At 40.7% G+C, this 144,179-nt stretch overlaps 1 protein-coding gene and 1 long non-coding RNA gene across 6 annotated transcripts; one reads left to right on the top strand and one right to left on the bottom strand.

Moving 5' to 3' along the window:
* Nucleotides 1–40,768: 40,768 nt before the first annotated feature.
* On the bottom strand, nucleotides 40,769–43,409 carry LOC121394855. The gene is made up of 2 exons (XR_005962039.1): nucleotides 43,276–43,409; nucleotides 40,769–41,325 (listed from the first exon to the last, which is right to left on the bottom strand). It is a non-coding gene; the product is annotated as an uncharacterized LOC121394855 (long non-coding RNA).
* An 8,596-nt stretch (nucleotides 43,410–52,005) lies between these two features.
* Nucleotides 52,006–138,182, top strand: zeb1.L (zinc finger E-box binding homeobox 1 L homeolog). Of its 5 annotated transcripts, none has more exon segments than NM_001092493.1 (9): nucleotides 52,072–52,129; nucleotides 112,660–112,863; nucleotides 120,938–121,003; nucleotides 123,433–123,594; nucleotides 124,296–124,498; nucleotides 127,609–127,714; nucleotides 127,940–129,705; nucleotides 135,940–136,120; nucleotides 137,339–138,016. In NM_001092493.1, coding segments are annotated over 9 exon segments (3,282 nt in total). In that variant the 3' UTR covers nucleotides 137,875–138,016.
* The last annotated feature ends 5,997 nt before the right edge of the window (nucleotides 138,183–144,179 follow it).

The following is a 144,179-nucleotide window of genomic DNA, read 5'->3' as shown; positions in this document are numbered from 1 at the left end:
GGAGTGAAAAATTACCCCTTCTGTATGTTAATAACAGGACGTGCAAGGGATTGTGGGAACTGGAGTCTTGGCTGGAGAAGAGGTGACTACTCTGATATTGCACACCCAGGGTTTATGAAGTTGGTGCATTAGGTGTACAATAATATTATATACAGTATCCTTCTGGTTCAGTAATCACCATTTTCAAATTGGAAAGAGTCAGAAAAAGAAAGCCAATACAGGTATGGAATCTGTTATCCAGAATGCTCGGGATCTGGGGCTTTCCGGATAACGGATCTTTCCCTAATTTGGGTCTTCATGCCTTAAGTCTACTAGAAATTCATGTAAACATTAAATAAACCCAATAGGCTGGTTTTGCTTCCAATAAGGATTAATTACTGTATATCATAGTTGGGACAAGCTACTGTTTTATTATTACAGAGAAAAAGGAAATCATTTTTAAACATTTTAATTATTTGGATAAAACGGAGTCTATGGGAAACATTCCGTAATTCGGAGCTTTCTGGCTATCTGGTTTCCGGATCAGGGATCCTATACCTGTAATTCAAAACTCTAAAAAATAAAAAATGAAGACCAATAGTAAAGTTGCTTAGAATGAGCCATTCTGTAACATACTAAAAATGAATGTAAAGGTGAACCACTCCTTTAAATAAATGTTTTTTGGATAAGATATGCCCAATGCAGCTGTTTTTGAGTGTCGATACTGAGAACTGTAGTGCAAACACAGCTGGAGGGCTAAAGGCTAGTGATGGGTGAATCTGTGCAGTTTAGATTCGCCGGAAAACTTGCGAATTTACCGCAAAATTTGCGAAACAATGGAAAATTCATTTTGACACGTTCAGCAATTTTTATACACACAAATATTTGCTCCAAATGCATTAAAGTCCATGCACGACTGAATAATTTTTACGCACGACAATTGTTCTTCGCACGGCAATTTTCATGCAGCAGATTTTTCCCCACGAATTGTCATCACAGTTTCGTGAATTAATTTGCTTGCGGCTAAACATGAAAATTTGCCGCAAATTAGTGTCTGCCGAATTTATTCGCCCATCACTATTAAAGGGCAATGCCTTGGTGTTCCTATGAACCCTTTGTTTCTGCTGTATTTGATGCAAAGTGCAATTTTAGCCAATCACATGGAATTATGTAAACAAAAAATTATCTTTCTTTCCAAGCCAAACCTGGTACAGTAGGTGGAGCTGCAAAGCTGTTGTTGGAATAAAGTCAACAGAAAAAAGAAGGCATTCCAATGGAAGCGATAGTTCATTTAATCAAAGAATTATGATTCAATTTCAATTGGTTTCCTGGCATGGTTTCTATATGATCATTGAGAAAGGAAGGGTACTGGGAACCAACAGGTTGAGCTCATGTACTGTATAATGATGGAATGTATAGGTGTCATTATTAGAGCTGAGGGAATCCTTTTCCCTGCATGAATTGTACTGTGAGAGTTGCATGTTCCAGACAACTTAGTGCAGAACAAACTACAGGTATGGGACCTGTTATGCAGAATGCTTGGGACCTAGGGTTTTCTGGGTAACGGATCTTTCCATAATTTGGATCTTTATACCTTAAATCTACTAGAAAATCATGTAAACATTAAATAAACCCAATAGGCTGGTTTTGCTTCCGATAAGGATTAATTATATCTTAGTTGGGATCAAGTACAAGCTACTGTTTTATTATTACAGAGAAAGTCATGTAAAAAAATGTGATTATTTGGATAAAATATGATCTATAGGAGACAACCTTCCTGTAATTCAGAGCTTTCTGGATAACAGGTTTCCAGATAACGTATCCCATACCTGTAGAATATTACAGTGTAGTGGGAATGTTGCAGTGCTTGTGTCGAAAAGCTTTATCTACAGGCAGGAACCTCAGCAGCATCTCATCTGTTCTACAGAGTCTCACAGATCCAGTTGAGATCATAGTCTTAGATTCCTTAGGATATTAAAGGAGTGGGGAAGGTTTCACTAACAGGAAAAAAATATTTACTCTCCAGACTTCCCACTGCCCCCGTCTGCCACACCTTGTGCTTCTCCTATTTCCCTTCCACTTTGTGCGATCTCACAAGTAGGACCATGAACCTATTGTATAAGGGTGTATTTTTGCGTGCCTAGCATGCCTGCCGGGACTGGAAATCCAAACAGTATAGGGGTTATTTATTAAAGTCCGATTGACCAAAACCCAAAAATTAATTTTTTTTTTCACTATAAAATCTGAATATTTAGTGGAAAAAAACCTCGAATTTTTCTGGATTTATTACACCCCGAGGATGGAAAAAGTCTGAATCTGAAAATCCAGCATCTCAAAACTGCGGAGGTTGCATATAAGTAAATGGGAGAAGTCCCAAAGATATCTTGATCTGCGCTGGGTTCGTTGCAATAATCCGAAGATTTCGTGGTTTCTGACCATAAATTAGTTTTCGGGTGGAAAATCCCCAAAAAAAATCTGTTTTTTTCACATTTTTTTCTCGGTTTTTTCCCGCACAGGGAATTTTCGGGAAAATTTATAGATTATTAAGGGGAAAAAGCTGTGCGGATTTGGTCGGAGTAGTTTTCAGAAAATAATTAAATAAATTCGCACTTTGATAAATGGGCCTAAAAATGTAGCTCCTTAGGGCACCCTTCATTGGAGGCATAACAATAAACCAACAGCAGGGACATTCTATACTTCCGACCTCCTATAGGCACAATGCCTCTAGACTGCATTCAGATAAAAAGCCTTGTCACCCAGCCAGTCTGTTGTTGGCCATAGGACATTGGCCAGACTGAGATAGCTTGCCTTAGGTGGTGCATAGTGGGTTAAAAATAGGGATGCACCGAATTCACTATCTGGGATTCGGCAGAATCCCCGAATGCTTTATAAAAGATTCGGCCGAATACAGAACCGAATGTGAATATATGCAAATTAGGGGATGGAAAGGAAAAAGTGTATTTTTTTTTTACTTGACAAAGAGTCACAGGATTTCCCTTTCTGCCCCTAATTTGCATATGCAAATAAGGGCTCGGCAGGCACAAGGATTCGGCCGAATCCTACTGAAAAAGGCCGAATCCTGGTCGAATCCCGAACTGAATCGTGGATTCGGTGCTTCCCTACTTAAAAATAACCAGGCAATGAGCTGGCCAACACTTCCCTGGGGCACTGCCAGTCTCCCAAATGCTGCTGAACATAGCTGTACTATATCTTGCTCCTCACTAAAGCAAACCAAACTTATCTGATCATCCCAGTTTGGGCCTGTATCCCCAATATTCCCTAAATGCTTTTCATCTGATGCTGCACCCAGCCAGTTATGTGTGGCACCAGCCAGCGATATTTGTATAACAGCACAGTGAATGTAAGAGCCCACACAACTAACTCCATGTCGGTCAAACATTTTACCCAGGGCCAAAAAACACGTCAGGGCTCAGCTAGTAGAAAGGTAACGGAAACAGGCACACGTGGGTGTGTATACACATATGGACAACAGATGTCTACTTGTATCCGGGATGGTCACGCTGCTGGCTGCATAGTCACCATACAGAAAGAAAAATAGAAAAGGGAGGGGAAAGGCATTTGGCCTGATAGCTGTGCGGCTGCAAAGAGACAGAGAGATAACTTAAGGACATTAGGTGGGCCCCGTTGGCAGAACAACTCTGCTCGCTCATTGCCAGGGTGGTTAGTAGTCACCTTTAATCAAACAGGCATAAGAAATGCATGGTTCTAGACAACTTTTAGGGTCAGGGCACACGCTTAGATTCAGGGAAATTAGTTGTTGGGAGACAAATCTCCTCTTCCTTTGGGCGACTAATCTCCCCGAACTGCCTCCCCTGCCTTCCCGCCACTAGAATGTAAATCGCTGACGGGATGGCACACGGAGTGCTTCATTTTCCGAAGTCGCCCGAAGCAACTTCAGACTACTTCGGAAAACGAAGCGCTCCGAGTGCCATCCCGCTGGCGATTTACATTCTAGCCGGCGGGAGGCAGTTCAGGGAGATTAGTCGCCCCATAGAAGAGGAGATTTGTCGCCTGGCGACTAATCTCCCCCAATCTGAGTGTGTGCCCTGACCCTTAAAGCCCATTGTTGGTAACCCTACTCTTTGGGGCAGCCATCTGGCTGTAATACAAATCTCATCATAGGGTTCACTGCTGTGAGTTGTATATAAACAGGACCTGGGTGCAGGACTGGACTGGGATTCAAAATAGTCCCTGGCATTTCAAGTACACAGGGACCCAAACAGCCCACACCAGCCCACTTAATAGTCACTTTCTATGGCATCTTACAGCAGCCCCTCTGGCATTTGCCAGAACCCACAGATTGCCAGTCTGGGCCTGCCTGAGTGGGATGATTTTAGGGTTGGACAAAAAAAAGCCATTAACCTGTGCCCTCAGCATCACAGGAACCCCCAGGGGGCAAATAGCTATGGGCCCAGGGGGTGTATTATGTTGTACAGCCTTTGACAGTGGGAGCTGCAGTTCAACCACAACCGCAGAGCCCCAAAACATCTGCATTGCCAGGGACCTATCTTAGGAAGTTGGAGGGCCTCAGTGTTTTAAATCAAGGTGCACATAAGGGGGCTACCATAGTTCCACTGATTTAGCCAAAAGATGAGCAGAACAGGTGTGAGGCCAATCGAGTAAAGGGTAGAATTTCAGAGGCAGCACATTCCAACGACATTGTCTCGCTCAATAAAGTCAATGTATTTCTGTCGGAACATTTGCATGCATATTAACAGATTCCTGCTCAGCTGAGCACACAGAGGAACCACATGTATAAATTGAAGTTATATAATTCTGCATCTACGCAGAGGTGTGGGGGGGGAGTCACCATTGGTTTGTTGTGGCCAAAAACTATTTTGTTACTGTAATTCCGTTTATTATGCACCGTCGTCTGTACCACCGCAGTTAATTGCTTGCATGGATTCATGAAGGCAAAGTACATTGATTTAAATAGAAACATGTTTGTCAATAATTTTATTAGTGTCTGAGAAAAAAGTTCCATGTGGTTATTGATGGCAATGACAGCTGAGACAAAGGACTTCATTTACAAAGAACAGGCAAGGTGCAAACTGCAAAAATCAGTACAGTCTGCCATGTTTTTTTCCTCCATAATGCACAAGCAATGACCAAATTTTGCTGCAATTGCAGTGGAGTAACTATAGGGGCAGCAGCAGACTGGGCCCACAACTTTCTCCGACCAAAATGCAATCAACCCCCTGCATTTACATTGCATTTACATTGCATACACGGGCATGGCACGGGAACAGGGCTCATGGGTGGTCCTGGGTAGCGATAGTTATACCCCTGTCTATGCCCCTATATGTCATTCAAGTGACATTCAGGTCATTACATTTATCATACAGGTAGGGTTGCCACCTTTTCTGGAAAAAAATATCAGCCTTCCTATCCTTATCTTTTTTCCCTATTAATAACATTGGGATCAACCATCATTTTTACCAGCCAGGCCGGTAAAAGACTGGCCAGGTGGCAACCCTACATTCAGGTGGGGCACCGGCATCTCACATAATACAGAACTAACCCAGACTCACCCACTAAGCATCACACACATTAAATTAAAGGCAACAGTGCCCACCCCACACGCACACACTCTTACCATTACCAGCATACAGTAGGGTTATCAGACTTTCATGCTAATACGGAGCTCCTCTGATAAAATCACTGTGCAATGCTGCATAGGAACTAGGAATTAATTACAATTCAGAATGCATTTTCATGGTCACCTTGCCCAATACCCAAGGGGCCTGAAAATCATTTTGCAGCCATGAGTTATAGGCCTTTTAGCCACAGAAAGGGTAACTGTACCTATACACTACTTTATACAGCTCTCTGTATTGACTGTCAGTGTATATAGATTGCTGGTCACAGTTCACAGAATAGTAGCTTTAGCTTTACATACATTATAATACAGCAAGCATGCCTATTATAAATACATACAGATGCTATATAATTATGCATCGTTTACACTTAAAATTAAATGTATTTTTTCAATGCATTTGTATGCAGAAAGCTGATTACACACACATGTATCATAACTCCCAACATTTGGAAAATAGAAAGAGGGACAAAAACATTTGCCGAGCATAGCATGGCAACATTTTTTGGACCACACCCATGTTATGGTGACCCCCCCTAAATACCACATCCTTTTTTACAGAATTTGGCAGGTTATGGAGAGTTTGAAAACATTTCTGGGGGGTTTAGGGTTCAGATTTTATGTGTTATTACAGTTTTGCTAATGACGGTGAATTGCCTTTAAAGCTGCAAGTCACAGTTTCCCCAAGAGACCGGCTTATATTAAATAGTTACAATTGTTTTGTTTTTTGCTTATCTTAAATTGTTACAAATGTATCTAAGTGTACCTGCCATTCTGGGCTCTCTGCCAAAAGCCTCAGTTTTAGAAACTTTGTATCTTTTTCTGGCTGTTCAGTGCAGGAGATCAAAGAGAAAGTCTGGACATTTCAGAAACAACTGTGGACCGTGGGCTGAACTTTCAAAATTGGGACTGTCCCGTGAAAAACGGGACAGTTGGGAGGTACAATACTGTCAAACAACACAACTACATGAGGATCCTATTGCACCAATCTAACAAACTGGTGGATAGCAAACTTTATTCTGTATAGGGAGTGAGTATCCAGCATAGACCTCTAAAATAAATTGACCCCCTCCTAGACTGCAAAAGGCCCCACTCAGGTCAATACAATCCCATGGCGTATTCTACACTAATCCTGCAGAGGACTCTTGTAGTTGTCTATATGTATTTTGTGGTCACAGCCTCATTGCACCCCCGCCTAATGGTTTTAAAAATTAGTGGTGAGCACAACTTTCCCTTGTTTGTTGTAGTTATACAGGAGCAGTGACCAGGAGCCCAGACCTCCTCATTTAGAGCTAAGGCCCCACTCTCCTCTCAGCTATGCCTGGCAGCCCCATCACTTTTCATGCATATTGCAGTTTTTCCCAGCTGGTGGCACTTCTTGAATAAACGATATCCCCATTTGCTAGGAGAGCAGGAGAACAGCTGACACCAGAATGGCCATACCTTCCAAAAAATATTTACTCATATTTTAAAGTAACATTATATTAGTAAATTATAGATCTTAGAAACATAGGGGGGAATATTTACTAAGCTCGAGTGAATTTTCGAAGTTAAAAAAGTTTGAATTTCGAAGTAATTTTTTGGGTACTTCGACCATCGAATAGGCTACTACGACCTTCGACTTCGATTCGAACGATTCGAAGTAAAAATCGTTCGACTAGTCTAGTCTAGTCTAGTCTCTTCAACTTCAATACTTCGCCAACTTAAACCTGCCGAAGTGCTATGTAAGCCTATGGGGACCTTCCAGAGCAATTTTCTAAGTTTTTGGCATTCGAAGGAAAATCGTATGATAAAATCGTTTGAATCGTACGATTCGAAGTACGATCAGAGTACGATCGTACGATCTTACTACGATCGGAATACGATCGTACGATGAATAAAATCCTCTGACTTCGAATTCGAATGTCGGAGGATTCTATTCGATGGTCGAATTTCAAAGTATTTTCCGCTTCGAAATTTGACCCTTGAGAAATCTGCCCCCTGTGTGTTGTTTATGCCATTTGCTAGGGTCTGTACCATCCCTGTCCTCTCTGTGCTTTTATGCACAGCCTTTGTAGTGCTATGTGTTTCCTGTTTTGTCTGTGTTTTTCCTGAAAGTGTTGCCATGTGGCATGCTCTTACCTATATGCTGTGACACTGAGCTATCTCTGCAAGCCATGCACTGCCTCAACTCCTTGTGTGTTTTTTCAGCTTCCTCCCTGCTGGTTTTCCTGTGTTATCTGTTGAATTCACATGCTGTTTGCCCCCCAGGTGTTCTGCGTGGAACATGGGCTGCTACACAAATTCTGTTGGCCTGTATAGGCATGGTATGTGTGCCAAAGTGCGCAACAAGCCATCTGATTCAACTTACACAAGCCAGTTGTGACTATTGACACATTCTGCTATGGGTATCTTGAAATTGCCACCATGATCCCAGTAATTTCCTGGTGGTGCAAATTATGAGCTGTGATTGGCCATTTGGTAGCCCTTATGTGGACTGGCAGCCTACAGGAGACTCTGTTAGGCAGTACACCTGTTTTTTATACAACCAAAAATTGCCTCCAAGCCTCGAATTCAATAAGCACCTGCCAAGGGGTTGGTGAGCAACATTTTGCTCACAGGCCACTGTTTTAAGGTGTAGCCCAAATTAATTCTGCTAAAAAATACCCCATCTCTTTCTTTCTCATTGTTATTTCTTTCTGCTAAAAAATACCCCATCTCTTTCTTTCTCATTGTTATTTCTTTCTTGTTCATTCTTTCCATTCTTTTTTTTTCAGTGGCTTTTTGAGAGCTGAAATGAGGATTGGCTTAACTACAGTGACTCCTTGACAAAGGTAGGGAAATAAGAGCAATGATGCCTTTAGCTTTTTTATTTTTATAGTTAAATCAGGTTGAAAAATGACAAAGTCCATCAAGTTCAATCCCTCCAAATGAAAACCCAGCATCCATACACACACCCATCCCTACTTTCACATAAATTCTATATACCCATACCTATACTAACTATAGAGCTTAGTATCACAATAGCCTTTGATATTATGTCTGTCCAAGAAATCATCCAAGCCATTCTTATAGTCATTAACTGAATCAGCATCACAACATCACCCGGCAGTGCATTCCACAACCTCACTGTCCTCACTATGAAGAACCCCCTATGTTACCTTCTCATAAAAAGAAATTAAGTTAGTCTGGCAAGATCTATTACGCATAAAACCATGCTGGCAAAAACTCATAGGGGCAAATTCACTAAGCGCCGAAGCGCCGAACGCTAGCGTTAATTCGCTAGCGTTTGGCATTTCCGTTACTGCACAAATTCACTAATGAACGCTGGCGTAGTTTCGCTAGTGTTAATTCGCACCCTTACGCCAGGCGAATTTTCGCTAGCGACGTAACTACGCAAATTCACTAACTTGCGCAGTGTACTGAACGCTACCTTTTACGCTAGACTTCCTTCGCCACCTCAGACCTGGCGAAGCGCAATAGAGTAGATAGGGATTGTTTAAAAAATAGTCAAATTTTTTTCTAAGTCCCAAAAAACGCTGGTGTGTTTTCTACATGATGGGTGATAGGCTGAAAAAGATCGAAAAATTTTTTGGGGCTCCCCTCCTTCCCCCCTACATTTCCTGACTCATGGCAACTTACCTAGACAGTGGGCACATGTGTAGGGCAAAATAAAATTTTTATTTGATGATTTGAAGCTTTTCTTGGCATTTGTAGTGCTGATACGTATTCCTCCATTGAAATTTGAATTTGGCGCCCTATGCAAATTAGCTAGCGTAACTTCGCTTTACATAGCGAATCAACGCTAGCGCAACTTCGCAACCTTACGCTACCCCTGAGCGCAACTTCAGATTTTAGTGAATTTGCGGAGCGCTGGCGAAACAACGCCTGGCGAAGTGCGGCGAAGTGCGGCGAAGTTGCGCCTGGCGCAACTTCGCATCTTAGTGAATTTGCCCCCTAGTATTGTTATTTGCTATGAAGTCCAGTATCTTATCCTTTATTAACCCTTTGAAAAGCTTTCCTACCACTGACGTCAGACTAACTGGCCTATAGTTTTGAGGCTGAGAACGAGATTCCTTTTTCAATAGCGGCACCACATTAGCAATTCGCCAGTCTCTCGGCACTATGCCAGATATCAATGAATCCTGAAAAATTAAGTAAAGAGGTTTGGCAATCACAGAGCTAAGCTCATTAAGTACCCTGGGATGAATACCATCTGGCCCTGGACCTTTGTTTGTCTTAACATGTTCTAGTCTCTTTTGAATTTCTTCATGTGTGAACCATGTATCATTAGTTGTATTACTAGAATTGGGACTATTAATAAGGAAACCTTCATTAGCTGGTTCCTCATTTGTGTAGACAGACAAAAATATGAGTTCAGCTTTTTTTTTGTTCTCATCAACCAGCTGACCCCCCTCTGATATTAAAGGTCCCACCCCTTCCTGCTTCATTTTTTTTGCTATTAACATATTTAAAAAATAATCTTGGATTCTTTTTACTGCTTGCTGCAATATTCTTTTCCATATCAATTTAAGCTTGCCTTATAGCTTCTTTGCATGATTTATTGGTACCTTATAAATGATTCGGCTGTCCCAGCTAACTTGAAAGTCTTAACAGCACGTCTTTTCTTACAGTATATATAGTTTTATATACTGTTCAGTAAAAAAGATACACTTCACCCCCAGTACTTAAGTGTTTGACCCCAGAACTATGATAAGAAGGGATGAGCGTCCTGAACAGGGTTCATTTTAAACTATATTTTTAGGAATTCTCTCTTATATTATTGTTAACAAAGGGGCATGACACTTCATGAATTATCATGTTCCACTGGGCAAAGGAAGAAGCAATGCATAGGTTCTCTGGAGCAGGCTCATGGTGGTTACTAAAGATATTAATTAGGCATCGGGCCCAAAACTGAGTCAAAACATCTTTCCCTTTGACAACTGGGGCTGAGGAATATGGATAAAATGGAAAAGATGACATAGTGATTGCTGGCATTTCTGCTTGGGAGTAACACAGAGATGGCACCAGACCTAAGGACCTCTACCAACCCCCAGATCCTCCATTAGATGCAATATAGGCCCTGATATTTCAAGTACCCAGAGACTCAAACAGCCTCCCACAGGCAGTGATCATCTATGGCCTCTATGGCAGTTATCCCCAACCAGTGGCTCATGAACAACATGTTGCTCACCAACCCTTTGGATTTAGCTCCCAGTGGCCTCAAAGCAGGTGCTCAATTTTGAATTCCTGACTTGGAAGCAAGTTTTACTTGAATAAAAACCAACTGTACTGCCAAAGAGAACCTCCTGTAGGCTGCCAGTCCACATAGGGGCTACCAAATGGCCAATCACAGCTCTTAATTGGCATCCCCGGGAAATATTTTCATGCTTTGTTGCTCCCCAACTTTTCTTACATTTGAATGTGGCTCATAGGTAAAAAAAGGTTGGGGACCCCTGCTCTATGGCGTTTATAGATTGTCAGACTCATATTGAGCTCCAACATGGAACCTACCTCTCTATCCAAATGTAAATGATTGAAAATATAGGTTGACACTATATTCTGAATATTGGGTCCTGAGATTTACTTTAAACCAGAAGTTGGGGGGAGGTTCAAATATCTCCCATACACCCCCCCCACACACACACACAGGGTCAACAACTGTAGACTCATCACATGTGAAGCATAAGTTTGTGCCAACCCCAGCTGTCTATAGATACTCTGGGCAATATGACTCCCTTGCTATAGGTACCGGCCTTCCTATATACTTATCTTTTTTCCCTATTAATAACATTGGGATCAACCATCATTTTTACCAGCCAAGCGGGTAAAATACCAGCCAGGTGGCAACCCTAGCTATAGGGTACTTGTGCCTGAATGGGGTTATCAGCAACAGAGTCCCTATAGCTCCCCAGCAAATGGTCCACTATTTCAATAAATACCGAGCATTCCATCTATGTGCTGATAGCTAACATTCCATTAGGGTGGGTTTTATTCACATAACAATAATAAATACGAGGAAGCCTTATACACCGGAATTATGACATTCAAAGTCTCACAAGAGATTTTTAAGGAAAAATGTTTGCTTTATTGTAATATTAGCTTCAATCCCTTGTTGTTTATGGTCCCATTTGCTTTCATGTGATAATTCTAATTTTAACTTTTAGCACTGATCCGTCTGCAGATTTTAGGTTTTGAGAAAGTTAAAGTCAATCTAAATATACACACGATTTTAAGTATAACTAAAAAGCCTTATAATTAAGACCAAATGCCTGTAATCTGCTTAGATGCCAGGAATGTTAATTTTCTGTCGGTTATGCTTACATGTAATTCTGTATTGGCTAATGACATCGCTAAGTGCTACGTACCCTGTTCCACTTGCTCTTGTGTCTTGTTTTATATTTAAATGCCATAAGAATATTTTTAACTTCAAGGACTTACCTTTTGTACATATGGATAACAAAAGAAGGCCAAACTGTATAAACTATATTTATATTTATCTAGAAAAGAACAGAAGTGTATCACATGAAGTCGCATGACCCCTATTTTCTCTTTGATAGTCAATTATCAACTCAATCTTCCAATTTCTCTCTCTTTCTCACTATAAATATATATACTATAAATGTATATACTCGTGTATAAGCCGACCCGTGTATAAGCCGAGGTACCTAATTTACCTAAGAAAACTGGAAAAATTTATTGACTCGTGTATAAGCCTAGGGGTAAGAAACTGGTACTATTTTTGCTTTATGCCATGTGTTTACTGACCACAGGCTAGATTACAAAAAACGAAAATGATTTAAGGAAGGCACTCATCAAAAATAATTTTTATATTTGTACCTTTAAAAGGCATTTAGCTGCAGGGATCATGAACTGCTGTGCTTTCCCCCATATGAACAAGGAAATCCTTGTATGGGTAGCAATAGTAGCAATAGCAGGTGAAAAGTTTGCTCCAGTTTTGGTAACCCTCAGCAACCCCTGATGGGTGTATGGATGTATTATTTATGTGTGGGACGTGCATGTACGGACATAAACTAGATTTGCTACATAAGCAAATGTCCTTATAAGCGTTTATATACAGATGTGTTCCCTTCATGACATCATGCCTGTTACGCTACGATGCTGTGAGCGCTATACACCTATGTGCGTGTATGTGGAGTGTTTACAGACGTTGCTACGCGGGGCCGGTCTCACCTTCTCGCACAGGGTGCGCACTTGGCTCTCGTTGAGTTGCTTGCAGTCATTCAGCTGCTCGATCCACTGGTCCAGCTCTTTAGTAAACGTCTTGTCCTCCATACCAGAACCTTCCCTACAACCACACTATCCCACGGCAACACACACTACAAACACAAACAATTCCGCACTGTGCCGATCAGTTTGTTCCCCCTCCTCTCTGCCCCCGCTCCTGTCACACATTCACTGACACGGCCTACGCCTCTCGCAATACGGTAATGCGCACACATTGCAAAAAGGGGAAGGGCTGAGGAGTACTGTGTGACGAGAGCTTAGAGGGGAGGGGCTGAGGAAGCCACGAGCGGGGAGAAGTACGGGCAGCACGGAGGAGTCACTACACACACTGAGTAAGCGTCAACCTTTTTAGCTGACCCGCGTATAAGCCGAGGTAGAGTTTTTCAGCACATTTTGGGTGCTGAAAAACTCGGCTTATACGCGAGTATATACGGTACATATATATTGTATATATACATATATATCATGGTCTTGATAAAGGTCTTAGAGATAAAGGTCTTTTTTTAATTTATTTAATAAACATGAAGTTTTAACTTATTACAAATCCTGGTGTGCACCTTTCTACTTGGATAGTGGATAATACAGCTCTTTTCAGATAGCACCCAGGTAGATGATCTAATCTTTAACTAACTGATGGATGGTGTGCGTTATATATATATATGTATCATACCTACCAACTGTCTACCTTTTTTCGCGAGACAGTCCCAATTTTAACAGCTCAACCCGCAGTTGAAATGTCCTGAGTTTCTATTTCATCTCCTGTATTTAACAGCCAGAAAAAGATACAACGTTTCTGAAATGTAATTAAATAAGAGGCTTTTGGCAAAGAGCTCAGAATACTCGACAGCTGCACTTAGATACATTTGTAACAATTTATGATAAGCAAAGTTACAATTGTAACTGTTTAAGATAAGCAAGTCTCTTGTGGAAACTGTGACTTGCAGCTTAAAGGGCAATTCACCATCATTAGCAAAACTGTAATAACACATAAAACCTGACCCTAAAACCCTCAGAAATGTGTTAAAACTTTCCATAACCTGCCAACTTTGTGTAAAACGGATGTGGTATTTAGGGTGTGTGGCCATTTTTTTCGTGCCAAGAGTAAATGGGGTTTCTGAAAGATATATATTCCGACAACGTGGACAACGTAATGGCGAATCCGCAGAACAATTTGTAGCAGCTTTGAGAGAGCTTGTTGTTACCTGTGAGTTTGGGAATCTAACAGATGAAATGCTAAGAGACCAAATAGTGGAAAAAACAAACTCACCTCACATTAGAGAGAGACTGCTCCTAGAGCAAAATTTAACCCTTGCAAAGGCTATTACAGTTTCTAGCCAAATTGAAACAGCATTGGCAGAGGCTAAAACAGGGAACTGCTGGGAATGTACAGACTGTGAATTCAGCACTGTGTCCTAATAATGCACAGTCACAGGCAAAATACAGTTATAAGGAAAGGGATTCACCTACACTGCAAAACCATACAGCAAATACAAATGGAAAATACTGCTTTCGCTGTGGTTCAACACAACACACTGCAAATCATGTTACATGTCCTGCAAAAGCTAAACGGTGCCGCAAATGCACAAAAGTAGGACATTTTGCTAAGATCTGCTGTAGTTCTGCTAAAGATGTTCATGAAGTCACTACTACAAATATCACAGTATTAAGTGTGGATAAAGCTGGTACATTTATTCCAGACAAGTTTATATGCACAGTTTATGTCAGTGTCAGTGTTGCTTCTGCTGACAAGGGACACTCCATTAACCTGAAGCTTGATACAGGTTCAGCTGTTTCTATACTACCAAAGGAGATTTTCTTGAAATACTTTGCAAAAGATCCGCTTGTTGCATCTGCCCTGAAACAGGTCACCTAAAGGATCCAATCCCTGTGCTTGGTTGCTTGCTAGTGGCTGTACAATTTGAATCAAATACTGCAAAATGTGACTTTTACATTGTGAATAAGGTTACTGCTATACTTGGAAGCGATCTCTTTGCTGCATTAAACCTACAATTAGTTGATGGTCTCATTACTACAGCACCAGTGCCTGATACACAGCCAGTGTCTAAAATTTCACCACAAAGTAACACTTCACTGGGCTGTGCAAAGAACCTTGTACACAAGAGACCAGATGTAAAACCAGTACCATTTCCTGATTCAGCATGAGAAAAACTTGCTATTGATATTGTGGGTCCTTTTACAGATGCTCCTATAGATTGTAGATTTGCTATAACCTTGATAGACTATTACAGTAAATGGCCTGAAATTGCATTTGTTTCTCATATAACATCAGCTACAGTAATAACATTTTTAGAGTCTACAGTCTTTAGACTAGAAGAAAAGAACTTTCATTTGAAGCAACGTAGGGGGTTCTTCACAGTCAGGACAGTGAGGTTGTGGAATGCACTGCCGGGTGATGTTGTGATGCTGATTCAGTTAATGCCTTTAAGAATGGCTTGGATGATTTTTTGGACAGACATAATATCAAAGGCTATTGTGATACTAAGCTCTATAGTTAGTATAGATATGGGTATATAGAATTTATGTAAAAGTAGGGAGGGGGTGTGTGTATGGATGCTGGGTTTTCATTTGGAGGGGTTGAACTTGATGGACTTTGTCTTTTTTCAACCGAATTAAACTATGTAACTATGTAACTACAGTCTTCAGCAGAGAAGGTAATCCAAAGGAGTTAATATAAACGGACCACAGTTTGTCTCATATGAGTTGAATCCTTTCTGAGAGAGAAGAATATTGTGCATAGGAAATCTTCATTGTATTACCCACAAGCAAATGGAGAAATCGAGCGATTCAACAGAAGTCTGAAAGAAGCACTACAGACTGCAAATCTTACTGGGAAATCTTGGAAAGTATTTACAACAGAGTTCCTACATAACTACAGAGCAACGTGCCATGCAACAACCCAATCATCTCCAGATGAATTATTACATGGCAGACAGATGCAAACTAAGTTACATGTTGCAGACATCAAATTTCCACATAATACTGTGCCTACAAAATCATCTACTGCTGACCACCAAACCAAATCCGGCTTATACTAACAGAAAACGTGGTGCAAGAGAAGTGCACTTTCAACCTGGATCTTTAGTCAGAATTAAGAAACCAGGAATACTGAAACAAGGACAATCTAAATTTACTACACCACTTGAAGTGAGAGACCAGCGAGGACCATACACATATGAACTGTCTAATGGACGCATATGGAATGCAAGTCGTCTTGCTCCTGTTAGATATGACTTGGGAGAAGCTCCATTTGATAAAGGACATTTTCCTACTCCTGATGTCAACTGCAATGGGCCTGAAGAAAGTGAACCTATAAGGAGTACTGAGAGAATCAGAAATCTACCTGCATGGACCCAGGACTGGATGTGATGGACTGTGGTGGACTGTGATGTGAATAATGTATATTATTGCTTTAAGATGCATTGTTGTTGTTTATTACATTTGCCGATATGTGGTGTTTATACAAATGGCCTGTAGATGTCACTGTGCCCAGACTTATACTGTGCATACTTCCTGAAATCTTAAAAGTGAAAGTGAAAGTTACTGTTGTGTAATGGCTGCATGAGTCTCTGCTAATAAAGCACTGTAATACTCTACTCATCCTCAGCTACCCAAAACATAACACAAGCCATCTCCCACAGAATCAATTTACAGATACAATTTTTTCTCATATAACAGTAGTTTGTACCTGATAATAACTAAGCTGCATAAATTCATGTTGCATAAACAATCCCATTGGGTTTATTTAATATGTAAATGATTTTTAGCAGGCTAAGGGGGCAATTTATCAAAATTGAAGAATATTCTTCATATCCTTGAATGGTCAGTATTTATTAAAGAATAATCTTGAGAAAATTCAGCAGAACTTGGCAGGTAAAATCTACTGAGTTTCTACTGAAGTCAATGGGAATATTCTCAAGTACTGATGAGCGAATCTGTACTGTTTCGCTTCACCAAAAACTTCATGAAACTGTGAAAAAAATTGTGAAAAGGCAACAAATTTGAGAAAAGCACTGCAGTCAATTGGTGTCGACAATCTTTCTCGCTCCAAATGCATTAAAGTCAATAGACGTTTTTCTTTTGACAAGAACTTTCAACTTTATTTTTTTATTTTCCCATTTTTTATTAAAACATTTGAGATTTTACCCTTATTGACAATGAATGTAACAATGGGATTTTGGCTGGTGTGTGCACATGGGAATATTCTGTTTTGTTTTATTTACAGAAAAATCCCTTATCCAGAAAACCTCAAGTCCCAAGCATTTCAAATAATGGGCCAGATTCAGCTCAGTGAGAAAAAGGTTTGTCACGTGACAAATCTTGGACAGAATTCAATTTGAGATGCAATTCAATTCAGAAAAACGTATCTCATAATTTATTATGTGAAAACTCTATTGAAGTTTATGGGGAGTAAACTGTAAGTGAGTTAGAACATTTTTATTTTCCTAAAATTGAAACTCGTCCATGCGTTTTCATGTGATAAACCATAAGGAAACTATTTCTCACTGAACTGAATCTGGTCCAATATCTGTCAACATATCCAAATTATATTTCATAGGTTACATATTTTATTGCTGTTTATATTAGGGATGCAACGAATCCAGGATTCGGTTCGGGATTCGGCCAGGATTCAGCCTTTTTCAGCAGGATTCGGCCGAATCCTTCTGCACAGCCGAACCGAATCCGAATCCTTATTTGCATATGCAAAATAGGAGTGGGGAGGGAAATCGAATGACTCTTTGTCACAAAACAAGGAAGTAAAAAATGTTTTCCCCTTCCCACCACGGATTCGGTTCGGTATTCGGCCGAATCTTTCACGAAGGATTCGGGGGTTTGGCCAAATCCAAAATAGTGGATTCGGTGCATCCCTAGTTTATATGATCATTTAACCTAAGTTACACTGTATCAGCGCTGCACAATATGATGGAGCTCTAAAAATACTTATTAATAATGATAATAATAATAATAACTGCCTGAATGGATAGATGCTGATTGGCCAGCTTTGGAGATGATTGGAGATGCCTTTAGCTTTTAGCTCTTATGAAGGAATTCTATGGAACTTTTGAGATCGGAAACTCTCCAGCCTTCCATGTTCCTGGTTTATGAGAAGCGTACATTATAAAGAGACGACTGAAGTAAATTTATTGCAGGAGGAATAGAAGACTTTCAGTGGATCAAGAGTAGAAAGAGCTAGAGAGAGAGTTATTTACCCACTTTCTAAAGCATAAATACTTTATGATATATCAGCATAATCTGAAACATGCAGGGGCATCCATGGGAATTCTGTACATGTTCTTGTCTTCATACTGGACAAAAGACACACTCTAACAGTGATAATAACTCAAGACACAAAAGTCCTGGCCCATTTAATCCTAGCAAGGGGGACTCTGAAGTGTCAATCACCTTTATTGTCGCACATTAAAAATGCCTTTCCCATTTGTTTACATTGGTACCAGAAGGATTTGGCCTTTATAATACACGGAGGAGGAAGAAAGCTTTCGTACAATGGCTATTATGTGAAAGTTTGCACTTAGGAACCCCCATGATGATATGCCCTGCAGAACTGAACGCCATTAATAATCAGGCCATTATTCCCTTTGTTTCCCCTTCTCCTGTCTCCCATTAGTTTTCTAACAATCGTCTAGGAATTCAGCTGATGCCGCGAATTGCACCGAACTGGATTCTAGACTATTGTAAGGGAGAAGTTGTTCGGGGTTGTCTCCTAATTCTTTTTTCCTCCCAAATGCAGCTGGATAGAAACAGATGTTCCTCTATATTACAGGAATCAATTATTGAATGATATTTTTTTTTCTAATGTGTCTTTCTTCCTAGGGTTTTTTTTTTTCTCTGTAAATTATTAACACGCATTAGTTCTTGGCTGCCGCTCAATTATCTTTAAATGTTTTATGTGATTTTATTGGTGTGGTCGGTTTCAGATGCACAGACTTCGCGGTTCTCCTCTGTACTTACAATCTTACATTTTGGATACAAACAGAAAACCTTAAAATAGAAATTTATTGTAGTCGAATTTTCACATTGCACCCATTTTGATTTTATTTCAAAAGTTTCATTGTTAACGCATTTCTTTTCTTTTCTTTTTTTAGAACAATTGGGATTATTTCCAGTCTGTCCATTAAAATGTTCTATTAAAATTCAATTACAGATTTTTAAAACCTTGCAGAGCTGGTGAAAATTGTTACTTCCTGAATGTTTTGTTTTTTGGCAAAAGAAGTGACTTGTTTGTGACGTTTACCAACTTGTCAAAATACATGGCACAGTTCTGCAAATGATTATGGAAATGGAATACAATAATGGGCCTTTACTTAAAGTTCATAATGTTATATAAATATGCAATTCTCTTTCTCCAAATACTGCCAAAATATGTTAAATTCCAGTTCTATTTAGACTGTTTCTAACAGAGCTAATAATAGTCACAGGGGGTTATTTATAAACACTGGGCAAATTTGCACCTGGGCAGTAACCCATGGCAACCAATCATTGCTACAGCTGGCTGAAAAAAAGCTAATCACTGATTGGTTGCTATGGGTCACTGCCCAGATTTCAATTTTTTTTTTTATAAATGAGCCCCGCAAAGTTTGCACCTGGTCTGTTCACCCATAGCAACCAATCAAATGTTTGACCAGTAAATGCTGATTGGTTGCTGATTGGTTGCTAAGGGTGACTAGAGGTCCCATACCTGTATAATTAATCCTTATAGGAGGAAAAACAATCCTATTGTGCTTATTTAGAGGGTTATTGACTAAAATTAAAATGTATCTAATTTTTTATATTAAAAACATGACCAAACTCTTATACCCGATTTGATGTTATTTATGAAAAGTCGCCAAAGTTTGGTGCCCAGGGCGAAACTCTGCAAATTATTGAATTAGCATTGTCTGAGCGAATTTTGGTCTGGCAAAATATTGCGCTGGGTGCGATGTGGATGCTGGCGACTTTTTGTCTGTTAGTAAATCTACCCATTAATGTTTAAATGATTTTTTAGCAGACTTAAGGTATGGAGCTTCAAATTAAAAGATCCCTTATCTGGATAGCCCAAGGTCCCAAACGTGTACTAATCTCCATGATGCTTTAAATATGTTCCTTCAAACATTATTTATATGATATTGGCATGCATGTTATTCTCATCATAGATAATGATCTATTCATTATTGGTAAAAAAAGTAACAACTTTGAGAAAATAACATTATATAAATGGATACATTAATAGATCATTCCTTTAATATATGTATATATTAAATTCAATTTAGAAATTAAGGGGACAGCAAACTTTAAGGAAAACTATACCCCCCAAACAATGTAGGTCTCTATAAAAAGATATCGCATGAAACAGCTCATATGTAAAATGCTGCTTCATGTAAATAAACCATTTTCATAACAATATACTTTTCTAGTAGTATGTGCCATTGGGTAATCCTAAATAGAAAATTGCCATTTTAAAAAATAAGGGCCGGCCCCTGGGATCGTACAATTCACGGTGCACACAAACATACCAACAAACCATACATGTTAGGTCACATGAGCCAATTCTGTCTTTTGCTTCCACACTTCTTCCTGTTACAGTTAGAGCTGCAGTATTTCTGGTCAGGTGATCTCTGAGGCAGCACACAGACCACCATGAAATGGTGGCTCAAGGCAAGAGATGTAAAAGGGCAAAATTTTCTTAAATATATAAATCAGTTTGGTAAGATTCTTTAATATGCCACTTAATATGATGTAAACTATCTTTTGCTTAAGTTTTCATTTTGGGGTATAGTTTTCCTTTAACTTTATCATGATGTATATTGACTGGGTTATTTTACCACTTATCTTGCTGTTTAGGACCTTTGCCGTTCATCTTTCTGACACTGATTAGGACCCCTGCATGGTTGCTAGGGGGAGGGGGACACTAGCAACCACAAAAAATGTAAACTGAAGAGCTGCAGAGTGAAATAAATAAAATAAACACTGGTTTCAAAATGCTACTTACAATGCCACTGTCTAAATGATACTGATTTGGGTATATTGTGAAAAGGGTGGTTCATCTTTAAGTTAATTGGGTTTAATTTGGGTTCTTTTTCACTGGAGAACTTATCATTATATATATGAATATACATTCTCGGCCTATTGGAATTATTGTTATGAATCATGACAGTGTATAACAATGATGTTATCATTGAAGTGCATAGACTGGAATAGCCAGACAAGAGATTAAGAGGTCATGAAATATCATTGCAAATTTGCTCCAGCTCCCATAACTTTCAGTGCCCCATCAGCAGAAATGACTTCCTGCTCTGTTGTTCGAAAGAAAACATCTGATTGGTTGCTATTAGTTACTAGACTAGTCTTATCAACAGACTGTAATCGGTAACCAAAATTGTCATGAATATTTGTAGAATACTTGCCTGGCTTTACTAATTACAAACGTTGAACAAAGAAGTTGGAGGTATTTGCATGTTCTTCTGCTACTCACCCAAAAAATTGCCATTGTTTTCTAAAGCCCTAACTAATGTCCATATAGGACAATGGCACACGTACTGCAAGTTGAAAAGGCGACTACAAGTCAAGTCAGTAGCAATTTCATGAAAGCTGAAAAAATGTATATATATTTATCTCAATACTTACAGTAAAGACATTCAAAAAGAAACGAATAGTGATCCATTGGAGGCAGTCGATATAGTCAGACCATATATATTGATGATATTAAAACTAGGGATGGGCGAATTTTTCCCATTACGATTTGCTGAGAAATTTGCGAATTTTCAGTGAAATTCACAAAACGGCGAAAATTATACGAAACGCATTGAAGTGAATAGTCATCAAAATTATTATTGCACCTATTTGGCCAAATGCATTAAAGTCAATGAGCATCCGAATCATTCTGACGCGTGACAATGTTTATGCCTGCAACTATTCTGATGCGCGACCAAACTTTTCCTACACCAAATTTTCCGGGCAGTTTCATGAATTTATTCGCTCATCACTAATTAAAACTGTTAACTGTTTCCACTTTACTTTCCTCTGTCATTTTCCTAACGATGTCTTAACTTGTAGCAGTGTTTTATAAGTGAAATTACACGGTTATAGCAACCATTTTGGTGCCATTTTCAGGCAAGGGTTCATATTCTGGAGTCTCACTGCAGCTCTGTTTGCTACTTGTTTACATTCTCCTGATGAAGGTCCCTGTATAGTAGAGTATTCTGCATGCATTTTCTGTTTAAATAAATATTTTTTGCTATTTCTCAAATCATGAGAGTGCAGCAGCATTGTTCGTTTTTATATGCTCTTGTTGCTGTGGCACCAGGTATGGATGTAGTATATGGTGTGCACCAAGTGGACTATGTATTGATGATATATTTTTTAAAAAGTCTGTAGGTGATCTGCAAGGGTGTTCACCCTACAGGAGAAAACTAGCAGAATAAAATAACTGTGATAACTGTTCCAGATCGATTGTAATGAGGCACTAATTCACAAATGATCTAAATTAAAAGAGCCATGAGTGCAAAGTCATCACCCAACTGCTCATAAATCCAGGTGCCAGCCACGGAGGTCTAGCGTTGAACAGTGGGATCTCATTAGGTTTCTCTCCTCTCCCCCTCGTTGAAGATCCTTCTCCCTCTTGGCGTCACACTCACTGCTTGTTGATTCACATTTCTCACACTCTCAAAATAAGGAGGCAGTGTATTCGCTGGCAAACTGGAAACAATAAGATATTCAAATGGCTGCCTACACGGGCCATCGGCAGCTGCTAAAGGGGAAGAATTCACATTGAATAATTTTATCTTACAGGTGTTGCTGACACAAAGCGAAGCTGGCAAATTTATGCCAGGCCTGACTCCAAACACTGAGTAAATTGCCAAATAGAAAAATCAACAGGGTTGTGCATTTAACAGCTTAGATAAGTGACACATTCAGCTTCCCTTTTGTCAGGCAACGATTAGGGGCATTTCATGTCTAATTCTGCAAAACTTTTCATACATTTTAGAGTTGTTTTTTTTTTAATTCGTTTTGCAAATTATTTTTTCAGAAAAAAAAGCAAGTGGAGAAAAATGAAGGTTCAAAGAAGTAAAGAACCCCAGAAGCTGTCTGGAAGCCATACGATTTCACATGGGATTCATAAAAGTGAAGAGGATATTAGGGGATAAGGGTGTATTAAGAGCTTCACCTGCGAGCTCCATATCGCAAGCCTATACATGCAATAATTCCTCTAAGGGTCATGGCACACGCTCAGATTTGGGGAGATTAGTCACCCTGCAACAAATCTCCTCTTCTTCTGGACGACCAATCTCCCCGAACTGCCTCCCGCCGGCTAGAATGTAAATCGCCTGGCAGGATGGCACTCGTTTTCGGAAATCGGCCAATGTTGTCTCTCGAAGAAACATCAGAAAACTAAATTATCTGAGTGCCATCCCGCCGGCAATTTACATTCTAGCCGGCGGGAGGCACTTCGGGGAGATTGGTCGTCCAGAAGAAGAGGAGATTTGTCGCCGGGCGATTAATCTCCCAGAATCTGAGCGTGAGCCCTGACCCTAAATGTGCTCTCATGTCATACACAGACTCTCTAACAGTATGTGATATTACCGTGGCACATGAACATATTTGCTTTCTATAACTACATCATCATTATAGAGAGATAATTCTGGTCTCATCCATAATATGCTTGTGTTGTCTCCAAAACTGACGGTTAGTTTGCTTACAAATTTTAAAGGAGAACTAAGGCTTAACAAAAGAAGTGGCTAGAAATGTTGTACATTATGTTTTTGGGCTTCTGTACCAGCCCAAGGCAACCACACAAAGATCTGTGTCTCCAAAGATGCCCCAGTAGCTCCCCATCTTCTTTTCTGCTGATTCACTGCACATGCTCTGTGCTGCCGTCACTTACTGAGCTTAGGGACCCACTCACAATATACAGTACATATAGAATAGAAATGTCATAATATAAGGCTGATTAGTAATTAATACAGATAATTATTACATGTCAGCACAGAAACCAGTGCAATTACCATCAGGATTTAATAATCAACCCTGTAGCATCAGCTTATATTACAGACCAACCTCATTTTCTGCTGGATAATTAGTGACGAGCCCTAAGCTTAGCTTCTCAACAGCTGCTCAGAGCCCACTGAGCATGTGAGTGTCACAGACACTTTCCAAGATGGTGACCCCCTGTGACAAGTCTGAAGTCCTGGATCATTGCTGCTATTGACAAGCTGAAACTTTGGGCTGGTGCAATAAGTTTGGTATATAAACATGGCATTTTTAGCCATATTCATTTTTAGGGTTTAGTTCTCCTTTAATGCAGTTTGAGGCGGATTTCTTTCTAATGCTGTCTGAGGATATATGGAAGTATTGCATGAGAAGCACAATAGAAGGAACACCACGGCATTGTAAAAAATATAGAATTCATAATAGGTAGGGAATAATAATTAATACAGATAATTACTACATGGCAGCACAGAAACCAGTGCAATTAGCATCAGAATTTAATAATCAGCCCTGTAGCATCAGCTTATATTACAGACCAACCTCATTTTCTGCTGGATAATTAGTGACGACCCCTAAGCTTAGCTTCTCAACAGCTGCTCAGAGCCCACTGAGCATGTGAGTGTCACAGACACTTTCCAAGATGGTGACCCCCTGTGACAAGTCTGAAGTCCTGGATCATTGCGGCTATTGAGAATCTGAAATTTTAGGCTGGTGCAATAATTTCAGTGGATAAAACATAACATTTTTAGCCATATTCATTTTTAGGATTTAGTTCTCCTTTAAGGGAAAATGTACACTATTCAGGATGATATTCATTGTAGACTAATCTAGGTGGACAACATCCGGTCTTAGTTCCACCTTGAAATGGAATCTTGAGGTCCAATCTATGAGATCCTTGGATCTTTCCCGCACATTTCTGGGAGAGTAAAGGGAAATACCTTTTGTAGCACAGACTAATGATATCTCTATCTAAAGGATATTAGAAAACTCTGTTATCCCTTGTATGAAGACGAGTTATTTTTACAGCTCACTTCAATGGTATTATAAACACAAGTAAGTTTATGGTAAGTAATTCGTTTTGGCCAGCCCTGCTCTCACCCACCCTTATCCATGTCCGGTTATGCCAGTTACTAACTCTATACACTGCATATACATTGGCATTTTGCAGGTATTGATATTTACTTTGGCACAAACTCCAGCTGTGGTTCCAAAATTGGGCTGATCAACTTGAAGTTCAATCTAAAGGCCAGTTAGGATCAGACTTGGGACCAGGCCCTGACTGGCAATCTGTGAATTCTGGGACATGCCAGATAGGCTGCTGTAAGATGCCATAGACAAGAACTATTTATTGGGCTGGTGGGGGACTATTTGGGCCTATGTGTACTTGAAATGCCAGAGGCTATTTTGAATCCCAGTCCAGACCTACTTGGGACATATCTATTTATCCTTCAACTGTAGATATGCCTTACAACTCAAACTAAATGGCATTTGGGGAGCATTTGGGATGACTCATGTCACACCTCCAGACACCTACCCGTGCCAAAAGTTGGACCTCAAAAGTGGGTCAGAACTACAGAAACAACTGTTTAAGGAAATTTAAACTAAATGCAAGCAGTGCAACGTTAGAAGTAGTTTATGTGGTTACATTTTTTTACAAACATATATTTGCATCATGGTTACTGAACAAACATCATGGCATGGAAATTATAAACAGAGGTAGGGAAATCTTTTGTTATGAGTGGAAGCCAGAATGAGACCAGTTTCTAGTGCACAAATTCAATGCCAAGGATGATATGGTGACAATGTAATTATCCTACCGCACACCTGTAGTTCACCAATCCTGCAAGCTGGTGGTGCGTTCCTTCCGTTGACCCGGCCGGGTCCCTTAGCAACCAACGTGTAAAAGAAACGGATCCGCACACACACCGATTAGTGCAGTCGGGGGATTATCCCCTTTTATTCAGCCACCAAAATAAAAAAAAATAAAAAATTGTTTAAAATAATGTTTTGATACCATATTTTGTAATAATTATTGCACATGGGCACTTTAAGAAAGAAAAAGATCATTTTGTTGACTGTCGTACTGAATTGATTGCTTAATTGTATGTTACATATAGGTCGAATTTCCTGTATCCCACATAAGGGTTAATTTTTATGGCAAACTGCATGATGGGAAAAGAAGGCGTGGGAAGTTGGGTTTAAATGGGTGACTGCACAAATAATTGTATCCTGATGAAGGGTGGGTGTTTCCCCCGCGAAACGTTGATGTTTGGTGGCTGAATAAAAGGGGATAATCCCCGACTGCACTAATCGGTGTGTTTCTTTTACACGAAGGATGATATGGTGGCCATCAACTTCACTGGAGACTGATTCATGCAGCTGTGGAGGGGGACTACCATTTAAAAATGAGTAGGGGGTTTTCTTGTCCTTTTTTATTTAAATATATCACACAAAAAGTAATGTAATAAAGAAATGATTTCCCTTTAATAACACATATAATATACTGACAGTCATGCCATCATTCTTTGTTCTAGCTTTGGTGGATGGAATATTTGTCTTTTCTGTTATATCTTCCTAAAAATGGTTGAGGTTGTTGCATTTTACAGTTCTTTAAGTACATTGCGTTTTTAATTATCCCCTCCCCACCCTTCTCCAGTAAAGGCTCAGCTTATCATACCTAGCGTGCTCGTTTTAGGCATATTTTTTTGTTCTCCAAATACTGTACAACCTTGCATTTTTCAAAGCTGAATCTTATCTGCTTTTCAGCAGAAGAGCTGAGTGTTTCAGCCACTTCCTACTGATAATTTAGATATAGGTGAGTACCAAAGCTGCTGTAAGTGGAGACAAACAAAAGGGGCCTCGTTTATTAACAGCAGTTTTTTTAAGGTGGTGCAGTGTTTTTTCCCCAGAATTCCAGCCCCGCTGTGCCCTGCGCAAAGTTTAATAGATGGGGGGCAGATTCACGCAATGCGCTAGTGTAGGTGCACCAATGTGTAAATCTTGCACAAATGATGCATCAGTATTGAGGCTGTTTAGGTGTTTTGTATTGCTATTGACCATTCAAATGTCCTACACCAGTGATCCCCAACCAGTGGCTCGCGAGGAACATGTTGCTCACTAACCCATTGGATGTTGCTCCCAGTGGCCTCAAAGCAGGTGCTTATTTTTGAATTCCAGGCTTGGAGGCAAGTTTTGCATAAAAACCAGATGTACTGCCAAACAGAGTCTCCTGTAGGCTGCCACTCCGCATAGGGGCTACCAAATAGCCAATCACAGTCCTTATTTTGCACCACCCAGGAAGATTTTTCATGCTTTCGTTGCTCCCCAACTCTTTTTACATCTAAATGTTTTCACGAACATGCAGTGGCGTAACTAGTTGTTACTGGGCCCCATAGCAAATTCAATTTAGGGCCCCAAAATATTTATAAATTGGCCTATTTTACCAAGATATATTAAAATTGCTAATTAATTAGGGTCTCACTGGGCCCCCCACACACCCTGGGCCCCCCTGCAACCGCAGGTTCTGCTTCCTCTATAGTTACGCCCCTGCGAACATGACTCCAATGAACATGTACAAAGAAAGCCGGAGCCATTTTAACTTCGACGCTGTATTTATTTTTTCGTTTCTTTCCCCCGGAAATCAGCAATCTTTCTATAACACTTTTGTTACAAACCACATAGGCTGATATAATGATGACTGAGTAAGATTTAACTGCTAAATGATTGGCATGACTGCTAAATGTCACGAGAGTTTGACTTTTTCCTGTCGGTTATAAATAGCACTCACCTATATATCAGATCTGTACAGTTTTTCACAGTAATAATTGACTTTGGCAACTCTTTTTCCAGAAGTCTCAACTCAAATTTATAGCACTAAGGGGCCCATTTGTTAAACCTCATTTATTTCTGGTTGAGGATTTTAGGGGGGTAAACTCTTTTTTGTGGGAAAAAAAATAAAAATCTATTTTTTAGGGATTTATCATACCCCAAAGCTGCTAAAAATCCGAATCCATCTAGATGAATCTGTCTAAAATTTGTCGGGGTCATGTAGAAGTCAATGGCAGATGCCCCTGGAGTAAATTAGATAAAATCAAGTTTTCAGAGAGTAAATCACACAATACAAATTGACACTCAATTTTGTTGCAACATTTTGTTGAAGAAAAATTATTTATAAATCAGTTCAATTTATCAAGTGGTGTTCTGTTCTGTTAGTCACTCCAGTCTTTATAAATTACATTTTTGGCTAACTAACTATATTAGAAACATTTTTTATTTTGTACAGCCTACCTATTTGCCCAATTTTTATTTTTACACTGAACAATTTTTAGTTTGGAGGTGCAGTTGCCACCTTTCCCCACCGATAACACCGGGAGGAGTGGTGACATAGCAGGGTGGGTTGATGATGATTTAGGGGCAGTCCAGGGACATCAGTTACAGAGCTATGACTTGTAGACCCACAATTGCCCGATCGCCATGACAATCTCAGGCCGGTTTTCCTCATTTGAAAAACCAGGCAGGCAGTTTTGACCCCGACAGCCCTTCCAAAAACTGAGCTGTCCAGGTCAAACCCGGACAGGAAACAACCCTACAGGTGGCATATAAGGAGCGGTCAAGACCAGATTGGGTCATACATAGGATGTCAGTCAGAACTGAGTGACCCTGCTTCATAGGACTGGGGTGTTTGGGACTGCAACTTCAAGGCCTAACGTTTAAATTGAAGGGGTCTCTTCCCAGTGGCCAACCTTCCATCGCTCCTCCACCCTGTCCCTGTGCATGCCACAACCGCATCCATCCCTCCTTCTTAATTTGAAACTGTGAGGGGGTGGTCAGTGCAAGGGAGCGGGCCTGGGTCGTGGACCTCATAAAGGCCAGGTCCCACTGGGTTTTTCCCAGTCACTAATTGTTCACCAAGGAAAGAATTTTGACAGTGGCTATTTAAATTAGAAGTATAACATATAGGTCTAGGCCAGTGATCCCCAACCAGTAGCTCGTGAGCAACATGTTGCTCTCCAACCCCTTGGATGTTGCTCTCAGTAGCCTCAAAGCAGCTGCTTATTTTTAAATTCCAGGCTTGGAGGCAAGTTTTGGATGCTTAAAAACCAGATGTACTGCCAAACAGAGACTACTGTATACTGTCAGTCCACATAGGGGCTACCAATAGCTAATCACAGCCCTTATTTGGCACCACCCAGGAAAATTTTCCGTGCTTGTGTTGCTCCCCAACTCTTTTTAAATCTGAATGTTGCTCATGGGTGAAAAAGGTTGGGGACCCCTGGTCTAGGCTAAGCAAGTGACACCTGCAGGGAAAGACTCTGCAATTGGGATAGAGCATAAGGAAAAAAACAAACCCCATTTGGCTCATTTTGAAAACAGCTTTTACCGATTTATACATGTCAGTGTGAATTAGAGTGAACCGACAGACCCAGGGTGTTAGTAAAAGCCTTGCTTGTACAGTTCCTCAAATAGTGCAACATCCTTTGTAGTTGTAGGTGCTATCTAGCATTTACAGAAATGAGTAGCACTCCAAGAAAGCCCCTGGGGTAACCATAGCGTGGCAATAACTGCATACTGGGAACTACATTCAATACAGGAGATACAGGAGGAGATAAAGGGTTCACAGTCTTATACCATGACTTGTTCTTTCTCTGAGCTGCAGAATTCCATTTGGAATCCATTTCATGACCAAGGGGAATAGCTTTTTTGGAAAGGGGCGTTGGTCTGTGTTGTTCAGGGACATGATGTGGTGGAGTAGTAAATGCAGCCTGATAGATTCCGGAATGTAGAGAGACAGCTGCGAATTCCCAGCTTTGAATGTATGTATATATACAACTGCCCAATAGTAACGTTCAAAAACAACTTCCAGGGTCTACTGAATATGTAACGTTCTTCTGGATGTGAGTTTTCACACTAGCCGTTTGTTATACCACATGCCGACAGTGCAGGACGTCTATTACTTTACACTTAGAAGCTAATTAACAAGGTGTCAAAGCAGTGTTACATTGTACAATACCATAATAGGCAAAAACAGTTGCTAATTTGCTCGAAGAAAACAATAATCACTTCTTGATAAATAATCCAGAGGTATTTCTGGTCTGCATTTGCCGAAATAAGGTATTTGCTTTGTAGCTGATTCATATTTCACAATAACTCTCCCTCTGAGCAAGCCAAGACTCAACAATTCTCAGCTCTCTTGGTTCTGTTTGTGTTTTTTTTTAGCTTTCTGAAAACCTGAAAATTAAAGTATTGGCTGCGTGATAAAGACTGGTGTTAATAAAACAGGGTCAAAAGTCTTCAGTTGTTGTGTATATATATCAATACAGGAACAACAGAGGGATATTGTTTAGAAGTACTGGATGGCAACGAGGGATAAGTGAATACATATGAAGCCTTAAAGCCTCTTTCTTTTGTGTACAGGTATTTCAGGGGTTTTTTTGGCTTTAAGAAAAAAAAAGGAACAAAGAAATATTTTTGCTTCCCTAGAGAAACACAATCCTTATCGCTGCTCACCCACTATGAACATTCACTTACAGTCAATGGCCCTGTTAATTAAGATTAGGTTTATTGTTTCCAGCAACGTAGCAAGGAAAGGGGGGGTTGTCATTAGTCCAATGGGCGTATCAAGAAAAGTTCCTGAGAGCAGTTTTGAAAAAGTTAAGCAACCAAATTAATTAAGGTAACCTTTGATTTGCTGGCAATGGCTTTCATTATCCAAGCTACATTACACCAATCAAATTTACCAGATGAATGGATCCTGTGGGTTACTGTTAGTAAACAATGAAGGGTTCATTGGTTGGACTCAGCTTCTCAATTAATACAATTTTAGCGCAAAAAGAACTTTAGAGCTCTGATCACAAAATAATATTGATTACGGCAAAGATTGTACCATTTTCTGTGGCGACAGATACAATTTCCCCTGTGTTTGGTTGCATGTCTCTAGATAATTGGTTCCCAAAACAGTGGGGTTGACCCCAGGGCTTGGAGTTTGGGGTAACTCAGCACGAAGGTTGTTTGCGAAAATTGGGGAAGAATTGCCATTTTTTTTCAGATGCCCCTGAATCCAACATGAAGGTCTGTTAGGGTGAGATTTGGGGTGAATATATATTTGCTATCCTAGATATTCTTGGAACTACGGCTGAATGATTGATACACCTATATGTTTCTCAACCAGTAACTAAAGGGGCCCCTGACCAAAGGTTGGACCTTCAAAGGGGTTTAAACTTAAAAAAGCCTCCCTAAATCTCGATTATTCCCTACCTATTATGAATTCTATATTTTTTTACAATGCCGTGGTGTTCCTTCTATTGTGCTTCTCATGCAATACTTCCATATATCCTCAGACAGCATTAGAAAGAAATCCGCCTCAAACTGCATTAAAGGAGAACTAAACCCTAAAAATTAATATGGCTAAAAATGCCATGTTTTATATACCAAACTTATTGCACCAGCCCAAAGTTTCAGCTTGTCAATAGCAGCAATGATCCAGGACTTCAAACTTGTCACAGGGGGTCACCATCTTGGAAAGTGTCTGTGACACTCACATGCTCAGTGGGCTCTGAGCAGCTGTTGAGAAGCTAAGCTTAGGGGTCGTCACTAATTATCCAGCAGAAAATGAGGTTGGTCTGTAATATAAGCTGATGCTACAGGACTGATTATTAAATCCTGATGGTAATTGCACTGGTTTCTGTGCTGCCATGTAATAATTATCTGTATTAATTACTAATCAGCCTTATATTATGACATTTATAGTCTATATGTACTGTATATTGTAAGTGGGTCCCCATTCTCAGTAAGTGACAGCAGCACAGAGCATGTGCAGTGAATCAGCAGAAAAGAAGATGGGGAGCTACTGGGGCATCTTTGGAGTCACAAATCTTTACTGCTAAAGGGCTGTGGTTGCCTTGGGCTGGTACAGAAGCACAAAACATTATGTACATTTCTAGCTACTTCTTCAGTTAGACTTTAGTTCTCCTTTAAAGAAGTCCCCATTGTGCACTGTTGATTGTACACTGTGTTAGTAAGCAACTTTAGCTAGGGATGGCCCTTTTCTGGAAAAACAAATACCTACCTCCCTCTTTGTTATATGTCTTCCTTATTAGTAACATTGGCATTAAGCATAATTTGTACCGACCCGGCCAGGTGGCAACCCTACCTTCATCAGAACTGACATATGCCTACAAGGCTGAATTTGGCTACTACGTCTGGCACCGGTCACTGAACACTTAGTCCTTTGTGCCATTTATTGTGCCATTTATTGTGCATGCTGCAGTTATCTATTTAACAAAAGCGTGACTGACGCTAATTCGCAGTGACAGTTAGAGGTGGCTGGTTTTGCACTGTGCACTATTGTGCCATAACTAATATAATATCCTTAGGAAGATTGATTTAAAATGTGCAGAGCAGAGACAGCCATCAGTTGTGTCACACCATAGTACAATATCATACTCTTGAGCTTTGACAGTGCAGCTTGTGATGCTCGGACAGAAGTATTTGTTGCATTTTTGAACATCCCCTTGGGAGATCACCATTCTGAGAATGGAACACTGAATTCCAACATCTACATTTTGATGGAATAACCTCTTGACACGAGGGGATGGCCTTATGACATCACATTTCCTCTCTGTTGTAGCTGAGGAGTTTCAGGATTAGCAAGGAGCAGCTGGTTTCATCATTTTCTGAAATGTCACTGTGGTGGGATGGATTTCAAGACATGTGCAGAAGGATGTGTGCACTCATGGAAGTTTCTGAAGACTACCCTGGCTCCCATCACAATGAAAACAGACAGATTATTATATTAACAACCAATATATTTTTTTTTTTTTGAAAAACCAGTATGGGTAATAATACTAACACAGAAATTGTCAATAAAAATGTAAAAGTACGCTATAGGAAATATTGTCCATTTCTTGATCCTTTTGGATTATGGACTTCAGGGATCATTTACAAACACGAAACTGCAGGTGCTCTAAAGCTGGCCATAGATATGGAGATCCACTTGAGGTGGGCCCAACGTCAGGATCATAATGGGCAGTCGGATCAAGGACCGTATCAACAAACCGATGCAGTCCTCAATCCGACTTAATTTTTAAGCCTGGCTGATCTACATCTTCCTGACTTTTAGCTAGATATCGATTGGGGGAAACCAGTTGAAGGGCCCCATACACTGGGCAATAACTTAATCTGCTGGCAGTTTATGTCTGCCCATGTATGGGGGCCTTAAAGTAGATGCAATGGTGGGGTCCAGGGACCCCAAGGGCTACTGCATAAGAGGTCCCCACCAGGCCCCCTGCCCCAGCCATGAGGTCCTCCCAGTGCCTGGTGGGTACTTTGTCACATAACAGCATCCAGGGTTTTAGTAGGAGATGGAGCTCACCAATGGAGAAAGCGTATTCCAAGCATGCATGGTTGCCAGTTGTGTCCTTCTTGCTTCTTCTGATGAATGGTGCATAATTATGCCTATTGATGTTGGGAGCTACTGCCACCCTGCTCCTGATGGTAGCTCCAAGGTTCCCAGATCAGGTTGTGTCAACAGGTGCACCAGACGTGCACCCAGAGCATTGCTGCAATGATGCTAAACTTGAGGGGAAAAGCACTGCATTTTGCATAAAAACATGATTTGTATGGCGACATAACTTTTGCGCAGAATGCTTGCATTTGTAAATGGCCCCTATATCCTATACCTTTAATATACAGAAGATAGAATATATTGTAAAAGAGATCCTTTTAAATGCAGCTTAATGAAGTTATAGCTGATCAGTATGCTGCCCCTTTGCTGTCTCATGACAAAAAGTATACCCCATACTGATCTGCAGAAGTTCATTCGCTTATGGCCTTGGGCCTTTATATGGTCATGAAATCCCTCGATAATATCAGTACAAAAAAAAACGGACATTATTGCCTTTATTATTGACAACAATTTTGGTATAATAAACAAATGGATTATAGAGGAGAAAACATAAAACTTTGGCACATAAAAACAAGCGATTGAGTATTTAATGTATTTTGGAGATTTCATTATGTGGCGCTTACAGTGGCAGCCTTATCTCTACACTATAAAAAAGGAGATTTAAACCTAACCATTGTTTCTATTTTTGTCAGTAATCATGTCTTCAGAGTGCAGAGTTTTATGTGAAAGACTGGAGAGGGAGTGATTGATAGAGACATGAAGGGAGCTTGGGCAGCCAGTACTTTAATCATAGTTACAGTATATCTATAGTAGGGATGCACCAAAATCTGTTTTTCAGGGTATGGCCAAATTCCCAAATCTAGGGGGCACATTTACTTAGCTCGAGTGAAGGAATAGAAGATAAAATACTTCGAATTTCGAATGTTTTTTTTGGCTACTTGACCATCGAATGGGCTACTTCGACCATCGACTACGACTTTGAATCGAACGATTCGAACAAAAAATCATTCGACTATTCGACCATTTGATAGTTGAAGTACCGTCTCTTTAAAAAAAAACTTCGACCCCCTAGTTTGCCACCTAAAACCTACCGAAGACAATGTTAGCATATGGGGAAGGACCCCATAGGCTTTCTAAGCTTTTTTGGGTCGAAGAAAAATCGTTTGATCGATGGATTAAAATATTAAGAAATTCGAAGTCGAAGGATTTCCATTCGGCAGTCGAATATCGAGGGTTAATTAGCCCTCGATATTCGACCATAAGTAAATTTGCCCCTACGACTTCGACTTCAAATCGAACGATTCGAACTAAAAATCGTTCGACTTCAAATCGAACGATTAGAACTAAAAATCGTTTGACTATTCCACCATTCGATAGTCGAAGTACTGTCTCTTCAAAAAAAACTTCGACCCCCTACTTCGCCAACTAAAACCCACGAGGTGCAATGTTAGCCTATAGGCTTTCTAGTAATTTTCTGATCGAAGGAATTTCGTTCGATCGATGGATTAAAATCCTTCGAATCATTCGATTTGAATGATTTAATAGTTATTAATTGATTATTCCTTCGATCGTTCGAACGAATATCGGTAAATCCTTCGACTTCGATATTCGAAGTCAAAGGATTTACCTTCGATAGTCGAATATCGACCATTAGTAAATGTGCCCCTAAGTGTATGGATCCAAATCTGAACCCTTCTTCTGCACCGGAAGAACTGGTGTACGGTTGGAAATACCCTGTGTACAGCCGATTCTTCTCAGATATATTGGTGTTGGGAGCGCTGCGCTGTGCTCTGTGCGAGGGATCAAAGATGGCGGTGTGCATGAAAATGAAGTCATGTCGCTGTGTAACATCAGCATGTCATAGTTTTGCTCAAAATTTTGAAATAAACCGATGCCAGCCTGGGTTCTTTGCTCGATTATAGGTTCTACTTCCAAGTGTTTCTGGGTACGCTATAATTTGTATCTGACTGATTTCTTGCTTTTAACCTTCCTGCTTTGTTGCCTGACTATGTTTGACTTCTGCCTGTCCTGATCTTTTGCCTGGATACGACCATTAACTTTCTTAACTCCTTGGATACCTCAAATCAGACTATTTCTTGTCAAGCTCCAACAACAACTACTTTCTTGGTCTCGACTCCAACCCTTAAGCCAAAAGGCCCTTACAATAGGGTCCAGATTATGTTTGGCAAGGCTCTTGCATTCGCTTGAATCCTGATAAAATCGCTAGAATCTAAATTGCGGGTGGGATGGCACTCGGAGTGCTTTGTTTTCCAAACTTGCCCGAAGTTGCCTCACAAGGAAACTTCGGGCGACTTCCGAAAAAAGCGATCCAAGTGCCATCCCACCAGTGATTTAGACTCTAGCCGATGGGGAGACAGTTCGGGGAGATTAGTCGCCCGAACAAGAAGCGATTTGTCGCTGGGAGACTAAACTCCCCCAGTAGCTTCGTCAGGGCCGGATTTACATAGTGGGCGCCCATAGGCCCACTGCCGTTCGTCACCCCTGTCCTCTCCCCTTTATTCGTGCAAATTTTCATCATCAATGGGGAAATTTTAAAAATTATTGTATCTCCAACGCATTCCCAGTGTTTTTGAACCAATGTGGGTGTGGTTGGGCAGCATGCCGCCACCCTAAAATCCTGCCACCCTAGGCCCACCCTAGGTGGCCTTTCCACAAATCCAGGCCTGAGCTTCGTACTGTAAATTGTTTCAGAATATTTCTCTCTACATCATACTAAAAGTTAATTTAAAGGTGAAATAGTCTTTTTCTCTCTCTACCCAACCGTGTGATCTCGTCTTGCCTGGCTTGGGATAGAGGATTGATACATACATGTTGGGATGTTGATAGACACAGGCCAGTATATAATTTCACATTTTAGAATAATTGACTGCCAACATTGATACTCTCCCTAAAAGTCACACATGGATTTCCTGTACTCAGCACCTTTAAACTATAATACTTGTGGTAGAAAGCCAAGTGTAAAAGCTGTGGAATTTTTCCCATAAAAGTCAAAAATGAAGCACCATAGAAGCATCTGGGAAATCATGATTGACATGTTTTCTGGTGTACCCATGTGTCCCGCTATTTAATCTGTCTTTTGCGGGTGGGATTGCCATTGGAAGTGCCAGTTCCCTAAAGTGTTTTTTATGATAACAGTGCTGCTAGGGAAGTCTTGTAATTACAGGTATGGGATCTGTTATAAAGAAAGCTGTTATCCAGAAATGTTTAAAAATTATTTATTTTCTTCTCTGTAACAATAAAACAGTATCTTGTACTTGATCCCAACTAAGATATAATTAATCCTTATTGGAAGCAAAAACAGCCTATTGTTTTTTTAATGTTTATATGATTTTCTAGTAGACTTAAGGCGTGGAGATCTAAATTATGGAAAGGTCCATTATCCGGAAAACCCCAGGTCCTGAGCATTCTGGATAAAAGGTTTTATACCTGTACTAGACCTTTAACTAAAGTTCTACAGCACTTTCACATAGTAGAAAATGTAATAATGCATAATAACTAGCAATTCAGCTTGTGTCTCCATTAGTGTAGCCAGTGGAATTATATTATGATCTTTAGCAAACCACAGTGTAGTATAATGAGAGAATTGTGTTCCTCGCTAAACATTAAAGCAGGGTTTCCCAAACTCTTTCAGCCATGACCCCATAAAAATGTTCAAATTTTACTGGACCCTCAGAGAAACAAAGAATGTACTGCAGGCCCTGTGCTTCTCATCTGGGTGGCAATGTACAAGATAATGGCTGTTTGTCTCAAGAACTATAAAGAGACACGAATAACTTTAAAACTGCTTTTCCTTATACAAGCCAAAAATGTTGCATAACAATGAAATATCTCAATTATACTGATTTGCTTAGAATCCCAACCGTCCAAGTTGTTCAGTAAACCTCCCCAGTGCCCCAACCTGCAGTTTGTGTAATACTGATTTATAGCATCCTGAGGTTTTCCAAAGACTAGAATTAAATTTTTTCCTGAAGATTGTTTTTTTCCCGTTAGCTGTGCATAGAACGGAGCTTTCTCAACTGTGGAACCTACCCCACATACATTGTGCTAAATGGACTGAATGGCAATAAATAATGAAGCCCAGTTGCAAAGTTGCTAGAAATAGGACATTCTATAACATATTTAGGGGCCCATTCACTAAGTTTGAGTGAAGGAATAGAAAAAAAAATACTTTGAATTTCGAAGTGTTTTTTTGGCTACTTCAACCATCAAATGGGCTACTTCGACCTTCGACTACGAACCGAACGATTCGAACTAAAAATCGTTTGACTATTCGACCATTCGATAGTCGAAAGTATTGTCTCTTTAAGAAAAAACTTCGACCCCCTGGTTCGCCACCTAAAAGCTACCGAAGTCAATGTTAGCCTATGGGGAAAGTCGATCGATGGATTAAAATTCTTCGAATCATTCGATTAGAAGGATTTAATTAATTAATTAAAAGAACGATTATTCCTTCGATCGTTCGATCGAACGAATTGCGCAAAATCCTTCAGCTTCGATATTCGAAATCGAAGGATTTTAATTCCCCAGTCGAATATCGAGGGTTAATTAACCCCCCGATATTCGACCGTTAATACATCTGCCCCTTAAAGTTAACAAAACAGGTAGACAACCCGTTTAATAGATCATACTATTTTAGTGTAGTTTGTAGTTTAACATTGCCAACGTTTCAATTTCTTTGCAAAATTGTATTTAATTGTAATCTAGCTGTATTTAAACTGGTTTATTTCAGCCAGGCCTGGTGATGCAGGAACGCACACAATACGTCACCCTTTTGATAAATACAGACCTGGGTGTCTGTAGAAAGATCTAAGCAGCAAGTAATGAAAGAATGAAACACCTTAGCGTATATTTAACGTGTCACTTCCAGCTATGCTAATATCAGGCTCCCAAATGAGCAGTCCCAATTTAGCATTAGACTATGAAAGAGCAATGCATTCCATTCGCTGACAATCCCCATTCATAAGCGGGCAGATGTGGTATGAATTCAGCTTCCTCATGACTAGTGTCCTGTCACTGGCAGGATTGATTGTGTTCCAGCTTCTATACAAGGCGCTATCAAAGGCGTCTTTGTCCGATCTCCTTATTTGTACAATACAAATCAAATTTAACTTAAAAAATTTAAATGCATTTTTTTTTTTTCAAATGTTGAAGCTGTCTAGAGCCTTGGTGAGATTATTAGTATAAAATGTAACATTTTCAGACTAGGCTGTCATATATCCCATAGACGGTCGCTGCAGATATCATGGAATCTCTGTGTTGGATAGTTCACAGTCCAAGGGCAGAGACATACGTTGTCGCCCATTGACAAATCACCTCTTCTTCGGTCGACTAATCTCCCGGAACTGCCTCCCCGCCGGCTAGAATAAAACTCTCCGGTGGGATGGCATTTGGAGCGCTTCATTTTCCGAAGTCGCCCAAAATTTCCTAGTGAGGCAACTTCGGGCGACTTTGGAAAATAAAGCGCTCCAAGTGCCATCCCGCCGGGCAACTAAATCTCCCCGAAACTTCTTGTCTGTCTCTGCCCTTAAAGGAAAACTATACCCCCATATTAAGTGGCATATTAAAAAATCTTACCAAACTGGAATATATATTTAAGTAAATCTTGCCCTTTTACATCTCTTGCCTTGAACCACCATTTCGTGATGGTCTGTGTGATGCCTCAGAGATCACCTGACCAGAAATACTGCAGCTCTAACTGTAACAGGAAGAAGTGTGGAAGCAAAACACAACTCTCTCTGTTAATTGGCTCATGTGACCTATCAAGTATGGTTTGTGTGCACAGTGAATCATACGATCCCAGGGGGCGGCCCTTATTTTTTAAAATGACTATTTTCTATTTTTAAAAAAAGTATATTATTATGAAAATGGTTTATTTACATGAAGCAGGGTTTTACATATGAACTGTTTTATGCAATAGCTTTTTATAGAGACCTACATTGTTTTGGGGTATAGTTTTCCTTTAAACCCAAACCTAAAGGTCATTGCAGACATCAGACTTGGACCAGTTCTTCGTAAGTGATACAGGACCTGTTATCCAGAATGCTCGGGACCTGGGGTTTTCCGGATAACTAGAAAGTCATGTAAACATTATATAAACCCAATAGGCTTGTTTTGCTTCCAGTAAGGATTAATTATATCTTAGTTGGGATCAAGTACAAGGAATTGTTTTATTATTACAGAGAAGGAAATCATTTTCAAAAATTCATTTTATTTGGCTATAATGGAGTCTATAGGAGGCAAACTTTCCGTAATTCTGAGCTTTCTGGATAACAGGTTTCCAGATAATGGATCCTATACCTGTATATTTAATTTTTTTTAATTGCTTCCACAATAATACAGGGTTTTTTATTTAAATTATTAAAGGGGTTGTTCACCCTTGAGTTAACTTTTAGTATGATGTAGAGAGTGATATTCTGTGACCATTTGCCATTAGATTTAATTAATTAATTTTTTATTATTTGTGATTTTTTTAGTTATTTAACTTTTTATTCAGCAGCTCTCCAGTATGCAGTGTCATCAATCTGGTTGTTAGGGTCCAAAAGCAACCATCTATTGATTTGAAAAAGAGACTGGAATGTGAATAGGAGAGGGCTTTAACAGAAATATAAGTATTAAAAGTAGCATTAACATTACATTTGTAGCTTTACAGTGTTTTAGATGGAAAGAGGCAGAACAGTCATAAGGCAAATAATGAAAAAACTATAAAAAATATAAATAATGAAAACCAATTGAAAAGTTGCATAGAATTGGCCGTGCTATAAGATACTAAGGGGCAGATTAATTAAGGATAGAGTTGTGTTTTTCACATAAATTCCATTTTTTTTAGGTTGTTTTTTTTTAAAAAAAAAAAAATGTTTTCAGATTTATTATACCCCGACCCTGGAAATAGCTTGAATCGGAAAATTCACCATCTAAAACCTGTCGAGGTCACATACGAGTCAATGGCAGAGGTCCATTGAACCAATTGAAGATGTCAATAGCCTTCATGATGTTCCAGTTTTTTCGGAGGGTGTTGCCTGAAAACTCGATCAATTAGAGCGATTCAAGTTTTTTCCGCCGTAAACTTGATCAATTCGTTTTTTCGGGTTGGTAACCATCACTTTTCTTGAATTAGAAACCATTCGAGTTGTGAGTTCATTCACTTTAACAAAAAACTCTAAAACTTGACCTTTGATAAATAACCCCCTTAAAATTTAATTTAAAGGTGAGCCACCCCTGGCTCACGGACAAGCTCTTGGGTAACTTCAAGGTATGCAAAAAAATTATCTGAAGAAGCTTTTTTTTTTTTTAAAGTAATATTTCCCTTTTTGATGTTTTTTAAATACATCAAAAAGAGAAATATCTGCAGCAGGGTTTATATGTAGCCCCTAGCCTAATGTGAATGCAGGAATCATTAGCAATTTCTTTTTTGAGGAGGTCCTTTTCTTAGAGGAGCTACTAAGAGCCATGACTAGTCAAGAATAACATTAGCAGCATTATTCAGCATTATTCAGTATTAAAAGCAAGATTCATCCTGTGTATACAGCATAGGTACATATAATATATTTGATATATACCAAAGGTGACAGAACAGCACAGGCCTGGGTTTGTGGGTTACTGGATTCTTCCATTTCAGAATATTTGCTTCACATTGGAAATACGATTGTGCCAACTGACGCAGAGATCGCTGACAGAGGAAAAGCAGTTTCACAACGAAATAATTAACCTAGGTGGTTTAGTGGATAGTCTGATTGAAGAGACATCAAACAGGAATGCAATGATGTATTACAACCACAGCAATAACAGATGTTCCTACATGAAACTAAAGCAGCAATGTCAAAAAGAAGAAATCTATGGAAAAAAAAAACGTTAGTTAAAGGTCAAATTTACACTAATACGAGTTCCAAAAAAAAGGGGGTGTTTTCCTTAAAATCATTTAGTCTTACACCGGTGCATTCATATTGGGACTTCAATGTCATTATCTTGCTGATAGGAATATCACTGTGGTCAGCTGCACGTCACTGGCTGCGCACCTTCTCCGTGGAGGGTCGGTCTTTTCTGTTACAGCCGTTCACACATTACAGTAAAATGAAAAAGACTGAGACAGAGAAAGAAGGGAGAGAGTCAAAATACAATTGTATCTGACCTTCATGATGTGGTATAGATTTTCCAATACAAATGGCAACTTGTACTACAATAACTCTGCAGTGGTGGGGCTGCCTGGAGCAAAATATGCTTCACAGGGCCCTGTTATTGTTTATTAAGCAACAAGCAAGGCTGTATAACCTGTGGCCTTTCAGCTGTCATTGAAGTAGAACTGCCAGCAACTACCAGTATTCCATTGGACAACACAAAACTATACCCGCTATTCCACACCTACAGTATCTTTGCAGAAGCTTTTATCCCCTACTGCTATTATAGGAACTCCCTCTCCCTACTGTACCTGCTATCCCACAGTCACACTCCCTTCCCAGAGACTATTATCCCACTGCTACTATAGGCACCATCTCTCCCTACTATACCTGCTATCCCACAGTCACACTCCCTTCCCAGAGACTATTATCCCACTGTTACTATAGGCACCATCTCTCCCTACTATACCTGCTATCTCACAGTCACACTCCCTTCCCAGAGACTATTATCCCACTGTTACTATAGGCACCATCTCTTCCTACTATACCTGCTATCCCACAGTCACACTCCCTTCCCAGAGACTATTATCCACTGTTACTATAGACACAATTTCTCCCTACTATACCTGCTATCCCACAGTCACACTCCCTTCCCAGAGACTATTATCCCACTGTTACTATAGGCACCATCTCTCCCTACTATACCTGCTATCCCACAGTCACACTCCCTTCCCAGAGACTATTATCCCACTGTTACTATAGACACCATCTCTCCCTACTATACCTGCTATCCCACAGTCACACTCCCTTCCCAGAGACTATTATCCACTGTTACTATAGGCACCATCTCTCCCTACTATACCTGTTATCCCACAGTCACACTCCCTTCCCAGAGACTATTATCTCACTGTTACTATAGGCACCATCTCTCCCTACTATACCTGCTATCCCACAGTCACACTCCCTTCCCAGAGACTATTATCCCACTGTTACTATAGGCACCATCTCTCCCTACTATACCTGCTATCCCACAGTAGCACTCCCTTCCCAGAGACTATTATCCCCACTGTTACTATAGGCACCATCTCTCCCTACTATACCTGCTATCCCACAGTCACACTCCCTTCCCAGAGACTATTTTCCCACTGTTACTATAGACACCATCTCTCCCTACTATACCTGCTATCCCACAGTCACACTCCCTTCCCAGAGACTATTATCCCACTGTTACTATAGGCACCATCTCTCCCTACTATACCTGCTATCCCACAGTCACACTCCCTTCCCAGAGACTATTATCCCACTGTTACTATAGGCACCATCTCTCCCTACTATACCTGCTATCCCACAGTCACACTCCCTTCCCAGAGACTATTATCCCACTGTTACTATAGACACCATCTCTCCCTACTATACCTGCTATCCCACAGTCACACTCCCTTCCCAGAGACTATTATCCACTGTTACTATAGGCACCATCTCTCCCTACTATACCTGTTATCCCAAAGTCACACTCCCTTCCCAGAGACTATTATCTCACTGTTACTATAGGCACCATCTCTCCCTACTATACCTGCTATCCCACAGTCACACTCCCTTCCCAGAGACTATTATCCCACTGTTACTATAGGCACCATCTCTCCCTACTATACCTGCTATCCCACAGTAGCACTCCCTTCCCAGAGACTATTATCCCCACTGTTACTATAGGCACCATCTCTCCCTACTATACCTGCTATCCCACAGTCACACTCCCTTCCCAGAGACTATTTTCCCACTGTTACTATAGGCGCCATCTCTCCCTACTATAACTGCTATGCATAGCCACAGTCCCTTACCGGTGGTTATTACCACCCATAACTACTATAGGATGCTACAGTATATTAAATTATTCAGCTTTCACAAAGTCTTCCTACCTCCTTCTGCTGCTCTGGGAGCCCACACTGAAGCTCCAGGAAAACCAGTTCTGTTGGACCCACCCTAGAGTCAGTCCTTCTATCTCTGATACCAGGCATTTGAAGACATCTTTTCAGGCAAGCCTCACATGGTTATCATGACCAACACCCTGACCTCACCCAGTGTTTGCATTGCCTGCACAGCCACAATATTTCAACACTTTTGAATATATAGAAACAGCAGCAGCACAGATACTATTTGTTAGATGCTTACTATTTATTGTGGAGCCTTATTTGAGTTGTGAGCATTACATAATTACATAGTAACACTGACTTACAACAGCTGAGGGCTGTCCCCTTAAGGAGATACCAACAGTGTTCTCTTTTGTTAAATATTATATCATGTATTTATAGTCATTTGGTTGCACTGTTATGTTATGTATACATATGTATATTCGTTTTTTTCCATTACAAGTGGCATGACACAGAGCAGTGCGGCTACAAATTAGTCTTTATTGCTTATCTGAAGAGGAACTTGGGCCCCGCTCTGCTAATAAACTGTGGTGTGCAGATTATCTGATACACAAGGCTCTTGAAGGCAGGTGGTGTGACAGTATCAGCGAATCTCCTAATTTTGGGTGTGGCAGTGATTTTGCCCTCTCTCTTAGTAAAGCATTTATGTGCCTTCATCGTTTGTTTGCCTTCTTCATCATATTGACCTGTAAACTCTACAGTGGATCCCTAACTCCCCTGATTGCCTTGGGGCACCCCAATATTTTTACCTCCTTCGTAGCTTGGAACTAAAAGCACTACCTTTTTAAATTTTGTTAATTTTTTTGTTTTCATTTGTTCAATTGTTCAGGATAATTTTACCAAATATCTGGTGTCAATTTTTGGTTTGTCAGTAATTTTCAAAATGATAGATTTCCAGCCAAAAAGTATCACACTTGTTTTTCCACTACACTTTTTTAAAGTTTTGTCCAAAGCGATCTTTAGGGTAGGACTACATGGATGTTTTCAGCGCGATCCGACGCGCAGGCGACAAAAATAAGATATAGAGTTGTCGCATGGTGTCCGATGCGACACGACTGTCAAATGCAGACGCTGCACGCATGCGACTTGTCGCAGGCGTTTTGTTGCAGCGCGTCGGATCGAGCCAAAAACGTCCGTGTAGTCCTACCCTTATGTGGCTGATTTACTAATATAGTTTCTTATTTGCACCGGTGCAGTTACCCATAGCAACCAGTGAGATCTTTGGTTTCTTTTTTAACTTGTATTTTTCTGATGTCACTGACCCTTTAGTGAGGGTAAGGTTTCTGCATAAAACAGCTAATTTATTTTCCCACTTATACTTTTGTGTGTATCCTTGTTTGCTGGAAGTCCAACATTATCTTTCCCTGCATTGGGAAGAATCCATAGTGAGATCACAGTTACACCTCTATCTCCTCTGTGTAGATTGTGGTCGATGGGGGGCTACCTAAATCTAGTCCAATAATACACGAGGCGCACCTTGTTTTTTCTAGTGTGAAACTAACAAAGTGGTAAAAACAAAAAGCCAAACCCTTTTGCACCATATTTCCAAAAATAAATCCACATTTTCTAAGGCCACATGACTCCACGTTTCTGACATGGGATAATTATAGAATTTTGATAAACGTTTCTGTCATTTGCACCAATTTAATGATTATTAAACAAGGCCTAATAACATATTTTGAAAACTGCTCCCAAAAAACGACTTTCCTCAAGAGACCATACATAGTAGGTAAAGCATTTTGCTTTGACCACTTAAGGGTTGCCATGTTTTCTGGAAAAAATCATTTTTTCAAACTTTCTTTTTTTTAATCTAAATTTTTAGATTGTTTTCTTTATCTATATTTTTCCCTATTAAAAATATTCAAGCATCATCTTAACTGGCCAGACTGGTAAAATACACACCAGGTGGCACCCCGATGACTGACCCACTAAAAACTCTGGGGCAGCAAAATCCCCCCCATGTGCCAGAGACATAAACCTGAGACACAGGCAGCAATTAGGGAAAGTGAGAGCTCACATTTTACAAAGGTGCACAGGCATGGGACCTGTTATCAGGAATGCTCGGGACCTGGGTTTTTACGGATAAGGGATCTTTCCGTAATTTGGCTCTTCATACCTTAAGTCTTCTCGAAAATCATGTAAGCATTAAATAAACCCAAGAGGCTGGTTTTGCTTCCAGTAAGGATTAATTATATCTTGGTTGGGATCAAGTACAAGCTACTGTTTTATTATTACAGAGAAAAAGGAACAGATTTATAAAAATTTGGATTATTTGATTATAATGGAGTCTATGGGAAAAGGGCTTTCCATAATTCGGAGCTTTCTGAATACCGAGTTTCCGGATAACGGATACCATACCTGCATATATCCTTCAGATTAAAAAAAAAAAATGCAGAACATATGTTCAGTTCAAACACTATGAATACGGGTCGTGATAAACTAAAGTGTACATTGTTTTTTTTTTGGGGGTAACAGCGTAATTGTGACCCAATCATGCCAGTCACTCAAGCGACTTCTGTGGGTGCTGTTTCTCAGTGCCTCTGCCAGCTGCTGTAAGAGCTAATTTTATATGGGTGCTGCCTCTATTCTTGTTTGCAGTTTGAGTGCTAATGAAAAAACGATATTTAAAAGGTGCAATACGCTCAGTTATCTTTAGGGCTCTTACTGACGAGCGGTTGAAGCTGCGCTCCCCTGCTTTCCGTTTTTCTGCGTTCAGCCACAGGGGAGCGCAGGAATAGATGCATTAGGTTTTTTTCAATGGGGCTGTACTCACACAGGCGCGTGTAGGCGCCGAACGCAGGTTGAGACGCAACATGCTGCATTTTTCCTGCGTTCATATTAGTATTCGTAGAAGTATGTTTCATTGTTTTGACCGAGGGTGGGCTTGACAAAATGTTGGAAGGCAAAGGGAAGGGGTCTGAAGACCTCTGATTAGTGGTGACAGGTGGTTCCCATTAAAGTCAAAGGGAGGCAGCAAGGTTAGTTTTTATAGCTCCTCCCAAGCAATAGGGTCGTATCCATCCCCCACAGGGCACCCTAGAGCAGAGGCTGGCAGTTATTCCACTCCCAAGTGTCTTATATACAAACTGTTCAGACTGATTAAATAATGACGTTCTAGAAAGAAGTTTATGTAGCCCTTGGGAACATGTAAATCTAATGGAAATTGGATTAATAAGAATGAGCAAATGAACAGGAAAAAAAAATCAGTTGGCCTTTGACAGAACAACAAAAGCTCATTACATTTTGGAATATTAATTATAATTATCCTTTAATTATATAGCACTAATATGTTTACCCAGAGCTTTATCTGAGATTATCAGTCCATGCTTCAGTGGAGCTTACAGTCTATGGACCCTATTACGTTCATTCACAGTTCATAGGAATTGAGACGCAAAGAAGTACATAGAGACACTGGTAGAACTTACAAACTCTTTGCAGAGTGCCAAGGCCAGAACTGAACTCACGAGTCTGCTGTTGGAGGAAACAGAATTTGTTACATTACTTAAAGGGGTGGTTCACCTTTAAGGTAAATGATTATGTTAACGAACTGGCAATTCTAAGCAACTTTTCAATTGATTGTCATTATTTATTTATTATACTTTTACAGTTATTTACCTTTTGACTCTTTGCAGCTTTCAAATGGGGGTCGCTGACTCCCTTCTAAAAAACAAATGCTCTGTAAGGCTACAAATGTATTGTTATTGTTACTTTTTATTACTGATCCTTCTATTCAGACTCTCTCCTATTCATATTCCAGTCTCTTATTTAAATCAATGCGTGGTTGCTAGGGTAATTTGAACTAGGGATGCACCGAATCCAGGATTCGGCCTTTTTCAGCAGGATTCGGATTCGGCCGAATCCTTCTGCCCGGCAGAACCGAATCCGAATTTGCATATGCAAATTAGGGGTGGGGAGGGAAATCGCGTGACTTTTCATCACAAAACAAGCAAGTAACATTTTTTCCCCCTTCCCACTCCTAAGGTTCGGATTCGGTTCGGTATTAGGCCGAATCTTTCACAAAGGATTCGGGGGTTCGGTCGAATCCAAAATAGTGGATTCGGTGCATCCCTAAATTGAACCCTAGTTACCAGATTGCTTAAGATGCAAATTGGAGAGCTGCTGAATAAAAAGCTAAATAACTCAAAAACCTATAATAATAAAAAAATGAAAACAAATTGCAAATTGTCTCAGAATATCACTCTATGTCATTCTAAAAGTTATATCAAAGGTGAACAGCCCCTTTAAAAGAATACACCCTTGGCCTGTAGGGGGAGCTTTCTGCAGGGCCAGAATTAAGGTGACCATACAGAGACCATATTAGCTGCTCATACCTGATGGGGTGCCCAGATGAGTGGCTTTATCAGGCAAACTACAATTTAGAAAGCGCACGCCCAAAAGGAATACTAATACTAATAATTAACAAGCCAAGAAGAATATCAGGATTGCACACTCAGACTTTGTTAAAGAATCAAAAAAATATTTTATTGTTAAACACTTACATAATAGCAGGTTGCCCTATGCGTTTCGACCACCGAAGTGTTCTTCATCAGGGGACAAACACTTTACAAGTACAAAAAGGATAAAAAGGCAGGAGGAGTGGCTATATCAGTGCATTGTTAGTATTTAAACATAAGGGCCCCAAAAAAGTAAAGGGTGTTAAGGATGTTCGAAGTGTGACCCTCCAGCTGTTGTTAAACTACATTTCCCATCAACCCCAGAGAGAGACCTTTTTCAGCTCTGATGTATACGGGCGGGGGGGCTTAGGGCAAATGCCTTTCCCAATATACCCTTAAAGGGGTGGTTCACATGTAAGGCAAGTTTAAGTATGTTATATAATGGCCATTTCTAAGCAACTTTTCAATTGGTCTTCATTTTTTATAGTTTTATAGTTATTAGCCTTTGTCTTCTGACTCTTTCCAGCTTTCAAATGGGCGTCGCTGACCCTTCTATAGAGGAAAAGCTCTGTAAGGCTCCAAATGTATTGTAATTGTTACTTTTTATTACTCATATTTCTATTCAGTCCTATTCATATTCCAGTCTCTTATTCAAATCAATGCATGGTTGCTAGGGTTATTTGGACCCTAGCTACCAGATTGCTTAAAGAAGAAATCAACCTGTACGGGGAAAAAACCCTCCCCTGTGTAGGCCCCCCCTCCCTCCTCCCCCAGCCTACCTGCCCCCCCCCCAGGGCAAATGCCCCTAACTAGTTACTCACCCCTCGGCGCAGGTCCTCTGCTGCGGAGTTCACGGGTGCCATCTTCTTCCTGCTTTGCCTGGCGTTGTTTGGCGCATTCGCAGTATAAGGCATTTACCGTTAAGGATCTTCTGCGCATGCGCCGGAAGTCACGAAGTTTCCGAAAAAAATATCGAAAACGTTGTGACTTTTGGACGCATGCGCAGTTGGAGGCATTTGCCAGTACGGAGCTACTGCGTCCGAAAGTCACAAAGTTTTCGATATTTTTTTCGGAAACTTCATGACTTTCTGCAAATGCGCAGAAGATCCTTAACAGTAAATGCCTCGTACTGCGCATGCGCCAAACAACGCCGGGCAAAGCAGGAAGAAAATCGCTCGGGAGAAGATGGCGCCCGTGAACTCAGCAGCAGAGGACCTGCGCAAGGGGTGAGTAACTAGTTAGGGGCAATTGCTCGGGGGGGGCAGGTAGGCTGGGGGGGAGGTGGGAGGGGGGCCTACACTGCTTTAAAGGGGTTGTTCACCTTTGGGATAACTTTTAATATGACGTAGAGAGTGATATTCTGAGACAGTTTGCAATTGGTTTTCAATTTTTATCATGTAAAGTTTTTGAGTTATTTAGCTTTTTGTTCAGCAGCTCTCCTGTTTGCATTCTAAAGGAGAAGTCAACCTGTACGGAAAAAAATGCAAATTGAAGAGCAGCTGAATCAAAGCTGAATAACTTAAAAACTTTACATAATAAAAAATGAAAACCAATTGCAAATTGTCTCAGAATATCACTCTCTATGTCATATTAAAAGTTATCCCAAAGGTGAACAATCCCTTAAAAGCAGGTGGGCCGCAGGGTGGACGCGTAAATAAAAGAGACGGTTTCAGGTTTACGTGCTGCTTCCTGTTGCATTTGTTGGACTTTCCATGTGTTTCTGTTGCTTCACATCATTCACTTCCCCTTCACTGTGGAAAATCAATGATGAATTGCCGGGTGGGAGGGGTCAGGCACAGGGGTGGGAGGGGTCAGGCACAGGGCCCCGCCCCGAGTGATTACGTGCCTGGCAGGTGGGCTGCAGCCCTGGCGGAGGATGCTCTTGTCATAGTGAGTCGCCCGGCCGGGAAGGGGTCGGAGAGGGAGGGCTCCTCCTGGTTAAGCCCCCGTTCCCCCCTCCTGTATCAGTTACACACGACGGTGGGCGCCAGAGAAGGAAGGTGTGAGCTGAATGGCACGTCACACCGCCCCCTGTCTGTGTCGCACAACTCAGCAGTCCCGTTATAAACTGCAGCGCCTGTTGCGAGTCGCATTCGCATCGCTGCCAGCGCCAACAGGTCCCTTGGCAATGTGAGCTCATAGTCTCAGCCAACTGCCAGCTGCCCAACTGCCTTCCCCAGCTGCCAGCCCGCCGCGCCCCTTGGCTGTGCCACCTAGACGGGCAACATGACTCTGACAAGCGAATGGGAGGGGAAGAAGGGCAACATGTGGGTGATTGAAGGTGCGGGGGTAGAAGGGAAGGTAACGGGTACCTGCTGGGACTAATAGAAATAATATCTCCGTCACTGCTGCAGAACCTCTTGGGAAGTAGATCATAGCGGCAGTCATTCCCTATGTGTTTTACAGACCCGCTTCTCCCACTGTAATATTGTCTCCTCCCTGCAGTTAACCCTGCAGCTGCTGCAGAACCTCTTGGTAAGCAGAACCATGTGTCATGAGGGAACAACCAAGTCCTTGTCTAGTTATTGTGGTCTTTGCTCAGGTTCGGTTCATAACTCCCTTCAGCTGCTGCAGAACCTCTTGGTAAGCAGAACCATGTGGAACAACCAAGACCCTGTTGCCTAAGTCCTTGTCTAGTTATTGTGGTCTTTGCTCAGGTTCGGTTCATAACTCCCCTTCAGCTGCTGCAGAACCTCTTGATTTCAACTAAACGCTTCAGCCCGAATTATTTTCCAAAAGTCAGTTGATCTAGTCTCACACCCTCAGTCCCTGTCAGATTCAAGCCTCTGGCCAGCAAAGGGATCCCCTCAGCTGCTGCAGAACCTCTTTGGTGGGTGGAAAGCTGATGCAACATCAACCAGTCACTCATGAGCACTGGCATTCATTCTTTTCCATTAAACGAAAATTCCAGACTTGACTGACGCCTTCCTCAACTGCTGCAGAACATCTTGGAATAGTCCAACAAAATATATCCAAACCCGCACACCCTGGCCTTCGGATTACTAAAAGCCCGGTGCTCAATGATGGAGGGATCAGCACCCTCCCAATCCAATAGGTAGAAAAATTCACTGGCACACGTGGCAGATACAAGCCAGGCCCTTGCGATTTATTCGTGAAAAAAGCAACATTTGGGGTAACTCCCCTTTGTCATGTGTGCCAGTGAAGTTTTCTACCTGCAGAACCTCTTGGCCCATCATCTGTCTCTAAGGTGACGCCACCTTGTTGGTTCTCAGTATAGAATAAACTGTTTTATTTCATATTGCCTCCCTGGCAGCAAGCATGGCACCTTCATATAACACCTATGGCACATATAGGCAATATACGAATGTACAGTATAGGGCTTATAGTACATAGGGCCCCTCTAGCTGGCACAGCTCCTCATATAATGGAAAACTGATGCACACAAAGCAGTGATAGATGGACCAACGCGTTTTGTGCGTGGTCTACCTGTCACTGCTCTGTGTTCATCAACTCATCAAATGGTGCTTTCAATTTACTAACATTCAGGAGTGGGCCAAGCCAACCGGAAACCCTAGGCAACCCAGCCAGCAACCTCACCCCGATGCCCTGTGTGATGGGTGAATGCGGCGATGTTGCGCGGGGGGCGGGAACATGGAGACAGGAGGGGAGAGCAGGAAAATCAGGACTAGGGGTAGCCAGAAGACTCTTTAAAAGGTACCTGCCCAACGCCCCCCACATTATTAAGACCACTGATGACAATGGCGCACAAAACGCAGTGTGTCCAAGGGTATAAGAAGGCCACCGGGGCTCCCCATGACCATATAAAGGCGCAAGGCTGCAGGTTGAGTGCTTTTATACAGGTAATGGAGCTCTGAGTTCATTTGTAACAGATTCTTACTTTTAATGGGGGGGGTGTTGATTCTTATAAAGAATGTCTGGTCACATGACATTGGTGACATCACTAAGAACCATTTATAAGTGATGATATCACTGAGCACCCATTATAAGGATACAGTATACACAGGCTTGTATTGCACAAACAGATCAGGTCTCCCTCTCCTATAGGCAGTGGCACTTCACTAGTATGTGTGTGTGTGTTCCAGGAGGGGTGTACATAGATATACACACAGGGTCCCCACCTGAGATCCACAGCCGACCCCCTCCCCGTATCCCACCGCTCAGCAACAACTAACAGCCGCCCCCCGTCCTAACCCCAGCCTCCCCCTAACCCCCCCAGCACTGAGGTGAAGAAGAAGGGACTGAGGTGATGTCGTAAACCAGAAAAGTGTCGTAAACCAGGTGCGGGCAGGAGATGGGAGGGGGGTACGAGTGAGAGAACAGGCAGGGAGGGGAGGGAAGAGGTGGGGGGCAGAGGAGGGGCGGGGGAGGGAGGTGACTCGGAGCATTTAGACACAAGAGCGAGAGGATCATGGCGGATGGCCCCAGGTGTAAGCGCAGAAAACAGGCGAACCCCAGGCGGAATAACGGTGAGCCCGAACAGCGGGGGTCCCCCCTATTTAGGATATTTGGTGGGGTCCTGCTCCGTGAAGAGTATATCAGCATTGCCCTGGCAGAGACCAAGCTATGGGGGTGGGCTAGGGCCGGGGCTGTACCGTTACATTACCTGCTGCTGCTCAGGCTCTGGCTGCTCCTCCTCCGCCTAGCGGTTCTCTGCACCGTTATTCGCATCTCCTCCCTTGCCAGTCTATGGGGCTTGAGTCCCCTTCTCCCTCTCACTTTTATCCATTCTTCATCAACTCTACTCTTTATGGCTTATTTTTATGCCAACTCCAAACTTCCTCTTCCCCACCTTAAAAATACCCTTTCGCTGCCAGAGTTCTGCTACAGCAACGTGTTTCGCAGTGGCACAGCCCCATGGCCAGGGGAAGCGGGGTTCCACGTTCTTCCTTAAATAACCTAAATGATAGTTTCTCTCAGAACTTTGCTACTTATTATCACTCTTGGGCTTGTTACCTGGGTGATCAGACTGGAGCCAAAAGGAGGGGGAGTCTGTTCTGGTTTTGCTACGATGCAGTCCTATTGATTCTATCTGTGTGTGTGTTTGTTGGGTGGGTATAGAAACTTGTTTATTTATTTTTAAACATGTTTATATCTAAATTCCCCTATATTCTCCTCTTCTAAGCCCCCCCTCTTTCATTCATTGGCACAACCCCCATTACCTTGTTGCAGAGGAGCCACTGCAGAGCTTTAAAGGGATTTTATTAGGGGTGTGTGTGTGTTGCACAAGGGGTTAAAGGCAACCTCTGAACATTACTTTTTATTTTTTACATTATAAACTTTTATTTCTAACCACTTTAATTCCTATTTTGAAATGTACTTTTAAGTTACACCCCCTTTTTAACTCCTTTTTTTCTGGTTTTCATTCCTTGTTTTTATTTATTTATTTTTAATGGGTTCTCGCTGATTTATAGGAATGACTTGTTACAATATGAAGGTATTTTAGAAGGGTGTTTTCCCATCTGGCGGGGGTGGATGAAATGGGTGATGATGATGATGATGATGAGGAGGAGGAGGATGATGATGATGATGGTGAAGAAGTGGGTGCGGTAGTCTGGGGAACAGCTAAAGTTTATTTTTTTTTTTTAATAGTGTTCTACAATCCTCATTTTTTTTTTCTCCCCTCGAGGTACCTGTATATCTTTTAAAGGGGTGGCGTCTGTTAAAGCGAGCCCCCCCCTCCTCTCTTTAATTCTCTGTCCAGCAACTGCTGCAGCCTATATAAGGATAACATTTACATTTCACACTCTCTAACCCGAGCTGCCGTTATTCCTCCTCATCTGCCAACCCCCCTTCCCATTCTTTCCTTCTCATTCTTCCCTTCTCCTTCCCTTCTCCTTCCCATTCTTCCCTTCTCCTTCTTCCCTTCTCCTTCTTCCCTTCTCCTTCCCAGTCTTCCCTTCTCCTTCTTCCCTTCTCCTTCCCAGTCTTCCCTTCTCCTTCTTCCCTTCTCCTTCCCAGTCTTCCCTTCTCCTTCCCAGTCTTCCCTTCTCCTTCCCAGTCTTCCCTTCTCCTTCCCATTCTTCCCTTCTCCTCCTCATTCTTCCCTTCTCCTTATTATTCTTCCCTTCTCCTTCCCAGTCTTCCCTTCTTCTCATTCTTCCCTTCTCCTTCCCAGTCTTCCCTTCTTCTCATTCTTCCCTTCTCCTTCCTATTCTTCCCTTCTCCTCCTCATTCTTCCCTTCTCCTTCCCTTCTTCTCATTCTTCCCTTCTCCTTCCCAGTCTTCCCTTCTCCTTCTTCCCTTCTCTTTCCAATTCTTCCCTTCTCCTTCCCATTCTTCCCTTCTCCTTCCCATTCTTCCCTTCTCCTTCTCCTTCTTCCCTTCTCCTTCCAATTCTCCTTACAATTTTTCCCTTCTCCTTCTCATTCTTCCCTTCTCCTTCCAATTCTTCCCTTCTCCTTCTCATGAGTTATTTGAAGAAATGGGAGTTTAATACCATGGTCTAAACAGCATTGCAGAGCGGAAAGTAAAGGCTCTGGAGTAGGTTGCACATCACGTCAGTATTGCTGTATACAGGGGGTTAATAAAGATATTTCAGGTCCAGGAAAATACAGATCAAGGAAAAGGGGGGGAGGGAAAAGCTCTTGTTTTTGTGATACCCCCCTCTGCTGTATGCCGCTGAGATTTTGTAACCTTTTTCCCCCCTCTCTCTCTCTTTTCCTTGGCACATTTTTTTTTGTAAGGGGTTTTGTGTTGAGACTTCCTGCCTTGGAGTATAGTAGTAGGAAGAGATTTTTCCTTTTAAGATGACATATTTGCCCCTAGCCCCCAGATTTGGAAACAGCCAGGACACTTAATTTAACACTTTCCTGCATGCACTTTAATGGGAGCATGATGATGAGCTGATTGGTTGCCGGATTGGAATAAGGAAACAGGTTTTTTGTTTTCCTGACATTTATTAAGACCCTCTGAGGATACTGGGTGCTTAGCGAAAAGGTAAGTTTGAGGGGGGGGGGCCAAGGTGTTTTTTGATTCGCCCGTTTGGGTGATTAGAGGCATTTCTTCCTGGTGACGACACGCATGTGACATGTGCCTGTGTCAGCTGCTGCTTGTGCAAGGAGCCTGTAAACATGTTTATACCTGAGAAGGGGAAGGGACGTGGCTATAGATGTATACCTCTGTCTGTTTAAAGGGGATACAATCCACTATATGGCAATAAAAAAAGAAATGAATTATGTCCCGAAGTCGGAGGTTCGCTGGGATTCGTGAGAGCCCGTTGGTATCGGCAGGGAATCAGAGCCTCCCGTGTGCTGCTGCAGCAAATGGCAACTTGTGCAGGTAGAAAAAAAAATGGTGTTTAGCGTTTCTCCTGCGTCACCTCCCCCCCTCCTGTCTGCTGCCTCCGTCCTCTGGGGAAGCATTGATTTACCTCTGTCAAGGGTTTATTTTACCTCCTGTTTAATCCTTAAAAAAAAAAAAAGTGAGGGAGAATCTGATGATCACGCGTTTCACCGACCTGCAATCTGCATGATGCCACCCACCCAGAAAACAAAAGGTGCATGGCGTGGGGGGGGGGGAGGTGGGTGGGTAAATCTCATTACAGGTATTTTCCGTGCTTATAATGGAGAGGCGTCACACTGCAGTTTTTATATTTGGTGTGTCCACCAGATGTGTTTTTTATATATATTTTTTAATGTGATTATTTTTAAGATTTTCAGTTTTCTGATTAAATCTAACAATTATTGGGCATGTATTTTTGCTATTACATGGGAGGACTAATGGGTTTGCGAGCAGCATGTTGCTTCGGATGACTGGCACGTTGAAGCAGTGACTTCATCCCCGGTGGCGTGAACTAAAAAAATGGACCGTATTTTATCTTTAGGTAAACCTTGCAATTGGATGTCCCAGTTTGTGCCCCATCCTCTGCTTGGCTGCAGCGGCAGAACTACATTTCCCATCATGCTTGGAGGATGGGAACTCTAGTTCTGCAACAGCTGCTACAAACGTGGCTGGTTTGAGATGCCTTTGGGCACGTTGCAGCAAAGGTAGCCGAATACATTGGGGCGGGGGTGCTGGGCTAGTAAGTAATGGAAGTTGACAGCCTGTAAACTAATTGAAAGCATTTGGCCAGAGCAGCAAACTGTATGTATTGAGCTTTGTGTTAATGCTGCATTAGAGCTACTGTTTTATTTACGCCTACAATAAGGCTCTCCCACACTCTGGGGATGGAAAAGGAATTCTAATGAGAGATTTCCTGGTGAGGTGTGCTGGGTGTATACCCCTGTATATGTATATATATATATATATATATATATATATATATATATATATGTGTGTGTGTATATGTATGTGTATAGATATAGATAAAAAAAAATATATATATATATATATATATATATATGTGTATATACACCAGGATATAATATTTACAGTATAGAATTCTCTGCTGTGCTGTCCATTGATTGCTATGACAGGTCTGTGCTGATGCTGCGGGGGTGGAGTTGACTCTTTAGAATGACTTGCTGTTTTGTCTTTCTAAAATGTCATTCAGTGGGTGAGGTGTTGCTGAGCTGGGGATCTTCAATTTCCAACTGTTCAGGGGTGAACTACAACTACCAGCATCCCCTGAGAGGCGCTAGCTGCTGCAAGGAGTGTTGGGAGATGTCTACAATAGCAGAGACTTAAAAGTTTTGGCCCCTGTTAATAAAAAACCGTTAAGGCTTAATAATAGTAGTAATAATAATAATAATTGTGTTAGGTGAAATGTTATAGGTGATAAAAATGGGGCTGATATATAAGCTATGTTTGGATACATAAAATTACTTGGAAGATAAATCAACAAAATAATATGGGTAGTATAGGTATGGGACCTTTTATCCAGAAGGCTCGGGACCTGGGGTTTTCCAGATAAGGTATTGTCATACCTTAAGTCTACTAAAAAAATCATTGATATAATAATTAAACCCAATAGGCTTATTTTGCCTCCAATAACATCTTAGTTTGGATCAAGGTAATATTTTATTATTACAGAGGAAAAGGAAATACATTTTAAACATTTGGATAAAATGGAGTAACTGGGAGACAACCTTTCCCGTAACGGGTTTCAGGATAATGGATCCCATACCTGTATTATAGTTACAGTTCACCTTATACAGCTTTGCAACCCCCAAACATGTAAATACAGATCTGTGGATTTATGTCCAGTCATGTTTGGTTTTACGCATGTCATAAATCTCCATGATCAGGGACATCAGCCTGTAGCCATGGTAGGTGGATTGATGAAGTTCACTGATACTCTTGAGTTATTAGGGTAGGGGCACACGGGGGGATTCGTTGCCCTCAATTTTTAAAAAAGAAGTCACCGCGACAAGGCAAACTTCTTTGTGCAGGAAAGATTTTGCGCGACTTTTGATTCCAAGCGATCTATATCCCATAGTGCTTCGCGGTACGCTCTCCTCCCACGCAAGAGCCGTAAGCCGTCTGTGTTCGTTCCTTCGGCGTGTTGTCTTCACGTCATTACGCCACCGCAAGAATTTACATACTATTGCAGCTATTAATCTCTGTGTGTATGCTTGTAGGAGATTTCAGTACTAATCTATGTACATGCTATTTTTGACAAATCGCTCCAAAAAGGGTCTCTGTGTGTTTTGGAGCTACAGGCGATCTCAAATCGCGCTGTGTGTATAATAGCTGGCGATTTGCATGTAGCTGCATGCAAAGACAAAACGAACGATTTTTCGCCAGAACTCGCTTTTAAAAATTGCGGGCAACTAAACTCCTCGTGTGCCCCTACCCTTAGGGTGAGGGCACAACTGACGATTCGGCGCTATTTAGTCGCCCTGCGACTAATCGGCGCTTCTTTGGGGCGACTAATCTCCCCAAAAGGCTTCCCCCTGTCTTGCGCCGGCTATAAAATGTCACACACGGCGCTTCGTTTTCTGAAGTTGTCCGAAGTTGCCTCGCGAGGAAACTTCGGGCGACTTCGGAATACGAATCGTTGCGTGTCCCATGCCGCAGTCGACTTTTCATTATAGCCGGCGCAAGACGGGGAAGTCGCCCCAAAGAAGAGTCGATTAGTAGCCCGAATCGCCAGGTGTGCCCTTACCGTTAGGTGAATTGAATCAGCACATGAGGGATCGATATGGATAAAGTAAACATAGAATCCGTAATAGGCAGTTGGATATAAGTTGCAGGGGCCTCGTGTCTATGTAGAGGTCAAGGGACTCCAAGGTGACCTCTATAAATGTCAGCGGGGGCACCCATTCCTCCTAAAGCTGGCCATAGATGTTTTTTAAAAGATCAGATCCTCATAGTGAGACCACGATTTTCTCGGAACAATCGTACGAATTGACCATCAACTAAAAAGAGGAGCTGCCTGCTTGGCCCTGCAAACATACATAGTAGATACATATTAGATTGCACTGGGACCGACACAATTTTTTGACCTGGCCGATCAATTTCCTGACAGATGTCGGCGGAAAAATCGTAAGATGTACGATCATTCGAATCCCACTAACTGCACGATAATTTCGAAGGATTGGTCGGACTTCCCTAAAATCGGTCGTTCGGCAAGAAGAATCGTCGCGTCTATGGGGAGCTTTAGAGCACAAGTGATGTCACAGCTGTAATGTTTATCTGTATTATAGCATAATCTCACTACTGCCGCTCATATGACATCATGACTGTATTATTATTCTTTATTCTACCCTCACACATGAGATTATAGTATGATTTACAGAATATAATAACACTATTGTTGTTGCTCTGTTAATAACCATAGCATGTTTTATGTTTTACATTCATTCTTTGATCTTTAATTACCCTAATGCTGGTTTAACACCAGCGGAGGGGGGAGTCGGGTTTATACTGCACTATAACTGTACACAGTTATGATTATGATGCATTCTTTCATTTTTGGTTAATACTAAAAATGCTGTATTTGCAGTCTTCACTTTCCCCCAAATTTAAAGGTGATAAACTCCAAAATAAAAAGGAAACCAAAAAAAAAAATATAGTTATTTGTACAGGTATGGGATCTGTCATCTGGAAATCTGTTATCCAAAAAGTTCCAAATTACAGAAAAGCATAGACTTTGTTGTATCCAAATGTTTAGAAATGATTTCCTTTTTCTCTGTAATAATAAAACAGTACCTTGCACTTGATCCAAACTAATTAATCCTTATTGGGAGCAAAAGCAGCCTATTGGGTTTATTTAATGTTTACATGATTTTCTCGTAGACTTAGGGGCCGATTCATCAAGAGTCGAATATCGAGGGTTAATTAACCCTCGATATTCGACTGGGAACTAAAATCGTTCGACTTCGAATATCGAAGTCGAACGATTTTGCGCAAATCCTGCGATCGATCGATCGAAGGATTTTTCCTTCGATCGAACGATTAAATCCTTCGAATCGAACGATTAAATCCTTCGAATCGAACGATTCGAAGGATTTTAATCCAACGATCGAAGGAAAATCCTTCAATCAAAAAATCACAGGCAAGCCTATGGGGACCTTCCCCATAGGCTAACATTGACTTCGGTAGGTTTTATCTACCGAAGTAGGTGGTCGAAGTATTTTTTAAAGAGACAGTACTTCGATTATCGAATGGTCGAATAGTCGAACGATTTTTACTTCGAATCATTCGAATCGTTCGAATTCGTTCGAATTCGATCTAATTTAACCAATTCGATGGTCGAAGTACCCAAAAAATACTTCGAAATTCAAAGTTTTTTTAATTCGAATCCTTCACTCGAGCTTCATGAATCGGCCCCTTAGAGTATGAAGATCCAAATAAAGGAAATATCCGTTATCCGGAAAACCCCAGGTCCTGATAACAGGTCCCATACCTGCATTTGTAATTGCAATTTAAATGAGACCCCATTCTGTAGTGTCGGTATTCCTTTTTGCAACAATGAAGCAGAAGTCGTTCCTCCTCCATCGTTGGCAGGTCTCTTCATCAGCTGGCTTCTGCTACATTGTTTTATAAAATTCAAAACCAGCAGGGCAAGACATTAGCCATGGACAGGCAGATACTGCTTTCAGTATCAACGATTTCTACAAATAACGTTACAATCGTTGAAACTTTGTAATGTGTTCATATTGGAACTTTGCTCAGAGTTCTGTTTTCTTTCATCGGGCAAAAGTTTACTTTGGGAGTTTGTATGCCCTTTAAGTGCTGGAAATGTGCTGGAGTCCGTTAACTCAAAGGTGTAAACAAGTGGCAGGATGTCAGGTGCTGGTGACAGAGGGATAACCATATTCTTTGCTGTCGCTTCCTCATCCCCCCCTCTCCTTTGTATCATGGTTTCTCTCTATACTTACAGATGGGGAATTCAGGAATTCAGGCTTAAGTTAACATTCCAGGCTCAACAAGCTATGCTAATACACTCCTCGGGGAGAGAGAATCATGTCATGTAGATAAAGTGCACCTCTTTACCCTGGTTCTATGCAAGTAAGTCAATGGAACATGAAACAGAGGATCCTTCGGTTGTACGTGCAGTTTACACATGCGTCTAAAGTACACCTGACCGTTTATAATAAGGAGATGACAAGTAGCAGAGGAGCTCGGTGACCTTATAGAGCTAATAGAGCTCCAGGCCTAGTGCTCTTATTAAAGAAAACATATTATGTAAAAAAAAACAAGAATGTGCCAGTGCAGTAAACTCTTTTAGATACTGCATAGAAGGTATGTGCTTTAAAAATTTCTGGTTACTTTATTGAAAATTTCTGCAAAAACCCTACTAGTCCCGCCCATTTGTTTCACTTCCTGCTGCCTTCTTTCCCAGGCTGTGCAGGGGAGCCGATGACACTGCACTGTAGGACAGGAACCAATCAGCAGCTAGGTTGACCTGATTGGGAACTGAAGCCTGTCTGCTTGTGTGACTGCAGGGCTGAGAGTGGCTCCCCCCCTCCTACTGTGCTTCTGGCAGGGAAAGTTAGGATACGCCCACCCCTCATTTGAAACAGCGGCCAGAGAACATCTATGGGGAGCTCCAATAAAGGGGCCATTTTTGAAGATAATGTTAATTTAAAGCCAAAAGTAAAATCAGCACCATATAGTATATGTTATTGTTTACATATACTATTTATCCAATATGTCTCCTTTAAGGTCATGGAACTCAGAAGTAAATTGCTATACTGTGACATGTCGATTTGTAGTTGGGCTTCATGCCTTACTATAGGTCTTACTATAGGCAACCTATGACCTGAGGGGTTCAGTTCACTGCAATTCCTACTGTGGACCTTGATATTGGCTCTGGAGGCTTCTGTAATGTTGAAGACTGACCCAAAGAACTAGGCAGCATTAGGGTTTTATGGTCTGGTTTATAGATTAGTCACATTAGACAAGTGACTAAAGAACCTTTTGAATTGGGCTTGCTTTGACGGGATAAAGTCACACATAGACCATACACACTTGTCCTGAGTATTGAGACTGGTACCTTCAAGTTTCTGAATGAGCCCAGTTTAGGGCTGGGGAAACCCCTGAATTATGCCTGAATTATGGGTCATTTGTTTAGTCATACATTCTACTATTTCAGCTGGATTTGGGGGAATTTCATGCCATTGGACAGTTACTATAGAAGAGCATATAGGCTATTTTATAAGTGGAGTATTGTATTAGTAAACCATTAAACTATTTTAATTCATTTTGGTTTTGTTTTATTAAAGGGGTGGTTCACCTTTAAGTTAACTTTTAGTAATTATAGAATGGCTAATTCTAAGCAACTTTTCGATTGCCCATCATTTTTTTTTAAAAATTATTTTCCTTTTTCTGACTCCAGCTTTCAAATGGGGCTCGCTTACTCCATCTAAAAACAAATTCTCTGTAAGGCTACACATTTATTGTTATTGCTACTTTTGTATTATTCAGATCCACTGCTATCCATGTTCCAGTCTCTTTTAAATCAGTGCATGGTTGCTAGGATAATATGGACACTAGCAACTGGATTGCTGACATTGCAAACTGAAGAGCTGCTGAATAAAAAGCTAAATAACTCAAACCCACAAATAGTAAAAAATTTAAATCAAATTGCAAATTATCTCAGAATATCACTCTCTACATCATATTAAATGTTAATTTAAAGGTGAACAACCCCTTTAAGTTTAATTTATATATGATATTAACTAGGGATGCACTATTTTGGATTCGGCCGAACCCCCGAATCCTTCACAAAAGATTTGGCCGGATACCGAATCAAATCCGAATTTACATATGCAAATTAGTGGTGGAAGGGGAAAACATTTTTACTTCCTTGTTTTGCAATAAAAAGTTATGCGATTTCCCTCCCCGCCCCGAATTTGAATATGCAAATTAGGATTCGGTTCGGCCGGGCAGAAGGATTCGGCCGAATTCTGCTGAAAAAGGCCGAATACTGGCCGGATCCCAAACCGAATCCTGGATTCGGTGCATCCCTAATATTAACAAGAGCTATAAATAAACTAGTATTCTGACTTGTTGATGTTTGGGGTTTAGACCCTAGTCAACAAGGAGCCAGAGTAACTGGAAAAAACACTTTTTTTAAGTATAATGCCCTGAATATAGCAAGTGAAGACCTTGTTATTTATGTGGATCCCTTTTACTCACTAGGCATGCTGAATCGGGCTGCTGCCTTGCCTTAGCTGTTGGTCAAGAGCAAGCTCCGTTCTGTTTTGGGCAATAGAAGTTCACATGTGCTTTAGCTTTTAATCAGGATATGATTATATTGCTGGGATAGATGGCAATAAAATATAGCACTGGAGGAATGTACAGTGGCAGTAACACAGAATGTATGGGGCTGCTTTACCTGTGTTATTGTACAGCAGCGCAGTATCAATTATAAAAGCTGCAAAGGTTAGTTTAGGCATTACACACCCTTCTAACCTCTAAACTGTGAGAACTCTCCTTTTTTTCACTAACTTAAATGGATTCTGTCATGATTTTTAAGGTGTCGTTTTTATTTCTAAACTACACCGCATATAATTCACTCTACCATATAAAATTTCTTCCTGAACCAGCAAGTGTGTTTTTTTTTATTTTATTTATTTTTTTAGTTGTAATATTGGTGTGTAGGTGCATCTCAGGTCATTTTGCCTGGTCATGTGCTTTCAGAAAGAGCCAGCACTTTAGGATGGAACTGCCCTGAATGTGTCGCAGTGGGACCTGGATTTTACTATTGATTGCTGTTCTTAGATCTACCAGGCAGCTGTTATCTTGTGTTAGGGAGCTGCTATCTGGTTACCTCCCCATTGTTCTGTTGTTAGGCTTCAGGGGGGGGGTGATATCACTACAACTTGCAGTAAAGAGTGATTAAAGTTTATTAGAGCACAAGTCTCATGACTGGGGGCAGCTAGGAAACTTACAATATGTCTAGCCCCATGTCAGATTTCAAAATTAAATGTAAAAAAATGCGTTTCTGGTTTTGGAGCAGCACTATTAACTGATGCATTTTGTAAAAAACATTATTTTCCCACTACAGTATCCCTTTAAAGGAGAACTAAACCATAAAAATGAATATGGCTAAAAATGCCATGTTTTATATACTGAACTTATTGCACCAGCTTACAGTTTCAGCTGTTCAATAGCAGCAATGATCCAGGACTTCAAACTTGTCACAGGGGGTCAACAACTTGGAAAGTGTCTGTGACACTCACATGCTCAGTGAGCTCTGAGCAGCTTTTGAGAAGCTAAGCTTAGGGGTCGTCACTAATTATCCAGCAGAAAATGAGGTTGGTCTGTAATATAAGCTGATGCTACAGGACTGATTATTAAATTCTGATGCCAATTGCACTGGTTTCTGTTTTACTAATCAGCCTTATATTGTGACATTTCTATTCTATGTGTACTGTATATTGTGAGTGGGTCCCTAAGCTCAGTAAGTGACAGCAGCACAGAGCATGTGCAGTGAATCAGCAGAAAAGAAGATGGGGAGCTACTGGGGCATCTTTGGAGACACAGATCTTTACTGCTAAAGGGCCGTGGTTGCCTTGGGCTGGTACAGTAGCCCAAAACATAATGTACAACATTTCTAGCCTATTTCTTTAATTTAACTTTCCTTGTCCTTTAAGATGCAGCAGTAAGAGATTAATGCCGTTAATAGTTATAATTAGTAAATAATATAGTATTGCTTTATAACTTCTATATGTTATGCAGAAGTGTCCTGTTTTCCAGCCAGTGTGCCTTTATAAGAAAGATGGTGCTCGTCAACACCCTCTACTCTGTTGTTTAGGACCCCTGGAACCCAAGAGATTTCTTATTTAGGTGGTTCTGGTTTTGGCTCGCTTGCTCCCTCAAGTGGGCCACCCAAACCTTATTAATTTCAATGTGGTCCAGTTTCCACTTGCTCGTCTTGGCTTCCAAAAATAGCAAATAACTTGAAAGTGAGAGCAGAGAACACATTAAAAATAGCCCTGTGATGGGGCCATTCGGAGGGGAGTGTAGTTCTCTCCCAGGGCTGTTATTTCTGTGTATATCGCCTGCTGCATCTTCCCGTGGGATGGGGCTCATTGGATTAAATGCTTGCAGTGAAACCCTAGGAAACGCCTACATCGCTTATTTGGGTTATGGTGGAGAATTCTCATCCAGCTATGTCATTTCCACTATCCTTCCTTGGAATCAGTGCTGAACTTAATGGCTGAGCTGTGGATTTTTCCCTGTTATGCTCAGGTATGAAATAAATATATATATATATAATTTTAATTTAATTAAAAATTTTTTTTTATTATATTGATTTATCATGATGCACTATTCTATGTACAAATTAATATGTGCTGGGCTGTTTGAAAAAAAAAAACCTAGGGTGCAGCAGGATACCGCTAGAGCCCATAACATAACCATATTCATGTTTTTGGTTATATTTTGCTTTTATTGGGGATTTTCCTTGTGGGGTCCCATGTAGGTGGGGTGTCAAAAAATGAGGAGATCTTATTGTGGCTTCAGATTTTGCTCTCTTCATTGCATTCAAGTTCACCTGTTTGGGGGCAGTCCTGTCATTCATTTCTGTGGGTGGCTACAGGGACGCGCCAATGAGATCTTTGGGCCAACTGAAACTATAAAGCGGGATGCTTTGAACCTTTTGATTCTGAATTTGGCCAAATCCTTTGCACTCGATCTGGAGCAATACCCCACCAAATCTGAAGACTCAACACAGGCAGAAATCGGCAATGCGCATGTGGCAAATTTTTCACATTTTCTAGTTTTCTTTTCAGTCAGGACAAGATCTTGGATTTGGCAGAATCTGGGGATGCACAGAATCTAGAATTAGGTTCGGGATTTGGCCTTTTACAGATGGATTTGGTTTTGGCAGAATCCAAGTGCCTGACCGAACTGAATCAGAAAAATCATGACTTTTTGCCACACAAACAAGAAAGTTACGGGGGAATGTAATTAAAGTGGCAAAGAGCAAAACAATCCGCACCAATAAGACTAAAAATCCACATCTCGCAATGCAATATGGTTCCCTAAACTGTTATTACGTTGTGAATTATAATTGCGCAGTCTTAAGAAGTGCTTGAAGGTAAGAAGGCTCTTTTTGAGCAAACGTGACAACTTTTTCAGTAAGAAGTTTTATTACATTGACTGCGCATTGGCGCAAAGTATAAAATTCGCAAACGGTCTTCCACTGTCGGAAGTGGTCGCTAAACAGTTTCCGGGTTCGCAAAAGCTATATTAAATTTGTGCAAAGCAAAAATTTGTTTGCACAAAGGCATAACTTTTCGCATTGCGAATAGTTTTTCCATTAAGGACTTTTATTACATTCCCATTAGTCTTTTTTTCTGCGGGCTGTGCAAGGGGTACTCATGTACCCTTTCTTGCCCTAATTTGCTATGCAAATAAGGGTTTGGTATTCTGCCAAATATTTCATGAAGGAGTCTGGATTTAGCCAAATCCCAAAATAGTAGATGCATCGCTAGCGGAATCCTGCTAAAAAAGGCTTAGATTCAGCCCGAATCTTGGATTCGGTGCATCTGGATATATTGTAACATGACATAACATGGTAGGCAAGAGGCCATTGCATTTGGTGTCATCAGTTTGTATCATAGACATTTTTTTTGCTCAGGGCCCTGGAAAATCACATGTGGTGTCCGTTGAGTGCCATGGTTAGAGTAGCGTATATTTTGTATATTACATGTGCCATAAACTCCCTTAAATGGCAACAGCCTTGAAATAAAGAATGAATGTAAGCTTCATCATACTGAAATACGAAACTTTCTAAATATAATCAATTAAAAATTCTTTCCTGTTTCTGGAGAAGTTAAGATTATCTAAAGTATTCCTCTCTTAACACCTGTTTTTTTTATTTTTTTATTCTCTCTTCATGTAGGAGTTGGGTGTCAGATTTTCATTGACAGATTCAATACTGTATATCTTTTAAGGGGGGAGGGCTCCCTTTCCTAGCAGATGTATTCAAGCTCAATCAAATAACTTCCCAGCACAAACAAAATAACTGACTCTGGCACAAATACTTCATGTAGAGAGACAGGATTTCTGGTGATTTTAAGAGATTGAGCTCTAATACATCATTGGCAAAAGCAGCCCCCTTAAAGGAGAAGAAAACCCTGAAAATTGAATAGGGTTAAAAACGCCATGTTTTATATACTGAACTTACTGCTAAGCTAAGCTTAGGGGTCGTCACTAATTATCCAGCAGAAAATGAGGTTGGTCTGTAATATAAGCTGAAGCTACAGGGCTGATTATTAAATTCTGATGCCAGCTGCACTGGTTTCTGTGTTGCCATGTAGTAATTATCTGTATTAATTACTAATCAGCCTTATATTGTGACATTTCTATTCTATGTGTACTGTATATTGTGAGTGGGTCCCTAAGCTCAGTAAGTGACAGCAGCACAGAGCATGTGCAGTGAATCAGCAGAAAAGAAGATGGGGAGCTACTGGGGCATCTTTGGAGACACAGGTCTTTACTGCTAAAGGGCTGTGGTTGCCTTGGGCTGGTACTGAAGCACAAAACATAATGCTATAAATGTTTATAAACAATACTTTTTGGATATGCTCTAACCCTGCAGCCAATAATACAGACTTTTCAAGCCTTTATAATTCTCTATATTTAGCAGAGTGGTAGAAAGGTGTTTAACTATTTGCCTGCCCATAGGGCAATGACATATACTTATTCCATGGTGTTCAATGTACTTTCCACTATTAAGTGTTTCCCAACATCAACGTCACGTCTGTGTTACAATATAAAATAATAACTGATAAAAGTTTTTATGGATTTTTTTTATTTTTTTTTGCTGATTCATTTCGATCACAAGACATGTCCAATGATTATGAAAAGTGGGTGGTGCTTTTTTTGGACGTGCGCAGAACTTGGCCACTGTTACTGCTTTGCCCCATTGGAATGAGTCATTATAGGCAAGGATGGTATTTGTTCTTTTCAGAATTTTTTTGGATGCAATGTTCTTCGATAAGTTGCTTATTTAAGGGGATGCAAACCCATAAATAAAATTTGGCCCAATGAAAGAAAATGTAACTGAAAGCAACTTTCCGAGAAACCTTATTTTAACATTTTTAAATTTGTTAATTGTAAGTGTAATTCCAACTAAAAGCAGTATTTTTCTGCACTGCTGGTTCTGTCGCTTGAAACAATGTTGCACAAGTCTGCGCTTCGTGTTTCTTTACAGGTTGGGTTTATCCGCTAGTAGAGTTGCCACCTGGCCGGTATTTAATGTAAAAATGATGGTTGATCCCAATGTTATTTATAGGGAAACAAGATAAATATATAGGAAGGTCGGTATTTTGTTTCCAGAAAAGGTGGCAACAATATCCGCTGGTATCTGCTACATTGTTGTTAAAGTCAGATCCTCCAGGGCTGAGAAAAGAAAGGGACATAAATTAATGTATATATGAAAGCAGATTAGAATGATTATTTCTTCAGTTAGGTAACTGTTTATTTTTTTGGGAGGTTTACATCCCTTATAAACTGCAGTACCCATAACCCTTTGCCAGTGGCCAGCTGGGGAATGTATTATATATACTCCTCTGTTTATATTTAGTCATTGGGATTGCTAGAATATGTACTTTAGCTTTGGCTGGAGGGTTGTATGGCATAACTCTGGGGATATGGAAAAGCAAAATGATGTATAGTACAGGGTTTCTGATAGCCGTGCTGGCTGCAGGTTGGCCACCCATAGAAAAGAGACATGTGAGATAGGGAAGGGTCTGGGGCTGATCTTTGTTTCATGGCCATTAGGCTAATGGACGGGAGAGAGAGAGAGAGAGAGAGAGAGAGAGAGAGAAAGCGCATGGCTGTGGGATGTTTGTGCTGCTGGGTGCAGGCTGTCAAGTCACTCTCTTCAGTTAAACTCATTACATTGTATTGTGAATTCTGACCTCATCCAGGTCTAGAGAACCATCTGCTGCGCTCAACCTTTATCCAGCTTACTCAGGTCTCAACGCTGCGCCCAATCACTGCTTCCAGCCATTGTTCTCTGGATTCAGCTTTCCTCAAATGGGAACCCTCGTCTATTGCATTTTTTTTTTAATAAATGGCAAATAAAATGAATTTTAAAACAAGTCATTGATTAGTCATTGATTAGTTCAGGGAGACATTCTGTGTATGTATGTATGTATGTATGTATGTATATATATAAATATATATATATATATAACTTTTTTGTTTTAAAATTTTTTAATTGTAATAATATGCTATTAGCAAATTTATATTGGTTGAAATTGGTAGGGATTAATTTAATCCAGGTTTTGGCTCAGGTTGAGCATTTTCGGGTTTGGTTCTTCATGCTGAAAGTCATGTGACTGCTAAACGCAACACTTTTTTCAGATATTGCATTTTATTTTCCATTTCCCGCCCCCCCTCAAATTTGAATATGAAATGTAATTTTAAAAGTTACTTCTATGACCGGTTGTATTTGTTTTTTCCCCTCAAAAATACTCTGCAGCATTTTCTTTTTTTTAAAATAATCAAGCAGTATGCAGATTAAGTGCTTACACAGGGGAAGCCCCCACCCATTCTTCTGCAGTCACTGTGGGCTAAATCTGTTTTGGGGAATCCCATGAGTTTAAAACGTTTTGGGGTAACCCATATTTATTTTACCAAACCAGTAATTTAATAAAAATGTTTTTTAACAAATGTTCAAAATTTTCAGGGTGATCTACCCAGTATGGCTGTGTAATATATATATATATATATATATATATATATATATATATATATATATATATATATATATATATATATATATATATATATATAATATTTTTCAGTGAACCACATTTTTTTGTTCTTGACAATCTCCCACATGAATGTCTTTGTTTTTAGTGGAATCCCCTGGCTATATGGCAACTCCAGTGGAGTTTAGGGGACTGGAACCGTGTATGATGATTGTGGTAGGGCTGGATTCCCAAAAATGGGGGGCATCAAAGAAGATTGGCAATAAAATGCAACTCCTGTTACAGGCATGGGACGTGTTATTCAGATTGCTCGGGACCTGGGGGTTTTCCGGACAAGGTATGTTCTGTAATTCGGATTTTCATACCTTTTAAGTCTACTAGAAAATCATTTAAATATTAATTAAACCCATTAGGCTGGGTTTGCCTCCAATTAGGATGAATTATATCTTAGTTGGGATCAAGTACAAGATACTGTTTTATTATTACAGAGAAAAGGTAAAAATTTGGATTATTTGGATAAAATGGAGTCTATGGGAGACGGCCTTCCCGTAATTCTGAGCTTTCTGGGTAACTGATCTCATGCCTGTATACGCTGAACTTTATCTTAGGCTTCCTTTGATTTAAGGGTTTGAGGAGTGTTAGTGCAGTTGTGTCAGCACCATCTGGCCTTTAACGTTTTGTAAGTTGGTCCTTTTGCAACTGAACTGGCTGCTCGTCTCTGTTATGCTCTAATGATTGTTCAGCCTGATCATATATTGCTTGGAATTGACTTGCAGTGCTACTTTCATTATGAATAGAGAATGCCTTTGCCTAAGCAAACAGCATGGCAGCTTTCAGTCACATGCACGTATATAGAAGTGCACGTACTGTATATAGAAGTGCAAGCACGTTATGCCTTCATATGTTAGTGTTCTGCGGAAGTGAAAACCAAACTATAATATGGCATTTAAACATTTGGTATAATGCCATTTAGCGATGTATACTCTGTATTTTAATATCCCATTATTTAGTGTCTTTTTTAATCTCACTTTCAGTTGTAAATGTTCCAGCTAATCCCCGAAGTTCTCTATACACGTGAAAAGGCCGCAGAGTCCTGTACTGAACCATATCGATTATTCCTGAGCAATAGAAGAGGGAATCTGAATTCCAACCCTCTTAATTCTTTTGAGTGTCCCCGGCAATCGCCACCATCAAAGTTTGGGTTTTTGTGCTATTGGGATTCAAATTCAGTGGAGGCGGAGTTATGGGAAAACCCTCAATCCCGAATCCTGCTTTTTGCTTGTCCAAGTGACAGCCGGGTCCTCCCTTTTCCTTTGTGAATGGAGCATTCCCAGCTCTGGCACGCATGGAAATTGATGCATTCGCTTGCCACAAACACCCTCCCCCAGTGTGGCCAGCCCTCACTAAATTACCAGTCACCTCTCCCCTTTAGAATTCAGGCTTGGCCCATTGTTTGGGGACCATAATGCCAGATGAGTGTTAGAGTGAGAGCAGCGGTATCGCTCCAGAAGGGATTCAGCCACTCGTTCCTTTCTCCTAAATAAAGTGTTTTATTCCTAGCTGGACAATGTCAGGGCTGGAGCTGTGTTATTTCACTTACTGTATGTGTATCTAATAGGATTTGAAACATGCAGAGTATGGACTGCTGTCTCCTCTCAAAACAGTCGGAAGAACATGTAACATGTCTGAATAATATGCATAAAGTTCTATTACATTAAATATTTTAATCATAAGCTTCCATTACAAATTAAAGGGGAATATATTCTGTTGTATTTAGAGATTTGGATTTCGTAGGCTTGTGTGTTCAATGGTTTTGTTTGCTCTGCTTTAACTAAGCCTCCTTATTTGTTCCAGTGTCTTGACTAAAGGACTGCAGGCCCATCTCCCAAATCACATCCTTGAGCTGATGCAGTATTTGATTGGGTTTTACAAGCTGATCAGTTGCTATATGAAGGATGCACTTGGGGAAATTAGATACAATTCAGTGGTGGTTCACTTTATTTAGTCGCCCGGTGACAAATCGCCTTTTTTTTTTTTGGACAACTACTCTCCCAGAAAAGACTTCCTGCCGGCTAGAATCTAAATTGCCGGCGGGATGGCACTCGGAGCGCTTTGTTTTCTGAAGTAGCCCAAAGTTTTCTCATGAGGCAACTTCGGGAGACTTCGGAAAACGAAGCGCTCCGAGTGCCTTCCTGGCGGCATTTAGATTCTAGCCGGCGGGAAGGCTTTTGCGGGAAATTAGTCGATAGAAGAAGAAGTGATTTGTCGCTGGGCCACTAAATCTCCCTGAATTTTAGCGTGTGCCCTTACCCTAAACAGTATTCTGCAAACAAATTTCATGAGTAAATGTAGGTGAAACCTAGTGCCAAGGGTGGAGGCAAATGAAGGTTTTCACGTCTTGAAAAGCTTTCGATAACCTTTTGTGGCCTGTTTTATCAAATTATTCAGCACTGAAAGTGTTTTCCCCCACCATGAAAATTGTAAGCAGCTAAGCCAGCTCCCCTTCATACTTAATCCTGTTTCAAAGGGAAAGCACAAGATAAAGTCTACGGACTGACCTCTCATTCCTAGGGCCCATGACTTCACTCTAAGGAAGTTCTTTGATATTTTGTTCCTTAAATCCATTGGCTTTTCCTGTGTGGGGGGGTATCATTTGCCCATAATTAAGCGTTGCTAATTCTAGTTCTGCTGGCAGAAGAAGTAGAACACTAGTAGACTGACACACAGTGTTGTAAATACCTTGCTCCCCATTTAAACAGGGAAATGTGTTTAAAGGGAGATACTGATGTGAATGGTATATAATGTCTTCAGAATTTGTAAGTGCTATATAGATAACAGATAATTGTATGAGCTTTTGAGACAATGAGCAGCTCATTATTGGGGGGGGGGCTTATCTGAGGGCTTGTTTTACTTTCTTCTCCACTGCAAACAGTGACTGGACAGAACCAGGAAGTACTTAAGTGAAAGTGGTCTAATTTACATGTTAAAGGGGTGGTTCATCTATAAGTTAACTTTTAGTATATAATAAAATGGCTAATTCTAAGAAACTTTTCAATTGACTGTAATTTTGACATTTTTATAGTTTTTTAAGTATTTTCCTTATTCTTCTGACTGTTTTGAGCTTTACTATGGGGGTCACTGGTCCCTTCTAAAACGCATGCTCTGTAAGGGATGTGACACACGGGCAGATTCGGGGAGATTGTCATCTGGCGACTAATCGCCTCTTCGTCTGGGCGACAATCTCCCTGAACTGCCTTCCCGTGTCTTCCCGTCCGCTATGATGAAAAGTCGTCTGCGCTAAAGCACATGCGGCACTTCGTTTTCCGAAGTTGCCTCACGAGAAAACTATGGGCGACTTCGGAAAACGAATCGCCGTGTGTGATTTAGCGCAGGCGACTTTTCATTATAGCGGACGGGAAGGCGGTTTCGGGAGATTGTCGCCCAGGCGAATAAATCTCCCCGAATCTGCTCGTGTGTCTCAACCCTAAGGCTACAAATGTATAGTTATTGCTACTTTTTTTAATCCTCTTTCTATTCAGACCCTCTACTATTTATATTCCAGTTTCTTATATTAATGCACGGTTGCTATGGTAATTTGCACCTTAGCGACCGGATTGCTAGAATTGCTAACTGGAAAGATGCTGTATAAAAAGTTAATCTACTCAAAAAAACACAAGTAATAAAAAATGAAAACCAGCTGCAAATTGTGTCAGAATATCATGCTTTACATCATACTAATAGTGAACAACTCCTTTAAGTAAAACAATAGGAACAGGGTATAGAAATGTATTTTTTCCCCACATCACCTATCGTATTGATATACAAGTATGGGATCCGTTATCCGGAAACCCGTTATCCAGAAAGCTCTGAATTACAGAAAGGCTGTCTCCCATAGACTCCGTTTTATCTAAATAATTCAAATTTTTTTTAAATTTTTTTTTCATTTTTCTCTGTAATAATAAAGCACTACCTTGTACTTGATCCCAACTAAGATATAATTAATCCTTATTGGAAGTAAACCCAGCCTATTGGGGTTAATGTTTACATGATTTTCTAATAGACTTAAGGTATGAAGATCCGAATTACGTATAAATCCATTATATGAAAACCCCCAGTTTCCAAGCATTCTGTATAACAGGTCTTGGAGGTAAAGTGAAACACCTGATGTTTGCCATCCCTGTGGAATTTGGTCTTTCCGTACTTTGTTGCTGTTTTCCAAACAAGCAGGTTGTTAAAGCTCAGTGTGAGGGTCTCAGAAGTCACTCCTGACCTATGGGCCCCCATCTGTTCCTGTAAATATGCAGACATCTGCCTTTGGGTGACCTGATTGCCCTTGACGGCAGACAGCAGTTGGACTTTCCCATGTTACGTAGGTGCCTCTTGGGAACTCAGAAAGGCTTCCAGATCTGGTTTACCCAGTATATGGCTCTCTGCAGCCCACACACCCAAAAACAGGGCAACAGGTTGGAGATCCCTGCTCTACAATCATCAAAGCACTGTACCTGCAAATTTTAAACCTACAGTTTTGCGTATTTGCATCCATCATTAAAAAAAAAAAAAAACATTGGCAGTCGTATACTGAACCACCTGGCATTCCAAGCACAAGCACAAACCAGGCGCTGCCAAAATGGGCATCAGAAAGCCAATATTAAGATGGCTCTGGCAGGAGCTGTGAGTGTACCAGGGACAACAGTGAAGCAGAGTTGCCACTTAGATACATTTCAAAACTCTTTCATACTGAGGGCAATTAAAACCCCAAGTCCTAAGCATTCTAGATAACTGGTCCCATACCTGTAACCTTGGTCAGAATTGACCTCGGAACAGTGCAATCTTGTTTCAGACAGTTTCTTCTTATTTTCTTTTTATAAGCTGACTTTACATTTCTTTATTTTTTAGTAAATAGTACAGGTACTGGCATATTTTATTTAAAGGGATACTGTCATGGGAAAAAAACAAATTTTTCAAAATGAATCAGTTAATAGTGCTGCTCCAGCAGAATTCTGCACTGAAATCCATTTCTCAAAAGAGCAAACAGATTTTTTTATATTCAATTTTGAAATCTGACATGGGGCTAGACATTTTGTCAGTTTCCCAGCTGCCCCTGGTAATGTGACTTGTGCCTGCACTTTAGGAGAGAAATGCTTTCTGGCAGGCTGCTGTTTTTCCTTCTCAATGTAACTGAATGTGTCTCAGTGGGACATGGAGTTTTTACTATTGAGTGCTGTTCTTAGATCTACCAGGCAGCTGTTATCTTGTGTTAGGGGCTGTTATCTGGTTACCTTCCCATTGTTCTTTTGTTTGGCTGCTGGGGGGGGGGAAAGGGAGGGGGTGATATCACTCCAACTTGCAGTACAGCAGTAAAGAGTGATTGAAGTTTATCAGAGCACATGACTGGGGGCAGCTGGGAAATTGACAAAATGTCTAGCCCCATGTCAGATTTCAAAATCTGTTTGCTCTTTTGAGAAATGAATTTCAGTGCAGAATTCTGCTGGAGCAGCACTATTAACCGATTCATTTTGAAAAAACATTTTTTTCCCATGACAGTATCCCTTTAACCCATGGAGCCCACTTTATTCAAATATTTAGGAGCAGCCATACTGCTCTCCTTCACGCAGACCAATAGTATAGAAGATAATAAACTGGGCCCTTCCAGCCAAGAGGATTGTAGTGGATTCTGGGAGCTGTAGTTCAGTGCCATCAGTAGGGCTGACAGGCCAACACAAAAAGAAAAAAAATTAAACATTTTCCCCCTTATGTAATATAAGGCACTAAGTTTGCCCAGGAGCAGTAAGACATCACAACCAACAAGATGCTTGCTTTTAAATAGGTGACCAGTAAATGCTTCCAGCTGATTGGTTGCTATGGGTTACTGCTCCTGGGCAAACTTAGTGCCTTTTATTACATAACCCCGAAATGATTTGCTAAAATGAATGCAATCCTGTGTGCACCAAACCTATTCAATCTCCTCCTGCACAAGCTGGTAATATTGTCATGCAGCAGTGCCTTTTACATCTCCCTGGCTATGTACACAATGTGTCTCCTCTGGACTTGTGGTTTTCTTAAATGAGCTGTTGTCGAGTCAAAGGAGTGAAATCGCTTGACAAAAGGCTTCGTTACCTATACAGTTTGTTCGATGTACCTCGCAGCATTGTGTTGGGGAAGAAAAGCTCTTTTCAGAGACTGGTGTAGGAGAGGGGCAACAGGTCCTTCAACAAGGTTTGTGGGAAACTTCTTTTCAAATGGGTGCTGATGTGGGGGGCGGGAGGCTTGTTTAAGAAACACTTTTAATTTTTTGTCCAATTTTCCTGAAGGCTGTGTTTTTATTTGAGAAATAGTGGTTTATGACCCTATTATGATCATACGTATATTAAATAATTTCCCCACTTTATAGAAATAGTTGAACAACACTACTCTAGAACAATGGAGATTGCTAGTTATACTAATCTAAAGGAGAATTTTAGTACTGAATGCAGCCTCTTCTGATCATTCCATGCCTGACAAACACATGGTGGGAGCTCAAGGCCCCAGGTGCAGACTGTAACGGACCATGAAATTCCCTAGAATGTTATGTTGTCACATGACAAGAAAGTGGGCTGCATTGGCTCCAAATGCATTGTGCATCCAAAGGAAAATATATATTGCTAACTTAAAGGGGTTGCTCACCTTTGCGTTAATTCTTACTATGACGTAGAGAGTGATATTCTGAGACAATTTGCAGTTGGTTTTTATTATGTGGATTTGAGTTATTTAGATATTATATATATATATATATATATATATATATATATATATATATATATATATATATATATATATATATATATATATATAATCAGGCCTGGACTGGGAGTTAATATAGGCCCTGTAATTCCAAGTACACAGAGGCCCAAACAGACCCCTACCAGCCCACTATAAGGTAACTTTCTATGGAGCCGTACAGCAGCCCCTCTGGCATTTGCCAGAACCCACAGATTGCCAGTCCGGGCCTGTATATAATACACTAAAGCCATGAATATCTTGTAAATTGTATCCTTATAAATGGTGAGTTCTGATGTCATCAGTTATAAACGGTGAGTTCTGATGTCATTGCTGTCACCTGACATACTGAAACTTGTGTATTATAATAAATAAAGTACCCCCTGTCGCAAAATATGAGGATATAAGAAATATGAGGATATTAGACGTTACCTCAGAGTTTCCTCGGAGTTCCATGACCTTTATAAAAACACTCAGCCTTCTGCCTCGTGTTTTTATATGGTCATGAAACTCCTCGGTAACTTATAATATCCTTATAATTTACAAGAGGGGGTGTGTGTATATGTGTATATATATATATATATATATATATATATATATATATAGGAAACCAGGTGAAAAGAACTGACCATTCTATAAAATACTTTAATTTAAAGGTGAACCACCCCTTTAATGACGTAGGCCTTATACAATAACAATTTGGACCTCCTGAGCAGATTGGAGGACTGCCTGCAATGGGCTATCAGTGATCCGGTTGGACAGTCCTCTAATGAATAGCAGTGCGGTGCTTTTGATAGAGACAAGGTTTGCCCTACTCTGGTAACCTATATTATCCAGTTAGCTGCTACTATGAGTTGCTGAACCCTGTTACTGTATAAAGAGTGTTTGCAAACAAATTTTGTCTTTATTTGTGCAAGACAGGAGATCTGAAAGTAATAAAAGTAGAAGCTTTGCAAGAAGGGAAACAGTAGCTTTAGGGGGGGTTATAAAACATTTTCACCTGTTCAAGCTGGTTGCCAAAGGCAAAATCATGGGACATATAGATTTATGCATAGGTTTTCTCCAGGTCTTGTAACCCATAGCAACCAATAAGCAGGCAACAGCTGCTATTTGGTCTTACATAGCTGGGCAAATAAACGCATCACAAACATAACACCTGTTCGTACTTTCCCTGCTGTATGTCTATCAATATAATACACAAAAGCTGTGAATATCTTGTAAATTATATCCTTATAAACGGTGAGTAGTGATGTCATCAGTTATAAACGGTGAGTAGTGATGTAATTTCTGTCACATGACTCACTAAAATTTGTGTATTATAATAAATAAAGTACCCCCAGTTGTAAAATATGAGGATATTATAAGTTACCTCGGAGTTCCATGACCTGTATAAAAACACTCGGCCTTCGGCCTCGTGTTTTTATATGGTCATGAAACTCCTCGGTAACTTATAATATCCTTATATTTTACAAGAGGGGGTACTTTATTCACTATATATTTACATTTCTGTGCCATGGTTCTTTGATCTTTGCTAAGCCATGTGTTGCCAGTAATAGCATGGCATAGATGAAAGAGGAACCTGGAACCGGGCATCAGCCCAATGGTACTTTTAGACTGGCACTATAGATTTTATAGTGGCAGCATATTTATAAAGGGCTTAATAGTTTCCAGTGTTTCAAGCTGATGGCACGCTTGAATCTGCCACTGCCACTTCCCATACATCTAAATAGGAAATGCACAAAGTGCTAGTTCCAGTGCTGTTGTGAAATTGGAGGTGGAAGAAGTGCTTTTTCTGGGGGAGAATGTAGTGTATGCCATAGCCCTTTATAAAAATAAAAGGGAAGAGATTTGTGCCAGGGGTTTGTTTTGGGCAAGTCAGGTTTATTGTACAAAAATGTACCCGAATGTCTGAAGACAAAACACGTCTAGATATCGTGAACACTTTAACATCTTTTCTTTTATTGTTTCTTGCTTGGTTCTTCAACAAACCTTTATTAGCAGGATTCATTCAGGATTCATTTCAGATGGCATTTGAAAGCATAGAAAAATCAGCTGCCAAAGGATGCTGGGACTTGTAGTGCAGCGACCATAAGAGTGTCAATAGTTGTTGTCAACTCCTGCGGTTTATTATTCAGGCCAAAGTGTTAAATAAAATCCCTTTGAATTGCAATGCCTTGATTTTATTCTGTTTTAAAGGCTGCCATCTGCATATCCGACAAGGGAATGTCCACTGCAGAGATAGAAACGGTCACGGATTGTATGTTAAATGTCTGATTCGTAAAAATAGCACACATTCTGTCCTAGCAAGCTCGGCACGGCAAACCTAAAAAGGAAAGCAAAACTCTTGGCAGGAAGCAGAGTATGAGAGGGCCTGCTAGGGTTTAAGCGGTAGGACGTCTCTGGCAGGGAATATCTCTCTGTACAGTTGGAATAACTGCCTTCAGTCCTGCATGCTTTTTAGTTGGCAATCCCAGAAAGACCCCTTTTCCCCCATGGAGACTGATTTATACCGTCTCATCAGTGCCTGAACAGGACAGTTGGTTGATGGCAGCCAAGGGCTTTGGTTTTGTCTCCTTTCCCTCCCCCAGAGTCACCCCCTCAGCTGCCTTCTGATTACACACCTGCTTCCACTTGTCAGCACGTCGTAGACCATGGCCAAATAGGAAAGAGGAACACACTGGATTTTATCTTGAAGCCATATTAAACTGGTGACCCCCTGGCAACTGGTAAGAATTTCTATTTGCAGGCTGGAAATAGAATTACTTATCATCAAAAAAATAAAAATAAAGTACAAAATAAATAATAAAGGCCAGTCTGAAAGTTGTGCCACCTTTAACAAGTTAAAGGTTGCTTAAAGGGATACTGACGCAAAAAAACTGCACTTTAAAATAGAATTCAACCTTAAAAGCTACCTATAGGTTCTTTTTATCATTGATAACACCTGAAGCTAGCTTGATGGACTCACTACATCTCTCTGTATCTTCAAACCGAGGCTATGAGTTCCAATTCACAATTAAAAGGCACAAGCTTAATACCAGCATGCACTTCAATTGTCACCCACTAGGGTGGCAGCACATTCTGCAAAACCTTCCCAAAAAAAGGCAAGACATTATTTCTAACCCTCTTGCCACCAGACAAGTAAAACATACCGTGCACAGGTATAATCTAGTCAGTCCATGTATGGTCTGGCCTCCTATCTCTTGTCTTTCTTCTCATGTAACCTTTTAAGGGTAGTGGCAGACAGGGAGATTACCTACTTCGGCCTTCTCGCCGGCAAGAATACGAATCGCTGATGGCATACACAGGGGCGATCCGCGGGCTGCTGCCGTCTGAGGCAACAACCCCCATGTCGCCCCCCTCTCCCGCTCCGCGCTTAAAAGTTTAGCTTCGGAGTGGTCCAAAGGGGGCTGCATCGCTAGCGCAGCAAGTGCGTACTGTGCTTTCTGCACTAGCAAAGCCGAATTTCCGGTTTAAAAAAACGAAATTCGGCTCTTAAAGTTACAGGAGGTGGCTTTTTGCCGCCCCTTGTAACTGGCCGTTCACTTCCGCCTGAGGCAGGAACGGCCCTGGGCATACATTTCTGAAGTCACTTCACAAGGAAAATTTCGGCGACTTCGAAAATTGAAGCGATTCTTATGCCATCCTGCCAGCGATTCGTATTCCTGCCGACGGGATGACATTTCTAGGACATTAGTCGCCCGAATCTCCCCTAATCTTAGCGTGTCACTAGCCTTAACAATATGATAGTTACAACGTGTTTACTTTTCTATTAGTAACGGTTTGATAGGAGCAGAACTTTCTTTTTTTTTTTTTTCTTTTTTTTTTAACTCAAGTCTGCATTTTATCAAGATTTGGATGTTCTGATAATTCTTTCCATTTGATAGAAAATATCCCTTTGAGTTGTTATTTTAAGAGCGCTGCGAGTGTATGACCATGGGGGCTGTACACGTGCCTCTGTACGTTGTTTACCCAGCAATTAGTAGAACATTAGTAGTCAAACAGATGAAGAAGCAGATAAGTATGGGAGTCAGTGATCCGGAAGAAAGTCTACATTTTTCTTTCCACAAGATCCAAATATGTCAGGTTGCTTCCTTTGTGTACACGTTCCTCTACAGGCTAATTGGAGTGCTTTATATTAATGTATGTACGACAGAAAATTTCAATATTTATAGTGTTTAGTGATGTGACATAACTGAAAGGGTAGGTGAAACAGTAGCCAGTGTTGGCATTTTGTTATCATTGCTAATGGCCTGTTTTGGCTCATCTGGCTGGGCCTTTTGGCCAAATCCTGTTTGTGTCAGACTTCACTGACTTTCATTAAAGCAGAACCATGTTAATGAGATGTTATCAGGTCATAAAAGTCAGAGTTCATAGCTAAAGTTGTGACTACATCCTGCCCAGACGCCATTCAGAGAGCAGTCAGGCAGCAAATGGTTCCTTCCCTCCAGCACTGATGTGAGGAGACAGGTAGCAACTCTGCATGCAGGCTATACCATCTACTACTCTAGTTGTAGGGGTGTCCTGTCTGGTGATGTCCATCTGTTTTTGATCTACAAAGGAAGAACATTCACTTCTATTGGCTCTACCATCATTTGTTCTCTGGCTGCTAGGACTTTGACATACCTATATATAATCACAGTATTAAAATTATGTTGGTATCCCAGCAAGCACATTGCAACTGGTTGTCGACAAGTAGATTGCAAATGACCCACCAAACTGATTGTGCTCAATGTTAAACACTCTGACTCAAGTTAAGGTAAATTCTGTTTCCATGTTTAAAGGGGGGTAGTTCACTTATAAATTTACTTTTAGTATGCTGTAGACTGTGCTGTTTTGGGACACTTTGCAGTTGGTCTTCATTTTTTATGTTTTTTCAGTTCTATACCGTTTGTTCAGCAGCTTTCCGGTTTGATATTTTGGCAGCTATTTGGTTGGGCTGCTAGGGTTTTATTTAGGGATGCACCAAATCTAGGATTTGGTTCGGGAGAATCCTTCTGCCTGGCCGAACCAAATCCTAATTTGCATATGCAAATTAGTGGCTGGGAGGGAAATCACGTGACTTTTTGTTACAAAACAAGTAAAAAATGTTTTCTCCTTTCCATTCCTAATTTGCATATGCAAATTCAGTTCGGTATTCGGCCGAATCTTTCGCAAAGATTCGGGGGTTCGGCCGAATCCAAATTAGTGGATTCTGTGCATCCCTAGTTTTATTTACCCTAGCAACCAGACAGTGGTTTGAAATGGAAACTGTATTATGAATAGGAGAGGGCCTGCATATAAAGTGATCAATAATAAAACGTAGCAATAGCGATAAAATTGTAGCCTCACCGAGCGATAGTTTTTGGCTCCCTGTGTCAGTGACCCCCATTTCAATGCTGGAAAGAGGCTGAAGACGAAGGCAAATAATTATAAAACTATAAAAAGAAATTATGAAAAACAATCGCAAAGTTGCTAAGAATAGGCCGCTCTATAACATGCTAAAATTTAACTTAAAAATTAACCACCTCTTTAATGCAAGGTCAAAAGGAAAAGCCTTTTTTTACATTTTAGCTGAGATACAGCTACACTAGTAAGTCATTTTTTTTGTAAAAAAAAATCAGTTTTAGACACTAAAATTCTAAGATGAACTGCTGCTTTAAACCATGGGACTCTAGCTACATTGTTACGTAATGTAATTATTTGATACGGCAAGGGATCAAGGGTAACTCTTCTTCAGAAAAAAAAAGAGCTTTGTATTTGACTCCATTGCTATTAAGCAAACTGTACTTGTCTTTTGTCCTTGCGTGACTTCTCTCTGGATAAGTACGTTACATCGTTAGAGAGAAAATAGAATGAGCAGACAAATGTTAAAGGGATAAGGTCACAATTTTAAAGGCCAGTGCCATCCTCCAGGGATGGTATTTTTGGTGTTTTTTTTTATTAACTCGACTTTTGGGCTACAGCAGCCCAGTCCAACTCTCTTAAGGAGTCCCATGGGCACCCACCATTTGTTGACTTTATCTACAGCCTATGTGGCTCTCCCCACATTAATTATTTTCCCCCATGTGGAGCAGAGTCCTGTGCGGAACCATTTTCTAAGACCCGAACCCGCATATTAACCCACTTTGATCTGCTACCCGACCCACAACTACCTTATCCGCAATCCGCCGACCACCATCAAACAGGGAGTGATGCTGCTGCAAACTGGAAGTGACATCATCAAGTGGGCGGGAACAAGTTTTGTAAAATTTGAAAAGGAGTAAAATATAGACGATGTAACATAAGATAAATTTAGATGAGACCCAAATCCCGACCCCCAAACCCACAGACCCGCGCCAAAATATCCTACCCTCATTCCGCAGGGTACGAGCTTATTTTGCGGGTAACCCATGGGTACCCGACCCGCTGCAGGACTCTAACGTGAAACGATCAGTATCTGATTTAACCAAAATAAGATGTTCAGAAAAGCATTCGTTTTTGCCCCATGTGCTGCCAACTCAGCCAAGAGTCATTGTCTGCCCTTGTATAGCCCCCTCTATAAAGGAGACCTGGAAAAAATTGTCTCTGTTAAATGAGAGATGCTCATGGAGTACCATTTTATAACACAATATAAATCATAATTTGGTGGGTTTAATTACGTTCGGGGTTTATTCACGAAGATATGACTAATGCCATGTGCAGGTACTATAATTTAGGTCCTTTCTTGTGGTTTAAAGCGGGTGCAGTTGGGGTTATAAGTGATGGAGACGTTGGAACCTTTTGCATTCTAGAACAGATTGTGAGCACATGTTACAACCAAACATATATTATTTGCCTTGAGTTCTTCACTGTGTTTTTATGCCCTGCTGTGCATGTTGGGTCTTTTTTTCAAATTTGTAAATGCCACATTTCTTGTAGAGTTTCTATGTACCAAAGTCTCCAGTCGCAACTACTTTGAGGATGGCCATTTAGCATTGCTCCCAGTAGGCAAGGAGGCATTATATTTTACAGTGGTCTGGTTACTGACACAATGACCTGCGGTGCAGCATATGCACACAGCTACATAGAAAAAGAGCACAGATTACTTACCTGCTCATAGTAATAAAAATAAAAAAAACTTTTTACATTTGTCTCCATCATGAGTGTTGTTTTTCTGGTAGCTTGATCATTTAGAAAAATGAATGTGTGCCTGCATGGAGGGTGTAAAAATCTGCACAGTTGGGTGCACGTGATTTGTTCGCTTGTATCCTGTGCATAAACTTCATCAGTCGCATTCTTCCCGTGTAACGGGGATCTCTTTTATAGCCAGAGACTCTGCCTCAATCTGCATAGAGGCCACGTCTCTCATTTTATGGCCTTCCTGTGTATATAATCTCAGGTACCAATAATTCATTGAAGGCCATGAAAATCTCCCGGCCTTTTTAACGCCGGCCCTCCTAATCCAACCCAGTGTTGTTTCAGCAGTAAACACCGTTGGAGTGAAACCAAATACCACCCCCATCTGGCACTTGGCTACAACTGGAACTACTGTTTTGCATTACCTTTTGCAGCACAGATTTATGATTGGCATTCTCTATTAAGTTATACTGTATATTCCTTTTATCATGTTTTTAGAAAGCCTCAACATATTCTTCAGTACTGAGCAATAGATGGATGTATACCAGTGGCATAACTATAGAAGAAGCAGACCCTTAGATCGCGGGGGGCCCCAAACCAAGGGGTTGCCTTTCTCAATAGCATTCAAATCGCCCCCCCCCCCCCGCAACTCTTCTTCTTTAAATTCTCGCACGTTAATGCTCTTGTTACACCACTGATGTATGCATTAGACATCCAGATTATATACAAAAACCGCCCGATACAATAGGTAAATCGGCCATGCTTTGTTGCATTATATTCTGCAGCGCAAACCCTATTCAAACAATTGAATGAGCAGTGCTGTATTTAATATATAGACAGCCGAGTAAAAATAAGAAATACAAAAAAAGTCGCTGTACAAAAAATATTTTAGAAAATCCCATCTAGCCAGGCACTAAACCTAAAGCAGAGCTAAGTTTTTAGTTAGCTGAGCTTATTGCATCAGGCAGCAGCAGACCCAAATCCACCCCTGGAAATGAGCATCAGAAATTTGGCATTAAATTTTAGATTTTTTTATTTGCATTTCAAATTTCCCTCAGATCATAATGTCTGCTCTTAGTTTTTTTCTTTTAATATATAATTTGTATATAGACCCCCAAAGTTTTGGTGTAGTTGTTAACTACAGGGCAATTCAAGCAAATGCTGCTGGTTTATTCCTTACCCACAGGTTTGCTCCTAATCCATAAAATTTACTGAATGAAATATTTCTGGTGTTAATATCACGTGTTCGTGTTAATAACGTCAAGAATTAGCTTTATTACCATGAAATTGATGTTATCGTTTGTCAAAGTAATATTATCACTGTATTCATTAAGCTAAAATGCTTTTATTGGAAGTATTAGCACCAAAAGGTCAGTGTTCAATCTGCAAAAATCCATGAGAATATAGGAGGAAGCCATTATTACACATTTTGCTGTAGCGCAAAGTGACTGTTAATTGCCCCCCTCTCTGTTTCAATCATTTTTCATTTTTAAAGAAGGAATTCTCCTTTTGTGAAGGTCTTTCATGCAGTTTGACAAAATAAGCATAAAAAAGAGAGAGACTTGTGGGAAAGACCTTTACAAAAGGCACACTTCCCCTTTAATGGGGGCACTTTGTTATTATTGTTGTTTGTTATTTTTGTGGTCTGGATATTTTTGAATCTTTTAAATTTTTTTTAGTATTTAAACTGCTGTCTTGTTGCTAGGGCCTATTTATACCATTTAACCAATGGGCTGAATAGCAGACTGGAAGATTGCCATGGACATGAAGAAAGACATGTGTCCCTGGCAGCCAGGTGTCATTTTTAAAGGCAAATCGTCAATAACAAAGAATGAAGACCAACTCCGTTTAACTGTCCTTGAAGTTTATTTTAAGCTGAGCTGCCCCTTTAAATTAGGACTTGGAACTTAAATAAAGCTCCCCATAGACGCGACGATTCTTCTTGCCGAACGACTGATTTTAGCGAAGTCCGACCAATCCTTCGAAATTACGGTGAGGTTAGTGGGATTCGAACAATCGTACATCTTACGATTTTTCGTCCGACATCTGTCAGAAAATTGATCGGCCAGGTTAAAAAATCTTTATCGGTCCAGTGCAATCTATCTAAGTTTGCAGGGCCAAGCAGGCAGCTCCCCTTTGTTTTTCTGCCAATATCGTCTGAAATGGTCTTTTTAGTTGATGGACAATTCGTACGATCGTTTCGAGATAATCGTGGTCTCACGATGACGATCGGATCTTTTAAAAATCTTTATATCTATGGCCAGCCGTAACTTAAATTTCACTGGGAATTTCACTAAATATAAGCATTAATACAGCAAAGGGTGTTTGTCAGGCTAGATACTTATTTATATGTTCTAATTTGTTTAAATGGTTATGTTTAAAGGAATAAATCGGCCTTTAGTGGATCGGGCCCTTAGTATTCCAAAGCTTTCCATGTGGCGGGGTGCTTGCGCCAGTCCCAACAGCTGCCCCTAAACATTTTGGCAGTTTCCCTGAACAACAGGTGCTAATGCTGTGTAAGCTATATATTCCCACAGTTACAAGTAGCCATTTGCACGGATCCGAGCAGATGGAAGGCGAGGTGTTCCTTCTCTGTTTTTTTGGCTCTAGCACGACTGTAAGCATTTCAAAAGTTATAAGATCAAAGTTGTGCAATAATGGAAATACCTGAAATTCTTTGCTTTTTTGGAAGTGTACGTTATGCTGGTTATAATAAACTTTACTTAATTGCTTCGGAAACAACAGTACAAGACAATTTATTGAATATATTGAGTTCTCACTAGGGATGCACTGATTCCACTATTCATCTTTCAAGAAGGATTTGACAGAATCTCGACACGAACCGGAACCCTATTTTGCATATGCAAATTAGGCCAATGAAGTGTTGGAGAAAAACATACAGGACTCTAATTCAGCCGAATCCTGCTGAAAAAGGCTTCGATTCAGTGCATCCCTAGTTCTCTCAAACAGAGGGAGCTCCATAGTGATCGCGACCCCATACGTCACAGGCCCTGCCCCCTGCTATGTCACAGTCCCGCCTCTCCCCCTGGAGTTTGTTGGGGGGGGGAAGGTGGCAACCCTAGATGCAGGCCTTTGGTTCTCTAGCTGCATCAAACTACAACTTCCAGCATCCCATGACAGCCATACTAGGCACTTTAACCACAAGTGTAAGGCCACAGGCACTGCCGATTGGATTCTGCTGAGTTGGATGCATGGCTTATTATATTCCTTTAACAGTATGACAGTTGCAACATCTACTGACGTGGCAGGAAAGTTACTTTCCTTCCAAATTTTGTTCCTTGTTGTTATGCCTTCTACAAATAAACACTCTTCTCTCTCTCAGTTTGGAGATGATCCCAGGGAGGACATGTGAGAGAGGTTTTGTGCTTCGTCATGCTAGGGTCCCCTTCCCCGCTTGCCTCTTGGCACATCATGTGATTAATGGAAGTTCTCCTATCTACTGATTAGCCTCAAAGAATGAAGCTCTGTGATTTAAGCATCTCTAGTCTGAAATAAACAGCAGGAAATCATTCCTATAAATATCACTATTGTTCCCAGCAGCCTGTGCCATACTGTGCCAAAAGCGCTCTACAGCTCCCCCATCTGTTTCCTATTTGCTAAAGGTAGGCTTGGCCTTGCACTGCTAAGCACTAATGGCAACATGTACCCAGACACAAGCCACATCATATAACAGCCCTCTTATAATACTTGCATTATAAGAGTGAATCCTAACCTTTTTAAACCACGCCCAATCTGTCTGGCAACACTCAGATACAATTCGCTCAAACCTTAAAGGAACCCCCCCCCCCCGAACAATTTAGGTCTCTATAAAAAATATATTGCATAAAACAGCTGAACCTGCTACATGTAAATAAACCATTTTCATAATAATATACTTTTTTGGTAGTATGTGCCATTGGGTAATCATAAGTAGAAAATTGCCATTTTAAAAAATAAGGGTCACCCCCTGGGATCGTATTATTCACGGTGCACACAAACAAACCATACATGTTAGGTCACATGAGCCAATTAACAGACAGAGTTGTGTCTTTTGCTTCCAGACTTCTTCCTGTTAGTTTGACCTGCAGTATTTCTGGTCAGGTGATCTCTCCCTGTTACAGTTAGAGCTGCAGTATTTCTGGTCAGGTGATCTCTGAGGCAGCACACAGACCATCACGAAATGGTGGTTCAAGGCAAGAGATGTAAAAGGGCAATATTTACTTAAATATATAGACCAGTTCGGTAAGATTCTTTAATATGCCACTTAATTTGATATAAACTATCTGTTGCTCAAGTATTCATTTTGGGGGTATAGTTTTCCTTTAAGATAGCCATACATTAAAAGATCTGCTCGTTCGGTGAGGATTCTTCACCTATATACCTGCCTTGAAGTTGGCGATATTGGCTGATCTGATAGTTGGGTCCTAGGGCCTAATGTTTGGATCACAAGGGCGCAGATACAGGTCGTAGCAGTGAAGACCACATTAACAAGCCAATACAGTCCTCGATCCGATGGGATTTTAAAACCCAGGCTAATCTCCTGGGAATTCCATCGGAGGGCCCCATACAGGGCCCAAAAGGTGGCCTACTTGGTCTGTCAGCAGCTTTTATAGGCCAATGTATGGCCACCTTTATACCCATTTTTTAGGCCCACCTTTCTGGCCCACTTCACAAGACTGTCTGTGGAAATACAGGACAGTTGCCAAGTATTTTGTAACTGGGAGGAGTTAATGGGCTACTATAATTTCATTGTTTTTTTTTTAAATAAAAAGGAAACTTGGCCAAGGACATAGTTTATCATCATTATACATGTGGAGAAATTTAATAAACACTTACAGTTATAGGATAAACTATATCAGCACAGTCCGTCCCTTATACAAAGCATATTTCTGCAGGCAAATGTGATGGTACAATGTCCGTTTAAACATTACCAACTTAAATAACAGGATGTTAGCACACATCTAAAGCCTGTAATGTTCACTGCCTACTTCTGTGACATAAAGGCAGCCCTTCAGTCTTTAGAACATTTAACTGTAATGCCCACCCTTGCATAGTATGTCAAAATGTTAAGCTCTGTGATTTTTTTTTCTGCGTGTCTAAAAAGCAGTTCATATACAACATATTTGTATATAAACTTAAAACATTTTTTTTTTTGGGGGGAGGGGGGTACCTGACATGACTTGGAGAGCAGTAACAACTGGCTTGAAGTTGCTAGTAGGGAGACCAGCTTAACATAAGCAAGTGGTCATGTGATCAAGTACAAGGTACTGTGTTATTATAACTGAGAAAAAAGAAAATGAATCAAAATATGAAGTATTTGTTTAAAATGAAGCCTGTGGGGTATGGCCTTCCCATGTTCCGGAATTTTTCGGATAGCTGGTTTCCGGAACCCATACCTGTATTTGGCTTTCTAATGGGGCAAGAAGGGCAGTGAGTATCGAGAATTTCTATTGTGTGTGTGATTTTTAAAAAAATTATTATTATTATTATTCTCTGTGCTTTCCTGCAGAGAATAATCAGGAAGACCGAAACATAGAAACTCTGCCTCCAGCAGTTTGCAACAATTTGGCACTGTAGGAACTAAATCATGGGAAGGGTTAATAGATTTTGGGTGGAGACAAGTTATTGCTAAAATTCTTGCACATTTTGCTCCCCCCCCCAAGATAGATGGTGGTGATTTTCCACGCTCCTTTCACTTTATAGGTAAGGGGATCCTGACATGAGGGACACAGCCCAGAAGGGGCAGAACAGCTGTGAGATCCGACACACAGACCTTTGTTACTTGCCCACTGAGCACTTAACTTACTCATCAATCTTGGCCTCCTGTTTTCCTAATTTTTTTTTTCTTCTCTATGCAAGTAAGTCACTCCTGCAGCTGTTAAGTCCATATTCTGTTGTTTTTATTACGTCTTTCTTGACTTTTAATGGTGAGAAACCTGTTGGCATGGCACTGTTTAGGCAATGTTGCCCTGCGGAAGTTGCTATGCGCTCAGCTCTGAGCTGCATGCAGTACACAAATTAGGAAAATGGTTTATAATAAGATTTAGCGTACCTTAACGGAACGCATATAAGGACATCATGAGGGGAAATCCATATCCTGTATGCGATCTCCTATGCTAAAGGAATGCAAAGTCGCCTGCTTTTTCACTCACCCCTCCTCAAAGCAGACGTCACACCTCGCTCCTCCCTTCTCAGCTGTCAGGTTGTGCTCCTCACTCCTCCCTCCTTAGCCATCTGACCAGGTCCTCGCTCCTCCCTCCTCAGCCATGTGTCCTGGGTCCTCATTCCTCCCTCCTCAGCCATCCAACCTGGGTCCTCGCTCCTCACTCCTCTCTCCTCGAATTTGACTGCTGCAATGAAAAAACCTAAAACGCCTATTGGCTAAAACAAATGGCAAGAACAAGTAACTATAATCAGGGCTCAGGGCTGAATATGCGCACCCTGAGGAGTGAGGAGCAAGAGCTGACGACTGAGGAGGGAGAAGCTAGGACCCAGGATGGATGGCTGAGGAGTGAGGAACGAGGACCCAGGACTCATGGCTGACGAGGGAGGAGTGAGAAGCGAGAACCCAGGAGGGATGGCTGAGGAGGGAGGAGTGAGGAGCAAGAGCTGACGGCTGAGGATGGAGGAGCGATATATATTTTTTAGTACATTAGCCGATAAACCCCAGGTCCCGTGCATTCTGGATAACCGCTCCCATATCTGTATATAACCTAATTGCTTGTTTAGCTGCACCTTCCAGTAAGCAGAATACTGGTTGTAGATCAACAAGAGCCCCAATATGACAATTTCAACACGTGTCTATGTTGGCAATTTTCTGAACATGTGAATGAGTCATGTTGCCTACCAGGTGAAAGAAACAGCTTGCGGGCGTCTTCAAGTTGCGCTCTAATGAGATCTCTAATTAATATGCGCTTCCTCCCCTTTGGCCTAATTTCCACTACTAGAAGCTAATAGGGTAGTTAGCCTTTCCTTTGACAAAGCTCCTATAATATGGAATGTTCTCCTCAGACCCTGCAGCTCTGTGCTTTTGGGAAACCAGTCCAGACAGCCCCCAACTGTAAGGCGGCAATGTGAAGTAAGAGGGGGTCCTGGGAGCTGACATTTGTGCATGTGTATATAAAGGAGAGATGGGCTGCATGCTGACAAGGTTAATGCACTTGGTTACATCTTGGGAGCAGATGGGAGGTGCTGCCGTTCCTGCTTCAGTTCAGATCTTTGCAGCCCATCTTGTTCTGGCAGGTGGGAGGAATGGGGGAGTCGGTGGGGGGAGCCTCAGTACTGTTATCTTGGGTTTTCTGTTATATGCAATTTGTTATCTTGAATCCTCAGCTGCTAAATATTCCCCTGTAATAGGCCAAGGTTGCCAGGTCTCATTTTCAAAATCAGCTACAAAACCGACCCAAAACTAGCCAAGAGTCACTTCAAAAGTAGCCCAAAAATATCCCAATATGTGCAGTGAAAAAAAAATCTAAAAAAAATTTGAAAATACGCCTTTTTCAAATTTTCACTGATTTGGCAATTTTTCCATGTAGTAAAATGGGACAGATTTGCCCTTCACCAGGGGGTAACTACTAGGGATGTACCAAATCCAGAATTCGGTTCAGGATTTGGCCTTTTTCAGCAGGATTCGGATTCAGCCGAATCCTTCTGCCCAGCCGAACCAAACCTGAATCCTTAATTGCATATGCAAATTAGGGATGGGGAGGGAAATTGCATACCTCCCAACTGTCCCGTTTTTAGAGATACAGTCCCTCTTTTGATGATTCAACCTGCAGTCCCCTCATTTGCACTGCAAAGTCACATTTTTCTCTGCACTGAACAGCCAGGAAAAGAAACAAAGTTTCTAACTTAATTGGCTTTTTGCAGAGAGCCCAGAACAGCCTCAACAGAAGATAAGATACATTTGTAACAATTCAAATGTATTTAGATAAGCAAATAAGTAATTGTAACAATATACGATAACAGGTCCTTTGGGAAATGTTAAGACTCACAGCTTAAAGGGCAATTCACCTTCATTAGCAAAACTAATAACTGAAAAAAAAAACCAGAAATATGTTCAAACTTTTATAACCTGCGAAATTTTGTAAATTAAAGATGGTAATTAGGCGGTGTGGCCACAAAATAGGCGTGGTCAACAAATGTCGCCACACTACGCGCTGCAACTTTTTGGTCCCTCTTTTTATTTCCAAAATGTTGGGAGGTATGGAAAAGGCGTGACTTTTTGTCACAAAACAAAGAAGTAAAAGTGTTTTCCCCTTCCCACCCCTAATTTGCATATAAAAATTAGGATTTGGGTTCGGTATTCGGCCGAAGCTTTCACTAAGGATTTGGGGGTTCGGCCAAATCCAAAATAGTGGATTCGGTGCATCCCTAGTAACTACAGAGGGGGTATAGGGACCCCATAAGGCCCTAATTCATATACAATTTCAATAAATATTGGCTCAATTACAGCTCAACCTGTAGACATTTTGGTGGCCAGCAGATTTTTGCTCTAAAATTGTCTGAAATTGAGAAAAGTCACCAGAAAACGTGTGAATGCTGAAGAGTGACGGGAGACTGGGGTACAGAGCCCAAAATCTGGTAACGCCCGACTTCTATACAAGTCAGTCCCATTGCATGCTGGGTATTGTAGTCTTAAGATGGCCATAGACCTGTAGATTACCATTCTATCGGACAAACGATCGTTCAGTGCCATCTCCCAACCTGCCATTAACCATTCAGATCAAATAAAGTAGTAAAAGGACAGATCAGCCGATGTTCTGCCCCTGGCAGCAATCTTACGCAAGTTATGTCCGACAAAAGCTGGTGACAGTCTCCCACTGATATCGTCAGGTCAGCAATACATGCAGAGATATTATCAGTAGCCAAAAGACATTTTCTAACCTGTCCAATTGTCTGAACGACCAATCGTCATGGCACATAAAATGTCGGGACACTCCACACTCTGCCCGAAAATCATAAAAAAAGAGATTCGTATGATCAAATCTTTGGGTCTATGGCCAGCTTAACATTAAACTTGACAGTTGACAAAAACAACATTACAATTCACATTTACAAATGAGCTTTAAACCACTTAAATTGTGTAAGTAACGTATGTTGAAAGTTGCTTAGAGTTAGATTTTCTTTCATTAAGAATCATTTTATTTTTAGGTTTATATCCCTTTGAAAAGTATGCAGCAAAATCTGTTCTGAAAGCGTTGTGGTCATTTGAAAACAGTGGGTCATAACCTATTTCTTTTGAAATTCCATTGTGCTTAGATTTCTGATTTGATAAATCCCTTCATGTGGTCAGACCACAGTTCAGCAGCACTGCGTTGGTGTGCAATCAGAGTGAACAAAGGATACTCATGGGGAAAGGGTGCATTCATTGTTCTATTTCTGTGCTGTCCAACTTCTGAGGTACCGAGGGCTGGAATTTTTATGCTCTCTGTGGTGGAGGGCCGATAATGGAAGCCACTGTTGACCAGTCCCCACTTTAAACCACACCCGTTTTAAGCCACACACACACTGTAAATCACACACACTTTTAACCACACCCATGTTACCACAAGAACTTTTAAGACCATATCCACATTCACGGTGGTCTCGCACCAAAAAAAACAAAAACAAATGGTTGGTGCCCACTGCAGGGATATCACTCATGACGCATATGTGAAAAATGTAAGTCATATTAAAACATACCCTTAAATCCATATGCCTCCTCCTCCCTTGTGGATAACACAGCACAAACCCCAGCCCATGATTAAACACCTTGGGGCCCCTAATAACAATTTCCAAATGCTAACAAACCACCAGAACAAACCCTACCCAGCTCCCACAGGCAGCGTAAGGCAGGCAGAGTATGGCACACACATGCAGCGTAAGGCAGGCAGAGTATGGCACACACAGGGAGCATAGGGCAGACAGAGTATGGCACACACAGGGAGGGAGCATAGGGCAGGCAGAGTATGGCACACACAGGAAGCATAGGGCAGGCAGAGTATGGCACACACATGGAGCATAGGGCAGGCACAGTATGGCACACACAGGAAGCATAGGGCAGGCAGAGTATGGCACTCACAGGAAGCATAGGGCAGGCAGAGTATGGCACACACAGGAAGCATAGGGCAGGCAGAGTATGGCACACACAGGAAGCATAGGGCAGGCAGAGTATGGCACACACAGAGAGCATAGGGCAGGCAGAGTATGGCACACACAGGGAGCATAGGGCAGGCAGAGTATGGCACACACAGGGAGCATAGGGCAGGCAGAGTATGGCACACACAGGGAGCATAGGGCAGGCAGAGTATGGCACACACAGGGAGCATAGGGCAGGCAGAGTATGGCACACACAGGGAGCATAGGGCAGGCAGAGTATGGCACACACAAACAGCATAAGGCAAGTAGAGTATGGCGCACAGGGAGCATAGGGCAGGCACAGTATGGCACACACAGGGAGCATAGGGCACAGGGCCGGAACTAGGGGTAGGCAGAGTAGGCACGTGCCCAGGACACAAAGCTGTGGAGGTTCCAGGCATGTACCTTCTCTGTTGCCTACCCCATGTCTGGTCCCCTCTCTCCCTGACTACCACTGCTATTTCCCTGTGTAATTGCTCGTGCCGTTTCACAAATGCGCACAAGCGCAAACTCCTGCATGCGCACAAGCGCAAACTCCTGCATGCGCACGTTCACCGTTTCACTCATGCCTGCGCTCAGGTGGTTCCATGACCAGCCAGGTTTCCAAGGGCGGAATAGCGGCTGCATTACACTGTGAGCCAAAAAGGGGTGGGGAAATGGCCCCTGTGAGCAGAGATATACTATCACGGTTTCATTTCAATCGGTGGAATAAGGTACATCTATGAAAAGAAGAAAAATACATTTATATTTCCTTTTAGCAGTTCACCTTTACTAAATGATCTAAAAGGGCTGCTATATGCAAGGTATGGGAAGAAGATGGAATTACTGCTACTCTATTTCAGTGGAACATGTAGTCAGAACCAGCAGTGTGGGGAGTGGCAAAAAATATTTTCAGTAGCATTTCATGATGCAACTTTTTATATTTGGGGCTACCACCTCTTAAAAAAAGGTATGAATCATCGTAGCCGTTCACAAGCTTGCCGTGATGCGGCATCACATGCTGTGGAAGAAGCTACAGGCAATGCAGGTGCACAAGCCGTACTCCCTGTATGCTCCAGTGACTACAGTCATCTGACTTTCAGCTTCTTACAGGCAGGAGGGGAGTCATTTCATTCTTGTTTGTGTACTAGTGCCTTGTAGTGTACATTTTAAGTATCATTTAGGTTTAAGGAGTAGGATAAATTCTAGCTGCTGGCATTTTAACATTTCTATAGCAAAAAGATGTCAAAACGTCTGCAAAATCCCTTGCATTATGGTTGGTGTCGCTGCCGACCGGTTGTGACCTGAACAACAGAAGTTTGTATCTGTGGCCACTCCTATAAGACAATGACGGAGGGATAATGTAGCTCACCGTAACCACATCAAACTGTTTGTTAAAGTGGTTGTGTTGTCTTCTTTCCTATAGTTGCTTTTGTCTGCTGTGCTTCTACTACCTACTTCTTTCTAGATCTATCTCTGTCAAATGGTGTTCTCCCCCTACAAGATCCTGATCTCCTTAGTAGCTCCTTTTTCTCATGCCTGCTATCTTCCCCCTATCAGCTCCTGCCTTTTGTCCTTCTACCTAATCCTTTCTGGACCTATCTTTGTCAACTGACGTTCTCCCCCTACAAGCTCCTGCCTTTCCTTATAAGCTCTCCCCTCTCCTGTCTGCTATCTCCTGCTCCTGCCTCATGTTCCCCTACCTGCTCCTTTCTAGACCTGTCCTTGTCAGATGATGTTCTTCCCCCTACACAGTCCTGCCTTTCCTTATCAGCCTGTCTATCTTCCCTATCAGTTCCTGCATTCTCCTCTTCAAACCTATGTCTGTGATATGGTGTTCTTCCCCCTACAAGAGCATGATTGCCTTATTAGCTCTTGCTTCTCCAGCCTGCTATCTTACCCTATCAGCTCCTGCCTCATGCCCCTCTACCTGCTCCTTTCTAAACCTATTCCTGTTAATTGATGTTATCCACCTACAAACGCCTGCTTTTCCTTATCAACCCCGGGCCCCCCAGTCCAACCCTGCAAATGCTTTCCATATCAGCCTCTCCTGCCCTACCAGCTCCCACCTCTCCTGAACTGTCTCTATAACTACACTGTAATAATTACACTATATATGTATAATTACACTATAATTACACTGTGAGGGTTGCAACCTAAAGGTGGCCATACACGGGCCAATGAAAGCTGCCAACAGACAATTTCAGCAGCTTATTGGCCCTCTGATGGGCTTCCTCTATAAATATCTGGCCTAAAGTCGGCCAGATGTCGATCGGGCAGTGGTAAAAATCCAATTGGATCACAGGCCTCATCTGTTCGTTGATGCAGTCCTGCGATCCAATTACCCGTATGATCCGATTGTTGGGCCCCATGGCCCATGATCGGATCAGCCCGATATATCCAATCCCATGGTGGGCATATTGGGCAGAGATCCGCCTGTTTGCGAAATCGCAATCTCAATGTGTATGGCCACCTTAAGCCAGGCACCTCCACATGTGCATAATTAAAACATTCTCCCCACAACTGAACCAAATGGCAGGGTTACTTCTTGAATTAATCATCATTTCCCCACATGGAACTATTGGCAGGGGATATTTTACAAATTGTGCTGTCACCTTTTTAGGTCTAACGCAGGGGTCCCCAACCTTTGTTGTGAGTATTGCCAAATAAGGGACACCATAAAAGGATTCCAAACTTGTTTATTAACTAGATTGTGTTGGTATTAGTGTGGCCAATAACACACCACTGCCTGTCTATTCAACTATATGTCCCTATAACGGTGTTTGTAGCTGTGCTTTCCCTGCCGACTTTTAGTCCCTCTCCTGCCCTCTTCCATACTATTTTACCTGCTCCTACTTTGCTGCCCTTATCCTGGAGACTTCTCCCCCTCTTTGCTGTCCCCTGCTTCCTACCTTTTGTTCCTGCCTTCTTCCTGCCAACTCCTACCTTTCCTGCCTGCTGTCCTGTGTCTTTGTCTTGTTCATAATGTGCTTTGAAGGGGGATTTCTGTAAAACATCAAGAATTGTTAACCTTCCGGCTTTTGTCAACTATATTCAGTATCCCTTGTCAGTTATTCTTGTATTTCTTTGCTATAAAGGGTACAATAATTACTATATAGGGTACAATATTTGCCACTGTGTGTTTATATGTGTGTGTCCCCAAATTTTTTTTTTTTTTCTCAAAACGTTTTTCTTATTGAGCATACTGGGAAATGTAGTTTGTGCCAATTGAAGGATGAAGACTTTGGTATCCCTATCATATACTGTAAGGGCAGAAACACGCGCTCAGATTCGGGGAGATTAGTCGCCCAGGGACAAATCTCCTCTTCTTTGGGGAGACTAATCTCTCCGAACTGCCTTATGCCGGCTAGAATGTAAATCGGCGGTGGGATGGCAATCAGTTCGCTTCGTTTTCCGAAGTCAGCCAAAGTTGCCTCACGAGCAAGATTAGTCGCTCCGAAAAAGAGGCAAAATCTCCCGGAATCTGAGCGTGTTTCTGCCCTAACTCTTACAATTCAGCACTTTTCCTCTAAAGGCAAATGCTAAACTTTGGAATGTGACAGTATTGTCAAGGCTGGAAATAGTAATTGGACAGGCCTGATGATAAATGAATACCGATCCTAATGTGTTACTTCCTGGTAAAATTTTGAGATGCATTTGCTCCACTAATCGATATACATTTACACTCTAGATAGGATACATGAATTATTCTTTACATCTGTTTAAGGATGAGTATGGGAATAGGGATTTATTGATTGGTGGAAGATTTATGGCTCGCTGAAGTTGATATTCATGGTTAAAGTATAACTTGGCCCTGACTATGGGATGATCTGTCTTTTCAAAATAAGGTGTAAATGATGCTCCCAGATGCACAGTGGTATCATTTACATCTTATTCTGATTAAACCAATAAATGCCCTTTAAGAATACTGGGTCCTTTAAGGTGCCAGCTTTGTGCCAGGCTGTAGGTACAGGTGTATATTTGGAACCTACTTTATACTACAGCAGATTGCTAGGGTCTTGCAAGACAAATATATAGATAGATAGATATATATATATATATATATATAATTATTTTTTTTCCGTTTACTGTATTCCTGCCTGAAAGTGTGGGCACTATTGAGCAGATTGATCGCTATAACTTTTCTATTATCCCAGAGAAATGCTGGAGCTTTACAACCCCGGAGCCACCCACGTGGTCCTTTTATCAGTTGTCTTTTACTATTATAGAAAATGCCTGTGTTTATTGAACTTGGGATTCATTTTAAATGAGCTGTAATGCTATAACCCCTGGTGATTTTGTCTAAAAAGCACTTTTTTAAAAAATAAATAAATGTAAAAGGTTCCATCCCTTAATAGATTAAGATACAAGATGTTGTGTATGCAGCATTTTATGTCAATTGTGGAAGGTCATTTAAATTGCTATATCAGGCCTGCTGAAATATTTATGTTCTGCACGCTCTACCTCAGGAAAAGTTCGATTGGGACTTAGGTATTATGCGCAAGGGATTTTTACATGTGAAGACTGAAACATAAAAATAGTGAACTCCATTGGTGCACCTTTTTTCCTGTTTCTGTCAATGACCTTCTTCTGGGGAGATGGTGGTAACCTAAAGCTGCCCACAGACGTGCAGATTTTCTTCTCTTCTATGAAGAACGTTCGCTCGTTGTAATCTACCGACCTACAACTTACCGTTACTGTAAAAAGAACAAATCAGATAATGTTCTGGCCATTAATTGACCGACCGCAATTGTGTGAAAATTATGTCCGACCATTAGTAGTGACATTCACCCACTGATATCGCCCATACATACAGCGATATTACAGCTGACAGAAATTTTCTAACCTAATCGACCAAACAACTGATCACCATGGTATGAAAAATGATGGGACGGCCTGAAAACTGTACGAACCTTTGTTTCTTACCACTTAATCTTTGCGTCTATGGCCAGCTTTAGGCCTAATTAAAGAATCACTGTCGAAAGGGAAATTTTTTTCACATAATTTTCTTATCCTGTTTTACTGGTTCCCACCATAAGGCAGACTCATTGATGCTTTGTACTTCCACACTCAAAGCAGCTTTAATGGTGGCTCTCCATTTCCTACTTCACAGGATGTTTAATGGTGTCTCCACATTGCCAACCTCACAGCAGCTTTAATTTTAGCTGCATAATTCCTTCCTCACAACAGCTGTGTTGGTGGCTCTACACCCTGGCAGCAGCTTTAAGGGTAGCTCCATACTTCATCCCTTACAGCAGTCGTTGAGTAGTAGATGGGTGCCTACTACCATTCATATATTAGTTATGGGTCTGCTTTGGCCATGTCAAAGCCAAGGAACCCTTACCCTGCAAAGCAAGACTCACCTTTAGCTTGTTCTGAAAAAATTGCCTACTTGGTGTGCCATGGTTCCACTGGGTACGATTTATCAATCCCTCATTATTCACCCTATCCCTCCCAACTGTTTCCCCATCAGCCATGCAGCAGCTCTAGCCCTCTGCATTTCTCTTTCTATAAATGTTGTCAAATCCTGGGAGCCGCTGTTTCCAAGTTGCACCTATGTAATGTCTAGGGCTAATTTTAGTTATCTGCAGTTTGTCACAGTTTGTTGACACTGTTTGCCTCTTAGTTCTTAAACTTTTTTTTAGGTGGCCACACACAGGGTTCTTGCTAACCACCTTCATCGACTCTGTAGCCTCTGTATTTTGAATTTCCTATCTACCTTTTTTCTCTGGATATACAGCTCTCTTTCCTTCTGGGGAATACCCTGTCTCTGCACTGTCAGTGAATAATTATAACTACCCATGGAGGCCACACCAGCAGTAAAAATGTATAAATGCTAAATAGTTATTGTTTACGCCAGCACTTTTGTTTGACAAGCACTTACTTTGATCGGAGTATTTGGTTTTGAATTTGTATAGTATTTAAAGGTACCATTTCTAATTACCAGAAGCTGTAAAATACAGAGCTTTGAGTTTTTTATGTTGTTTTTGTTAATTAAGTGCATCAGATCTCTGAATGTTACTGTGGGTTAACCTGTACACGTGATGAGGGTAGATACTAACTGCAAGTGCAGGATCCAAATACCAACACCCGACCCCATTTACAAACTTTTTTAACGATGATTCAATCCAGATGTCCCATAAAAATCAGTTATTTTTCTCTTCCTAAGACTCCTTGCATAACGGTGACTGCCCAAATGCACTGAGGGTCCATTTATATCACACTAGTCAAGCCTACCCGTAGGGTATCTTTAGGAACATCTGCCATCTCTTCTGAGTTAGGGCGTTTGGCAAATGCCATGATTTTCTCCCTTCTTCTGGCAGATGCATGACTTTACAGAGAAGCCAATACCAGAGAGCATATGTTGTCTGGGTCTTACACCAGTGCAAATCTTGCTATATTTCTACAAGTATTCCTGTGCTCATTGGATCCAGAGGGTTATGTGCTTTTCCCTGCATGGAGTAAGTTCTATCTTGTCTCCACAAGTAGAAGGAAGCCGGCCTATTTAGGCTTCACTCAACAAGGGGCCTGTAATGACTTGGTCAGGCCTAGTCCTTACCCAATAGTTTGTGCTCAGCTACTGTGTTCTGTGTCAGTTTACCTCACACCTCTGCTACTCCGCGGGAGCAAAAAAATGTAGCTTAAACCTCCAGGCTCTGGTAAATTTATTTTTAAAATGTATTTTTCTCTTTTTAAACCTCCTTTCATCCCATCTTCTTAGTTTCTTGGTCCAAAGGCAATTTATTTTTTTTCCTTGCACCATCACCCTTAATAAGTGTGCATGCAACATATAAACATGAGTGGGCTAGGTCATGGCATTTGCAAAGCCTCTTTAGTGAGCCATGTATTCTGTTTATTAGGCTTGGTATCCACCCGTGTGTTTTTACTAATCATACCCCAGCTATGACTACAGTATCTGCCCAAATAGTCTCTGTGTACCCCATAAATACCAAGACAATGAGAACATCCTGACTCCTAACTCGCACCATACCTCTCATATTAATAAAGTGCTCTTGCTGCTTAGCACATGTTTCAGGCTCCTCAGTTCAGTAACCTCATTCTGATAAATGTATTTCCCTTTTTTATTTATGTCTGTCTCTGTTCTTGAGTGATGCACACCGTGAAAACAAGATGCTCTGAAGAGCCTTTTTTTTTAAAATGCGTTTCTTTGATGTCATTTTATTTTTTTGCAGTCCCATTTTTATGTGTATTACACAAGACAAACAGAAATAACATACCCCTGCCTCCCTAAATGAACTGTAAAAACAAGTTGCTTTTTGAAGACCTGTCTTTCTCAGACATCTCAGTAGATGCTTATCAGGTTCCATGTGGAATATCCATTTTTGCACATGGGTTTGCCCAAGTTAGACCTGCTTCTTTACAGTCATTACCAAGAACCCATCTATACTTCCTCTCCAGTGACTACTTTGCCATTGCTTTGGAAGTAACTGCAAGCTGTACTTTGTCATAACCACTCTTCGTTTGCAGGGTTGGGTTCAGTGGAATAACTTGGCAACAACCACCAAAAAACCACCCAGCACAAACAGTCCTCTTCTCCCAGCCCTCCTCCCTACCTGATTGTGCCACACCTTCTGGCCCGGCACTGCAATGCTATTTTAAAGGGAAAATATGAGTCGGGAAGGAGGACTAAGATTATAGGTAGTTACACCAGTGGTTGGGTTAAACTATTATGGTGTCTACGGCAGCTGGTCAACACCACCGTGTGAGTTAGACAGAAAGCTGACGATTTCTTTCTGTGTTTCGTGTACAAATTGTATCCAAATATTGCCTATGGCTGCCATTTAGCCTTTAAAACAGGGAATCGCTGGTAGATGTATGTTAAGTGGCTGGGGCTAAAAAAATTTGTAATTGTTATTAGAGGCAAACCGAGCGCTGTTTCTCTTTGTGTACAAATATTGGCTTTTTATCATTTACGGCAGCTGGTCAACTCCAGAATGTGGGTTAGACCGAGCACTTGGACAATGGTGTCGATTGACGGTTTCTTTCTGGGTTAAACTATTATGCCTACAACATGTGTAACCCCCTGTAGTTCCTCGAAAAGGCTATAGACCAAGCCAATGTTCAGAGAAGGAGTAGGTTGTGTTGGGTGATCTTGTTGATTAGCATTGTGGCGTAGTTTCTGATATGGTAGGTCCAAAGTCTTACCAGGATGAGATGAGACCTCTTATATAAAGATAAGTAGGAGATTTGGTTGCAATTCCCAAGGAGCAAGGCTCAGGTCAGGTTACAATATTGCTAAAGAGCATGAGGAGCACCCAGGATGGATTGTATCCGCATGAACTACAAGGAGAATTAGTAGTAAGGCAGTTATGCTAAGGAAAACAACACACGTTCCAGATTTATTTGTGTGCTACTTTTATCCTTTGTTAATTGTCCATAAGTTTTTTAGAGGATACTTTGACATTATTCTGCAAAAATCTTACACTTGGAAGTTTTTCCCTTAAAACCCGAAACCCTCAACACCGTTGCTTTTTATCCTAAAAAAATGATGGGAGGTGGAGTGTGCCGTCAGTCTTAATACCAGCACAAAACTTTGTGATCTTCAGCATGGCTGGAAAATGCTGCTATAGACTAGATGGCTCTTCAATAAATTATGGGAATACTTGTATTTTCATTATTTAATTTTTTTTTATTCTTGGGTAAATTTGGACAGAAATGAGGTGCAGTGAAGTGGAAATCTCCAGAGTTGTTGGTATATGATCAGGCAATTCGATAGTTACGTGCATTTAGCCCCTGACCTGTAAACCAAGAGCCACTCATTTGTTTGGTTTTATCTTACTAACTGCTAATTGAATGCTGTGGATTACTGACATTGGGATACATTTCCATTGTTGCCACATAACCATAAGGTCTGTGCCACGTGTCCTTCTTAAGTGCCTCTTGCCTTCCACTTGAATGGGAAACCTCGCCCGTACAGGTGTATTTCAGCCTGAACAATGGACTTTTGTGCATAGGAATAACACGAGGACGTGTGTAGCACTTTTTCTTCTGGATGAAATGTGAAAGCACTTATGAAACATGGGAAAAGTTAATTTAAATGTATCTTTTTCAAGAAATTATATATGTATAAATGTAAGGTTTTCCACTATGAAGGGATTAGTCCTCCCCTTTAATAACAGATAGGTAATTTCACTTAAAGGAAAACTATACCCCCCAAACAATGTTGGTCTCTATAAAAAGATAGAACAGCTCATATGTAAAACCCGCTTCATGTAAATAATCAATTTTCATAATAATATACTTTTTTAGGAGTATGTGCCATTAGGTAATCCTAAATAGAAAATTGCCATTTTAAAAAATAAGGGCCGCCCCCTGGGATTGTAGGATTCACGGTGCACACAAACCATACATGTTATGTCACATGAGCCAACTTCTTCCTGTTACAGCTAGAGCTGCAGTATTTCTGGTCAGGTGATCTCTGAGGCAGCACACAAACTATCACAAAATGGTGGTTCAAGGCAAGAGATGTAGAAGGACAATATTTACTTAAATATACATACTGGTTTGGTAAGATTCTTTAATATGTCACTTAATATGATATAAACTATATGTAGCTTTTGGGGCTAAAGTTTTCCTTTAAATTCCTTTCAGGTCTGAGCAGGGTTCCGATAGGGGCCCCTTTTTCTGAATGTTATTCCCTTCTCCTCCCTTCTGAGGCAGAGCAGCAGCGGCTGACCCGGGCACATGTGAGCAAGCCCATGATAGTCAGAATAACAAATCTTTCTACTTTTTGCTAAGTGACACTTCTTGCCTTTAACCTGATTCTTTACTCTGGTCTCGGCATAACCCTTTGGGTCCACAAGGCATTCTGGCCAGAAGCCAACTTGTAAACCTTCCCCGTGATTCCCTGTGGTAGGTGCTGTGTAGTGTCCAGGAAATTTATCATTTCTTTTTCTTTCTTTTTTTTCCCCCCTCACGTTCCTGTGTGGCCTGGAGCTTTGTTAATCAGCAGGCCTCCCAAGTGTGTCAGATTGCTTGCTCCTTACCTTTTATAGCTGCTAGTTTCCGGGGGCCTTGTATAAACACCTTCCCAAACCTGGTCACTTCTTTCTCTGCTTCACTGCCTACCTAATTGGTATATGCAGTAACATTCAACTGGTCTGGAATCTTATTAACTCTTCTCTTCCTGGCAGAAGAGTTAATAAGACCAAAAACAGTAAACTGGTTTCCAATACAGGGAAAAGGTGGGATTATTTCCATTTTACTTGACCTTATAATAAGGACCTTAAATTGTAACAGGGGTGTAACTACAGAGGAAGCAGACCCTGCGGCTGCAGGAGGGCCCAGGAGGTATAGGGGCCCCATGAGGCCCTAATTTATATACAATTTCAATATATATTGGTGAAACAGGTCAACCCGTAGACATTTCGGGGACTTGAAAAATTTTGCTGTAAATGCCCAGTAATGTCTAGTTATCCCATTTCGGACTGACATGAATAAAGTATAGTGCCGAGTAAAAGTGTTGTTGCGATATACATAATATACGATATACATGGGTGTTTTTTTTTGCCCACAATGCACCTTGCATGCCCTTTTTTTGCACCCACAGCAGTCAGGCGCAGATCCAATGCGGCAGCATTCTCTTTCATTTATATAAATAATAAATAAAGTTGCAATGTGTTCCTTATGAACTCTGCTCTAAGCCCCCATTATACTGCAGTTTGGTAACTTATTAAGGATCATAAAAACACATAAATAAGCATTATTGATTCCTAGAAGTAGGAAAAAGGCCTTATTAGCCACAGTGTAGCCCCAGTGCTCTTTCAGCTAATTTATCATTGCACACATATAACACAAGTCGTTTCTGCCTGTTGAACCATATGATCATTTACTTACATGCCTTTTTGATTTTGTTCTCCTGTATTTGCTGTAATTACTATTAATTTACTTTAATTTCCTGCCGAGTGTTAATCTTGTCAGCCGGTCGAGGGCCAGGCCTGTCAGGGAAATTGTTGCACCAAAGTCCTCTCAAAATAATTCTGCTCCGGAGGCCCCCAGCACTTTAAGATGGCCACCATTTTTACATTGAGGTCGGGTTAACAGCCAATAGTACAACTCTCGGCTACATGAGAAGAAATGCTCTGTAGTTAGGAAAAGCTAAGACTTCTTGTCCTATAAATAGGGAAGATTATTCTTTGCAAGAAAAATCTGTTATCCAGAAATAAAATTGTTATTTTGTAAATGTTGTATGTTGGCGGCAATCTATGGGGCTTATACCAGGGCAATTGAGAAACCTTCACTTTCTTTATAGTATTTACTGTATGTAATTCAGATTGGCTTGTGTAGAATTGCTAGATCTGTCCCAAAGTCCTTTTGTTATTTCCCCTCGTTCCTCCTGCCTAGCACGCACTGTTCATCTCCATTCTGATTTCTCCATATTTCTCCTCCTTCAGGCTCTCCATCTTTCTCCCTCTCCTCCAGGCTCTCCATCTTTCTCCCCCTTCTCCAGGCTCTCCATCTTTCTCCCCCTCCTCCAGGCTCTCCATCTTTCTCCTCCTCCAGCCTCCCCATATAGGCTCTCCATCTTGCTCCTCTTCCTCCAGGCTCTCCATCTTTCTCCTCCAGCCTCTCCATCTTTCACCTCCAGCCTCTCCATCTTTCTCCTCCTGGACTGGCAATCTGTGAGTTCTGGCAAATGCCAGAGGGGCTGCTGTAAGATGCCATAGACAGTCACTGTGGAGTGGACTGGTGGGGGATTGGTTGGGCCTCTGTGTATTTGAAATGCCAGGGCCTATTTTGAGTCCCAGTCCATACCTGCTCCAGGCTCTCCATGTTTCTCCTCCAGGCTCTCCATCTTTCTCCTATAGCTCCTTTAAGAATGATAGCTGCTGCTGGGGAGCCATATAGAGAACTAGGAGAGAAGGCGCACACTCTCAAAATTAGAATCCATAGGAGACTCCCTATCAGTGTCTCCAAAATTAGCTACTAAATATAATCAGAAACGGATAGCACACCCAAAAAATTAATTTATTACAAATAAAGAATAAAATATAACAAAAATTACAAAACAATATTTAGTGAGCCCAATGCATTTCGACCTTTAGGGTCTTTCTCAGGGCCACAAAGGATAAAAAATAATAAAAAAAAAATATAAAAAATCAAAAAGGCAGGCCTGCCTTTTTGATTTTTTTATTATTATTATTTGTGCCCCTGAGGAAGATCCTTAAGGTCGAAATGCGTTGGGCTCACTAAATATTATTTTGTAATTTTTGTTATATTTTTTCTTATTTTTGTATTAAATAATTTTTTCTTTAATTGGGTGTGCTATCTGTTTCTGATTATATTGGGGAGCCATATAGAGACGGGGAAAGCCCCAAAAATGAAGTTTGTCCTGTACAGTATGTGTATGTTGGATAAAGCAGGACGTTGTCGCTATCTAGACAATTTATTAGTAGAATATTCTGCGAACGAGAATGTACTGGGTTTCTACATGCAGCAACTGTGTGGCACTGCTTTTTTTCAAGCACTCATTTTTATAAGACCAAGTAATCTAGTTAAAAGCAACACGTGATTTGTATAAGGGCAGGCTCCTAGGAGAGAGTTAATGCTTTGCCAGTGAGAGGCTTTAATTCCATTACAGCGACATTCTCCCCGAGTGTCCCTGGCTTGCTCTGCGGCTGCTGATGTAATGTATCAGGGAGAAGTCATGACCGTGATCCAAACAGCTGGACTTCACAGCATTACACAGGAGGGGCCACATCAGCAGGCTGCATGGATGTGGTCTGTCAGCGCCAGGGAGCACAGGCCAACACATGAGACACAACGGAAAAGTTCTGTTATGGGACCAATGTGTTGTTTGGGGGCACATTAATATCCAGTGTCTGTGCTGATAGATCAGCCCCTCCAGCTGTTATTGTGCAACTCCCAGCATCCTATAGCAGTCAGCACTGGGTCCTTTAATGACCACAATAAAGACTGGATGATAAAAAATCTGACATTTTAACCCATGGCAACATCACTGCCAATTTTTAGAGTAGGACCTTTGTTTATTTGCCCACAACATGAGAGGGCCCCTTCCTCTTGACCCTGAAGCATACAAACAGTAAACCCCGCAACAGGTATTCTCTCCTTGCAGGTACTCGCTTGAGACTTAATGTTTATTAGACTAAAGACTGAAATTAGCCAGATGCTAATCTGCTCAATGATTATAGCATACACACATTCACTAATGATAGGAGAAATGATAATGCAAGTCATCTGAGACACAAATTATTGTTAAATAAAAAAATATATTTACAGAAAAGTAGGACCAATTACAATTTATTTAGTTATACATTATGGCGCCATCTAGTGGCCAAAGCTATTCAAGTCAGTACATTATAGGAAATAGGGCAATGCTCGTTCTATGAGTTGAGGAAAGCTGGCCATAGATGTTGAGATATTTAAAAGATCCGATCATCGTGAGACCATGATTATCTCGGAACGATCGTACGAATTGTCCATCAACTAAAAAGACCAATTTGCCAGGAAAACAAAGGGGAGCTGCCTGCTTGTCCCTGCAAACATAGATAGATTGCACTGGGACCGACAAAGATTTTTTGACCTGGCCGATCAATTTCCTGACAGATGTCGGCCGAAAAATCGTACGATTGTTCGAATCCCACTAACCGCACGATAATTTCGAAGGTTTGGTCGGACTTCGCTAAAATCTTTGCGTCTATGGGGACTTTAAGACCTGGAAATGTATAGATTGCATTTGCCTAATTATTTTATGTACAGATATGGGTGGGAGTTGACTTACTGCTTACTCGAAGTTCAAATGAATGACATCTAAAAACTCTTGAAAGTAATAATATCCCATTTAAAAGGACACGTCCCAGTTCTCCGATACGTAGCTGATTAATCTCTGTACCCATATAAAGAGGCACATTCATCATGGGTAGAATTTGTTTTGAGTTTTTTTTTTTAAACTCCTTAAAATTTGAATATACTCGAAATTCAACTGGAGGGTTATTTATGAAAAAAATGTAATATCTTAAACCTGACAAATTTTACCGACTGGAAAACTTGAATTGAAATCGAATTCAACTAAACTTGATTTGAGTTTTTTCTCAAAAAAAACTTGAATGTAAGGAAGGCTACGAACATGTCCAAATTGGTCCCTGGACCTCTGCCATTGACTTTTAGGTGGTGATTAGTCGAATTTAAAGTTCTTAAAGGGCCATAGTATGATAAATCTTGAAATTCGAATGAAAAGTCAAATTGAGTTTGGATAATTTACAATTCAAATTTGAAAGTTTTGACCATAAAAGAAATTGAAAATTAGATTTTTCGATTCAACCCTTAATAAGTCTGCCCCTAGTGTCCAAAATGTTGCAGTGATTTAACCCACAAGCTACTGATCAGATCTCTGAATACCTTTGGTTTGAATGACCTATTTTTACTGCTTTACTAAACATCATGCGTTCTATTCAAATAAAGTAAATGTCCCTTTAAATACCATAAAATTGGTACAAAGTCTTTTACATGTGTCAGTGGAAAGGTCTTTTGTATTTTGTTTATTAACCTAGGAAACTGTGTTGTCCAGCTGTCCCAGCATCCCCCCCGGGCGGTTGTCGGAGTTGGGGGGTGGGTTAGGCGCGGTGAGCTTGGAGTAATATTTCGGCCACAGCTGCACAGTCACAGGTTGCAGATTCTTTGTTAAAGCTTAGAAATTGGAATTAAACTTTAACGGACTCTGTGATTCATAGATGAGTTCAAACTGGCTCCCTCAGCACAGGGGATAAAGTGAAAAATCTGGCCGAGCATCACTCTGGCAGGATACGTGTCTCCCTCTCATTTTTCCATTTGGCAGAGCCGTTAATTCCAGGTAGAAAATAGGTTTTGGATCTGAACATTTTCTAAACAACCTCTTTTCATCTCTAGAAGGCCATGCTATGTAGTGTTGAGACCCGTGGTTTGTTTCACCCCACATCAGATTTTAAGGGTTGTGGGTAAGGAAGGCCTAAAACACAGATGGCAGTTCTGGTCCTCCATTTCTCTCTTAGCAATAGCATTGATTTAAATTAGCAGTGAATTATATACTCTTTGTCTGCGGTATACTCTATGCATTGAAGGAGAAATAAACCTTAAAGGGATACTGTCATGGGAAAATACATTTTTTTCAAAATGAATCAGTTAATAGTGCTGATCCAGCAGAATTCTGCACTAAAATCCATTTCTCAAAAGAGCAAACAGATTTTTATATATTCAATTTTGAAATCTGACATGGGGCTAGACATATTGTCAATTTCCCAGCTGCCCCAAGTCATGTGACTTGTGCTCTGATAAACTTCAATCACTCTTTACTGCTGTACTGCAAGTTGGAGTGATATCACCCCCCTCCCTTTTCCCCCCCAGCAGCCAAACAAAAGAACAATGGGAAGGTAACCAGATAGCAGCTCCCTAACACAAGATAACAGCTGCCTGGTAGATTTAAGAGCAACACTCAATAGTAAAAACCCATTTCCCACTGAGACACATTCAGTTACATTGAGAAGGAAAAACAGCAGCCTGCCAGAAAGCATTTCTCTCCTAAAGTGCAGGCACAAGTCACATGACCAGGGGCAGCTGGGAAATTGACAAAATGTCTAGCCCCATGTCAGATTTCAAAATTGAATTTAAAAAAATCTGTTTGCTCTTTTGAGAAATGGATTTCAGTGCAGAATTCTGCTGGAGTAGCACTATTAACTGATGCGTTTTGAAAAAAACATGTTTTCCGATGACAGGATCCCTTTAAACAAGCAGGGTAAAAATGCTACATACTGGGGGTCATTTATAAACACTGGGCAAATTTGCACTTGGGTAGGGCAACCAGATCTTTACTTTCATTGTTCTACTTGCAGCTAGCTGAAAACGCTAACCACTGATTGGTTGCCCATTGTTTTTAAATGAGCCCACTTATGTTTTGTGCTTCTGTACCAGCCCAAGTCAACCACAGTCCTTTAGCAGTAAAGATCTGTGTTTTCAAAGATGCCCCAGTAGCTCCCCATCTTTTTTATGCTGATTCACAGCATATGCTCTGAGCTTAGGTACTGACAATATACTGTATATATAAAAGTGACAGTACATGACACATTAGTAATTAATTCCTATTCTAATTACATAGTAGCGTAGAAACCAGTGCATTTTGCATCAAAATTAAATACTTTGTCCTGTAGCCTCAGCTTGTATGACAGATGAACCTCTTCATTATTTCCATGACTCCTAAGCTAACTTCCCAACCGCAGCCCAGAGCACACTGAGCATGTGCAGTAGTGTACTCTTAACAAAATCCAAGATGGGGAGCTGTGATGCACAACTTTGATGGTACCGATTATTCCTTCAGTAGAGATGCTGAAGCTTTAGGCTGGCTGGCATGTGTGTGTGTGTATATATATATATATATATATATATATATAATATATATATATATATATATATATATATATATATAATGTAGTTTTTAGGGGTTGGTTCACATTTAATAGCACACTGTAGCTCCATAGTAAGTAGTTATGGTTGAAAAATAAGACACATGACCATCAAGTTTAAGTACTAACTCACTGGCCATGTATGGTGTGTACGGCCACAAATGGGCCTTAAAGGAGAAAGAAAGGTTAAAACCAAGTAAGTTATCAGAAAGTTCCACATAAATATACCAGTAAACCCTCAACATAATGTTGCTCTGAGTCCTCTGTTAAAAGAAACACCACTTTTTTTTTCTTCTATTGTGTACTCATGGGCTTCTGTATCAGACTTCCTGTTTTTAGCTTAAACCTCCAGGGCTTGGGCTTGAGCATGCTCAGTTTGCTCCTCTTTACCTTCCCTCCCTTCTCTGCTGTAATCTGAGCCCAGAGCTATAAGTGAGCCGGGAGAGACTCAGGCAGGAAGTGATGTCACACCAAGCTAATACTGCAGCTGCTATCCTAAACAAACATAGAGCTTTATACTCAGGTATGGTAAAGCATTCTGCAGAATAAATATAGCATTCTAGCTTGCACTATTGTGGCTAATCTATTGGCAATAAAATGCATCTGTAGCTTTCCTTCTCCTTTAACCTGTTGATGGTTAAGGGTAAGGACACACGAGAGATTCAGGGAGATTTTGTCGCCTGGCTACTAATCTCCTTGTCTTTTGAGCAACTATCTCCCTGAACTGCCTCAGCGTTTTTCCCCATAGGCTACAATGAAAAGTCGCCTGCGCTAATGCACACAGGGCGATGTGTTTTCAATAGTTGCCTGAAATTGCCTCACTGAGGCAACTTTGGGCAACTATTGAAAACGCATCACCGTGTGTGCATTAGCGCAGGCAACTTTTCATTGTAGCCTAAGGGGAAAAACGCTGAGGCAGTTCAGGGAGATAGTTGCTCAAAAGACAAGGAGATTAGTAGCCAGGCGACAAAATCTCCCTGAATCTCCTCGTGTGTCCTTACCCTAAAGGGTATTTATAAAGAATGTTATCAAGTTCTTCACTTTTTGAACTTCTGGGCTTTTGAAAGTATTTTACCTGGAGGTTCAGCTCTTTGGGGATGAACAGACCCAGCAACACCCCCTGCACATTGGTGAGCTCAGAAGAGGCTAGAAATTTCCAGCTATTGTCCAGTAGTATTTCAGAATGATTTTGTCAACCCCCTCCCTGAGGTGCAACTATATATGTTGGTTACAATACTACACGAAATGAAACCCTGCCTTCCTAAGGACAAAATAAATGGCTGTGACAAATGACTGAACCCTTGCTCTGTATTACTAGGCAATAGCTTTTCTCAGACATGGGAGTACCAGAGTTTTACTGGGCAAAAATGAAACCTCCATATTTGTTTGCAAAATCTCACTTTAAGGGTAAGGACACACGAGGAGATTCAGGGAGATTTTGTCGCCTGGCTACTAATCTCCTTGTCTTTTGAGCAACTATCTCCCTGAACTGCCTCAGCGTTTTTCCCCATAGGCTACAATGAAAAGTTGCCTGCGTTAATGCACACACGGTGATGCGTTTTCAATAGTTGCCAAAAGTTGCATCAGTGAGGCAATTTCAGGCAACTATATGGGGGGGTTTGTGGATGCACACCTAAGGCCAATTTCAAAAAGTATAATTTCAAAAAGTATAAAGCCCTGTCTAAGTAATTCAAGTAAATATGCCAGTGCATTTAATTTTGAAACAGGGTTTTTTTGTTACAAAGTTATGATCATAATATTGATAAGCCACCATACCACGTCAAGGTAAAACCCCACATGGTGGTCCCTAACTTATTTATCTTTAGTCATAGTAAACAAGGTACATTACCTCTCTGTAGTAGCAATTCTTTGTATAAACATCTCCTGTGCCTTGGTTTCAACTCTGTGCTAGATCCTCCCCCGCCTATGGGGAAAAACGCTGAGGCAGTTCAGGGAGATAGTTGCTCAAAAGACAAGGAGATTAGTAGCCAGGCGACAAAATCTCCCTGAATCTCCTCGTGTGTCCTTACCCTTAAGCCTGAGAGTAATTATATGACTGATATCATTTCATAAAAATATCTGAAATTATTATAGAGATCACCGATTATTTGTGTGTTTTGCATACATCACCAATTGATGAGAACAGTAAAAACAGTAGTACATGTACCAATGAGGCTACAGATACTGAAATGAGCAACTTGTGTCTCTTATCCTGTGCCGGATTCTCACACATTTTTATGTTGCTGTGAGGTGACTCAGTATTTTCCTGTGCTGGTGACAACTGCTAATCATTACTGCGGCTTGGGAAAGCAGTCAGAATTATATATAACCATTATCAGAGGGAAGTGAGTGCCTAAAGCTGGGAGGTATACTCCACAATTTAAATACAGGGGCACCTAGCAACTGTTAAGCACTTGATTATTTTGCTGGTACAGGTATAGGACCTGTTTCCAGCATGCCCGGGAGCTGGAGTTTTCCGGATAACGGGTCTTTCTGTAATCTGGATTTCCATGCTTTGTCTACTTAAAAAATCATGTAAACATTTATTAAATCCAATAGGATTGTTTTTGCCTCCAATAACAGTGGTGTAACTAGGGTTGCCACCTGTCTGGTTTTGGCCCGGACTGCCCGGTATTTTGAACGGCTGCCCGGGTCAAAACTTCCTGCCCGGTTTTCCAAATAAGGCAGGATTCCCTTGATTGACACGGTGACCGGCCAATCGCCGATCACTGTGTCATAGCCCTGCCCCTGACATCAGTGACACGCCCACTATGTCATGGCCACGCCCCCTGCCTAGTCTCAGCCGCTTCAAAAACCCCCCAGCCACTATCTTACATTTGGCTGTGGAAGGGGGATGCAGGCTGTTTGGTGCTGGGCGGGCATGAGGCGGCAGTGGGTGGGGCGGTTCAGACGGGCGGGTTGGGAAATGCAGTGTGTTGGGCATATCTTAGTTGGGATCAAGTACAAGGTACTGTTTTATTATTACAGAGAAAAAGGAAATTATTTTAAAAAATTTGGACTATTTGGATAACATTGAGTCTATGGGAGAAGAGTTTTCCGTAAATTCGTAACAAAAGGGAATACTTTTTCAAATATTACATTATTTGGTTAACATGGAGCCTATGGGAGATGGCCTTTCCGTAATTTGAAGCTTTCTGGATAAGGGGTATCCGGATAATGGATATGATTTAGCACCTCACCAGAGTTTTATTGGGCAAAAATGAAACCTAAATATTTGTTTTTAAAATCTCACTTTTACGCCTGAGAGTTATTATATGACTGATAGGATTTCTTAAAAATATCTGAACTTATTATTTAGTTAAAATGGAGCCTATGGGAGATGGCCTTCCCGTAATTTAGAGCTTTCTGGATAACGTGTACCCAGATAATGGATCCCATTATCCCATTTTGTCCTATTAAATTACAGCTCTTCTGATTTCAGCCCTGGTATCCGGTAGGGAGGGGAAGCCATTAATTGTTGACATACTAATGAATTTGCATGATCTCATTGTATATGCTAAAAGCTGTAATGGATTTAGCACCTCATCGTGCCGCTTGCGTTCGCTGACCTGTTTTCGTCTCCTTTCCCCACAGTTACCAATTACAACAGTGTGCTGGAAGCAAATTCTGATTCAGATGATGAAGACAAATTGCACATAGTGGAAGAGGAAAGTGTTACAGACGCAGCAGATGGCGAGGGCAGCGTTCCAGAAGATGACTTGCCAACAGACCAAACAGTATTACCAGAAGGCAGCGAGAGCGGAAAAGGGAGCGGCAAAAGTTGCTGGGAAGATGAAGGTACACTTTGCCTTTTCCTTTTCTTTCATTTTGTGTCTCTTATAAAATAAGCCAAAGGTAGAAGGGACCCGAATCTGACACTGTTTGTTGGGGATATCATCCTGTAAGGAATTCAGAAATTACTTTTGGCTGCCCGTTGTATACACCCATTTATTGTACGTTATGGTCCTGTTATCCAGAACGCTCAGGACCTGGGGGTTTCCCCAGATCTTTCTGTAACTTGGATCTTCATACCTTAAAGTGATAATGACACAAACTTTTCTTTTCAAAATATTAATCTACATCAAAAGTTACCTATAGGTCATGTTGATCGTTTTTCGATGATATTTCTGCTTTTGTAAGTAATAGCTAATTGAAGTTCCTAAACCTGACTGTCCCTTCTTAACTTGTCAGTTAGAGTTTCTAATGCTAACTCACTTCTGCTGCACAAATATGGCACAAATATGGCACAAATATGGCAGCCCCCTCATAGAGGAACAGGGTAGCAGAGCCGGGCCAAGCCGGGAAGGTGCCCTAGGCAGCCTGCCTACCCCTAGTTCCGGCCCTGCAGGGTAGTAAGAAAGGTAATGTAAAAGCATCAGTCAAATACTTTTATGGCAAAATTATAAATAGAATTCAAAGACAATGTTATGATAGATAATAAAAAAAGGTTATTTTCTGATACTAGAAAATCATTTAAACCCAATAGGCTGGTTTTGCCTCCAATAAGGATTAATTATATCTTAGTTGGGATCAAGTACAAGCTACTGTCTTATTATAACAGATAAAAAGGAAGTCTTAAAAAATTTGGATTATTTGGATAAAATGGAGTCTACGGGAGATAGGCTTTCCGTAATTCACGTTTTCTGGATAACGAGTTTCCGAATACTTGATCCCTTACCTGTACAGGAATGGATCCTATTATCCAGAATGCTCGGGACCTGGGGTTTTCCAGATAAGGAGTTATTTGGGTCTGCATACCTTAAGTCTACTAAAGAATAATTGAAATATTAAATAAACTAGGGATGCACCAAATCCAGGATTCGGTTCGGGATTCGACCTTTTTCATCAGAATTCAGATTCGGCCGAATCCTTCTGCCCGGCCAAACCAAATCCGAACCCTAATTTGTATATGCAAATTAGGGACAGGAGGGAAATCGTGTGACTTTTTGTCACAAAACAAGGAAGTAAAAAATGTTTTCCCCTTCCCATCCCTAATTTTCATATGCACATTAGTATTCCGTTCAGTATTCGGCCGAATCTTTCGTGAAGGATTCGGGGGTTCGGCCGAATCCAAAATAGTGGATTCGGTGCATCCCTAAAATAAGGATTAATTATATCTTAGTTGGGATAAAGTACAAGCTACTGTTTTAGTATTACAGACAAAAAGAAAGAAAAAGAAAAAAAAATATCTGAACTGTTTGATTAAAATGGAGGCTATGGGGGACCTTTCCATAAGTTGGAGCTTTCTGGATATTGGATCTTATACCTGTACAACGCTGGTGTTTTCTAAAAACATATTAATACCCTCAGGTAAGGACCTTGTTGGGCCTGTCTAAACCTGACCCATATGTGATATGATTTGTCTACCCCCGGGCTACTTGTGTGTCCATATTGGGCTTGCTGGATGAGGGAATCAGCCTGTATATGGTCAGCTGAAGTTTTATGAGAAGCTCCATGAGAAGCTCAATTTGCTGTTAGTCATCAAAGTGTAATAGCAATTAGACAAATCCTTGCAGCAGCAGCAATTTAATGAATATAATACTCTAATTCCATTAGCCATACAACAGCATCTAATCCTTTCTTGAAACCACATAATGTACGTGGAAATAAGACTTCAGTTGCACAGCTGAACTGCTGTTGTGCACAAAATCATTCTCATCGTAAAGGAACAGTAACACCGAAAAAGAAAACTGTAAAGTAATTCAAATATAATGTGCTGTTGCTCCACATTGGTAAGAGTTGCGTGTTTGCTTTAGAAAGCCTACAATAGTTTATATAAACCATGGGGGCAGCCATTTAAGCTGAAAAAGGATAAAAGGCACAGGTTACATAGCAGATAACGGATAAACACTGTAATAGGATACAATGGTGTTCTACAGTGTGTATGTGTTATCTGCTATGTAACCTGAGCCTTGAATGGCTGCCCCCATGGCTACACAGCAGCTTGTTTATATAAACTATAGTAGTACTTATCTGTTATCTGCTATGTAACCTGAGCCTTGAATGGCTGCCCCCATGGCTACACAGCAGCTTGTTTATATAAACTATAGTAGTGTTTCTGAAGCAAACACACCAGTTGTACCATTGTAGGGCAACAGCACATACCTCCCAACTGTCCCTTTTTTGGAGGGACAGTCCCTCTTTTGACAGCTCAACCTGCAGTCCCTCATTTGTACTGGACTGTCCCTATTTTCTCTGCACTGAACAGCCAGAAAAAGAAACAAGTTTGTAACTTAATTGGCTTTTAGCAGAGAGCCCAGAACAGCTAACAGGTGCAAATAAGATACAGTTAACAATTTTGAGACACAAAAAAACTGTTTAGATAAGGACAATTATTTTCAAACTTTCATAACCTGCCAAATTTTGTAAAATGAACATGGTAATTAGGAGGTGTGGCCACAGAAGGGCGTGATCAGAAAATGTTGCTGAGCTACGTGCGAAAAAAAATTTTGTTCCTCTTTTTACTTCCAAAATGTTGGGAGGTATGTATTTGAATTACTTCAATGCAGTTTTATTTTGTGGTGTTACTGTTCCTTTAAGATCATATCCTCGCCTTATGACTTGGGTTGCTTAGTTCAGCGGCTGTGTTTTCAGTTCAGAGTTAGTTTGAAACATGGGAAAGCCCATTCCACATTCATCCAACATTGCTCCTTCATGAGAATAAGTAGGATTTTTACCTAATATATATATATATATATATATATATATATAATATATATATATATATATATATATATATATATATATATATATATATATATATATATATATATATATTATATATATATATATATATATATATAGTTTGTTAAATGCAGGAAAGGCTTAAGTGCTCTGCTATAAGTCACACTTCTTTATTATTAGCCTTGTGTGTGGTATTGTGGTTTGTGAAGCGAGTGTGCAGAAAGCTTTTTGTTTTATAGTAGGACTTTTTATCTACAGTTAGCACTGGGGGGGGGTTAATTTAACCTGTTCATTTCCTACTCTTAAATCACTGTTCCCTAAAACAAAAGTACAGGGGCTTCGCACTGACCAATGAGCAGGGTTGTCTTTAAGTGGGTAAATTGATTGTGCAATGTAAGCTGGAATTTTGCTTTTGTCTGCTACTACTAAGCCTTTAGGCGGAAAGGAACATGGTATTTGTAAAATACTTGCCAAAATGTTGTGGTCCGGAACCAAGAACTTCAAAAAATGAAAATTCTTAATTTGACTTTACATGCCAGTTATTTCTGGCCTTGAAACTTGTAAAAACGTTTTTTCCGTGGTTTACATTACACTGTGTTTACCGCTTTGTTGTTTTCACAGGGCCACTTTTTGGCTTTTTGCCTCTCCACCGCTTACATCTCCTCCTCTACGACTAGGGCAGGGCTTGCAGATTGCTAAAATAGAGAGAACAGCACTCCCAGTTCACAAAATGGAAATTCTGCCCAAGACAAGGGCTGCCTTGTGTGTTCGGCCATCTTAATAAATTCTATTCTGCTCAGTAAAGCTTAGGGAGGCCTTCTGTGGGCCACCAAGTCTTTTATGTAATCATTCAAGCCTCACTTCCCATGGATAATGTTTGATTCCGGCAATCCAGCTAGAATTGCTTTTTAGTAGATCTGAACATAGGGTTACCTCCTCTACTGGGGGCATTAAACCAATGTTTGGAGGTGGTCAATTGAAGGTATTTATAAGGTGGGAATTTGGTGACTATATTGCATATATAGTGGGTAGTATCATAGGCAGGTGGGTGAAGAATGGAGAGTTAGCTAGACGTTTCTAATATCGGCCCTAACCTTAGCTGGTAGCTGCCAGGTGGCAATGCTATTTTAAAGGGGCAGTATACCCCCTGGTTCAATGCGAGTTCAATAAATAGGCCAAACATATGCTTTGCCAGTTGTTTTCATCACCAAAAAAAAAACTTTTTTTTTTTGTGTGTGTTATTTCTTGAGCTAAAGAAAACAAACAGGGACACTGAAGCTACTCCATGTTTGGCTCTTGTGAGGTAGAGAATCCATTTCACAGTGCACAGACAATCCCCCTAGATAATGGAATCCTGCTTACAAAACAGTCACAACAATTGGTGAATGGAGGTAGCTTGTATACTAGTAATTGTCTACTGTCTTTAACCCAATAAAGCTCTTTAGCGTCAACTCTCCATCCATATTCAATTATTCATCAATGCCTCATATTCTGTATGTGCCCACGGACAAGTCAACTGACCTAAATTTTTCAGGAGTCACTGATTTAAACCCCCCCTTCCCGCCCCTTAGACCACTGTTGGTAATTTCTGCCCGATTCTCAGCTTTCTCCCCTCCCCTTTGAGAGGGCAAAGTCACCCGAAAACTCAGAAACAATCGGATCCTGGTTGGCATTAGTGACGGGCGAATTTATTTCCCAGGCGCAAATTCGCGGCAAATTCCCTTGATTGACCGCCGGCAAATAAATTCGCAAAACTGCAGCGAAAATTTGCCAGCGTCAAAAGAAATGGTTAGACTTGGCCCAGTTGATGAAAAGCTTTTATATAGTGCACATGTCTAACCTACCCCAAACACTGTGCAAAGGAAAGTGTGAACCAAATGAATATTTCATTGTGGTGTTGTGACTGGCTGTGTTATGTGCTAGTGTATTGTGAAGTGTAGAGACTGCAAGCTCTTGAGAGCTGAAGCATCTTTGTATTGAAACCATTTGCCACTTGTATGCCATTGTATAGCACTACAGAAAAGACTCGGCAATAATATTAATGTTGATTTAAAAGGAAAGCAGCAAAGAGAGGATGCAATGCCGTTTGGCATTGGAGTAGCAATGAAGAACATGAGTAAGGTCCTAGCATTTGAAAGGATCAAAGCATAACTGTCAAGGGTGAAAAAAAAGGGCCAGTTGTCTGTCCTGTTCCGCAATACAGTAAGACATGGTGTCCTTCTATTGTGCCCTGCTTTTTACATTAGAACTTAATTATTTCAGCAGAAAGTTAAAGGGAAAACTGTTTTTTTCAAAATGCATTAGTCACTAATGCTGCACTGAAATCCTTTTCTCAAAAGAGCAAACAGATTTTTTTATATTTAATTTTGAAATCTGACATGGAGCTAGACATATTGTCAGTTTCCCAGCTGCCCCAGTCATGTGACTTGTGCTCTGATAAACTTCAGTCACTCTTTACTGCTGTACTGCAAGTTGGAGTGATATCACCCCCTCCCTTTCCTCCCCAGCAGCCTAACAACAGAACAATGGTAAGGTAACCAGATAGCAGCTCTCTAATACAAGATAACAGCTGCCTGGTAGATGTAAGAACAACACTCAATAGTAAAATCCAGGTCCCACTGCGACACATTCAGTTACATTGAGTAGGAGAAACAAGAGCCTGCCAGAAAGCAGTTCCATCCTAAAGTGCTGGCTCTTTCTGAAATCACATGACCAGGCAAAATGACCTGAGATGGCACAAACACACCAATATTACAAGTAAAAATAAATACACTTGTTGGTTCAGAAATGAAATTTTATATTGTAGAGTGAATTATTTGCAGTGTAAACGGTGTAATTTAGAAATAAAAACGACATCATAAAAATCATGACAGAATCCCTTTAGGTAACTGCCAGGCTAGAGGTAAGTTGCTGGATCAGATCAGATCTAACTGCTTATCAGATACAATGGCTTCCGCTCTCACACTACAGGCTCAGACAGGTGCCGCTGGAGTTATTTCAGTTAGACCTGATTAGAGCTGTCGATTAAACCACAAAAATGCCTCCAAGCCAGTGCCATTCTAATGTACAATCAACTGCCAGTGTAACCAGGGTCCCAGGTTCAGGCACACGCTCCAAAGAGCAAAGTCATTATTGTCTCCTGAAATGTGTTATTATTATGGGCCACATAGGGACAGTATTGAGGGGGTCATGGAATATTTTGTCTGAACTCTTTAGTAAATACTTAATATGGAGGCTACTGACTGCATTGTAATAATGTTGCCTTTCTGTCAAACGGCAAAGCTTTATGTCTCTCTCTCTCTAGGGATCAGCACTTTGATCAATATTCATTATGCCGATAAGGATAAGCTCCTTGATGCATTTGCACCATTGCAGTAAATCATTGTAACCAATCCCTAATAATCTTTCATCAGCCGAGTGGAAGGCAATAAATGAACAGCAATCCGTGATTGGTTGTCATTGATTGCTACACTCTGTTAGCCATTGAGCCCCTCTGAATCAGTAGAACAAGTCTGAGAATGCATTTGCCTTTGTCCTTCGTTTTGAGGACCCTTGACCAGGAAATGTCCTGAGTATATACAGGTAGCTGGATAGTGTGTAAATTATACGAATATTTGATTTATTGCCTGCAAACCTCCATTTGTTAAAGGAATAGTATCATCAAAAAAATGAAAGTGTTTTAAAAGACTGACAATATAATGTATTGCAGGGCACATTGGTAAAACTGTTGTGTTTGCTTCAGAAACACTACTATAGTTTATATAAACAAGCTGCTGTTTAGCCATAGGGGCAGCCATTCAAGCACAGGATACACAGCAGATAACAGATAAGTACTACAATAGTTTATATAAACAAGCTGCTGTGTAGCCATGGGGACAGCCATTCAAGCACAGGATACACAGTAGATAATAGATAAGTACTTCTATAGTTTATATAAACAAGCTGCTGTGTAGCCATGGGGGCAGCCATTCAAGCACAGGATACACAGCAGATAACAGATAAGTACTACTATAGTTTATATAAATAAGCTGCTGTGTAGCCATGGGGGCAGCCATTCAAGCACAGGATACACAGCAGATAACAGATAAGTGCTAAAGAATCCCATTGTATACTACAGAGCTTATCGGTTATCTGTTGAGTAACGTGTACCTTTTCTCCTTTTTCAGCTTTGAATGGCTGCCCCCATGGCTACACAGCAGCTCATTTCTATGAACTATAGTAGTGTTTCTAAAGCAAACACATCAGCTGTACCAGTATATGGCAACATTATATTATATTTTCATAAATTTAAAGGAGAAGGAAAGGCTAAAATGAAGTAAGCTTTATCAGAAAGGTCTATATGAAAACACCAGTAAACCCTCAAAGTAATGTTGTTTTTAATCCTCTGTCAAAGAAACACCACATTTCTTTCCTTCTATTGTGTGCACATGGGCTTCTGTAATACACGTCCTGTTTTCATCTTAAACCTCCAGGGCTAGGGCTTGAGCATGCTCAGTTTGCTCCTCTCCCCTCCCTTTTCCCTCCTGCCTTTTTCTTTCGATTTCTTATTTTTTGTGCCCCTGAGGAAGACCACCATGGTCAAAACGCATTGGGCTCGCCACTTGTATTGGTATTTTTTGTTACCTTATTTTCGTTTGATGTAATAAATATCCTTTTATTTTTCTAATCGAGTGTGCAATCCTTTATTTGATTTTTGTGCATGTTAACTCTGGAGACCCACATGGGGGGGCCTTCTGTGGATTAGCACCTCAAAATTGTTTCTTAGGGTTTGCGCCTCCTAAACTTACCTGCTGTAATCTGAGCCCAGAGCTATAAGTGAACAGGGAGAGACTCATGCAGAAAGTGATGTCACACCAAGCTAATACTACAGCTGCTATCCTAAACAAACAGAGAGCTTATAGAGCTGTTTATTCAGGTATGATAAAGTATTCTGCAGAATTAATATAGTGTTATAGTAATCTATTGCTAATAAAATGCTTCTGTAGCTTTCCTTCTCCTTTAAAATACTTTAATCTTTTGGTGTTACTGTTCCGTTAACCAACAACTCCAGCATCTCTACTACACCCAGCGGCACACAAGCATGCACAAAGCTATAGTTCACCAGCAGCTGGAAAGCTACAGCTTTGACAGGGGTTTTTTGGGGGATCTTGAACCATCTCAGCAGCTCTCGTTTGCTTATGTTTTGCAGAAGGAGCAGACTGCGGTGATGAGATCCTGGGGCCTGAAGCTGAAGCTGATGAACTTGGATGTACAGGTGCTTATTTATTTGCTGGGTTCTACTCTGGGTGTTATGGGAAGCCAGTTCTGTGCCTGAGACGAGTCTGCGAGAGCTGCCTGCCTGCTTGGCACCTTGGGAGTCATAATCAGACGGTGTCTCTGTGCAGTCTCTGGTGGGATATTAAGCTACGGCAGACAGTCTCAGTCTAGATGAGCCATTGGATCCCATTAAGTTTATCTCCAGAGCTCTGTCTTATGGGAATTTATCTGTCGTGTAACGGTTTGCTTGCTGTATTTCCAATCTGCACTTTGCAGTTAATGAAAGGAGGGACACAAGTAGCACTTTTAGAACATTCTAGTGAAATATAGTGCATCTTGGCACTGTTAAGTGTTTCCCATTCAAATCAATGGGGAGGCAGCGGGGGTAGCATTTTGGGTGCTTTTCTGCCGTCTGCCAAGTACCTTGTGTGTGTCGGCATCTTAATACTGACTTCCTAGGTCCAGGATTTTGTACTAATCAATGCATAGTCACAGAATGTGCCGTTTTGGCCATGCACATTTTGATTGGCAGGTTGTGGATCCATATGCATTACCCTGTACCCTATTGGGGTTTTCAGTGTCCCTATATGTTTGCAGATGGGTCAGTTGTCTGAAAAATTATATTTATGTACTGTGTTCATTCTTAGGGATTAACTTCTTCTACCAAACCTGCAGAGTTAAAGGGCCAATTGATCTTAAAGGGCAACTATCACAAATATGATTTTTTTTCTATATATTTATATATATATTTATATATTTATTTTTCCAAAACTTTTTTTTTTAGGGAAAAGGGTACAGAAAGCAAAAAGGGAAGGGGCAGGGGAAGAAGAAATTCTTAAAAATGCACTACATAATATACAAAAGACAATTTATGACAGCATATGTGAACCATAGACAGTTAAAGGGCATGTAAAGGCAAAAAAATAAAATCCCATTTTTACTTTCTTTAATGAAAAAGAAACCTATCTCCAATATACTTTAATTTAAACATGTGTACCGTTTTTATAAGAAACCTGACTGTATGCAGCAAAATTCTCCCTTCATTTACTGCTATGGATAGGAATTGTCAGATGGTCCCTAACTGCTGAGCAGGGAAACAATCATACTTATGAACAGCAGGGGGAGCCCCACCTTACTTCCCAGCCATGCAGAACTCAAGCAGCTTTGTTTATGACAATCCCTAAGCAGCCCAGACCACACTGAGCATGTGCACTATCAATTTACTGTTACATCTAATGTATAGCATTTAGTATAGTATTTTTAACTCGCTATAGTGATATTATGAAAATCAATTTTTTAAGGAAAATTTTAATTTTAATATAAGCTTCAACATACTGAAATAAGAAACGTTCTAAATATAACCAATTAAATATTCTGCATAGTTTCTTTGAATAATCAAGTTTATGTTCACTCTCCCTCTCTCAGCATCTGTTTCTCTTCATTCTGTCTTCATGCAGCAGTTGGGTCACTGGGTGTCAGATATTCATGATGTCTGGTGATTTTAATTGGGAGTAAGCTCTAATACATCTTCTAGGTAAAAGGAGCCCCCCTATAAGATATATTGGATCATTTATCTGAGAGGAATAGTGAAGATAAACTTGATTATTTCAGAAATGCTACAGAATTTTTAATTGATTATATTTATAAAGTTTACTTATTTCAGTATGATGAAGCTTATATTGAATTTTTGTGATAGTTCCCCTTTAATGGACAAGAAAACATGATTTTAATTTCCCAGTGTAAAGTCCCATGAAAACATGAATACTTCTTCATATATTTTTTGGCATTATCAGACTTTAATTGGTAGGAGATAATACCAGGTCTATTTTTCTAAATTATCTAAATTAATTTTATTTTACTTTATTATTATTATTCTGATATTTCATTATTTTATGTTATTTGTATTTCCCCTTTTTCTTTGTTTGTTTATTTATTTTGTTGTCTTTCATGTCAAATGTTTACTGTAATGTTCATGAATATTTCTTTTGCTCCTTATTGAAACACTGTATGTTTATCATATTGTCATATACTTGTATTTTATTGAAAATCTCAATAAAAAGAATTTCAAAAGAAAGAAAAGAAAACATGAATACTGCTCACACATTGCCCCTCTGTCTCAGCTGCATTTGTTGTTTGACTACAGAATAGCCGTTCCTTTTCAATAGCAGGGCTGATGTCACTGCTTCCGTTTCTTTTGGCCTTCCTGGTGCCCCGGGCATTGAGCACGCACTGCTTGTTTTGCCTATTTTCATTCATTAACTGAGAGCAGGAGGAGGAACAAGTATCCAAAAATTTCAGAATGTCTTTCTTTGTCCTTTAAAATCCAATCTTTGTATGGTTCAGGCATCAGGATTCCACGCTTGCAATTATGTGGGAGAGACGAGTAGAGACATCAGGAGAGTAATCTATAATCTCTTATTTTTAAAGTTAAAGATGAAGAATGTGATTCAGACGTCGAAAATGAACAAAACCATGATCCCAATGTTGAAGAATTCCTACAGCAAAGCGACACTGCTGTGATCTACCCGGAAGCGCCAGAAGATGACCAGAGGCAAGGCACACCAGAAGCTATTGGTCAAGATGAAAATGGTAACCGCAAAACGGAGCCACTGTATCCACATACATACATGTTGCATGTGATAATGGTGCATGTGATAATGGTGCATGTGATAATGGTGCATGTGATAATGGTGCATGTGATAATGGTGCATGTGATAATGGTGCATGTGATAATGCCAGGGCAGCCATCAGGGGGGGGGACAGGAGGGAGAGTTAGTTGTAGGGGGCCTGAGGGTAAGGGGGGCCTGGCCACGTCACACTTACTCGAGCCGGGCCCCCCATCTTTGTGAGAGCTGCTGACTTCGGGAAGGCATGGACATTTAAGGGGCCCTGGCCACCAATTTTCTTATAATGTGGGAGGGGGGCTGGCCACCAATTTTGGCCACCAATTTTCTTATAATGTGAGGAGGGGGGCTGGCCACCAATTTTTTTTTCTCATATGGGGTCCTAGCCACCAATATTTTTTAATGGGGGGGCCCTGGCCACAAATGTTATAAATGGGGGCCCTGACCACCAAAATCTTTTTATTAACATGTGGGAACCCTAGCCACCAATATTTTTTTTGTTTTTTTACTATGTGGTGGGGGGCGGACCTGTGGGTTGGTGAGGGCAGACCTGTAGGTGGGGCTTGCGGTAGGTACAGCTCAGGGGGCCCAGGAAATTTTGTCGTATGGGGCCCTGCAATTTCTGACGGATAATGATGCTGACATAATGCTACCTTCCTCCCATAGGGACACCAGACGCATTTTCCCAGCTCCTCACCTGCCCGTATTGCGACAGGGGGTACAAGCGCTTCACATCCTTGAAGGAACATATTAAATACCGCCATGAAAAAAATGAAGACAATTTCAGTTGCTCGATGTGCAGTTACACCTTCGCTTATAGAACCCAGCTTGATCGCCACATGACCTCTCATAAATCAGGGAAAGATCAGGTAAGTGAGACATATTAACTGGTGTTGTTAGTCTGCTCACTGTATGTGGTTGCCAATTTAAAATGAAATTTAAGAATCTTAAAGGACATGTAAAGCCTACATTTTCCTACCATGTATATCGTCTCCACCTAAGCCCCATCATTTGTACTGCATATATCCCTCCATTAGCCAGCGCCATCACATTTTCCTAAAACAAATGGCAGCTTTCACCCGGCAGCCATTTTGCCTCTGACACATCATCAGTAACATTGAGACATGTATGCTGTAAAGATCATGCAATGCAGAATGCAGGTTTACACAGGCACAACATACTTTGATCAAAGGTTCTGCTGGGGTTAAACACTGTAATGGTTAAGCTGAGCTCAGGAGAGGTGGTTAGGAGAAAAAATAGAACCAGACAGCTAGAGCAGAGATTCTATGTGAACCAGCAATGTCATCTCTTCATTGGCTGTTAAACTGGAGGGTGTGTTTAGTAATCTGAGCTGAGAAGAACTGAGCATGCTCATGAGCTAACAACCAAAGTAAATTCCTGAGGGAGGGAGCAGAGGAGGAGAAGGATTTCAAAGTGATTAAAGGAACAGTAACATCAAAAAATTAAAGTGTTTTAAAATAATAAAAATATAACGCAGTGTTGCCCTGCACTGGTAAAACTAGTGTATTTGCTTCAGAAACACTACTATTGTTTATATATATATATATATAAGCAGCTGTGTAGCAATGGGGGCAGCCATTCAAAGGAGAAAAGGCTCAGGTTACACGGCAGATAAGCTCTGTAGAACATAATGGTGTTATCTGTTATCCACTATTTAACATGTGCCCTATATCCTTTTTTCAATTTCCACCATTGCTACACAGCAGCCTGTTTATAAAAACTATAGTAGTGTTTCTGAAGCAAACACATCAGTTTTACCAGTGCAGGGCAACACTACATTATATTTTCATTACTTTAAAACACTTTAATTTTTTGGTGTTACTGTTCCTTTAAGGGGTTGCTGCAGCCTTACTGTTAACCTTTTAACAACCAGAGTGGTAGTTATCTAAAGATTTCAAAGAGGCTGTTCACTGATTACATTTTTGTGGAGGGGGTTTACATGTCCTTTATGTGGAAACCGGCTGTTGCTTATCTCGAGAGGGGACAGGATTTAGCAGTCTGGGGGCTTAGAAATTTGTGCTGCTACAAACTGTTAGAACAAAATCAAATGCCAAGGGGACCGAGAGAGAAATAGCTGAGCAGTGCCTTATTGGAGACGCCACTTGTATATTCAGCCTGGAGCCGTTTGCTCTGAATTTGATCTGCAGAGCTTTAAGGGGTTGTTCACCTTCCTAACACTTTTTTTTCCAATTCAGTTGTTTTCAGATTGTTCCCCAGAAATAGACTTTTTTTTCAATTACTTTCCATTATTTTTTTACTGTTTTTCCAAAATCCAAGTTTAAGGTTGAATGTCCCTGTCTCTGGTGTTTGAGTCTGGCAGCTCAGTAATTCAGGTGCAGATTCTGAACTGTTACAATTTTACAACATTTAGGGGCAGATTTACTACATAGGGTCGAATATCGAGGGTTAATTAACCCTCGATATTCGACTGCCGAATCGAAATCCTTCGACTTCGAATATCGAAGGATTTACCGCAAATAGTTTGATCGAATGAAAAATCGAATCCTTGATTCGAAGGATTTTAGGCCATCGATCGAACGATTTTTCTTCGACCTAAAAAACATTAGAAAGCCTATGGGAACCTTCCCCATAGGCTAACATGGCACTTCGGTAGGTTTTAGGTGGCGAAGTAGGGGGTCGAAGTTTTTTTTAAAGAGACGGTACTTCGAATGGTCGAATAGTCGAACGATTTTTAGTTCGAAACGTTCAATTCGAAGTCGTAGTCGAAGGTCGAAGTAGCAAATTCGATGGTTGAAGTAGCCAAAAAAAACATTCGAAATTCGTAAATGGGCCCCCTTAGTTGATACATTTCTCAGCAGCATCTCTGGAGTATTAGCGACTATTGTATCAATTCTAACAGCTGCCTGTAATGAAACTCAGAGATTCTGCTCAGCAGGGACAAAAATAAGAAATGTATCAACTAAATGTATCAATTTAGAACAGTTTACAGGGTCGGGGACCCCCCTCCGAGAGCTGCTTCAGAAGGTGAAAAATTACACTTTACACTTCAATATTAGAAAAAGTCACACATAGAAAATAGAAAGTCATGGGAAAAAGCCGTTATTTCTGAAAACAATGAGTTGTTTGAAGGTGAACCACCCCTTTAAAGTTTGATATTGGTTGTAGAACATTGTTAATGTCGTTGACAACTAAAAATATAAAATTAAAGTAAATTAAAAATGTACTGAGCAAGTTTAATTTCATTTTTTCAAATTAAACTCCATAATGACTGTGGGAATAAGGGTCTGTGGGTGTAACAAAGCAAGGCCATGCAGAGACTGTAACAGATGAAAGTTGGTCATCTTTTATTTTTGTCATATGCCCTCCCCCCCCTTTGATGGGATTCCACACAAATAGGGAGTGCTCAACCTGCAGATTAACCCCTTTTGTGGGTAGTGTTCTAAACAGTGAGTTGCCCCCACCTGCCACGGGTCACATAATGTAACAAAAGTCAAGATACACATTCAGTTTCGGAGTGGGATGCCAGGGGCCCACCAGAAAACCTTAGACCACTGGCCCACATGAAAAACTGTAACCCATGGTCCATACAATCTTAGACCATGCGTGTTATTCCTCCTCTCCTCACTCAACCTTTTTATTTTCCTATTCTTTTATATCTACTTTCTATATTCTTCTATTATTTTTTCCCATAAAGAAATAGGGAATGACCATGAAATAAGCCGAATGGTTAGAAGCAAAAGGACCCACTGATACCTGGGCCCACCGGGAGTTTTCCTGGTATACCGGTGGGCCAGTCCGACACTGTACACTGTAGCACACCAAAAAAGTAGAGTTTAGCGACTCAAAAAGTGTTTATAAGCTCCAATTGTATTACAGACATGGTCCCCCTTTTGATGGGGGCCTTACCCAACCTTTGTTTTGGGCACCCTCAGTTTTAATTTCACCATCTTCTTAGTAGGACATTTTTTTAAAAAAGTTTTTTTTTTTACCCTTTCAGAGACATGTGACGCAGTCCGGAGGCAACCGTAAATTCAAATGCCCTGAATGTGGAAAAGCTTTTAAGTACAAACACCATCTAAAAGAACACTTACGAATTCACAGTGGTAAGTTCTCCAGACGGCTGAGAATGTGCCAAGTGCATGCATTTTGGCTAATGATTATAAGCATTATTTATAGCAATGGAAGACATAGCCCCAGAAAGTTTTGTTAAACCCTTCACAGAGAGATACATCATAATATGATAAAAAAAAATTGTAAATGCTCTTTTCATGGCAAAGAAGCTTAAGCTACAACATAGACATTCTAAATGATGTATTTTTCTCTTACAGGAGAGAAGCCATACGAGTGCCCAAACTGCAAGAAGCGATTTTCTCATTCTGGTTCCTACAGTTCCCACATAAGCAGTAAGAAATGTATTGGTGTGACGCCCGTGAATGGGCGCGTGCGTTCAGGGTTGAAGACTCCCCAATGCTCCTCCCCTTCGCTTTCTGCTTCCCCAGGAAGTCCCGCTCGACCACAGATCCGCCAGAAGATAGAAAACAAGCCTTTGCAAGAGCAGCTTCCTGTTAACCAAATCAAAACCGAACCTGTGGATTATGAAATCAAGCCTATCGTGGTGACGTCGGGAATCAACTGTTCAGCCCCTTTGCAAAATGGGGTGTTTAGTGGTGGTAGCCGTTTGCAGACAATTAATTCTCCTCAGGGTGTGGTACAAGCTGTTGTTCTGCCAACTATGGGTCTGGTATCCCCCATAAGTATCAACCTTAACGACATTCAGAATGTTCTTAAGATGGCAGTCGATGGGAACATAATCAGACAAGTGTTGGAAAATAACCATGCCAGTCTTACATCCAAAGAACAAGGGACTCTCACCTCCGCCACAATACAACAAGGTGGCCATTCTGTTATTTCAGCTATTAGTCTTCCTTTGGTTGATCAAGATGGTACAACCAAGATCATCATAAATTACAGCCTAGAGCAACCCAGTCAGCTTCCAGTTGTTGCGCAAAATTTAAAGAAAGAAGCGGCGGCTACTGCAGAAGTCTGCAAAACGGAGAAATTGCCAGAGGATCTCACCATTAAAACTGAAAAAGATACTAAGTTTACAGAAGAAAGCACTTGTTTACTTGGTGCCGATCATCCGGGAGACACAAATGCACTTCAAGAACCCAAGCACTATGATGAGAAAAAGAACAGCCTACTTCCAGAGAGTAGCAAAGCTGAATTTATCAAATCCGAGCCATCTTCTGCTGACGGCAATCTTACTTCAAGCCAACCACCGTTAAAAAATCTCTTATCGCTTCTGAAAGCTTACTATGCTTTGAATGCTCAGCCGAGTGCCGAGGAACTCTCTAAAATTGCTGATTCGGTAAACTTACCACTAGACGAGGTAACAAACTGGTTTGAAAAAATGCAGAGTGGAGAAATATCCGTGGAATCATCTCGGCCTTCATCTCCGAAACCCGGCCAAAACAGTGTTACAGAGAACAGTGTTGAAACTAAAGCAGAAAGCGGATTACAGAACGGCACAAGCGTTCCACTGAAATCCCCTAAACAAGAAACGGAGGAACCATTAGCAGTTAATGGTTTGGAAAGTGTCACAGCTTCTCCTACGCCACTAAACCTCTCTTCTTTAAAAAACTCAGATGGTGCACCCTGCTCCGATGGAACCCCAGACGCGGAGCAGCAGGCTGAGCCTCTTGATCTATCTTTACCAAAGCCACATGGAAATGTGCCAGAGCGACCTTCCATTACTAGTGTTTACCAGAGCAGTTCGTATTCGGTTCAAGAAGAACCCTTGAACTTGTCTTGTGTTAAAAAAGAGCCAATGCAAGTGGACAATGCCGTGAAAGTCGAGCCAACTCTAATTATTAACCCAAGTGCCAATCCAATAAATATTGCTATTCCTACAGTCACTGCCCAGTTACCCACAATCCTTGCCATTACCGATCAGAACAGTGTTCCGTGTTTAAGAGCTCTAGCTGCCAATAAGCGAACGATCTTGATTCCCCAAGTGACGTACACTTACTCAACCACTGCTAGTCCTGCAGTTCTGGAACCGCAACTCAAAACCATCCAACCTAACGGCAACCAGGTAATGCAACTTCTCATCAAGATATAGTCCCAACTAAATCAAAGCGGCATGATCATCGCCTATCCTTACCTTATTAGGATTTTATTTTGCATTTGATTTAGAATTTTTTCCTTAGTGCTGTGGTCTTATGTTGCAGGAGTTATAATAGTCTATGCACTGTATTAATCAAAGAGCAATTATACCCTTCAGCAGAACGTTGTTTATGCAGAGGTGCCTGGGTTAACATAGACATACGGTATCTGTAAAGTTGAAATAAAAACTGTGGTAGTGGTTCCTGGTATGATGACTGCTATTTAGGTCCTTGTTCAGCTGGTTATGCCCCCAGTAATGTCCTATCATTCCCTCTTCAGCACCTGGCCATGCCTCCTCCTGGGTTTTGTACTGAAAGGGCAAATATACCGTCAACTTTTTCAGCAGAATGTTGCACAAGCAAGGGTGCCTGAGTTAGCATAGACATAAGGTATCCATAAAGGTGATCTAAAAACTCCGCTAGTGGTTCCTGGTATAATGTCTGCTATTTAGGTTATTGTTCAGAAGGTCATGTCCCCAGTGGAGCCCTATTGAGCCTTCTTGAACACAATGCCTCTTGGGTTCTTGTACACAAAAGTAGGGGATAAGGAGCTTGTAGCCCACCTACCAGTAAGACCATGGCTGCTTGGGCTGAGCCAGAGGTACCTTTACAGAATGTCTGGGTAAATATTAGGGATGCACCGAATCCACTATTTTGGATTGGCCGAACCCCTGAATCCTAATTCGCATATGCAAATTAGGGGTGGGAGGGCGAAAACATTTTTACTTCCTTGTTTTGTGACAAAAATTTTGTGTTACCCCATTTCCCTCCCCGCCCCTAATTTGCATATGTAAAATAGGATACGGATTCCGTTTGGCTGGGCAGAAGGATTCGGGCGAATCCGAATCCTGCTGAAAAAGACCGAATCCCAGACCGAATCCTGGATTGGGTGCATCCCTAGTAAATATGCAGCTTCTTAAGCCCCTCTGTTTCTAATATTGAGTTCATACCTCTGCTTAAAAGTTATAAGTGGCTCAGCTCATAGTTTTGTAGTACGACCTAAGACAATTGGCAGATGGGCATTCTGAATGCAGAAGTATGGTGATAGTTGCCCCTAAGGGGTTCCAAAATTAACTAATTATCTAGTATCCATGTGGGAGTTAGTGTTTCCAGGCCCGGATTTGTGGAAAGGCCACCTAGGCCCGGGCCTAGGGCGGCAGGATTTTAGGGGGGCGGCATGTTGCCCAACCACACCCACATTGGTTCAAAGCACTGGGGATGCACTGGTGATATAATCATTTTTTACATTTCCTGTGCGCCATTCCCCATTGCTCCTGTCCCCCTGGAGGGGACAGGGGCGACAAACAGCAGTGGGCCTAGGGGCCCACACTATGTAAATCCGGCCCTGAGTGTTTCCAAGTGATATCCCCATATTGGGCACCATGTTTTTTATTGGGATGGGAGAAAGTTCACCTTGAGTAAGGGCACATCTCTCTGACCGAAACATGGAGAGCAAAACCTCCCATGTGTCCTTACCCTAACCTACCCTAGACTTGTTGTTAACAACTGTATCGCTCCCTCTAGCCCTTCTATTTTTCTTGCAAAGGGGAGCTCTGCCAGGCCGATTTGGTTAATAATGGGTGTTCTTAGGCATAGAAATAGATCTGCTTATGATTTGTTCTTGAGCCTGTCTGGAATGTAAATACTATCCTTCTAAGCCACCTTGCTGTCTGCTCAGAGACTGACAATCCTACTGACTTGATGTATATTACAGTGACATGAAAAGAGTCATTACTTGCAGTACAATTACATTATAGACTCCATACACGTTCTTGTTGCACCTTGGATAAGGTTTAAGCATTAATCAGCTGGCCTATACTTCATTGCTTCAACAGTCAGAACCAGCAGCACAGACAATTAGAAAGAGATAGCCGCTGCTTTCAGTGTTTACAAATAACTCTTAAATCACATTTAGTTTCATTACCATCAAAATAAAATATGGGCGGAACTCCCTTTTATCATATTACATAGGTTACACTGGTTCTGTTGTGGAAAAGGGATTTTGGAATGACTTAAATTTATTATTATTATTTATTTTATTTATTTTATTAGCTGTAATTTGTCCCACCCAATCTCTTTATCGTTTTGTTTATTTAGAACAATAAAAGAGGCTTGATGGTCCATTTAATATATAGGTAACAGCTAGGCATGTGCACATGATCTTTACTACAATTTTTGCTTTGATGTTCACCATAGAAAGAATTTTGCTGGCACCTATTAGGTTTTGTTAGTGGGTCAGTACAATATGACTTTTGGGTGACCCCTTACAGAGACCAGGGCAGGCCCAGACTTACCTCCTATAGAGTCTGGAAAATGCCAGAGAGGCTGCTATAAGATGCCATAGACAATCCGTTATTATGTTGCTTGTGCATGGGGTTCCTCAACAGTCATAATGAACATTGTTTCTTTGGCCTTGTCATATGTTTTCATTTGTAAAAAGTTCTTTCTCTAAATATAAATTATCGTGAGTATTATGTGCCCGTCAGATCACCAACGGGGGTGTCTGCAGCAGTTATCAAAACACTGTGCTGGGCTCAGGAACGCCACTCCAGATGCCTCCAAAGCCCAGCAGTGGTAGGGAGGGCTTCCTGTGCATTAGACTTCTGATTGGACAGGCTTTTGCATATTTAAATCTGTTTAAATCTGTTTCAAAAACGCTTCTTTTTTAACAGGCAGTGTTGGTGCCACTAGAAGCTGTCCCTCTTGCCTCTAGCCATGATGTCTGCCTTGGGTGAACAAGAAAGGGAGCTTCTATAGCCATTAACGCAGTGATCCCCAACCAGTAGCTCGTGAGCAACATGTTGCTCTCCAACCCCTTGGGTGTTGCTCCCAGTGGTCTCAAAGCAGGAGCTTATTTTTGAATTCCTGGCTTGGAGGCAAGTTTTGGTTGTATAAAAACCAGGTGTACTGCCAAACAGAGCCACAATGTAGGTTGACAATCCACATAGGGGCTACCAAATGGCCAATCACAGCACTTATTTGGCACCCCAAGAAAATTTGTCACGCTTATGTTGCTCCCCAACTCCTTTTTCTGCTGAATGTTGCTCACGGGTTCAAAAGGTTGGGGATCCCTGCATTAACGCATCAGTTAATAGTGCTGATCCAGCAGAATTCTGCACTGAAATCCATTTCTCAAAAGAGCAAACAGATTTTTTTATATTTAATTCTGAAATCTGAAATGGGGCAAGACATATTGTCAATTTCCAAGCTGCCCCAAGTCATGTGACTTGTGCTCTGATAAACTTCAGTCACTCTTTACTGCTGTACTGCAAGTTGGAGTGTCTCATCCCCTCCCTTTCCCCCCCCCCCAGCAGCCCATCAGCAGAACAATGGGAAGGTAACCAGATAACAGCTCCCTAACACAAGATAACAGCTGCCTGGTAGATGTAAGAACAACACTCAATAGTAAAATCCAGGTCCCACTGAGACACATTCAGTTACATTGAGTAGGAGAAACAACAACCTGCCAGAAAGCAGTTCCATCCTAAAGTGCCGGCTCTTTCTGAAAGCACATGACCAGACAAAATGACCTGAGATGGCGCCTACACACCAATATTAAAAATTTAAAAAAGACACTTGCTGGTTCAGGAATGACATTTTTTATTGTAGAGAATTATCTGCAGTGTAAACAGTGTAATTTAGAAATAAAAATTACATCCTAAAAATCATGACCGAATCCCTTAAATTATTACGTTTACAAAGTAAAGGTTAGGGTACAATTGAGACATTAGGATTTTAGAAACAATTTTGTTTTTTATGAAACAGTAATGATTGATTAATTAAGGTATATTGAATAAGCTTCTTCCAAAAAGGTGGGTCTTTAAGGAGCGTTTGAAAGTTTGGAAAGAAGGAGAAAGTCTGACAGCTCGAGGCAGAGAGTTCCAGAGAAAAGCAGAAGCCCAAGAGAAGTCTTGTAGATGAGAATGGATAGAAGTGATGAGAACAGTGAAAATGATTTACAGTTTACAAATCCTAGTGACCCTAAAAGCTTTCATTCTACAGCAGAACTTTAGGGTCAGGCCACACAGGCAGATTCTGGGAGATTAGTCGCCCGAAGTTGCCTCACAAGGAAAGTTTGGGTGACTTTTGGAAAATGAAGCGCCGCGTGTGCCTTCCCCCAGGCGGTTTTCATTTTAGCTGGCGGAGGGCAGGGGGAAGGCAGTTTGGGGAGATTGTAGCCCCGAAGAAGAGGAGATCTCCCCGATATCTGCTTGTGTGGTCTGACCCTTAGGTGGAACCTTAGGGCTTTGATATTCCTGATCAGAAGTTGATTAGATGAACCAGCCTCTCCTCTGAGCTTATGTGCTATCAGATTATTCAGATTGCCCAGATTCCATCCATGCAACTGTTCATTTTTAGTGATGGGATAAACTGATTGCTGTGGTCCCTCGCTGAGATCCGATAATTCAGACCAATGCCGGGCAGAATTGACCAGTACTGACACTATACCTTTCAATCCGAGCTGCTTGTATTGGAGAGATTGCCTAAAACCAACTACATAACTCTTCCTATTGCAGGAATCCTACAAGTAGTAGTGCCCCAGGTGCCATTGCCTGTATATGTACCCAGTACTTGTCAATAGTTCAGGAATCTGCTTGGGATCTGCTTTTTATCAGATTATGTTTTTTCTGTAATGCCTTAAGTCTAATACAAGCAGTTAAATTGTTTGATTGATGTACTGTACAGACTACTATCTTATTATTGGAGAGAAGGCAAATACGACAAAATGGAAGACTTGTTTGTCTAAATTGGAAATTGGGTTTCCAGATAATAAATAATCCCATGTCTGGAAAAGAATCATTATAGCTAAAGCTTGGAGTGTGTGGTCATTTGGGGTCTCAGCGGAACCCATATCTGCTTTAATGAACTTTGATCGTGCTTTCTGAGAGCATAAATGTGTTTATGAATAGTTCTGCCCCTTTAAACCAAAAGGAGAGCTGATTATATTCTCTCAGTCCTTATTTTGCTCCAACAGAAAACTCTTAATTCTGACCAACGGGTCTTGCTGCTGTCAGCTGATGGCATTTAATGGCGGTTTTTAAGGGAGCCCGCAGACCTGAGCTAAATGTGGAAAGGGACTATCTCCACTCAGAGGATTCACAGCCCCACCTGTATCAGGTTTAAGGCTCCAGATTTAATTATTAACCATTTAATCCTGCCCTGGCCCAGGATCCATTGCGTTCAGCTGTTGTCAGGAACTTCTTCTTTGTCAAATAATCAAACTTGTCAAATCACAAAAAAACTGCCTTTGATTGGGGGTTGTACTCAAATAACTTTTACACATCTGTAAAAAAATAAGGACTTAAATGGCCACCCCTGGCCACCACTTTTCAAGTTATTTTTTTAATGGAAAGGGTTTTCGGGGTGCTTTCATTTAGTAAAATTACAAGTGGTACCTTTTGAACAGGGGCCTTATGGCTGCCAAGGTTTCCATAGGATGACAGTCGCACTCAAAATGTCCCCTTTCTATTGATTTTAGTCTCTTAAAGGGATACTGTCATGGGGAAACATGTTTTATTCATAACACATCAGTTAATAGTGCTGCTCCAGCAGAATTCTGCACTGGAATCCATTTCTCAAAAGAGCAAACAGATTTTAATTATGACATCTGATATGGGGCTAGACATATTATCAGTTTCTCAGTTGCCCCCAGTCATGTGACTTTTGCTCTGATAAACTTCAGTCACTCTTTACTGCTGTAATTCAAATTGGAGTGATATCACCTCCCCCCCCCACAGTTTAACAAAAGAACAACTGGAAGGTAACCAGATAGCAGCTCCCTAACACAAGATAACAGCTCCCTGGTAGATCTAAGAACAGCACTCAATAGTAAAATCCAGGTCCCACTGAGACACATTCAGTTACAAGTAGGAGAAATAACAGCCTGCCAGAATGTAGTTCCATCCTAAAGTGCAGGCACAAATCACATGACTGGGTCAGCTGGGAAACTGACAATATGTCTAGCCCCATGTCAGATTTCAAAATTGAATATAAAAAAAACTGTTTGCTCTTTTGAGAATTGGATTTCAGTGCAGAATTCTGCTGCAGCAGCACTATTAACTGATGCGTTTTAAAGAAACTGAGACTGTTAAGCCCTTTGTTTTGTAATGTCTTGTTTACTGTAAGTTTGTTGTTATTACAAGAAGCCCTTTGTCTTGTTCCAGGATGAAAGGCACGATACAAGTTCAGAAGGAGTGTCAAATGTAGAAGATCAGAATGACTCTGATTCCACTCCACCTAAAAAGAAGCTGAAAAAAACAGAGAATGGACTCTATGCCTGTGACCTCTGCGACAAAATATTCCAGAAAAGCAGCTCACTGTTAAGACATAAGTATGAACACACAGGTACGAACGTGTAAGATTATGATTTATCCTAGTGTATGCATGATATATCTGAAGCCATCTAAATTCCCAATGTGTACTTGCTTAATCGTATTAATGAGAGTACATCTTTATGGTCTCATAAATAATGAGAAGAACTCGTCTCTGCACATCTGCCTCAAATTTTAATTTACTAAATAGAATCTGGGTTGTCCAGAAGTCACATGAATATTCCATTGATTTCATTCTGGTGTGTTTTGATGATCTATAAGTAGGATGGTCCAACTAGTCACCCCCAGACCAGATGACATCTTCTGGTTGGGTTTTATATGGCTTCCAGCATCTTCTTGGCCTCCATGACTTCATTTTAAGAAGACGAGGCGCATGAATTACATTGTGTGTACTAATGCTGTCCGTTTTTAGTCTTTAGCTTTAAAACAATTTCTCTTCAAAATTATTATTTTTTCCCTTCAGTATAAGATCTGATATGCTGAATATCCTGTATTGAGGCCCTTTTAATAAAGGTCGAATTTCGAATTCATGTGAATTTTTTTTAAATTGGAATACACCCTCAATTCGACTGGGAGGTTATTTAAGAAAAAATATAAATGTCTAATATTCGATCAAATGTTTCCAACCTGAAAATTTGAATCGTATCTGATTTGTATTCAATTCATACAAATCAAATTTTTCTCCTGGAAAAAAAGCTAGAATGTCAGGAAGCCTATTAACATCTCCAAATGGCTCAGCAGATCTCCATTGACTTGTACATGAATTCGGCAGGTTATTAGAATTTGGACAGTTTCCATGGTCGAGGTGTAATAAATCTCAACATTCAAATTTACATTCAAATAGGGGGATTATTATTACTATTTGACCCTTGATAGTGTTCTGGAACAGTTATTGATAAATCTCTGTTACACCAAACTGTGGTGCTGTTCAACACCATTGGGGCATCAAGTATTGAGGGACTCGGCCCAAAGGCCCATTAGGGTGAGATTGAGGGGACTTCTTAGCAAGAAGGTTGGATGCAGTGGGATTTGGGTTAAATACGTTGTTTGTTGTTTTATATATATTGTTGGAACTATGGTTAAATATAACCTTGCTATAAGCTATGGGAGGCCCTGACCAATGATTTAGCCTCTAAGGGTGGCTTGAAATAAGGCAACCACTCCTCTATATTGTATGTAGTGACATTATAATGATTAGAGTAACCTCAAGCTGTGCGTTCTTCTGTTGCAGGTAAGAGGCCACATGAATGTGGAATCTGTGCAAAGGCATTTAAACATAAACACCATTTAATTGAGCATATGCGCCTACATTCTGGAGAAAAGCCCTATCAATGTGACAAATGTGGGAAGCGGTTTTCGCACTCCGGCTCCTACTCTCAGCACATGAACCATCGCTACTCGTACTGCAAGAAGGAAGCCGAGGAACGAGACGGCATGGAGCAGGAAGAGTCTGCTCAGGAGATCCTTAGCAATGAGCATGTTGATTCCCAGGTATCTCCATCTCAGATAGACTCTGATGAGCGCGAGAGCATTACCCGGGAGGAAGACAGTGAGAAGGAAGAGGAGGATGAGAAAGATACGGATGATGGACAGGAAGAAAAGGAACGTGTTGGAGAAGGGGACATGGAAGAGAATGAAGCAGAACCATTGGCAGGTACTTTGAAGGAGGAAGAATGTGCAGATGAAGAATGTGCAGATGAAGACAAATGTTTGGAAGAAAAGGTCACAGAAGAGAATGTATCAGAGGAAGACCTCACTCAGCCGTAGCCGGACTCCTCCTATTTTCCCAAGGCGGAAAAGTCTTTTTGAAGTTATAATGAAATTTATTCTATAATATACATGCTTTTTCTCTGAAACACAGTAGCTTAAATACTGTGATTTCTGTTTCACTACTGTGTTAAAAAAAAAATCCAGGTGTGCCTGAATCTCAAACGTAGAAGTTTTTCACAGCAATTTTAAAAATTTAGGAAACAAGTTTGTTACATGCAACGTCAAAGATATATATATATATATATATATATATATATATATATATATATATATATATATATTATATATATATATATATATATATATATATATATATATATATATATATATATATATATATATATATATATATAAATAATGACTTGGAAGTTAAACAGAAAAAAAAAAGGAAAAAATTCAGGTTTTAAGGAACCTATTCATTCTGCTCATACACACATCTGGAAACATATAATTTTATCAGTATTACATTTCATTTATTGTGTTGTTTAGTTTGTACATTTGGGAGAAAATTTTATCTTTTTTTTTTTTTTTACCGTTCAAACGTTTTACTAAAGTCCGCTTCAGTATTTTATTTTATAAGAAGAAAAATGTGAGTATTACTGCACTACAAGAATTCCTTTTACAAATAATGCATATTTGTATTTTAAACGGAACCACTGCCTTTGTACTCCCGCGGAGAGGTGCACAGGCAGAGGCTCGCGGAGGATAGAGTTTGCAAAATGTAATTTACAGCAAAATCATGAATTTTTTTTTTTTGCCAAAATGTGTTAGGGGTGGGGGAATATTTTGGGGGAGGGGTTAAAGGGCGTGTTTTTATTGATGTGGTTAAATTGATGTATTAGAGTTTTTTGATTGCAGGGAATGACCCAGTTGATGGGCTTTCAGTTGCCTACAGAGGTTGGTCTTCAACTCCATGATTTGCAGGAAGTTCTAGATCGTCTTGAAGGCCCAGGTTACCCAAACCTGGATTTAACCCATTTATACTGGGACAGCAAAAAAAAAACAAAACCAGTTCATAATTGTTTGAACGTGTAGTATAAAAATGAAGGATATGAAGCTATGTATCTCCGTTTGGCCTTATGCAAGACCTCTGTGCTGTTAGTGCCATTTTCAGTATTTTAAAGGCTTACATTTGCCTGTGTTTTACTCTTGAGGGTGCCCGCCGGGTGTGCAATGCATGACAATCCCTTCTGGCACTCAAAGGGTACATATGGGGGGGTCCTATAATAACTAGCATTTGTGGCCTGATAATATTTTTTTTTTTTTTTAAAAAAACTATATTTCCAAACTTTTATTTTGTATATAAAATTTGTTCTTTTGTGTTACTGTTGCTTTTTTTGTGTTTTGATAGGAAACTGAAGCTGTTTAGCACTTGCACCATTTTCTCCCCATACCCCCCATTGTCTGGCACTGTCCAGGATATGGGTGGAGCTTACTAGCAAGCGGGAGGGGGTTGCAGCAGAGCAGGGATGTTATTGGACAGGTATGAATTAGCGGCAGTAGCTTGTCCCAATAGGAATGTTGGAAGGTATTCTTTCAAGGAATATCGGTCTTGCCAATGTTTTCTCCATAAAATGCTAATTATTATGGACCTCGTTTATTAATGGTGTTAGCTAAGATTACCTATCAGTATTATTTGACGTTTTTATCTAGTTTAGACCCCAGCAAATTGTTGTTTTTTTTTTGTACTGTATGTCTTCAAAACCCGGCAGTATTAATACCCACCCCCTTCCTTCTTACTCACGTACCCTTTTAGTTTTAGAAAACTTTTATATTTATGTGTCTTATTTTTATATTTCTTTATTTATTACACAGTCTCTAGTGTATAAAACTGTAGTTTGTATTAATACAATAATATATTTTAGTATGAAATTTTGGAAAGTTGATAAGATTTAAAAAAAAGAAAAAAAAATCGTAGAGACAGAAACAGCGCTCTCTCTCTCGCGCGCATCGAGATTTGATTTAACAGTGTTATGTTGACATTTTTACTTGCCTTGGACTGTAGAAGAGGTAACTTGAGACAGGAATGTATGTATTAGATTCACCGTTGCAGCAGACATCTTGCTCTTATCTTGTTTTTAATCGTAAAAAGCAGAAGAAGAAGAAGAAAAAACCCCGACATTTTGGAATTCACTGCGGGGCGGCGTCATTACTCTGCAGTTGGTTTCAGGACCCCACACTCACCACAATGGGAATGGTCTCTAGCAAAGCCAAAATAGAATTCTGCATTTTACAATACAGTATTGGGAATTTGGGAACAATGTTTTAACATTTTTGTGCCAATTTGTTCCAGTATTCATGTTTTTGTTTTGTTGTTTTTTTTGGGGGGGAGGGGCAGGGAAACTTAAACAAAACATAACGTTTTTATGTTCCTTGTTATATCATAGTCATTTTCTAGTTTTTTACCAAGCTCCCTCTCTCACAATAAAATACATCAACCAGTCATTGCTTGTGTGCCTTTGTATGGCGTCTCTATCTTTCTATCTCAAGTTGGTTTGGGTCACTGGAATGAAGCTTGGATAACAGGTTTGCTTAAAGGGACCCTGTCATCGGAAAACCTGTTTTTTTCAAAACACATCAGTTAATAGTGCTACTCCAGCAGAATTCAAAATTAATGAAAATCGCAGAAGTTCTCAGTAAAGCACCCTGAGGATGTTTAGATCAATACATTTTTTGGGTTTAAATACCCTTTAAAGGGATACTGTCACGGGGGAAAAAAATCATTTTCAAAATGAATCAGTTAATAGTGCTGCTCCAGCAGAATTCTGCACTGAAATCCATTTCTCAAAAGAGCAAACAGATTTTTTATATTCAATTTTGAAATCTGACATGGGGCTAGACATATTGTCAATTTCCCAACTGCCCCTGGTCAGGTGACTTGTGCCTGCACTTTAGGAGAGAAATGCTTTCTGGCAGGCTGCTGTTTTTCCTTCTCAATGTAACTGAATGTGTCTCAGTGGGACATGGGTTTTTACTATTGAGTGTTGTTCTTAGATCTACCAGGCAGCTGTTATCTTGTGTTAGGGAGCTGCTATCTGGTTACCTTCCCATTGTTCTTTTGTTTGGCTGCTGGGGGGGGGAAGGGAGGGGGGTTATATCACTCCAACTTGCAGTACAGCAGTAAAGAGTGATTGAAGTTTATCAGAGCACAAGTCACATGACTGGGGGCAGCTGGGAAATTGACAAAATGTCTAGCCCCATGTCAGATTTCAAAATTGAATATAAAAAAATCTGTTTGCTCTTTTGAGAAATGGATTTCAATGCAGAATGCTGCTGGAGCAGCACTATTAACTGATTCATTTTGAAAATCATTTTTTTCCCCCGTGACAGTATCCCTTTAAAGGGTATTTAAACCCAAAAAATGTATTGATCTAAACATCCTCAGGGTGCTTTACTGAGAACTTCTGCGATTTTCATTAATTTTCTTTTTTTATCGGATTCTGAGATATTTACATTTTTAGGCTGCAAATACCAGGGCTTTAGCTCAACTGAATCCAGGAAGTGCATAGACAGGGTTGCTGACAGTCTGTCTAGCAGTATAAAACAGTCTAAAACTGCTGAGAATCTACTAAAAATAGAAAATGAATGTCAATTGCAAAATTGCTTGGATGACCACTCTGAGTAGGTTTACATCAATTCACTTTTTTGAGGTTTAAGAACCCCTTTAAGCTATTTCCTGAGAGCAGCCATAGCTCCTCTGGAACTACATGTTGCCTACAAATGAATTTTTTTGTTTCCATTTGAATGAAATGTGGAAATGCTCTATCTACATCAGTGGTAGCCCATTTCTTGACAGCAACACAGACAATCATTGGGGGTTATTTATCAACGGTCGAGTTTTTTTTTTTTACCTCCAGTGAACTCGAATGACCTCGAAACTGAAATCGTATCTTATTTAAGAAAAACCTGAATGTGCAAGTTCGAGTACCACAATCTGAAAACTCAAATTGATCGAGCTTTCGGCGGAAAAAAAATTGAATCTATCGAATCGAGTTCTCGATTTGAGTTTTGCGGGCAAAACTCTGTGGAAAAAACTCAAACATCAAGCAGGCTGGCATTGACTCCTACATGACCTCAACAGGTTTTAGGTGGTGTATTTTCAGATTCACGCTATTTCCAGGGTCGGGGTATAAATCTTGAATATTTAATTTTTTTTTTAACCCTATAATAAGAGTTTAGATCCAAAAACAAACTAGAATATTTGAATTTTCGAGGAAAACTCAAACTTTAATAAATCTGCCCTTTTTCTACAACTGTTAAAATTAAAAAGGTTGTACTGATCATTACTTAATGACCCTCTTTAATAATACCATACATTCCTTTAATTATTTATTTATTTTTTTTGCACTTAAAGGGACTGTCAACCTCCAAAACTGTTTTTTTGCATTATAACGGAAAATTGAATTCTAAGTCACTTTCCAATATAAACTAATTAAATCTTTTTGATGGATTTTTAAGTTATTTGTAAATGAAATGCAACAAAAGCAGGTTGTGTGTCCTGCCATCCCCCTCCCCCCCCCCCCCCCCTCTCTCTTTTTTCCCTGGCTGCAATGTTGTATCAGCAGCAAGTTCTCTTCCAGCCAAGTGTCCAAGGCTGTCCCTTTGCTGGACGAGAGCTACTGATACAATTTATTTACAAATAAAAAAAAAACAATATGGATACAATTAAAATGTAATGAAATAATATCTTTAAAATTACAAAAAATTCTGAACAAATATATATTGAAATCTGACGTGTCCTTGTCTGTGCAACCAGGGTTTTCACTTGGAGGCCAATTCTTTGGATCTGAATAACAAACCTGCATTTACAATATTTATCTCAGAATCATATTAACTCTGACCCCTGAACAATAAATGTAGGTTGTCCAACTTCTGCAGATTCCTCGGTGCAGACTGCCCAGCTCATGTTTCCTGCGATGCTTTCATGATTACTTGACCTCAAGATTGACCATCTGTTCTCGCTTTTGATCACTGCATTAAATTGAATTGTGGCTACACAATCTATCTTTCTCTTCTTCCATTCTGACTGATAGCCAAAAGCCACAAGCAGGCAAAAGTATTGCCAGGCTGTCTGTCTCCCATGTCGTTCTTCTGAAAGGAGGAGTTGGGACCTTTACAGACAGCGATTGGAATGATGGCTCATGTGAGTCGATAGCAGGGAAACCTGACATAAATGACACTGATAAGGACATTTCTTCAAACAAAGCTGAGAAAGGGTGATTGCAATGTATCCATCTCAGGTTGGCTTCCTAGTTAATATCTGTAAAATCTACCTATAAGGAAGATGAGACCAGTAGCTGGTGACATTCTGACCACATTCTCCTTTTAAAGTGTTGGAGATTGAAGGAACAGTGACCCTTCCTCATTCTTCGTTAAATATCTATTTCCTCTGCACACACTGGTTCATCCAGGACCGCCATCAGAAATCTCAGGGCCCCATACGACAAAATTTCTTGGGCCCCCTGGGCTACACCCACCGCAAGCCCCACCTACAGGTCCGCCCTCCCCACCACACAGTACAATAAAGAAAAAAATATTGGTGGCTAGGGTTCCCACATGTTAATAAAAAATAAAAAGATATTGGTGGTCAGGGCCCCCCATAAACAAACATTTGTGGCCAGGGCCTCTCCATTAAAAAATATTGGTGGCTGGGACCCCACATGAGAAAAAACTGGTGGCCAAAATTGGTGGCCAGCCCCCCCCACACACACACATTATAAGAAAATTGGTGGCCAGGGAACCTTAAACGTCCATGCCTTCCCGGAGTCAGCAGCGGCCGGGCCGGGCCCCCCTTACCCCTGGGGCCCCCTACAACTCTCCCCCCTGTCCCCCCCCTGATGGCTGCCCTGGGTTCATCTGTTAAAGGGAAACGGATGTAAACTGAATACAAACTATAGCGGAGAACATTCACAATAGTTTATTTTATTTATTTATTTATTTTTATAGTTTTTCGGTAAAGTGCTTCTTTAACCCAAATTAGCATCAAGCAACTCTGCCAAGCTGTGTGCCAGTAGTGCACTTGAAATTGCTGAAACCTGCTGGGATCAGCCTGCGACTCACAGCATGTTTGTGTTGTACAGCCAGGAAAAAAAAAAAGTTTGGTTGAAGAATTCACTGGTCATTAAATATATAAACGACAATAATAACTGTAAGAAAAAATAGTAAAGGCTATTTGAGAAAATGTATCAATCATGAATTTGGACAGTTACTGTAAGTTGGTTTTCCTAAATAAGTATTGGGCAGCCCAAATTCATAGCCCTATGTTGGAGATGTTACTGCATAAATCCAACTCAAGACACGCG

Source organism: Xenopus laevis, chromosome 6L (assembly GCF_017654675.1).
Source record: "Xenopus laevis strain J_2021 chromosome 6L, Xenopus_laevis_v10.1, whole genome shotgun sequence".
In the NCBI taxonomy this organism is placed as follows: Eukaryota; Metazoa; Chordata; class Amphibia; order Anura; family Pipidae; genus Xenopus; species Xenopus laevis.
Note: the sequence above shows the minus strand (reverse complement) of the source record. Positions and strands in the feature narration are given on the sequence as shown.

What these genes read in the sequence shown, in the direction of transcription:
- zeb1.L (XM_041565432.1), top strand. Translation starts at nt 55,131, where the DNA reads ATGATGCCACCCACCCAGAAAACAAAAG. An exon ending in AAGTTGCTGGGAAGATGAAG is followed by an intron (nt 112,864 to 120,937) that starts GTACACTTTGCC and finishes TATGTTTTGCAG; the next exon opens with AAGGAGCAGACTGCGGTGAT. An exon ending in TGATGAACTTGGATGTACAG is followed by an intron (nt 121,004 to 123,432) that starts GTGCTTATTTAT and finishes TTATTTTTAAAG; the next exon opens with TTAAAGATGAAGAATGTGAT.